Here is a 131,444-nt window from a genome sequence, read left to right on the forward strand (position 1 = left end):
AAAACCACAATTTTATAAATTTAAACATTAAATAAATCAATCATTTAAAATAATACAAGAAATTCCTGTTTTTTTATTAAAAAATTCAAAAATCAGCGATCTTTAGAAACCTGACCCGTGAGAGTATAGAAACCGCTGGCTTCCAAGATGTTTCTTAAAATCTGCCAAAAATACCAGGCGAACAGAAATGCCCAGAAGGTCGACAAACAATTTTTCGAAAAAATTCATTGCATACCCAAAAGGGGCGCGCTCGTCGCCGGCTGGGTCCCAAATTATAACTAAAATTTCCGAAAAATACCAGGCGAACAGAAATGCCCAGAAGGTCGACAAACAATTTGTCGAAAAATTGCATTGCATACCCAAAAGGGGCGCCCCCGTCGCCGGCTGGGTCCCAAATTATAACTAAAATTTCCGAAAAATACCAGGCGAACAGAAATGCGCAGAAGGTCGACGAGTTCTTTGAATGTAACTCAATTAAAATGAGTGCTGTTACGTAGCAGTTCATGTAAAAAGAGTGCTGTAAGCCGGCTGTTAAACAACAGCTGCAAGTGCAGCTAATGTAAAAGGGCTGCTGAAAGAAAAAGCATACATGTTTTTGGACCATTTAAATGCACATTTTTTAGGTTCCCAAGGACTTTATTAATGGTATGGTATAACTTAGGATATATTAGTCAACTAGAAACCATCCCGGGGGCCGGAATTTTGCTGGGGCGGCTGTAAAGGAAAAGCATGCACATTTTGGACCCAGTTTCTACGCATTTTGCAAGAACTTTGTCCTTTAGGTTGGCTAGGACTATGTCCATGATATGGAATATATATATAACTAGGTACCATGAATAGCGATCATTTGCTGATTAAATATTGTCCACGGGCGTGGCAGAGTTGGCTGAAAAATATAAAATGAATTATGTCATAATATCGCTCAGGTCCGCCGACGAAATATTGTTTATGTTATTTTAAAGAGACTTAATTCCGCCGATCGGAAAACGACATAATCATATATAATCGTTGTTCATGAACGTTGGCATATTAAGCTGAAAAATACAAAATAAAAAATATATTAGTTTTTGTAACCTGAAATACATCATTTTAGATGGAAAGATTGGAAAGATATACCTTTAAGGATTCCTGAGTCCTTAAAATCGACAGAATTCTACAAAATGTTGATTTGCGAATCGACCCAGATTGGCAACTACGTTCATGTAACCATTGCCATTTGGTCCAAATTTGAATACGATTTTGTTTGAGATATATCATGTTCATGGCATTAAATAACCAAGGTCATTCAGGGACCAACGTTATTGAACGTTTTCTTGTCCATTAGCTGCAAAATTCCAAAAAAAAGGAATAAATTAGTATTTTGTAAGCTTTTAATATCGGTTTAATTAAGTCCGGGCTCGGAATACCTTTTGGGGTTCGTGAAAGTCTTCAAAATTGACAGAGCTCTAAGAAATTTTGATTTCAGAACCGACAAGAATTTAGCAACCACTTTGATGTAACCATGTTGCCCTATCTGGTCAAACCTCAGAAGCGGAATTTTTTACATGTCAATTGATATACGGATAATTTATTATAATATTTGCAAAGAGCACTACTCGACTGCTGGCCAAAGTTGGAGCACAGATAACGCACAAGCAAGCATAAGTGGATATGAATTGCGAAAACACACACCCAAATATATGTTATGCAGAGAGAATCGTCAAGTATGTACATGCATATGTATGTATGTATGTGTATATGATTGCTTGTGTATTATCTTCTTAGTCTTCTTATTTATCGCGCTCTCAAGAACTTTTAGCGAAGTAAGGAGAAAATTACAATAAAAAAACACCTTAACATTCGTGAAAGTCTATGAAAACGATGGACTATTTCAAATTTTAATTCCATTTTAGTTAAACTTTAGATTACGAGTTTATTTTATGGCAATTAATACTTCCGACCCGGATGTCATTTACTTGAGAATTTTCACTTATAATATTGCTGCCGTTTAACTAAACAAAATCATGTTGCGCAGACGCAAAGTTGACAAAAGTCGGCGCACAGCAACTCGAGTAAGCGCCGTTCAAAGGTAGATAATGCACAAGGAATCATACACAATCAATATCAATTGCGAAACAACCAAACATATGTATGCGGAGAGAATCGCCAAATATGTACATACATACATATGTATGTGTATATTTGCATTATCTTCTTATTCATCTCGCTCTCACTAAGTTTTTGCGAAGCAATAAGAAAATTACAATGAAATGACTTCTTCAAATTTTGATTCCATTTATGTCACACTTAAGAATATGATTTTTGTTTGACTATTAGTACTTCCTACCTGCATAAGTCCGAAAACGTATACCATTAGATTTACGGATGGCATTTACTTGAGAATTTTCAATTATAATTTTATTTAAATCAGCTTTACTCGACTGCTGCAGTTTAACTAAAACAAAATCAAGTCGGCGTAGCTAACGCATAAGCAATCATACACAAGCATAAGTATATATCAATTGCGAAAACACTTACCCAAACATACATATGTATGCAGAGGGAATCGCAAAATATGCAAGTACGCATGTGCACCTGCTTGCTAGTGCCTTATCTGCTTATCCATCACATCCACAAAACGGTACAACAATATAATAACAGGCTTAATAGTCCATCGATCGCAGCAGTATAACATGCCCTATTGCCTAATAGGGCCACACTGACGAAGAATAAAGTTGCGCAGGTCCATAAAAACGGCGCTCAGAAAGAAGAGCACTCGATCGACCAGATGAGAACATCAGTGCCAGCTGTTATTGATTGGACCAATCAGCGATCAGCACCAAGAAGAATCGTGAGCGCGTGAGCGTTAGCAGAAAAAGATGACAGCGCACACACACACGAACAGCTGACGGCTTATCTCATCTCTGCGCCTGCACGTGTTTGTGTGGGTGTGTATGCTAAACAGAAGTGGCGCATCGTTCTCACTCGAATTTAGATCGCTTGCTTATTTTCTGTGCGCCCGTTTTTTTCGTCCGCTTAAGTCACTCACATTTTAACACTCTGTTATTTTGACCTCAGTATTCAATATGAACATGTTTTAGTTAGGAGCTGCTGACCCGGGGAAGTCTGAAAGGGTATTATGTATATTTTATATAGCCTTTTTAATAGCTGCTTTCTTAAGAAATGGATTAACCAAAAAAGGAAAATTTTGCTCCCAAACAAATTAAAAATCGATGGGTAAAAAAAAGTTGTTGACCAAACAATGATTCATTTGTAAGTCAACCTTTTTTGATGAATATATCTCGGCCAAATAATGTCCAATTTTGGAATTTTATACCATTGTGGACTCGTAAGATTCAGTACTATCGATTGACATTATAAGAATGAATATCTAAATTTTGACCCAAATCGACCAAATGGTAAGGGGTTACATCGAAAATCAAAACTTTTTTTGTGATTTTTATTGAATATCTCGGGTAAATATTGTCTGATTTGGAAATGTTATACCTTTTTGAATTCGTACGGATCCCTACTATCAATTGGCATTCGAACAAATTAAAAATCGATGGTCTTCCTGGGATCATATGCCACCATCTGGTGGGAATGTTAGAAAGCCGCCTCAGCTCTGTAGCGCGAATTGAACAAGCGCAACATTTCAGCAAGCTACGAGACAAAACTTGCACAGAGAAAAAATAACTGAAAATAAACAACAACAGCAGATGAGAAGACAAACGTGCACGCAAGCACAACAAATAATAAGCAACTTAAAAAAGAAATAAATAAATAAAATATATATATCTATGTCTTATGAAAAGAAATTGTGCGCAAAGAAAACCAAAGTCATATATAATTTTCATGATTATTACAGTAAGGTGTCATTGAAGGTGAGAAATGGGAGCACACGTGTGTGCCCAAAACCTAAGCCCCCCCATCAAAACAAAAACAAACCCGACCACAAGCCGAAGCCAAAGACGAAACCACTTGAAATAGAAAAAAATAGAGAAAAAACACGAAAGAGCGACAAGTGTAAAGGTGAAAACAGCTTGAATACCCTGTAAAACATAGACAATTTTTGTATGTTAATGGGCATACTACTAGTGAGCCAAGATCTTAAGCTTATTTATCGAATAAAAAAATATAATTGAAAATGTTTTAAAGCTTCAATTACAGTATTTATTATTTATATTTATTTAATATATTTTTTATATATAATTTCCCAAGCATTCCCATAAATTTTAAAGTTTAATAAATAAATGAAAGCATTAAAGAATATGTGCTCCTAGACAATGTGCGAGTGTGTGCTCTCACACACACGTCACACAGACGCTGGCAAGCCAAAAGCTTAAAGCACAACGGCACTATTTAGAGCACAGAGAGCTTTTGGCATAAAAGCTCACTAATACTCTAACAAGTGGCACGTTTTTAGAGGGTATCAGAAGGCTTTATACAAGCTGTTAGAAAGCGTGAGTAGCAGAGGATCGGGGGGAGCTATCGCTTTTTTTTTTGTTGGAGTGTGGAGGGGGGCTAAGTCAACTGTTGCCCGTTTTCAATCAGCTACAAAGACAAATAATTCAAAAAAACAAAAAAAAGACGAGCTGCGTTTTCATGAATGAATTTATGATTGCCCCACGTTTCCCCTTGGGCCACTTGTCACTTCACTGTGGCTCTTTGTTTTTTTCACTTATTATTAAACACGCGCACACACACACGCATCTTGACTTATTTGTTGTTTAATTTTCTCCGGTGTGCTTTGAGCCCACGTCCCCCACGTACGGACAACTCGAACCTGCGCTTGGTTTGCTTTTGTTGTCTCAATTCATAAATAATAAAGAGTCGCAGCGCATATTTTAGTTATAGAGAATTCTGGTCAATTGCTCGTTGAACATTTGGGGAACATAAATTATTTGAGTTGTAAATTTTTCGAAATGCTTAATTATAAGTTATTTATGGCATTTGATTTGTGCTGCGTGCCCGGCATTTCAATCACCCAGCCACTAGAAACTTCAACGGACGGTGCTAAACAAGTCATTAGGCATGGATGTGACCGGAAATGGGGACAACCGACTGACGGACGGACTTGACCCACGGACTGCTGCTTCCCACGATGTGAAATCGAGCGGAACTGTGACTACATTAACGCGGCTAGTTCTGTTTCCCAAAGGGTGGCATATGCAACATTTTGTGACACATAACAATCACTTACAAGTAAAATATCAGCTAATTACGATTATATAGCACAACACTCTGAAAAACGCTTACGTATGCGATAGCAAAGAGAGAGGAAGAGAGAGAAGATACGGTGGCATGTGAACGGGATCATTCCTTTCAGAGCAAACGCTACGCTAGCAAAGCTTGTGCTTTCGACACAGGCTATGAAACAGCGTATAAAACGTTTACGAATGCAGCACAAAACAAAGAAAGTAAAATACAAAGGCTCTCACGAGAGTATCTTCTGTTAGCAGAGCAGACAGGAAACAGAAATAATAAAGGCTCTCGCAGGAGCATCTTTTGGTAAGGTAATAAAAAACATTTACGAAAGTAGCACAAAACAAGAAAAAATAAAATATAAAGGCTTTCGCAAGAGAAATGTAACGGAAAACACGTTTACGAATGTTTCACAAAAAAGAATAGAAAATAGAAAGGCTTTCACAAGATTGTGTCTTGCTGGCAAAGCAGAACGTTTACGAATGCAGCACAAAATACAAACTAGAAAATATTAATGCTCTCGAGACCTAGCGTAGCAGAACGTTTACGAATGCTGCACAAAAGCAAGATAAAGTAAAAGGAAGCTTCTAGTGGAGAGTAAACACTTGATAGCATATTCCCTTGAGAACTTAACAGATTTTCAAACCGAAATCAAAGTGCACACCGTTTACACAATAAAAGCCAATGTTAATATATCACCATAAAACTAACTATAACTGAACCGCACTCTAATTTGAAGTTCTTCTGTGGTTCTGGCTGCCCCTCTCCTATTCCCTAGTCAATGTTCGGTTGACAAACCGACCGAAATGAAAAAAGCAGAGAGGAGCCAAGCTAAAAATTTTCCAATCAAAGCCAGCAAAACGGCACTCGAGGCGTTGAATGGGGCGTGGCAGAGCAGTTAGCATTGAGCTGGGCTAGCTGGGCCAACTTAATGGCTTGTCTAATATCCTTTAACTGCGAGGCAAGCCATTAAAAAGCATAAAGTCATTTAGTAATTAATTTTCATGTCCTGATGGCATCGAGCGCAGGCTGCAGCGGGCGGAGCTGCAGCTGCAGGTGCTCCAACAACTGATAAACGGGGCGCGGTCTTTGCTTGTACTGTGCCAACCGCTGGCAATATTAGAAGCAGCAGCACACACACACACATACACAAACATAGACACACACAAACACACACACACACACAGAGATATGCAGTTACTGTGAGCTGCTCCTGCTGCTGCGGCTGCTCCTGTGCCTGCCTTTCAAACTGTAAAACAGCATTTTGCGGGGCCGCCAACTCCACAAGCTACACACACACACACACACACGTACACACACACATGCACTGTGAAAGCGCGCCAAACATGTCCTACCTCGCATGAATTTCCAGTGCGCACGTCAGGCCACGAACAAAATGCCGCTGCCTTTTCGGTCTGTCGGGATGCAGATGCGCCGCAAATGCTGCCGCCTTTTCCAGCTTCCAATACTACGAATTTTTACTACGTTTTATCGATCCAAGTGTGCAGCGTGCGCGCGCGTGTGTGTCTGTGTGTGTGTGTATACACAGCGCGCAGCTGTCAGCACGAGCGCCGCTGCTGCTGTATGCCCAGCCGAAAAGCATCGGAGCCGAAGTCCTCTCGGAGATGAAACGAAATGGAATGGGGCTGAGGTTGGGTTGCGGCCGAGGGCGAGGCCACATCAAAAGAGCACCAAAGCGCAGCCACGTGGCCATAGGGCCAAAGGGATGGCAGCGGGTAGCCGGAGGCGGCGGGGGGATTCTGTTGTTGCGCTCTCGTTTCACTTTCCACTTGATTCCTTGCGCTTGACAGCCAAACAGAGCGTCAGTGGGCGGCTGATTGGATGCTGCCGCTGTCGCTGTCGACGTCGCTGCTGCTGCTGCAACTGAATGCAGGCTCCCTTTCCCTCGCTCCCTCGCTCACTCTCTCTCTGACTCTCTCGCTCTGGCAGGCGGGCATTGACCTCTGATGTCAAACAAAATCGGCGTGCACTTATTATATGCTGGGCTTGCTAGCTAAGGGGACTTAGCGTAGGCAGGGGACGGGGGGAGGGGCTGGCTGCATAGCTAGCTGTGGGGCAGCTGTAAACTCTCGGCCACGGTCCACGCAGCAACTCCCGTTGTCCCCTGTTCCCCTCCTCCACGTGCAACTTTAGTGGCAACTTCAGCTGCTCGTTGCTGGGCGGGGAGAGGGGGGATCCGCTCCAGTTGGGGGCTTTGTGGAGCTCTCGAGCTAGTTGCTCTGGCCAGCGGCAGTTTGCTTTTGTTGTGTAAATTACGTTATGTATTGTGTATACTTTTCGGGGTTTGCTCGGGATGCTAAACTCTCGTTGCGAATGAGCCTGGCTACAAAATTTGTATTTGTCTTCGTGTTTGTTTACGTGTGCAAGGGGGCGGGGCCGGGCCGGGGCGAGGCTATCGGTCCTGGCTCGAAAAACACTTTAAGCTCGGTTAATTCAACTGCACTGATTCTGGCATCCTGTTGAAATCTGTTGCATGTTTAGCTATAAAAAGCGCCGGCATCTAAATTGATATTAAATGTTATTTATTTTACAAATGTTTACATTTTAAATTATGCAACCTATTTCTTTAGATAACATATCTAATATCTTATTTGTTAATATCAAGGCACACTTTCAAAAATGTGCTTTAAGTTATGTGCACTTAAAGCTTTTCAGATATCTTACAACTAGCTGAGCTTTTCGCTTAAAGCTCAGTCTGCGATTTTTGAGAGCTTTCTCGCTTATGCAAAATTATTATAATATATACAAAATTATTATATTTATGTTTAAGTAAACTTTTACAATATAATATACTTAACTCTCAAAACAAACGGTTTAAAGTCTTGTTTTTAAATTCTTGTTTTCCTTTCTACACTTTTCTATTTCACGTTAGTGTTAACTGCGTGTATGCAATATATTTATATACTAAGCTTTAAGTTAAATATGCTTTTTAAGCAAAATTTTAAATTTTCTTCTTCAAGCGCCTTTTGAAGTATCTGAACAGCAAGGATAGCAAAAGGATATCTGAATAAGATCAACAACTTAGTTTAACACTTAAAAATAAGACCTTAAATTTATTTTTTTATTAATAAATACAAAAAATTAACCATTTTTACAAGCATTATTTATTTGATCAAAACAATTTTCAACATTTTTTTAATATTTCCCGTTGGGCATTTGAAAAGAGTTTCTAACTAAACAACAACAAAACGAAAGCTGCTTTTGGTGCGTGTCACGGCTGCGGCGAAAGCTACGCTACTTCAGTCGGGCGGTTTGTGTCGCGACTAAAGCGCCCCTCAACTGTGCAGTGGCTGCCAAACTGCGTCGGCAATTTGAAGCTGACATTCAGTATATGGACATGGGCACAGAGTTCTCACAGGTGTCCTCGTCGCTGTAAGGAATTGAGATATATAGAAAATATAGAATATATAAATCTGATAAAAATGGGAATTGTTACAACTCACTTGTTTTCATCGATACGTCGCAGAAAGTGCTGTATCTGTTGGTTCTTTCCGATGAGCGCATAAAGCGCCGCAAATCCGTGAAAAGCCGTGCAGAAGCAAACGGCGTAGTTCAAATGCGAACGCTCCTCGCGATAATAATTGACAGCAAATGAGCACACGCAAACGAAATAGGTGAGCGCCGAGTAGGTGAAGAACTTCCAGAAGGACTTCAAGCGATTCTTCTCCAAGGACTCAAAGCTCTTCTCTCCATCCAAATCCGGGTCGTCGCAGATGCGGATCAGTGTGAGCAAATAGAAGAAGCCGCTGATCGCGCAGGCTACGAAAATGGGCGCAAAGAAATAGATCATAATGCTCCAGTTGCGCGCTAGAAAAAGATGGCACGATTAGTCCTCACGATCTGCAGCTGAGCTGTTCGAACAACTCACGATCGAACCAACAGGTGTCGCCACCAAAGACAAGCTTGGCGCCGTAATAGCTAAAGCCCACAAAGACGGACCAGCCCACGGCGATGAGCACGATCGGTCCGAAGATCAGCCAGAACATGAGCTTCGTGAAGACCACCCCATGAAAGCTCACGTAAAGCTTAAACGATATAAAGCTCAGGATGTAGAAGGACAGCACCAGAAAGAGCAGCGCCAAGCTAGCTAAAAAATCAATCAATCAATCAATCAATCGATCAATCAGATTCTTCTTATTCTTCCACGATCTCACTTACGTATAACGCGGCACGCAGCCGGCGACAGATTTGCGGGATCGTGCAGGGTCAGGTGTGCCAGCAGAGCGTAGCCAAAGATAACACACGTCGTGTAGGCCTTGATCGCCACGCCGTAGAAGCTATTGCGCATACCTGAGCACATCAGGTGCACGATCAGCACGATGAACATCGATATAATGCAGATCAGCAGGCCTGCAATGAGAAACAGATGGCGATAGTGGGAGACAGATGAAGGGAGAGTAGGAGGGAAAGGAAGACAGAGAGAGAGAGAGACAGAGAGAGAGGGCGAGAAAGGGAGAAATGAGAGAGATAGAGGAAGGTAGAGAAAGGGAAGATAGAGAAAGTTAGATAGAGAGAGAAGGATAGAGAGAGAGAGAGAGAGAGAGGGAGAGGAGAGGGAGAGATATATATTATAATGGTAAAATATTTATGACAATAAAGATCCGACTTAAAATCCAGAAATACAAGTAAGAGATCCTAGTGGAAATTGCCCGACTAGGGGCAATCTAGCCAAATCTGACATAAATAAAAAGGAACTTCATTATTTTTTATACCTTTCTGTTCTACAGATATTTAAGTCCAAAAAGTCGTATCTCTCCAAGATCGTATTTCAGTTAAAAGATTTAAGAAAGTTTAATTGGAATGCAATTACACTCATAAAAAAAAATGGTTTGTTCTGTGCGTCAGTCAGTCAGTCAATCAGTCAGTCAATCAATCAGTCAATCAGTCAGTCAATCAGTCTGTTAATCAATCAGGACAAACCGTTTTATTTATGTAAATAATTCCCCTCTCTTGAGTGGAAACGCGGCTGATTCGTAATTCCCTTGAAGTCTTCTTGGCAATTATAAATAATGCGGCTAATGATCGGGATTATATATTGGATCGATTCATGAAAAGCCAACAATTATTTTTATTGGCACTCGGTTTTTTTCTGTTTTTTTTTTCCCCCAGCCACTCGCCTTTAGTATTTGTGTTTATGATTATGTCGGGCGGGAGGGAGGGGGGTCAATTAAATGTTAGATATATGATTTGATAGAACCTACATATTGCATAGGTCCACTCACGCACGCCGAGCGCAAAGTGTAGTTTCTCCGGGGCACAGGCGAGGGGCTGCCAGTTCCAGCTGCTGTTCCCCATGAGGAGGGGGGTGAAGCAGTAATGCTTGGTGAACAGATGCTCCCGATGGGTAATCGAACCGTTCTGTGTGGGCGGGAGGGGAGGGAAGAATTAAGACTTAAAGTAAGTTCATCATAGGGAGGAGTCGCACCTCGTGCAGCGTCCAGTTGCGGTAGACGGAATCCTTGGTGAGGGCGCGCATATGATCGCAGGGCGTCTCCACGTGCACGCTGAACCGGGCGCCCAGCTCGAGGCTCAGCTGGGAGCCGTTGTGCAGCTCCACGGTCATGTGACTGTGCCCGGGTGGCTGCGGCATGTCCCCGGTCGGAGTCACGCAGCGGCGGCGCTGCAGCTCGTACAGCTGTCCGGCGGGGCAGCAGAAGCGCACGCAGGCTCGCAGCTTGCAGACGCAGGCGCGCAGATGCCGCGCCGCCGGCACACGTATCCCGTTCTCGATGACGAAGTCGTAGGCGGTCACCAGCTCCTTGGGTATGACCGTCCAGTTGTGCACGTAGGAGCCGTTCAGGGTGCTGCCCATGTTGTAGCCGCCCGTTATGTTCGCCGTGTCGATGAAGGCGCACGGATGACGCGCCTCCTCCGGATAGCCGAACGTGCGCCCAACCAGCAGCAGCAGCCAGCCAATTAGCCAGTACTGCGCCGTGGACATGGCCAAAGACATGCTCACACCTCAGATCCGATCCAGTCCATTCACTGTTTATTTTCCTATGTCCAACTCGATGTGTGTGTGTGTGTGTGTTGTGTGTTTATCTCACGGCAATTGCCAAATAATCAAAAGCGTTTCCAAAATAGAAATCAAAACACAAAAAACCGAAATAAACCCAATGCACCGACAATGACGTAGATTCGATTCGATGCGAGATCAATTGGAACTGTCCGCCGGAAATGGTTCATCCGCACCTGGCACAGGTTCAACTCAAACTGCGCTGGCTGCTTCCCCAAAAGGCGAGTCGCATGGAATCGAAACGAAATGAAACTTTTAGGCTTGCACACACCTACAAAAATTTGGTTGTTGTTGTTGTTGTTGGAACTGTGCTTCTTCCTGTGGTTAGTCTTGTTCTTGTTCTTGTTGTTGTTGTTACTTTATGGCAGCGATTTGTTTACAACAACCAAAAAGCAGCTGAAACTGCGAAAAAAAAAACACTGTAGGCGCCGCAATTCGAACTGGCGACTACTCTACAACAGGTTACGAATCTAAAGAGGTCCACTTTATAGATAAAGATCACGAAAAGATTCGTTTTTCAACACGCCTGAAAGCTAACTTCTTCTTTTTCTAAGAGTAATTCAATTGAACTGGAACTGGTTCGCGTTCGGAACTTCAATTTTTGTTTAAGCTTGAAATGAAGCCTCATTTGAACGAAGAATGTTATCAAAAATGTAAATTTTCTATAAAAGTCGTAACGCCTCTCTAGGAAGTCGTAATGCTCTCTAATAGATTCAGCTTCTGCTAATTTGAAATAATTACATTGAGCTCGAACCAGTTTGTATCCGGTATTTCCCATTATTCTTTTATCTAGAACCAAGGATTAAATCAGTAAAGAAGTCGTTTTTCAGCGATAAAGCTCTCTGATAGAATCGTCTTCTACTGAATTTAAATAATTATTTTGAACTAGAATCGGTTGCCAATTTTTGTTGCCCTGAAACGACGCCCAAAACGAATCAGTTGCTCAAAAAAAGGCAGAGCCGAAAGCTGAACTAAATCATATTTAAGATAAATTCAAAAGTGAGGACGCTGGTTCTAACCCAAAGGCCATATATGCCAAAATAAAGCTGCAAGTTCGTAACTCTATAGAGTATATCATTTATATCTATAATAATAGTAAACATATTGAAGATAATTATTGAAGCTCTTATCATTTCTTAGCTTTTGCTAAACAACGCAGCAGTTCTCAATTATATATTAATACTTATTATAGTATAATACTATTTGAAGAATGGAGAACTATCACAACACGACATTCATGTACTTCTTTATCTTCCTTCTAAATCCTTCCTATCCTTATTTTCCATAGTTAGTTATCTTTCAAATATAATCAAAACTGTCATTCCCAATTATGCTAAGCTTTCCCTTCCCATAATTCCTTAACTTTTACCTCTATTCAAAACTTTGTTTGCCATTTGTGCGCAGCGTATTCGCAATTCGTTGAGTTCTCCCCTTCGGCTACTATATAAACATGCCGGCGTACCATAATGAGATATAGACTCTATATCTATATAATAGACCGCGTCGCCGTGAGCTCGTCAACCGGACGGAGACAGACCGGGACGGACAGCACTCAATTGCGTCATTAACAGAACATTTGCCGCGTGCCACTTGACTTGGTCAGCCATCCGATCCGAGCCCCACTGAGCCCCCTCCCCCCCTCAAATAGACTTTGATGGGGGGTGTTTCCTACATTATTGTTTCGCTGCCGTGTTATGCGTGGGGGCTGGTCACCTGTTTGCAGCGGGAAAATGTGTTCAAACAAATAATTCATGGGCTAGCGAATCCTTCCGCAGTTTATTACGGTTTAGTATGCTAAATGTTGGCTGGGCAAGAAAATTACCAGAACTAATAAAGGGTCTGAGTAAAAAAGGTTAGTTAATTATAAAAACAGTCAAAGGCCAAGTTTGACCTACTGATTTCTGCACATATTTAATATGTGTCTGTTCAATGTTCACATTTGACATTGATACGAATTGATTTCGAGTTCACTGATGGGATATTTGATGGCTTACTAAATGGTATTAAAGTATTTATAAGCTAGACGAGGTTGTGTGTTTAATGGGTTTTCTATGTGATTCAGTTATTCAGGCAGTTACTGGTTCAAACTGACCAAGGCCAAAGGTCAAGGACGTTGCGAGTGCTGTTCGAAAGAAAAGCTTACAGCTTATAGCTACAATATAACAAAATTATTATAATAAATATAAAAATAATGTGCAGAGGAGTATTGAAAGGGATCCAGTTACACAGGCAGCGTATAAGGAAAGTTGCTGGTTCAAACCGGCTAAGATGAAGACTTATAGTTCGTAGCAGTATTATATACTAATTATAATAATAAACTAAATTAATAATATGCAGATGAGTCAGACGAATTCTTCAGGCAAGGGAAAAAGAGGTTGCTGGTTCAAACTGTATAGATGTAGGGAGTATTATTTGGAAGTGAGACTTACAGTTCACATCTATAAGGATCCGAGTTCGAATCCTAGACCTGTATATAATATAGAATATTAATTATAGAACAAAAATAATAATAATAATAAGGATAATAATAATAATAATAATAATAATAATAATGATAATAATAATAATAATAATAATAATAATAATAATAATAATAATAATAATAATAATAATAATAATGATTATAATAATAATAATAATAACAATAATAATACTAATCATAATAATAATAATAATAATGATAATGATAATAATAATGATAATGATAATAATAAAATGAATATAATAAAATATTTACAAAATATCGTGAATAAAGTTTGAGTTTAGTTTAAAAACAAAAACTAAAGCACAGTTTCGAACATTTCGAGAATAAAAACCGATGTTTAATCGTTAATTGTAAGTAAGTATAACAAGTCTTAATAATGCTTAATGCGTATATTATTTGCTATCATTGAAAATGACTCATAACCAAGCTGAGCAAATACCCTGATGAATCATGAATCATGAATCATGAATCATGAATACAAGCCGTGAATACACCAGCGTCCAGATATGAGAAAGTGGCGGCAGTTAAAGTGATGTCACCGTCGGTCTATAAGGTGAATCTGCAGATATAGACATGGAAGAATAATAAACAATATATATATATATATATAGAGAGAGAGAGGCACACCTGGCGGGCAGCTACTCACCTGGATTCTTAAGATCACCCTTCTCGTCGAATTTGTAAACACGTGCGTTTATGATGCTCAGATCCGTCTGACTCGATTCGCTGTGAATTAAAGTGGAGCTTATCAATCAGATCAATCCTAGAGAACTTTCACTTTCTACGTACACATTGATGGACCACCAGGTCTTCACGTGCATATTCTTGCCCAGCAGCAGAAAGAACCCGGCCACGGCCAGCACCAGGATGCAAATGCCGCTCCAGAAATCGATGATGAAGAAGTGCTCCCGCACCCGGGCCAGTATATAGACGATCATTTCGCGCACCCAAACGGAGAACACGCCCACCAAGTACGCGGAGAAGGCGTAGAAGCTGGCGGATGGAGCAAAAGCATCCAAATTAGTTGGGCATGGAGTTGGGCTTACTGAAAAGGGGGGCTACCTACTGAGTTTTCATGATCCGCAGCTCAGTGCCGAGGACATATTGCGTATCCGCCGGCAGCTCAAAGATGGCAAAGTAAGCCTTCAGGCAGCAGCCGATGCTGAAGATCAGCAGCAGGACAATCGGCACATAATAGTAGATCAGGATGCCCCACAGACGCACTGAAAGAGAAGTCAAAGACAATTAGTTGGAGAAAACAAAGTTCAAATATACGCCAAAGAATTTCATTAGCTGGGAAGATTTTGTTAATTGTGGAATATAATACTCGGATCTGGGTCAATATCTCATGGATCCTATGGAACCTAAGTGATGTAAAGTTTTTATATTAATTATACATGCTCTCTCATTTTATATGGAATCCAATCCAATCGTTTAACAGAATATTATTTAAACATTAATAGGTTAAAATTATAGGGTCTTGAGAAATCTAGTAGTTGGTGAGCTTTAGGACGATATCTTGGAAAACTAATAGGTATTTTTATAGGAACTATATGATATATATAGGAACTATATCCAAGATAAGAGGAACATATAATATTCTTTTATGATAAATTCACTTTTCTATCGATTGTTACAATTGGCTCTATATTATACAGAAGCCCAAGTTTTGATTAAATATTGTCCATATGTTGAGTAGAAAGTATATTAAAATTATCAAAAGTTTCTTTAACATTTCTATAAACACCAACAAAGGTATTTCATTTTTGACCAATATTTTCTCATGCCAGCTTAATAATAGAGTAGTCTGCTATTGATTGAATTTTGATATATTATATAGGAATACAAAATAATTATAAAGCCTGGGGGAAAAACAGGCTTGTCGTAAGGTCAACTAAGGTTAAGGTCAACTAAATTAAGGTTTTCTCTTTTATCTAATGCAATAATGGTTAAAGAAAAGAAGATATATAGGAGCGAATTGAAGTATGCTTAAGATTTGTGAGTAAAGCCAGCGTAAAGGCAGACGGATAGAAGGACTAGGTGTCCTATAATAAAATAAAGGATAAAGCATACAGGATTTCTCGAGGATTCTTCGAGGAATTCTTCCGCTAAGCCTGACAAAAACTTGCAAGGAGTACAAATATGATATATGCTTTCTATAAAGTAAGATTTTCCGGAAACTTGTACGCACCATCGAACCAGCAGTAGTCCTCGCCAATGCCGGGCTTCAGGTGCTTGGGCAGATCGGAGTCCTGCGCGAAGGAGACCAGAAAACGCAGCGCGATGACACAGACGAGGGCTATAAAGAAGCACAGGGTGCGCAGCCAGGTCTTGACGGGTTTCAGGCGGAACTTCAGCAGAAAGTCCAGACTCAACATGGCCAAATAGACGAAGGACAACATGATGCAAAAGTAGGTTAAGAAACCTGCGGGAAAAGGAACAAAATGAATCCCAAAACAAGAGTTGAGATCAGTTGCTGACTTACCTATGTTGCGACAGGCCTCGTGGGATAGACTCATGGGATTCTTCAGGGTCAGGTAGACCAGGAGCGAGTAGCCAACTATGGCCGAGAGCAGATAGTAGATGATCAGCTGGCCATAATGACTGCGCCGGGCCTCGTTGATGGAGCTCAGGAGTGAGAGTATGAATATGTTGATGAGTATGGCAATGATGCTGCCTGCAAGAGACGAAGATTAGCTGGGATTAAAGAGATACTGCCGGACTGCACTCACATATGGCATAGATCCAGACGCGATAGCCGCGCTGGAAGCGCTCGCAGTTGAGCGGGGTCAGCTCCCAGGCCTTGTTGTGCTCCAGCGGCGTGAAGCAGTACTCGTCGGTGCTCCAGAGGCGTCCGTCGCGCACCAGGCTGCCGTTCGCCTGCAGATCCCACCGCCAGAAGGTGTCGTGCTTGGTGTCCACGAACTTGTTGTGGCAGCCCAGCTCGGTGCGCACCACAAAGTGCTCGAGGATCTTCACCTGGGCCACGCTCCGGTTGCTGTAGCTCAGCTCCACGTGGCTAATCTGTCGCGCCTGCGCCGGCTTGGTGCAGTTCCAGCTCTGCGCATTGAACACCAAATCCGGCGGACAGCAGAACGTGATGCACGGCTTCAGCTGGCAAACGCAGCCCCTCAGATGCTTCGGCGCCCGATACTCCACGCCGTCTATGACCTTGAAGCTATATTCGGTTATCAGCTCCGGCGGCACCAGGACGCCCGCGTACGAGTACGAGCCATCCTTCAGCCGCAGCCCGTCCGTTATGTTAACCGTGTCTGCATAGGCGCAGGGAAACCCCCCTTCAGAGGGGGTTGTTGTTGCTGTTGCAGCTGTTGTTGCAGCTGTTGTTGTTGTTGTTGTGGCAATGATGGTGAGCCACACGAGCGCCGCCCACATTTTGCTCGATCTTACGCTAATTCCTCAATTAAATACGCTGCGTTTGCAAAGAGCTGCTACAGTGAAAGCTCTTTAAGGCGAATTGACACTGCTGCTTGAATAAAAGCATCAGTTAGAAATATAACTGCTCAAAAGGCAAGCATAAGCTAGAGCTGAGCTTTTTGTGCAGTTACATTTCGCAGCAAGCTTCAAATCCGTTAATCACCGTTAATTATAATATATAGAAAACATAACCTAGCTAAAGACAAAGTATGCAGCTCACTAATTCTCACCATTTTCTTATCAAACCTGTCTTTTGAGATATACGCAGCTAGATTTCATATTTTAAAGTGGGCTGTCATAACGAACAAACATTCTTTCTTATTATTTTTTGATTTTAAATAAGATAAGATATTTTATAATTAAATTCTCGATTGTTTTTAAATATCCTGCCATTTTGTTGTACAGCTTAAGTTGTAGTTGTAGCTTTTTTTCTTTAGAAAAGTTGCTCATCAAGTAAATAAATCATTTTTATACAGTTTAAAAAACCGGATTTTCTACAATATAAACTTTATTCCAATTCATTTTATTGAGAGCCTTTGCAATTTAGTTGACTGTTAAAAGTTGTTCGTTCTGTTCGTCAGTAGAGTTTTGACTGTAATCATTTTGCCTGAGGTGTGGTAATTCTTTTCGGCTCAAATCTTTATGTTGTGCGCGTGACGTCACAGCGTCGACAGCGTTGGCTACGCTGGCAGCGGCGGCGGCGTCGGCGTCGTTGGCGCAGCGCGAGAATTAAATAAATAAATAAATGCGATCGTTTCGATATAAAATATCTGTCGCTGATGCTCAGTTTTGGGCTTTTATACGCGCGCAGACACACACACACACACACACACCAAAACAAATAAACACACCACACAACAATCAAAACTGACAGCGACAAAGCTGACGCAGACGCTGGCGTCGACGCTGACGGCGACAGCGACGGCTAAAAACGGCTATATGATTGCGACAACAACGACAATAATTGTACGGTTCGAGCGCGCGAGGGGGGGAAAGGGGTTTGGGGAATGCAGCGAACTTTTTGATGCGTTGATTTTGTTGCTGTTGACTTTCTCGCTTAACGAAACCGGCAAACCGCGGTAGAAACGTCAACGCACCATGCCGGGCCAAGAATAAAAAACAGACTAACCGATTAGCCAGTCAGCCAGCAGAGCCCAAGCACAGCCACAGCTGCAGAGGGCCCACAGTCGATTCCGATTCCGATTGTGTGTGTGTGTGTTTCTGTGTATGTGTGTGTGTTTGTTTTGCTGCGGAATCTCAGTCGACGCGAGGCTCATTCAAAATTCATTTGGTTGGTAGTCTAACCACAGCAACAACAAAGCCAGAAACAAACAGCAACGGCCACAACAACAACAGCTGGCTTTTAAATAAAGTTTAAGTTGTGTGCGCAGCGTTGAGCTTTTATGTTAACATTCAGCGCCAGGTTGTTGACTTTGTCTAGCGTAGCTTTACAGTGGGTACAGTTGATGGTGTGCGCGCGTTAACATAATTGAGCTGCGCTGGGAACAATTTGAGAAGTACTTGAAAAATGCTTGAGACGTACTTGGGAAGTACTTGAAGCAATTGAATTTAGTTTACTTAGGCACTATTTTAAGAACTAATTGTCACAACTTTGTATTTAATGTTATCTTAGTAACAAAATAGTTGTAATAAAGGAATGATAAAAATCGAACCATAGAAAATGCTGCTTTATTTACTGTTCCAATCGCTAATAAGGAGGTTTGCATACATGATTTTACATTCAGCAAACGCACGCATGCAGGTGCTTGTCTTTGCTAACAAATTTAACAGAGAAATTATTTGTAAGGCACGCACGATTGCAAACAGCTTGTTTAGAATGGGAACAGAGCATGTGTAGGACTGCATTATGTTTTCATACTTTTTATAATAATTTTACTGTCAATATACGCAACCGAATACATTATTTCACTAATATTTTATTAAACCAAGTCTTGCCAGGGCATGTCAAAATTAATTGATTGTATACTGTTCCCATCACTTTAATCAGCGAGTGCACGCTTGCAGGTTGTTGTCCATGCTTTTTAGTGGTAACAAGTAAGGCGCGAAACGTGCGTAGTTTTCAAATATTGGGAACAATTTTCTGGCATTGAAATTTATTTATTTTTTGTTCAAATTACGTTTTTTTGTTTATAGAAAAGGAGTGTAATTGAGTTACCGTTAGCTGAACTTGGCATATTGAGTATGCAATTGTCAAGTGTTTGATTTCTTTGGCTTTATTTTTTATTTTTATAATAAACTCGACATAAAATAGTATTTTCTTTAAGGTACATACATACAAACATATATATTGTGCGTGAGTATGCGTTTCTCGATTTTTATGAATGCGCATTTTGTGGCTTTTCTTTAACATTTTTTTTTTCGTATTTTCTTCTTTTTTTTTTGTAAAAATGGAACTCTGGGTAGATCTGAAGCTTGGGCATCATAAAAATAGTTTCAGTTAGACAACAGATATGACAACGCTTACATGACTAATCAGATATCAGATCAACAAATAAGCGTATACATAAATATATATATGCATATATATAAAAAGATAATCGTGTTGGATATGGATCACAAGACATATACAGGCAGATATGGATATATAATATAGATATAGTGTCTTTTTTTTAATGCTACGATATATAATAATAAGTATGGCTGCTGGGCGATGAGCGCAAGAGGTGCGGGGGAGGGGGGAGGGGGGGAGGCACTGGGCGCCCAGCTATTCGATGCGATAAGCACGACGCAAGGACGTCAGCCAAGGACTAGACCTGCCAAACGCAACTGGTGCGCGACTTTCGTGCTCCACTGTAAGCTCAGCGGAAGTTGGTGGTGCGTTGTTGTTGTTGTTGTTGTTGTTGATCCAGCGTGGAGACGAGCGGCTTCTCCGAGGAGCTCTTCTCGTGCATGGAGAGATTGGCGACGCTGCTGGACGTGGTCTTGGTGGAATATTGGCTCTGGCGCTGATGGCTGCCCTCCCGTCCGCTCGAGCACCTAAAGGAGGAGGAGGAGAGGGGGGAGAAGCACGGAAAACCGATTAATCGAAATTGGCTAACAAATTGACAGAGATAACACAGATAATAGATAATAGATAGGCGATAAATATGAAGTGTTAGCTGGAAATGCAAATGAATGTGGGCGGGCAGTTATTGGCGTAGTAAAAAACTAAATGAATTGATTTACATGCGATTAGCAGTCGTATATTATATATATACTATATATATTTAGATTGTTAGCGAGAGTTGGGTTAGATTTTTGTGGGCGGCTTTTTGGCTGGGAAACTGGCTCGAATTGTTCGTGGGTTAATCACAATTTTGGCAGCAGCTACCTTTTTTAAGTTGAAGTTTTACCTTTTGAAGTTTTATATTTAATTGGTTTTTAGGTTTTTGTTATTGTCTTGGCAGCACCGGGCGGCCGCTTCCCCAGCCCGTTGGCCTGGCCCCGGGCCGGATCGGAGGAGCACTTCATTCTTAACTTGTCCTGTTGCGTATTTATGTCCGTTGACGTTGAGTTGGTTGAGTTCGATTGACTCGAGCTGGGCGACTTTTGCTTCAAGAGTCTTCGTGTTGTTGAACGAAAATTACGGATAACATTGTTTGTGGTACATTATATATACATATATATATATATTTATATGGGCTGTATAAAATATCGCTTGGAGTTGGGTTATGCATGGTTATATTAGCTACAATTAATGGACGGTTTTTGTTCGTTAGGCTCTGGTTATTTGGACGTGTGTTAGCCTCTGAGCAGTTGCTTTCATTTGTAGATAGTTTCTTTTTTTGTTTTTGTCTTTTACAACACTCAAGTGTTAATGCTTGCGACTTGTGTGTTGGGCTTGTGTCTTGTGTTTGGATTACAGCTTGGCTGCCTATTGCTGTCGTTGTTGCGGTTCTTTAGCGTTAGCGTTACCGAAAGCATTCTGACAACGAAAATACAAGAGAATAATTTATATATACATATATACCAGCTGCGCAAATACATACAGAGAACGTTTGTGCTAAAGGTTTACTCAAATGCATGCAACGCGCCTCACACACACACACGCGACAGTTTAAGAGCTAAGGGGAATCGTTTACTCTAGTAAAATTAGCATTTAGTATTGTCACGTTGCACAACACTGAAGAGCGAAGAGGAAGAGCTGGCTTAGCGTTTAGTATGGCCACGTTGCACAACACTAAACAGCGAAGAGGAAGAGCGCCGCTTACTGACTGCGGCTGCCAATCTTGTTGTGGTTGCTGTTGCTGTTGCTGTTGTTGCTGCTGCTTGGTTGTAGTCCTGTTAAACGGCATGCGAGTGCACTCCGCTGGCAGTGTTGGCAAACGCATTGCGTATGACAACCAGCTTGCGTATGTGTTGGGAGGCATCCATGAAGCGCTGGCGCATCGTATAGCTGCTTCCTGCCAATGTGACGCTCTCCGTTTGCCGCAGACTGCGCACACGGATCGTTCTAATTGTTGGAAGGGTATTCAGGGGTTTAAGGGTGTGGTTGGGGGGAATTCGAGTGAGATACAAGTCAAATACATATTGAGAACAGACTCGTGATACAGGCGAACAGGCAAAACAAAAAGGACTTACACAATTATGAACTTATAGCTATAGTTGGGACAGTACAATTTTCGGTGGGGATAGGAAGAACTAATTGGAGGACTTACCTGTTGGTTATCAAGTGCTTAACCTTCTTCTTCAGCACGAACAGCATAAAGATGAGAAAGCCTTGCATCGCATTGCACAAATCGGTTACGTAAAAGATCTTCGACCATTTCTTGTCGTTGCCCACAAAGTACGAGATGATCTCCGAGGACCAGGTGACGCCCATGATCAGAAACAAGCGCAGAAACAGACCGAATCTGAGGGGAAGAATATTAAAGTGGATCTTTTTAAAAGTCTAATCCTCCTCTTACTTGTCCTTCTCGGTGCGCAGATTCTTGGTGCTATCCTCGCGGGCTATAATCCTCGCCATCTCACGCTGCACGCCGTGGATCTTGATCGCAGTCATCATAAACATCACGGTATTGGCCACGATGATGACCAGAATGGGCCCGAAGAAGTAGAGCATGGCCGACCAGTTGGTCATGTCCAGCCAGCAGAACTGGCCGCCACCAATGCCCGGCTTGATTGCCTCCGGCCAGTCGAAATACTCCTGCACGAGCACCGTGAAGATGAGAAAGACCAGAGCCGAGCCCCACGAGTACAGCGAGTAGAGCAGAAAGCGTTTCTTCTCCTGGAACCGATTGATTCCACGTGTGCCACGGAAATTGTGCCACAAATCGAAGCTGATCACGTTCAGCCAGAAGAAGGCGGACATGAAGAAGAAGTACGCCGTATAGCCAAGCAGCTTGCAGGACAGCCCAAACGGATTCATGTCGTGCATCAGCAGCAGGCAGCACAGCAGCGAGTAGCCAATGGTCAGGCCCAGCAAATAGCAGACCAGCGACTTGCCGTGCTGATTGCGCAGCTCCGGAATTAGCAGATATACGGCAATGGTCAGCAGCATGAAGGGTATGGAGAAGAGCATAGCTGGGGGGAGAGGAAACAAAGAAATAATTATGAGTGTGGAGGATAGAATGTGAGGACTTTAAACTGGGTTTGAGCCGCACTGGTTCAAATCCCAATTTCAATTTATTTATAACGACGAAACGAAGAAAATATTTTGAGTGTTGACGATAGAATATCAGGGCTGCAATCAGGGTTTGAACCGCACTGGTTCAAACCCCAATTTCAATTTATTTATAAACGTTTCAATCAGGGTTTGAGCTGCACTGGTTCAAACCCTAATTACTATTTATTTATAACTACGAATCGAAGAAACTATCATGAGAGTTGACGAGAGAATATAAGGTCTTTAATCAGGGGTTGAACCGCACTGGTTCAAACCCCAATTTCAATTTATTTATAAACGTTTCAAGCAGGCTTTGAGCCGCGCTGGTTCAAACCCAATTTCAATTTATTTATTAATACGAAATGAAGATAAACTTATGAGAGTTTAAGACAACAAATCAGGGTTTGAACCGCACTAGTTCAAACCCCAATTACAATATAATTATTTCTGTAAGGCGAAGAAAATATTATGAGTGTTGAGGACAACATATCAGGGCTGCAAGCATGGGTTCGAACCACACTGGTTGAAACCTCAGTTTAATTTTATTAACGACTGTAAACCGAAGGAAATATGATAAGTTTTGAGGATTATTTGATCTCTAATGCCTGATATAAGTATTATCCCAACAAATCTTTGGCCAATCTCTGGCTACACTTACCGAATCCATTGATGATCTTCACCGTGGTGTTCTCGTTGAACATGTCGCAGTTGGCCGGATTTATGGTGTAGTAGAGATCCGTGTCGTTGACATTAGTGGGCACCAGGCAGAACTCGTTCTTGTAGATGTAGTGCATGTCGTCCTCGCGGAGCAGCGTCCCGTTCTCGTACAGCTGGTAGGTGTCGTAGTAGTTGACCTCGGGCAGCAGGGAGAACATTTCAGTGCAGGGCCTGAAGCTCTGCACCACAAACTGTTCGTAGATGTTCACATTCTGCAAGGATCCATTTCGGAGGGTCACATTTATCGTTGGCTCTGGCCACATTTGCCTCGTGTTGGTGTCCTTCTGGCACTCGCTGTTGTTGTAGATCTGACCCCAGGGACAGCAGATGTTGATGCAGGGCTTCAGCTTGCAGATGCAGCCGCGCATATGCGGCGCCACATCTACACGGTCCACCAGATCCTTGTAGATGTAGTCGAAGGTGCCCACATAGTGGCTGGGTATCAGCACGCCCTCGTAGCTGTAGCTGCCATTAGGGAACGAGGGATATCCCGTCAAGTTGACCGTGTCGAAGAAACTGCACTTTGTGTGTATGCCATTGCGCTCATGATAGTTGCCCTCCTCGACCATCGCGTACACCCCGAAGGGGCTGCCCGGCATTAGCCGGAGCAGCACCAGGAGTATTACTCCAACCAGCGTGACGCCACAGTAAAGCGATCCGGATCTGTGATGCTGCTGCATTTTTTTCTGGGCTCTGCGGGCGGAGGAAAAGTTTAAATGAATTAAAGGTTGCTTTAAACCGCTTTTAGAATAGTAGTAGTAGTAACGCAGAAGATGCTGCTGAATAAAATCGATTCAATGTTTATAAAACCGCTTTTAGATTAACGAATTAGATTAGAAATTAACAGGAATATTTTTGTGGGCAGGAAGAAATGAATCAAAAGTGGCTTCAAACCGCTTTTCAAATAGTATACAAAATGCAGAAGTTGATGCTGCATTTTTTTGTGAGAGGAAATTCAATCGAGAACCTGATTAAACACGGTTTTAGAATTGGATAGCAGAAGATGCTGCTGCATTAAATTCTAAAACCGCTTTTAGAGAGATATACAAAGTTGCTTAAAACCGCTTTTCGATTGGTATAAAAAATGAAAAAAATATGCTATCGCATCTTTTTCTTGGCAAGAAGGAGCTTCTACTGATTAAAAGTTGCTTAAAACTAGTTTCAGAATAGTTTGACATATGAAAAAAGTGTCTAAGATATGCATTTAAAAACGCATCCAAAGCAAACTTCTCAATTTAAGTTGTGTACATGGTTGATAGATAAGTCAAGGTTAATCTTGTCTAAAACCGGTTTTAGAAACTGTGCAAAAGCAGCTGAAATATCAGAAATTCGCTAGAGTTGGCAAAAAGATCGCCCTGGCAACCAAAATCTCTCAGCATTCAGTGCACTTTAATAGATCTAATTAACATAGTGCTTAAGCAACAGGCATTATTCTTCAGTCAGTTGAAGGAATCTCACTTGTGGCATTCCGCGTGTTCTGCTATCAACATTTCCAACAGGTTGGCACAAGGACATGTGGATTTATTGCGTCAGTTAGTCGGCGCAATTAGGACAATAAGTCCTCTGGGTCATGTTGTGTGTCAGATAGACAGAGAGAGAGGAAGAGAGGGGAATAGAGAGTGAGAGAGAGAGAGAGAGAGAGAGGGAGAGACAGGCATGAGACGGACAAAGACACACGCAATGTCAATGGGCGTCCTGTTGCGCCGGAACTCCTGACGCTGCCGCCGCGGGGCATTAATCATCTGCAAAGCACACACACACACGCACAACAACACACACACACACACACACACACTCACACACACACATTATGAGTTCGTGTTAAATTGACACTAAGTGCCCGCATTCTGTCAATATCCTGTCCAAATGTTGTTGACTGCGTCAGCCATTGGATTGGCCAAAATAACTCCCACTCCTTGACTTTGGCTAATGTGCCGCAATAAATTCATTACAAATGCTTAACCCCTAGCCCCCCCCCCCTCCCCCCTCTCCCTATCCCTCTCTGTGTCCCATTATCTTATCGGAAGCAACATGATTATGGCCATTATGGGCCCATTGCATAAAGGAAAGTCAAATTTCGCTTAATTCATTGAACGCCGAATATTTGCATTTGCTCGAAGCAAACATTTTTTGTCCAGCTGAGCGAACCGGGCTGAGGGGTAGGGTATCTGCGTGCGTGTGTGTGTCTCATTGACAGCAACGTGGGCAGCGCGCACCTTCGAATTATGATCAAATTTATTGGCCCATTGGGCAAACAGACATTAAATGCCCGCCAATTCGGCAATTTAAGTATTTGTTAAAATTAGCATAATTAATCGTTTGGGCTGCCAATTTTGTTAGGGCGAGAAAACAGCTAGTTTTAAGCGCAAAAAATTTGCTTTAAAATTCGACATTTTGTTTAGCAATAAAAGGCGAGTGGAATATTTAAATAAAGGCTGCAAATACATATCCAATATTTGAGTAATTCCTAGCTTGCCTTAGGGTTGGCTTCGTGAACTTTCAACTCAAAGCAGCCAGACTTTAGTTGGAGCTCTTTACAATTTTCCCAATATTTAATTTATATAAAATTTAAATTGTAGCTTTAAGACTTATTATTTTAATATTTTTTGTTTGTTTTCAAATAAAAATCAGATTAATTTCTAGCGTATTTCTTCAAATAATATCTGTAAAATCAGATATTAAAATGTATTTAATTCATTACACACTGAACCCATTGAAAGTGAGTATAAGGGGTATAATATATGTATATAAACAGATCAAGTATGTTTCACTTTAAAGCTACAGATAATAATCTTTCATATTAAATCTTAAGTGGAAGGTTTAGCTTATCAACTATTCGAACTATTTGAACTTGAAACTAATTTGCACCCTGATTTTAAAATATCTTTAATAATATTTGTTGCGAAAATCTCATAGTTTTCGTTCCGCTTACTTTCGTAGAATGAAAATGCAAAAACAAAAAAAGGAAACTTTGAACAAAATCTGCTTTTGATGATAAATCAGTTTTATGGGCAGCCCTCATATCAGCAGCTCGGCCCCTTTGACCCCTTTGACCCCTTTGATCTGACAGCTCTGCCCAATCCCAATATGGACGCGTTGTTGGCCCGTGAAAATCGAATTAGCCATTGGGGAAAATATAAACGCATAAATGATGCTATAAAATTGAGTTATGGCCCGCAATTTCGTGAACGATTTTACGATTTTCCGGATTTTCAATTTTCAAACTCGCGCTGCGGTATAATAATTGCTGCCATATTTTATGTTCGGCTCCCCCGTTTTTATTCGCACATCTATTTGTTTAATTTTTGTGTTGCATATTTATTGTTTGTTTTGTGTGCTGATAAATGCAACAAATTCTGCTTTGGCTCAACAAACCGTTTGCTCTGATTGCCCATACAAATACTATATATATATATATATATATATATATATATCTATGAACATAAGTGCGTGTGTGTGTACCAGAAACAGATGCGATATACGCCAGATACGCCATCGATCGATTTATAATGCTGATCATAGCCTCAGAGCGTTTCCCAACCGGTTCTCTGACTCATGCGTGAATCTATGCGAATGGGTGTGACTTTAATTGCTGAAAGGAATGCTAATTGAAGGATTCCCCCCACCTCGATATGTCAGATGATAATGTCAGCTGGCTGACAGCAGAAGTGTATGAATTGCAATATCATATCTACTTGGAGTTCGCAGTAAGAGAGCATAAGAGAGTGTGAGAATCGCAGAGAGAGGCAGTAACTGACAAGAACAACAGTCGAACAGTTGAACTGTAGTGTCTTATTGCTAAATGACAGAAAAGATGACAGTATTAAATACAATATGCTTAACATTTGAGGCTCGCAAATTAAACAACTAATAAGAGAGTGTGAGAATCGCAGAGAGAGGCAGCAGCTGCAAAGAAACACAATCGAAAAGTTGAAATGTTGTGCCGCATAAATCGCATAGACCCCGATAAGATAATGCCAAGAGTTGCTAATGTTAGACAAAGAGCATTTACTAGACATTTATTGATTCCGAGAAATATATGATTAAGGCATAGCCCCAATATTGTTTTTCATTTGCGGTGCTCAACAAGCTAATAAATCGTTGCAACAGCTAAACAGGTTGATCTAGTAAGAAGTTTTCTGGACTTTAAAATAGATTGTTCTATTTAGTATTTAGCTAAATTTAAGCCTTTAGGTTAGAGCTTAAATCAAGCTTTAAGTTAATAAGTAGAACAATAAATAGGTTTGTTTTGGTGAATATAATAATAAATAGTATGCATCTTTAATGATTTTCAAATGTAACTCAGAAAGAAAAAATAGCTTGAATTAAGTTAACAACTTTTTCTCAAGGGAAGCACAAAATATCTTAGATTGAATACTTTATTTAAATCTTGTATTAAGGAATTTGCGATTCACAATAAATATTGCTTAAAATAAGCATTTCATGCTTAACTTAAGATTCTACAGGTTGAATTCAATTTTGATTGCGTACAACTAGCTTTAAGTTTTCGCTGAGGCTACAAATATGTTCGAAATCCGTGCAGATTTCACATGTTCAACATTTTATGAGTAATTAATTGTGTTATTTTCGGTTTTTTATTGCCGGCTTCCGTTCTTATAAGCCCAAAATTGTTTATGTCTTCCGATAGCGAGGCACTGAGTAATTGTCTCAGGGGACAGTCGATTGATTCATGCGGCGCTCCGAGGCGCCTCCAGAGGCACTTAAGGGCCACTTTCAACCCAAAACAAGCAAAATTTACACAATGGGAAAACAATAAAGAAAAAAAGGCGAGACGCCCCCTAATGGAGGCATTTAATAGAGCAGCATTTGCTGGCGTCGCATTTAAATAATTATGTATGCTGGAATGCATAAAGCTTGACGAAGATTTATCGACGCGACTTCACTGATAAAGCGATAGACTCCGCGGCCAAACGAGCACTTGGAACGTGTCACGCGGCGTATGCGTAATTTATTCGCAAACAAAATAAAATATAAATTCAAATACGCGCGGAATATAATATTTAAACAGTTCACTTGCTGCTGTTTTATCTAGCACATATATATATATATAGTATTAATTGTATTTATCGTATTATATATGTTAATAGCCATATAAATTATGAAACTCACGAAATCAAAAAACCATTAAATATCATTGCGGCCACTCACAATTTCAAAATGTTCTGCGTATCAGTTAAACACTTAATATATATATATATATATACACAAGCGTATTTTTCAGATAGCACCAAATAAGTGCATATATATATATGTTTATATATGTTTCGTATATCAGCTTTATTTTATGATTTTATTATATGTTGGTCCCCATATCGGGTTGGTGGCCCGCAGAAACCGCAGTCAAACTAATCGTGGCGCCAGCTGAAAGACACTGAACTTGAACTGAAACTGAAACCCAAACCCACCACAAGGTAAAGGTGAGATAGATAAACAGCCAACACACACACAGGGACACACTCACACACGGACACACACACACACGGACACTCGGGCGATTATTTTCAATTTCAACAAAGTTTTTCGCCAGCGGTTTTTAATTGTTTTGGTCTGGCCCATTGATGGTTTTCCGTCTCTTCAATTTTCGGTGCGTGTGGTTTTTGCTTTCTAGATACCCTAGAATATGTTTAAATGGGGTATATTAGTTTTGTGCAAGTGCACGTAACAGGCTGAAAAATGACTCTTTGACCTCATAAAGCACATCCATCTTTTTATGTATGCATCTTATATGTTATCAGAGACGATAAGAGCTAGAGACGAAAACTTATTTCAAAGCATCGATAACAATCACGAAATCGATAAATATCGATATTGATATCCCTTTTTTTTAAACATTTTTTATATACTACACATTCTTAACATATCTTTTAGCCTATAAGAACTAGAGAAATTCTATTTGTATTGTGGCATATCTTTGAGTCTTTAAAAATCCTAAATATTTCACAATTTGAATACCTAAACTTCTTAAACTTTACATTGTAAAACACATTTAGACGTCTAATCTTGAGCTTTGGTATGTGGACACATTTGGCTGTCATACCCTGGAAACTTCAGAAAGATCGGACAATAGGAACCGAAGTTATTTAAGAACTCATTTCCCAGCTTTCACTTCTATTAACAGCTCGCTGCTAGCTGCAGGGTATCTGCTAGTCAACCATCCCCGCCTTGCACACTCGTATTTGTTTTTAATTTTATTTTGGGTACTTTTAATTCGTGTGAAAATTCCAGCAAAGTATTTTTAGACGCCAGTCAAACAAACATCACGCAATAGAATTTCGGTTTTAGCCAATTTAAACACACTTGGGCCAAGCCCAGGCCCGCAAATTGATTGCTAAGCGATATTTAACCCCCTTCGGGGTATTTTATTCGAGTAAAAATGTCAGCCCGGCAAGACATATAGACAACGGCTCTCACATTTGATGAGCAGCTTATTTGCACATCAAATCAATCAAGCTGCTTGACAGAGATTAAAATGTTGCCAAGCGTGTAACTTAATGCCTACCTGAGCTTCGATTATCCATTAATATTATTTTAAATGCCGCTTAGTTTCCAATTCCACATCTTCATATTTCATTTTCTTACCCTATCATTTAATGCAAAATCCCAAACTTTGTCCCCCTCTATTTATAAATAGTTAAATATCGCTATCTCATCAATCATCAGACTTTAAATTTAGCAGGGGAATATAATATAATATATAATCTTGATGATGGTTTTTTAAAGTACTCAAAAAGGGGGTAAAGTTTAAAAGAATGAATCGTAAGCATGAACAAGCCGTAGATTAAATACAAGTGCCCAAAGAATAAAGCATAAGAATTGGGGTACAAAACTCTATTGTCGACCGATTGATTGAGTGATTGACGTGATCTACTATAGAAATCCTACATGAGCAATAGCTGAAAGCACATCAGTTTTCAATTATGCTAAAGGGATCTTGTAATAAAGTAAAGTTTTTCTATGCAGAAGTTAAGTTTTCGGATATCCCATGGGATCTATTAAGAATATGAATGATGTATACAAGAAGAAGCACTTCAATCAACAAGAACAAGGACTGAAAGCACGTTAATTTCGAGTTGTCAGAAGATATCTTAATATGCCATAAAGTAATTATCTTTAGAACTGTATATTAAATTGGATATGCCATGGAATATCACGTCTGATTTGAACAAATGTGTTGAAGAATGTTCAAGAAGAAGCACTTCAACAAAATTTTATGTTTCTTCGGAGTTATTGAACTTAGCTTTATGGGTTCGGTAATAACTGTATTTAATGGATCACTTAAACAAAGCGATTACGCGGAAGTCAAATTGAATTATACAATAATTATTATGGATCGTTTTTTATTGCACTTCCATCGAAATCCTTATTGAGCATTATGATAAAAAAGGCACTTAAATGAACATTCGAACAGAACAATTTCTAGCGAATTTCGTTTGCGATTAACATTAAGGAAATGTCAAGGATATGGCTGAATGCATTTTGCTAATTAAATTGCAATTTCATGACGCTTATCAGGTAGCTGGGGCAGGTAACCTGGAGGCACCACCCACCTGCATGATAAACGGCAACTGAATGCAGCTTAAATGCCAGAAAGCTCCTCACATGTTTATAATTTATGCTATGTGTACTTTGCATTTATCATATCACAAGAGTTCTTCACATAAATATATATATATTTATTTATATATAAACATATTCCCATTGAACTTTGTTTACAAACAGCGCGACGTGTCGTGGATCGAAGTTCCTGGGTAAATCGCGAATTCTTACGGCAAGTAATGTGAAATAAACAAAACTCAAGGCAAAACAATAAACAATAAAACAACCAAGAAAAACGGATTTGCTCGGCACGCCGAAGCTTAAATACCCTTTCACTTCATTTTATACAAGAACTTTATATTCGAATGATTATTCCTATGGAGGGAATATAATATAGCAGAACGATTTGAGACGACTTTTTAGATATGCTAGGAAATTGTAAAGATCCTAATTTCCAGTGTTGGTAAGTGTATTTTAAAATAATACAAATATAAACAAAATCGTTTTTGAAAGATATGGAGCTATGTGAACCTTTTGAAATGATTTAGGGCTCCGATCTGACGGATTGCAACGAAGCATATACTCTTGAATACTTATTTCCAGTGTTAGCTAAGATATTTTTGTTTTTCAATTATTCAGCCTATAGATCTATGTGAACTCTCTGAGAGCAGGTATATTATAAAGTGGTACGATGTGGTCGACTGAAACTAGAGCCAAAATACGGACTCGACTCATGAAAAGTCATTTCCAGTGTTGGTTAAGATATTTAGAGAAAAAAGAACAGAGAGACAAACAAACGATTTTGAACGATTCTGCATATAGATCTACATATATGATCCTTCTGAGGGAAGCCATGTCAGATAGAGATCCGATCCTGCGGACTATAACTAAAATACGGACTCGACTCATGAAAAGGGTATTTAGATGAGATTAAAGATTTTAACAAACGGCAGCCAAATGTGCAAACTGTAAACAAATTAAAGGCGCGTGAAGAGTAGCCGAGTATTGGCAATGGGCAGCGGTCAAAAGAGGGCGTATTCAGGGCAAACACCCCCAACCCCAACCCCAACCCCAACACAGAGTTGCATTTGATGAGTAGACTGAGGTGGGGTGGGGTTGGTATGGGGTGGGGATGGTATGGGTGAGCTGTTTTATGAGCCACTTTACGCTGACTCAAAGTGCAACAAGTGTTTGATTAAAGTCTTGTTAAGAAAACAGCTTTGAAGACAAAACATTATTTGTTATGCAATTAACAGAAATTCGTCGAACTTAAGTGCAACTAAATTTACCCAGAACCCATTTTCCAGTTGTTAATCACTTGACTCAGCCAACGACCCAAATCTGTCATTTGCCCACATAAACTAGCCTAACGAGCCGTGGAAATTAAATTAAAAATTTAAATTAAATTTAATTAATTAGGCCAAGCTAAATAGCTAAATATATATAAATATCTTATAGAAATTGTAAAATAAATTTCCTAGAAACTAATGGTTTTTTTTGTAAACTTGCAGAAAATTGGCAAAAAATCAGTTTATATATAAACAAAACTTTTATTTCTCAAGATATCCTAACAACAATCAGCATTGTCTAGTTTTTCTTAACAACATCGGACTGCATATAGCTCCATAAGAAATATCTGTCAAATATTGCTTTTATATGGAATTATTGTGGGTTTTCTTAAGATATCTTGACCTAACTCAGGGAAGTGCGTCTGCTATTTCATAAAACAAAAACCTAAGAAAAAACATTACGACGAAGCTGAATACCCTCGGAAAACACGTTATTTCGAACTGAAATAGGAAATAATAGTTCTCATAAGATCAAGGAAAGATAAATTAAATACTTTTAAATAAAATTTTCTTTAACGATTTTTTCCATAGTTACTTTCGCATATGTTAAAATATATATATATGTTAAATTTTCCCAACAAATCGGTAAAGCTCGTAATTTAAAATTTCCCAACATATCTAAAAGCTATTGTAAGAACAATAACTAGGAAATGAAGCTCTTCAAGGGTATTTAATCTTCCTAGTAATGTTTCTTCTAGACTTTTATTTATAAAATAAACTAAATTTCCTCAGCTATAATGGGGATTAGCGCATAAATAATGCATAAATCTTAAGAGAAATGTTTTAAAAATAGATCAATTTGATTTTGAAGAGATTTTCGGAACAGCATATGCCATTAGATTATATATATTTGTCGCATTATTGGAAGGGCAACGCCCACTTGAATGGCAGGGCGACTAATTATTGTGCGTTGTTTACAATCAGCTCTTGAGGAAATACTACAAAGCCTTATCTGAATGCCCATTTGCACTTACCTAGGAGGCTATATATCACTATATCACTCTCTCTATCTATCTATATATATTTATATATATATATTTATTTATATGTACCTTTCGAATAGCACTGGACAATATTTGCTTCAATCAAGTTATTTGTTCGGCTCGCTAATATTTGTTGCTGTGTGTAAGTCTTTTGTCCATGTGCAACTTTTAAAACGTTTGCATTTTGGCTGCACTTACTGGAAGTATATTTAATATGTGTATATATAATATATGAATATATATGGCAGATAATAACACGCGTTAGCCCCTCGTCATTCGGTATGCAAAGCAGCTCAACAGTTGAACGCCATTGATTCGCGGTTCTCTTTAAAGCATTTGCTGAGCTGGGTTTTTTTTTTAAATTTTAATTTATTTATTTAACTCTTGAGCTGGAAAGACTTCCCAAACTTGTTGTTGACAACTTTGGATGACAAGTACCCGTGAATATTTGTCACAAAAAAACGAAACAGTTTGCCCGAATTCTGCCCTATTTATGCGAGAACCAAGGCAAATTGCAATTAAAATTCTGCTTCCTATTATTGCATTTCTTATAATGTTAGCTTTGTTCACATATCATTGAGGAGATCATCAATAATTCGCTGGGAATTCCCGATGTAACAACACGCAGATCACAAACCTCGAGCACTAGTTCGCGTTGTGACGTTCGTTTCAACCGGTTATATAGTTATTATCATAGCAATTAAAAAAGCAAAAGCGCATACGATATTATTAACGAGTTATCAACAACTCCATTATAAAATTGTTTTGTTTTATTTTTTCTACGATTTTCTCTTTTTTAATGCCGCGACACCTCCACAGCGGGCGACGGTTTTAAACGAACTGAACGGACGACTGATAAACTACTGTCTGTTATGCCACTGTAAACTGACAACAGATAAATTTTAAATTGTCTGTTAATGCGCTGTTAGCAGTGCGCTGCTGAATGCTTTGCAGCGCTTGTTTGTGGCTGTGTCAGAGTGGATAAGAGCTGGAAAATGATAAGGAGAGTTACAAGGGGCAGAGCATACGGGAGCAATTGGAAGAAAGAAAGAGATAGTAAGACAATTAAAGGAATAGAGAGTGTGGTTAAAACCGAGAGAGAGATAGTCAACAATAATTAATTACAGCATTAATAAAATTAAGAAAAGAGACATATTCTTCAATCAGAATATTTGATTATATCTAGCTGCATATGATAAAAGGGAAAAGAAACATAAAATGTTATGTCTCAGCTCTTATAACAGCGGCGATCTTGCAATAATAGTTAAATGTTAATTTAACATGCAGCGAATCCTCGCAACAAAATAAACTAAATAAACAAATGCATATGTATAAGTATATCCACACGTATATGTGCACATGTAATTATTGCACACATATCTGTATTTTTCGCTAATACTGCACATTGGAGGGCTTTGTTGGTGGGCCTTTGTCGGCATTCCTTTTTTCGCCTTGTCCGCACGTAGGCGAAAAAAACAAAAGCCACATGGCAATTGATAGACGCTTGCCAGCGGTTTGCCCAGTTGAAATGTAAACAAACTGTCAAGTGATCAATGAATGGATGCTTCAAGTGGTCAAGTGCTCCCACAACCTGCTGCTGTTTGGCTTTGGCAATCGCAATCGAAGCTGTTTGCGCCCTGAGGGCAGCTTTTTCAAGCTGTGATTCAGCGCGTATTTGTTTTGTCTATTTATCGACTTAATTGGCCTGTTGCGGGCAATTCAATTAGCCGGCCGAAGCTGACATAAAGCTCACGTTACATCCATTATCCAAATGAGTCAAAGATCAGCGAGCTCCACGAAGCTTTCAAGCGAATTGAACGCACATGTTGAATAGCAGCGAAAAGCACAATAATAACTGTACATCTGACAAGTCAATTATATTCGTACAGTGCTCGCCATAATCAGTTGCATTTGCTTGCAGTATTCAAAAGAGTTAAGAGATAAGCATGCTATATTATTATTTTTTTCCACTATAAATTGCAAATTCAGTTAATTTTTGTTAATGGTGTGACTGGAAAAGAACTTATAGCGTTTCGTTCTCAAAACTACAAATACATTTCTTCATAAATATTACTAAAATCAGTATATAAAATCTTTGATTGCAAAATTTTCCCTCAATGTTATAAATATTAAGAATAAAATAAATAAAGTCAAATTGGTTGGTTAATTAAAATACTTACAAGAATTTGAATATCTTAAGTAAGTACGTTCTCAATGTAAGCGTTAAATTTCTTACGATGAGTACTGAATTTAAGTCTTGTATTTGGGAATACAGAGAAAGTTTTTGAAGAAGAAATCCTTTTAAAATACCAATATTTAAACTTTGGCTGCAGATGATTTGAGAACAAAATTCATAACTATTTCTTTAAGTGTATAACCCAGCTTGGTATAGATATTTACCCTTTTTCCACAGTTTTAGGTGGAATTTTAAAAACCCATATATCACCATAAAGGAAACTACTTTCAAGCTCTTACCTCCCTTGTTCCCAAGCGTATGCCAGTATGCTAGGGAGACGATCAACAAATGGGTTTTTCCTAACTTTAACTTCATTTCACAAAATCTTTTTTATTGCCTACACTTATCTCTGGCAAGAAGAAGCCAAGACAGTTGAATTTTGCAGATAAGACCAAGATGCTTCCCCGATTGCTGTTACCAAATGAGCATATTAAACTCCAAAGTTTATTTATATATTGCTGTATACCTTATATCAGGTATAGGTCCAAATGACACGTAGGGCGCTCTATGGTTAATGTAGGGTAATAAATGTTACCTTGTGCCTAACGTGAACGTGTTCAAAGTCACTTTTTTTTTGCAGGGGCAACGACAACATCAATTATCATTATGATATAATATATGAATACGATAATATCCGATGTGATGAGATCCAAGAGAAACACAATTTGGATTAGAAATTTTTTTGTTGTTTTTTGGGTGGTCCCAAATTGTTTTATAGCCAAAAATCGATTTGCGAAAGCAACCAAAACGAGCGCAATTGCCAATTAATTTGATGGCTTTGAAAACAATTGAACAAAACGTGTAAACACATATAAAAGTACATCTATATATGTACTTATATATGCATTTGTATAAACATATTTGTATTAATAAGCCCATCGAGTGTGTTTAACGCTCAAAAAACGTGCCCCGTCTGCCTTCCAGCCGGATCCGCAGTACGAGTCTCAAGACCTATTCCGTGGTATTCCCGAATTATGCGCGTTGACATTGTCTCGAAGAGGAGAGTTTCTTGAAAACTGGTTTCGCGCTTCAGCATTGAGGCTCAAGTGCCGGCAACTACATGAATATACAAAAACTATATATACATATAGATTGTCAAAGATTCGGCAATTACGACAAATATACAAATAATACAGAAAATAAAAAACCAATATATAAAACTTGTGGGCAGCTCTCTCGGTCGCTCGGTCGCTGGTTCATAAAAATCACATTTTAATCGCTCGCCAGGCATCCAAGGCTCCCCAAATTGAAGATCACATTGCGCTGGATGCCAAAGCGAAAAAGAAACAAATCCAAAAAAAAACTGACCTTGACTCTCTGCAGCTGGAGAGCGGGTTCCCGAACAGATGTCCAAATACTTATTCGCGCCACAGTTCGAAAGGGAACTAATTAGCGATCTTAACGTTAAGATAGTTTGCTCAAATATTTAACCGACTTGATTATTTTTATCATGTGAACTTCTTTAACGCACTCACTTAGGTTTAAGTTTTTCAATTATCTTTGACACATATAAAGTTGAAGGTTTGAACCTAACGTATTTTCAATTAATTAAATTTTCTTTGCGTTGTTTGCGCGTTTGTTTAACCGCTGCCGAACTTCTTTGTTGGCCAATTCGCTGCAACTGAGACAATCGCTTGGGCAATTGTCTGCAGCTGTTAGATAACAGCGGTGCGCTGTTAAGTTGCACAAAAAGCTCTCGCCGCACAAGCTTAACAGAAAGTTAAATGTGACTCGGTTAAAGGCTTTCAATTTATACAGTGGCGGACAAAACAAACTGCACACTTACATTCACATTGTTGAAGGCGGGGTATTATTTTAAATACAATATTTTCAGTTTATCCATTAGTATTCAGATTTATACCTATTTAAGAAACAGGTTCCGCTCAAGGTTCAGTTCAAGATCCAGTTCACAGCTCAGCAAAGTTTGAATATCCTGAAGCCAATGGGTTGGGTTTGAAGATATATTTAAAATATCCCATTTAAGAGCACATTGAAGTACTTTTCAAGGAATTAGGCAACTCTTTGTAGATTATACATTACAATATCTTAAGCTATCCTGCATTCAACTAATAATATAATTAAATATTAATTTTAAATTTAATAAAAACAAATTTAACTCCACAATCAACCATAAAGCATGCATTAGCGACTACTACAGATACTCTAACAAAAATATATTCTTGTCAGGATAAATAACAATTGAAAGCAAAACGAAGCGAATAAATTTCATATTCCGTATTCAGTTGTTTGGCTTTGCATTGTTGCTTTTCCACTCCGCCTGCACTTGTTCTTGCAACGGCTTTTGGTGCAGAAGCGATTGTGGTTGCCACCGCAGCCGTTGTAGGAGAGTCTCCTGCAGGATCGGCTCCTGGTATTGTACCACCACATGTATCTGTTGGCATTCCCGTAGCAGGAGGTCGCCTTGGCATGTCCTTCGCTTTTGCCGCCTATGCAACCCGGTTGGCTATCTGTAGAGGGTAAAGAAGTTATTAATGCCCCGCATTATTTATGGATTACTAACCTGTAACACCACCACGGCAGACTTTCCGCTGTGCCCCAGTGTGGGCAACATAGAACGCCAGACCAGCCAGGATCAGAATGCATTTCATTTTGAAGAAACACGCTAGACTCAGCTCGATCTGAACTGACTTTAAACTGAACATTGCAGCGCCTATATAAGAGAATCGGCAGGTATATTCAAAACCCAAACGACAGCTTATCACAACTTGGAAGTTTGAAGAGAATTTAAAAAAAGCCCCTTTTCAGGATGCTAAATATAAAGTCTGATTCGATGTTGGGCGAACTACTGAAGAGCGAAAAGTTTGTTTCTTTTTTGGAATTTTTAAAAGTTTGTAGAAAACTTTCGATTTACCTGGCTGCAATGGCATCAAAAGCCTCAAGGCAGGTATTGGCTGGATTTGTGGCCATGTTTTAAATCATCTACTAATTTCAAAAAACAACAATTTAAATACACAAAGAAATGATGAAAATGGGAATAAATTTCTTAGCTTACATTTTAAGATGCAAACGTAATACCCAATAGGTGGTAAGTGCAGTAGATCTGATAATTCTAATGTTTTATTAAACCTCATTGGAAAATAAAACAGATGTGCACGTATGAAGCACATCGACCATCGACATTAACACTTATATTTTCAATTTTAAATCAGTTCGAGCTAATCTTCAACATGAAATTCAATCTAATCTTGGCTTGCCTGATAAGCCTCAGGCTCAGCCGAACAATTGCAAAGGCTCCGTTCCTGGTAAGACATTGTGTATATCCATCCATTCATCCGTTGGTTTATATTTAACTTTTATGCTATAGTTAACCAACAAGACTGCTTTGGCGGTATAGTGGCAGGACATAGTCTTTATACAGAGTGCCTCAGGAATGTGGTGGCAGCACATCGATAGCAACACCTGCAGGAAGATGGCCTATAAGGGCTGTGGTGGCAACAACAATCGTCATTGCAGTCTAGCAGCTTGTGAAAAGAAGTGCAAACGACCCAACCCCGTATAAAAGTGGAATGCTAATTCAAATGACTTATTTTTAAACGTAGGTAGATTTCCAAAGTAGGCATTAACACATATTTTAACTCTGCCGATTCTATAAGAGCTTTAGGATGAAAACAAGCAAAAGCTAGACAAATTAATGTACTTAATGATTACAAATAATGACAATTGAAACCTTTAACTTGGAGAGTAAATAAGTTTAATGATTAGATAATAAGATTCCTGAAGCCAAAAACAGAAACTTTTGTTGATTAAAACTTCGACTTTTTCCTCAAAGAGAAGTGAATTTTGCGAAAAAACGTATCGAATTAACTTTCACAAAAATATTTCAAAACAATTTTAACCCCAAAAATTTGGTCAACAAAAAGTTTCATACAAACGTGTTTCGCGATCTTTCCACAATTACGGCTGGAATTTTTTTAAATATCCATATCTTAGCGTGCACGTCCATCACATAAGGTAATTATAGTATAAACTTCAGCTTCCTAGCGTCAGTCAAGACACACAGTTTTACCTATATAGATATATGTTTAAGCCTTACATTTGATTTGAGGTATACAATTTAAAAGTCGCCGCTCGAATTAGCTACCGATATACAAACAAATATCGGTACCCAGGGAACACCACGAGGAGGCCATCACTATTGCAATGGGGTCATTTATTAGCATGACCTTCGAGTCGACTTGAAATGCTTTAATTTTTGAAATTATAACATTTCCATGTTCCCCAACTCTCACATTTCGTTATTATACATTCTGACCTTTATATATTTATTTGATGGCGAACATTATTCGAATTGCATTCATTCTTTCGGCCTGTGCAACTCGTCTGGTAAACTGTAAGGAGAACGCTTATTAGAATTTAAATAACTTTTAATTTGTACCTAAAAGTTTGCGCTTTTATATAATAAATCAACCCATGTTTAAATCCTTTAAGCATAATCTCAGTCAGTGACAGATTTAGTTGCTAATATATATGTATCTATATACATATGTAAATATATGCGTACATATATTTATAAATGTTGCAGAAGGCAAAATGGGGCATCTAATCAAACCAAATATATCGATATATCGTGCGAATTAGCATCGCGCAACAATGTATCGATGTTTCTTGCATCTCCGTTTTAACTGGTTCTTATATATTGTATTATATTATATTGTATATTATATTATATTGTTTATTTTATTTTATTGTATATTATATTATATTGTTTATTTTATTTTATTGTATATTTTATTATAATATGTTATATTATCTTATTGGAAACTGCTTTGTAGTTCATTTGAAACGAAAGCAACGTTCATTTCGTTTTTTTTATCGTTCATCGTTCACGATGAATTCGTTCACAAACGAACAAGTACTCCCAACATTTACTCCCAACGATTGCGAGGCAACTCTGGTCTCATTGGTCTCCTTGCCAACAGTTATAACTCAATGGAATTTGGTATGATCATGCTGTTTACCAATTTAAATGCATATATTATATAGTTAGTAGTATAAAAAATACCTTTGCTGACATAGAAATTATTAGTTCTTCTCGTGCTTTTAAGCTTCCGCACGTATGTATATATAAATCGAAAATGGTTTTGAATAAATAAATGCTGCTTTTACGAATATTTTTGAGCTGATCCTCCGGCTCTTGATTAACGATATATGCTCATCCGATAGCTCTGCATTTTGTGGTCGACCTGGTGTATTCTGAAAGGATATAATTACCAAATATGTCGAAATATTATACAGATGAGAGCTGATTTGTAAGGCAATGCAGTGAGTTAGTTAACCCAAAAATTAAAAAAATTGATATCAACAGAACATAAACCAAATAACTAAGTACAGCATTTACATTGGATCCAAGCTTAGTCAAACACAAAAACATAACAAGACAACACAGAAGTAAGGAAAGCGGGCAAGTTAGTAACACAAATTTTTAAAGAAAACACAAAGGGAACAGCATGCACCAAGGCCATTGAAAATCCAATGATTTTTACCTAATTCAAGATATTGGGACCGATCTTATTGGCAGCTCCATTCCTGTCTTGGAGTGCGATTTCTTCTTCGGAGTCGCTGCCATCTTCAGCTGATTCTATGCCCCGAATACTTTTGCCATAAAAGGATTGGGTGAGCCCAATTATAAATGTTCATGATATATTGACTCTCTCTCCATCTAACTCTCTCGATACTTACCGATTCGAGATGAGTCTCAAGACGCTGCTCTTCAGCACGAACATGATGAATATGATGACGCCCTGGGCACAGTTGATGTAATCGAAGAACGAAAAGATCTTCTCGAGTGTTTTATGATTTTGCGCTAAATATGCGAATATTTCAAAGGTCCAGGTCACGCCCATGATGACAAACAAGCGCACAAACAGAGTGTAGCTGTAAAAGTAGATAAAAAAAACATTATTACGATTATCTAGATAAGAATATTTCATCTTCTATACGTTCGTCTTTCCGAATTGAGTCTTTGTTCACGATCCTCGCGTGCCCCAATGTTCTGCAAGTCCCTCTTCACCTCCAAAATGCGAATGGCCTGCAGAAAAACAAAGTTATAAATCATCTATGGAGATCTGGAGATCTTCGTGGGAAGATATCTTGGTAAACAAAGAAGTTTAACATAGAACTTTTCGATCGTCGATCAGCTTTTTGATATAGTAGACCGATCCGATCGGTTTTAACATAGAAACAGACGGACATGGGTATATCAACTCGGCTGTTGCTGTTGATCAATCGATATCTATATAAAATCTCTGTCCTACATCCGCCCCAAAATTTACACATCTAACTTTTCGCAGTTCTTACAGTCAGTATAAACATTGTTATGTTGAAAATGATTTGTAGAGCCATTGGACCATGGAAATAGAGCAACGCAGACCAATCGTGAGCTATTAAAAAGACGTTGATAAGATCTTCAATCGATAAATTCGGGTTCTCAACTCACTCTTAACCCAACAATTGTAAAGCCCAGCTCCTGGCATCCATAAAAGTTGGTCGTCGTCCATGTCGTCCAGTTCATAATCGACGATAATCACAATGATGGTAAGTAGAGCAGCAAAACCCCATGCATATAGGCTGTAGATCCAGAATCGGTACTTGGGCGTATATCGTTGAACGTTGTAGTTGTTGCCACGGAAACTGTTCCACAGATCAAAACTGATGACGGTCAGCCAAAGGAAACTGGCCATGACAGCAAAGTAGCCCACATAGCCTGCGTGAGTATCAATTATTTAGTAAATATAATGTCTAAAGTACAAATTGTGAACCAAACCAATGTTTTTTAGACCGTGAACCCACTGAATGGATACAACTTGTGGTAGAGGTACTTGAAATTTTGAGCGTAGCACCTTCTGTTGCCTGCCAAGATCGAGTTTTGTTTTAAATCATGGATAGATTGCCCGATCGATAAAAATCGATATCGAAATCCATTTTATTTTGGAGCTTTTGAGAATTAGATACAACAAATTTGGTATGTAGACTCTTTAAGGTATACACAGATTCAAAATATTTCTATTTTTAGATACCTCCCCACAAGATTGTAAAATATCCATTTTTGGATAGAGGATAGATCGGTGTGGGGCTAAGAGAAGAAGCTCAGCCGCTGCGTAAACTAAAGAGTATTTTAAAGAGGAGAAGCTGGAATGCTTGACAGGATAGTTCGGCATTGGGTTCATGGCATCTCTTAGTTGGGCTAGTTCAGTCATAGACTCAGCTGTTTCTTTCACTATATTGTGCTTTACATACCATTCAACTGGCACATAGATTTCGACCAGTCCTCCTTCCAGGCATCGACTAGGAGTAATGCATATGCTACCAGCAGGCTGGCCATGTAGCATGTGAAACAATAGCCATGTAGATTCCGTAGCTTCGGTATTGTCAGGTATACGATGATCGTTAACATTAGACATATGATCGATAACAGCCGCACTGCAAAGGATATTGGAAACTCATCAGCGTTTTATTAATCATAAGGGTAAAAGCCCAATTTCACTTATCAATTTAACAATTTTTTAGAACGATTTCTTCTTTAAAGGACTCTTGTTATTAGGGCGCACCAGAAGCCATTCAGCTCGTGATCTACGGAGTCGTCAGAAGCTTTCCGAATGAAGGCTCAAGCGAGTGCACCTTGTCCAACGCTCTACTCCTCTACTGTCTCATCCGGAGTTAGCCGAGTGCTTAGAGTATATCTCGACAGTATGGAGCCTCATCAAATCCCTTTCAGCTGTTGGAATATGGACTGAATCATCAACAAGAATGTCACGATGAACGAAACCCTCCCGGTTTCAGACTGGAAGTACGTTAAGCCGGCTTACGGTTTTGGACTCTATCATGTTGTTCTCAATTTGAAAACAAGCTACATATTATCAGATACTTAGCTTACGTATATTGTATACCAATTGACTCTCAGGGGGGTCATTGCAGTTGTGCGGCACGAGTGTGATAACCGTTTTGTTGTCGCCAGCACTGATTGGCTGCAATTGGAGTGGACTCGACATATTTATTTTATTTTTAAATATTTTATTTTATTTTAATTTTAATAGCTTATATCTCTAGAAATAATTCATTTGAGTAAAACTTTTATCTAGATGCATTTATTTCGCTGACGTCAACTTTTCACTTGGTACAGTTGTGACTTGGCGCTTGGGTCTACATTTTCAGAGCAGGGGTATCTTTTATTTTTTTGAAGAAATCAAGCCATTTGCCATCTGCAAATACAAATTGGTATACAATATACATATTTAACTTACCGATTTCATACTAACAAAGGCCCTTTTCAAGAAGACACAATGTTCTTGGTCAGAGAACACGGGCAGACTAAACGAAATACATATGACGCATTGTGCAGACATTGTGCTGAGCATATTGTGCACCACTGAACGATACCCTGTTTTGGCGCGAACTTCGAAAAAAGCATTTGTTATCGATATTTTTTGTTTTAAATTGAACTGCTCACAAAATACGCAAAATTTCGGTTATCTTATCCCTAGCTGTTATATATACCCCTTACTTCTTTTCAATGGGTAGCCTCGCTCTGAGCGAGCAATTAAAGCACATTTCTTGGTATATATGTACGTGTATAAGTGAGATTGGCAATAAAATGATTAAGGTTTCAAGTGGAGCATGCAAATATACCCTACAGTAAGCGACAAATACATGGAATATTTTGCTTTTATTTGGCGGTTCTCTGGCGGAAGTGTAAACAAACTCTGTTGATTTTCATGATAAACGCGGAACGTCCCTTTCTTTTCACGGCTGGCGGCTTTATGGGCCTCAGAAAGTAGGCACTTGTATGAGGAACTTTTTGGTTTTACTATGCTCCCTATTTATATAGAAATATAAATACTATATAATACCCATGGGAACAATCGGTCGGAAACGAGCTTCTTATATGAAAAAATGTTTTTTTTTTTATACGATATCTTGACAAACCTCGGCATTAATTGCTCAAAATCGTAATAGCTACTATATAATAGAATATTTAAATAAAAGAAATATTACAAACCGAATCTCTTAACCGAGCTCTGTTTTTTTTTTTATCTCCCAATCGTGGGGTATTTGGGTAGAGGGTATTGAGAACGGGTGTCTAATGGGCTAATGACACGTTTTGCGACACATGCGACATGCGATGTGAATGAGGTGTGAATAACTGGCGGCAACTAATAATAATTTAAATAGTTGATAATTATGTGATTACATGTTCGGGTTGATTGGTTGATAGTTACGTGATTACATGTTGGGTTTGAGCTTGTTGGGCTTGTTCGATTGAAAGGTGCCTAGGACCTGCTGTACATTTGCCTGAGCACGGCCACAATGGAATAGGACTTGCTTATTATGTACGTGAAACTGGGCAGAGTGAGGCCCATAAAGCCGCCAGCCGTGAAAAGAAAGGGACGTTCCGCGTTTATCATGAAAATCAACAGAGTTTGTTTACACTTTCTGTCGAGTCCACTCCAATCGCAGCCAAACCCAGAAGTAGACAGCGTTTTGCTCTAGAGGGAAAGATATATATTACACGGAGGAATATGGTATAGGTGTATATAGTACCTGCTCGTAGACCTCGTTGCCGAAATAGCAATACAAGAACAATTGACAGAGCACACAGCAGAGCAGCAGATTCATAATAATGGAGCTCTTAGAACCGTCTCCGATGACAATTACCTGGAATGCGGTCATGGCGAGAATTACCATGGAGCTGACGAACTGCAGCATAACTGGCAGATTGAAGATGCGGTCCACCCGCTGTCGCAAGCTGGAATATGTCAATATATATATATAATTTCTATTAATTAGAGAACGCTTGAGATCCTTAACTCCTTACACGATCAACTCGCAGTGATATTTCACAATGGCCACGAGCCAGCTGTAGGGATCTATCTGGGGCTTCTCCCTGCTAGACGGACGCAGCTCATCGAAGGCCAAGTTGAGTACCTTCAGGTGCATACATATCTGGCCCATCAGCGATATGTTCAGATAGTCAATCGTCGTAGTTTCCAGCGCCAATAGAGCAACACCCAGTCCCTTGTACAGAGATTGTAGAATGTGCGGCAGGAAATCGGGCATCTCGGCGCGATACGGAAAACGATTGCCAGCGAAATCCTCTGGAGCTGAGTTGAAACGATTGCCATGATATTAAAATAATAAATATATTAATTACCCACTCACCGATTAGTATATAAACAACGGCCATGGCGCTCGGCAACAGAACCAGATTAAAGTATATCAGATTCGCCAACTTGCCCTTCAGTTCCGCCCTTTGAAATGTCTCGATTTGCCGCTCGGACAGAACACATCGACGTGTGAGGCTGCGTAGCCTGAGGATAACATCCTTTAGGCATCCATAGTGATAGCACGTGTTGCAGGCCTAAAAATAGTTATTATTAAGAGGGGGTTTCTTTTAATTTTAACCATTACTTTTTACTAACTTCCCGTCCTGTTCTCAACCAAAATCTTAATCTTTCAATATTAGTTACCAGACGGACGGCAATTGAAAATTGTATTTAGAAAAATTATTAAACACCTTTTTATTGAATTTTCACTTAGATCTTAACTTTTCTCTTTCTCTTTGAATCCAAAAGAAATTTAAACAATCGCCTTTCCACACTTATTCCACACTTGCGGGTGGAAGTCTACGAAAACCTATCGTGTGCGCATTTACAGGCTAAAAGGCTACTAAGAGAAAAACTCAACTTGCTTAGTCAGTCAGTCTGTCAATCAGTCAATCAGTCAGTCAATCAGTTAGTCAGTCAATCAGTCAGTCAACAAAAGCTTACCTTTAGCAAGAAGACAACATGTGTCAAGGATAAGACCACGTTCTGTGTGAACGCGTCCAAGTCATGCCAATTGAGATACAGATCGTATAACTCGCAATAGACATAGCCCAGCATGGCGAACAGAACCAGGGATCCAAATATTATAATGCACATCTTCTGGCGCGGAGTCTCGCGCTTCAGGCCCAACAGGGGCAGACCCACCAAGTGCGCCAGCCACAAGTTCAACTCGATGGACCCGATTCGGCCCTCTGACGCATTTGAGGGCAGAAGGCGTTGAATAGCTCGCAGCAACTTTTCCATTTTACAATTGGAATTCCTAACCTAACCAACACTGCCTTATATAAGGCGAAAGAGCATTGCGTGAGTTGCACGCCAGCCCACATTTAAATAAGTAATCCTTTAAAGTGTTTGATTATTTAATTACTATTATTTACCATATCAGGTAATCGCTCGAGCAAGCTGACAAATTGCTTTGGCACTTTACGTCATCTAATAAATAGGTGTCATTAGAGAGCGGAAGCTCTGTTCGCTGGGATAGTTGTCTTTCATTAGAACTTGCCCTTAACAAGTTGAGAATTATATGTAAGAGAGAAGTATAAATGTAAATGTATAATGTGTAAATATGTTAATGGGGTTTTCTTGATAGAGTAGAATATATAAATAGTATAAATTCTGAATGGAATAACGGCTACATCACGTAATTTAACCATGGAATGGAAGTCGATATGTTTGCACAGCTTTTTTTTTTTGCAAAGGGAGTAAATAAAGCTTTCGAATTATCAATTCAATCGGATCCATTGTTTTAAATGTATTGTATTTTTACTATATATATATATATCTCACCTCTAAGTAGACGCAATTCTCGAAGCACCGCATCTTTCACTTAAGCAGAACTTTTCTTTAACTAGTTGAGAATTAGAAGCGCACACAATATATGACTGTAAATTTCTTGTAAGAGCAGCATATGTCACGAATTAGGAATCTAGTTAAGATTCATAAGTTCTTCCTGCTTGAAACATTAGAACTTTGTCTTTGCTAAAGTGATATTTTCGTAATAAGATTCGGATTCAGTTTCCAGCTAGATTGATTATGGCCAAGTTTTTTATTGCCTAGATCAAATAGGGTTGTTTTACTTTGATTTTACCTGAGCTTTTTTTCTATTATATTTCATTTATTCCAATATTCATAGTTCCCTTTGAAAATTTCCTTATCCTTAGGTGCGACGAACACACTTCCTTTCGCAGGATTCGCGAGTGCAATAGCGATTATCGTTGCCAGCGCAGCCCAAGAAGATCATCTTCTTGCAGGATCGGCTGCGGCTGTCGTAATACCACATATTATTATTGTAATATCTGCGGCATTGGCGAGTTCGGTGATTGCCCTCATTTTTACCGCCTACGCAAGCTTGTCGGCTGGCTGTGGAATAGAAATTATATAATAAATTATTCTTAAAGGAATAAAGAACAGGTCTTACGATAAACAGCCCCAGGACAATCGTCCACCTGGGCCTGACTGTGGGCCACATAGAGCACCAGGCAAGCCAATATCAGTACAAATTTCATATAGAAGTTGATTTTCAAACTCTGCTCAGCTTGAACTGAATTAAGACTGAAAATTTGAGCGCTTTATGTGATAAATAAATGCAAAAAACAAAAAAAAATGGATTGATTTCCTGAAAGCTGTTCCAGAAGGCGGGCAATGAATAAAAACGAGTGTTCAATTTAAATACTGAATGGAATTGCGGTCATGATGTTTCCATTATGTGCACACCTGATATTTTGCAATGGGGTTTTTTCCATTCAACACAATGTCAGCTCCACAAAGGTTTCTGTAACATACTTATGCGGGCACTTAAGCAAAAGTATTGGCAATTACAAAACCGAGCATATGGCTTTTGTTTTAATAAAAATTATGGCTAGAGGTAGTCTTTTATGTCATTATTATACCCTGCAACTGCTGAAATGTCTGAAAGTGTGTAACACTTTTGTCTGACTGTATGTAACAGGCGGAGGGAGGCATGTATATATATTTCTAATCAAGACAAAGGACTGATTGATCTAGTAGTGCCCCTCTCTCCGTCCGGGGATCCTGAAAATTACGATTGATAGAAACTTAACATTTTTAACATATTGCTCGTATCCCAAGCGCAGAACGAGTTTCTCACATATTGTAGATATCTCGATAAACAGTTATCTAAGTTGATTTTCAGACAAAGATTTTATACTCTTGAAGAGGGTATTATAATAATTTTCAAATAATACGCTCTTCTTATATACACACATCTCCGATCCCATTAGGTATATTGTATATACTCTAGACCAAGCTCGGCATTATTATTATTATTAATATCTTATCAAAATCTGAATTATATATCACATAACTGCCATGGGAACGATGTTTCCCAAGATATCCTGGCATTTACTATTTAAACGATCCTGCTTATATATGTATAAGCCAAATTCTATCAAATATCATAAGAGCTATAAGCATCAAACTTAGTACGTTTGGAATATACAGATTAAAAATATTTCAATTTTCGACAAAAAATATAAAAAACCAAGAATAAATTGAATACACGATCGGACAATACATACCGAAGTTAGTTAAGGCAAGAAGAGGCACAGCCGCTGCATAAAGTGTCTATATGTGTGTCTTTTTTGGAAGGATATCTCCTAGTCGAGCACTACCCACTAGAACTCTCAATTACTCTCAATTAGTTATTCTTGTTGAACGATTTTTAAAATAAATAAAAATGACTGCCAAAACAAATGGCGTTTTCACTTATATTGCAATCAATATCCAGTTAATTTATTCACTTTGAAACCATTACCACAATACGGAACGAGTGCTGCACTTGGCCTGGCAGGCATCGCGAGTGCAATAGCGATTGTTGTTGCCACCGCAGCCCTTGTAGGCCAACTTCTTGCAGGATCCGCTGCTGCTGTCGTACCACCACATCTCCCTATTGGCATTGTTGGAGCACTGGCGCCTATTGGAATTTCCTTCGTTCTTAGGGCCCTGGCAAACCTGTCGGTTAGCTGTGGAATGAGAGTGAATTATTAGTAAATGGATATTATTAAAGGACTTTCACAGTTTCTTACCTGGAACGGCGCCACGGCAACTGCTTGTAGGGGGCCTTGTCGGGGGCCTTGTCGGAGGTCTTGTCGGGGGTCTTGTGGGTGGTCTTGTGGGGGGTCTTGTGGGGGGCCTTGTCGGGGGCCTTGTCGGGGGCCTTGTGGGGGGTCTTGTGGGGGGTCTTGTCGGTCTTGTCGAGGGTCTTTCCTGGGCCTGGGTGGTGGCCACAAAGAGCGCCAGGCAAGCCAAGATCAGAATGAATTTCATGTTGAATATGGAAGATTGTTAAACTCTGCTCAGTTCGATCTGATTTACAACTGAAATTATGAGCTCTTATATAGCAAATCGATCTGGCAGAAAAATGACCAAAATTCATTGAATCAATGACAGCTGTTCCAGATTTTGGACAATGCATACGAAAGGTAGCTAAATTTTACGACTATATTTAATTTAATGAAATAGAACGAAGGTCGATATGTTTGCATTATCTTAACAGCTGTTATTTTGCGAAAATCGTTCGAAATATCGGATCTAGCGGATACATTGTTGTTAATGTATTGCATTTTAATTATTATATGAAACAGCTTTCAGCTTACTTCTTTTTTTTTGAGCTTCCCTATACAATACACTGTATCCCACCTCCCCCTTTAATTCTTAAAGTACATAAACGAATACACACTATGACTATAAACTAAGACTATCTTCTTGCTAAATTGTCTACAATATATGACTTTATACGAAGAAAAGAAGACACTGTAATGCTTGTTGTAATCAACACAGAGGACTCAGAATGGTTCGTCCAAGGCATAGAGTCGAAAAAAGTTTAAGAGATAAATGTGTATAATGTCTATTAGGGACAGAGAAGTTTAATTGGGAGGTCAACTCAGAAGAATTAATTAACTTATGAATACATGTTAGACAAACAAACTATTAACTAGCAAATGAAAGATCAATCATCAGAAGTCTACTTGCATTTCTTGCCCTTCTATTCTTTTTCCTTAGCAGCCTGAAGAACTGTCTTGTTTCCATTTGACATTACCTACAAACCAATTCTTAGGGATACCAGTTGCATATAAAAATGTAAATTAGAAAACATATTTCGTTTTTAAAAATATTTTTCCTATAGACTTTCAAATTGCCTTTAATTACAATTAAAAGAGGGTTCGATGCAAGGTTCGCCGTTGCTAAAGGTTCAGTTAGTGAACCTGATCTTCTATATCCTCGAATCTAGGTCTTCATTCGAACCTTGGCTTCTATATCTGCTATGTTTTTCTTTCTAATCAAGATTTGGGACCCTCTTTAGAATATTTCTAATAAATACTGTCTCTCAGGCCATATACACTCTAAACTTAAACTGAGCTCAGCTTAAATTCTTTTTTTAATAAAAAGATTTTAAGCTTTAAAATCGCGGTTATTTCGAGGAACATGTTAAGTTCATTGTTGAAGAAGATTCAAACTCGTGGTTCCATTAGTTTCTGGTTGTTCTTCTAAACTCCTATTAATATTATATTATATTTAGATAATTACAGTCAATGAGTTAGTTTTGAATAATATGTAAGTACACGAATTATTGATTATATTCATGGCACATATTTTAATTCTTCGCTAAGCATAAGACAATGGAGTTATGACAGCGAGATAAACTGAAAATATTTTTTAATTTTTTTACCTTTCACATTAACAGTTGTGCGCATGTAAAAGCAAAAATAAACATATGGACCTTCATGCCAAAAAAAAGGTATACGTGATAAATGGAGGAAATCGAATATGAATTAATATTTAGCACCCTGTTATATTAATTGCATTGTATCAATTCTATTCATGAAGCACATTGTGGAAGAGCTTTCGACTTTACCTGCAATTTCTTTTATCGATTGGCTATATATACGCTCAAATGTTCAGTTTTAAATCAGTTGAAATCGAGCAGAGTTCCTTTAAAATGAAATTTATTATAATCCTGGCTTGTCTGGTGCTCTATGTGGCCCACTCAGAGGCACAGTGGAGCACTTGCCGTGGTCTTCGTAAGTAATCGGGGCATGTCTCCTTGTTATCCATAAAATAACTATTCATATTAACTTGCGATTGTTTCTCCTCAGCTAACCGGCCAATTTGCGTTGGCCGCAGGGATGAGGGTTTCGCTAGTCGTCCCCTCTGCCTCAGGAATGCCAACAGCGACATGTGGTGGTACGACAGCCTCAGCCGCACCTGCCAGAGACTCTCCTACAGGGGCTGCGGCGGCAACAGCAATCGCTATTGCACCCTACGCGATTGCTTAAGGAGCTGCAGGGCCTTTTAATGTTCGAAAGATGTATTGAAAAATGACCTTGACCTTTAAAATTGTATTCATTTTATACACCGTATCCGTCACTCTTTATCTTAAGTATATGCGACTCGACATCTACTCAGAATAATAAATATGAACGGAGAGAAACAAAAAACAAAAACTCTTCTTTAAGTGCTATAAATTATAATATATGTGGGATATTGTGGGATCAATAAATTCCGACTTTGGTCTAGAATATAAATACCTTATGGAGCCGGAACTATCTTCTGGTTATATCAACTCGGCTGTTGATGCTGATCTAGATTCTATATACTTAATAGGGTCGGGGATGTCTCCTTCTAAGCGTTACGCATTTCATGACACAATTACAATACGTTCTATAAGAATAAGCCATGCATGCCTACCAGTAAATATATATTGCCTGCTTTCGGGCATTCCTGAAAAAGTCTGAAATTAATTCATCCTATCCGACAAACGTCTTGTTACTGTACTATAAAATTATGTACTATAAAATTATTAGGACTTTTCGAATAACTTCTACACTTTCGACTAACATAACTTTTTACACTCTTGCAGGTATTATAATTTTGTCATGCAATGTGTAACGCATGGAAGGAGCCATACGACCCTATGAAGAATAGATAGTCCACATCAGCATCAACAGCCCAGTTGTTATAACCAAAGACAATATAATGAGTTTAATAAGTAACGCCTATACATTTGAATGTGACGCAAAATTTTGAGCCTGGCTTTTCATCTGGCTTTTTCTCAAACGACACGCCAGCAGACTGGCTCTTCGCTCTCCAAAAGCCAGACGAACGAACGTCGAAATCATCTTAGTTTTTATATTGTCTTTGATATAACCATGTCCGTGCGTCTGTCTGTGTCTCACTCTTAAAGCTATCGTCTTGAACATACGTATGTTGGAATCGGAACAGAACGTACCATTATATCATATAGCTGCTATAGGAACGATCAGTCGAAAAGGAGCTTCTTATATGTCGAAATATATATATGCTAAACATACTGTTTTCTAAGATATTTTTATTAAACTCAGCATTTAGGAGGTTCGCGATCCTCACATATCTGCAAAATCGTAAGACAAATGTATACAAGAGTATTACCTGTTCGTCTTGCCGAAAATGTCCTTACTTTCTCGTTTTAAGCTAAAGTAATACTCACATGGAATACCTTTTCAAATACTTTTCAAAATGTGAAAAATCCAGGACTTAGTCTGAACAAATGGGCTTGAATTTAAGGATGTCGTGACGTCTTGCCCGAAGTGCATAGTAGACAGTAAGACCTAAATACAATTATTTACAATTTACATTTATACCACGAAAAGGCGTTTTCACTTATAATGCAATTTCCAGTTAATTTATTTCAATATTCATCTTTGAGATTCAAACTTTTGTTACCATTACTAGGTGCGCCGCCTGCACTTGGCCTGGCAGGCTTCGCGAGTGCAATAGCGATTGTTGTTGCCACCGCAGCCCTTGTAGGCCAACTTCTTGCAGGATCCGCTGCTGCTGTCGTACCACCACATCTCCCTATTGGCATTGTTGGAGCACTGGCGCCTATTGGAATTTCCTTCGTTCTTAGGGCCCTGGCAAACCTGTCGGTTAGCTGTGGAATGAGAGTGGATTATTAGTATATGGATATTAATAAAGGACTTTCACAGTTTCTTACCTGGAACGGCGCCACGGCAACTGCTTGTGGGGGGCCTTGTCGGAGGTCTTGTGGGGGGTCTTGTCGGTCTTCTTTGGGCCTGAGTGTGAGCCACAAAGAGCGCCAGGCAAGCCAAGATCAGAATGAATTTCATGTTGAAGATTGAAGATTGTTAAACTCTGCTCAGTTCGAACTGATTTACAACTGAAATTATGAGCTCTTATATAGCAAATCGATCTGGCAGAAATATGTCCAAAATTCATTGATTTAATGACAGCTGTTCCAGATTTCGGACAATGCATACGAAAGGTAGCTAAATTTAAATTCTGAATGGAGGACTTTACGACTTTATTTAATTTAATGAAATGGAATGAAGGTCGATATGTTTGCATTATGCTGCACATGTGCACAGCTGTTTTTTTACGGTGGGTTTTTTCCATTGAACAAAATCATACGCCATGTCAGCTCTGTAATATTTATGGTAACATTCTTCGGGGGCATTTCAGCAAAATCTATTTAGAATATGGGTTTTGTTTTAATTAAAAAATTATAAACTGATGTAATTTTTGTGATGTCAAAGTAAGTATTATATATTATATGTTCTAAAATATATATGTATATATAAATATAAAATATATATTAAAATATATTCCTATTAAGATCGGACCACTATATCATATACCTGCCATAGGAACGATCGGTCGAAAAGTAGATTCTTGTATGAACAACTTTTTTGTTTATAAAGATATCTTGTTCAAACTCGCTATTTATGGTCTGCATTGCAGACCAGTCGTCAGCTGGGGGAGATCATGCAATATCTATTAGAAATTTCGACTCAGTTTGTCTCTGCTACGTGAACTTACTTTTAAGCCAACAATTGTAAATGGAAACTCCCGGCATCCAAGCTAATTGTTGATCGTTGTCAGAATCCAAAATATTATCGACTAAAATGACAATTCCGGTCAGGAGAGCAGCTATGCCCCACACATACAGACTGTAGACCATAAAGCTGACCTTCTTGCCCCGCAGACCGTTCCACAGATTAAGGCTGATGACAGTCAGCCAAAGGAAGCCCGCCATGGCGGCAACATAGCCCACATAACCTGGGCAGGGGACATAGATGATGAGTCGATAGTCGGTAAAATGGATGCTATTGGAAATACCATTCAGCTGGCAGGCAAATCGAGTTGGCTTCTCTTTCCAAGTGTCATAGAGCAGCAGGCTGGATACAAGGATGAAACAAATAAAGGAGCTTAACACACAGTTTTCATGCAGATTGCGATGTTTCGTCAGCCGCACGCAGATTAGTAAAGTCAAGATCAGCAGTAATATCAGGAGCCCACACACTGCAGGAATCAATCTAAGTTAACATTCGACCAAGACGCCTAAAAAACTTACTTGCAGTAGCTGGCCAGAGATTTGTTCGAACCTCGCAAAGCTGCGGCACCAATGAGATCCTCACTACACTTAAATTAGACCCTATCAAGAGGGGCTGAAAACAATATTCCTGTTTGTCCAACGATTTGTTTTCGAACTGAGCTACAAGTGTTCCATTCTAAAACTGCTTAGATTTATAAGAAGAAAGATCTTTCAATGGATGCAAATCAAACCTCAAATCCTCAAATCATCATCCGAACAGGGTACAGACAGATCTGGTTGCACGATAAAGTCATTTAGAACGTGCCTCGTCACCTGAGTGCTATTGGCCAGAGTAATGTTTACATAGGGATCCCAGTCAATTGCCTTGACTATATCTCCGGTGCACGTGCGTTCTTTCCCAACGAAGAAGAGATGCCAATGGCAACAGAAGCGAATACAGGTGCCCAGTCGACAAGCACATCCTCTCAGGTGCGTGGGCACTGCCTCCCTCTCTCCATCCACCAGTATCTGAAAGTCATATTCACCAGTCTGCTCTGGCGGTATGACCACCCATTTGTACTGATACGAGCCGCTGGGCAGCTTCAGGCTATGCGAGAGGTCCACCGTATCGAAGTAATCGCATCCTGGTATTTGGGCAGCTACAATCTTTAGAATTAGGCACGTTAGCGCAAGTGACAGCCACATGTTTCTGGATTTGAACTATCCGCCAGTTCGACTAAGAATAGTTTTGAAACGCATTCGCAGAAAGTCTCCGCAAAGTATTCACAGTTGCTTCCACATCGATTTTTATGCAAATAAATTAGATTAAATTACAAAAGAAATGCAGATGAGTGTCGGGAGTGTCTGACTAGGGAATACCCTGAACCTTCTTCTATCAAGCCAGATTATTAGCACATTACATTTAATCATCGTCTTGTTCATTGTCCCGATAACATATATATAGAATATAATACATATATGTATAATATAATATATATATAGAATGTAAGGGAAGCTGGATCGTTCGTAAAGGTATTTCGTCTCGAGGTTCAGGGTATCTTCCCGTCGGGCACTTCAGATCGAAGTGATTGTTTGTTAAGCATATATACTAGGCTATATTTAGAATGTATTCTGCACAATCGACTTCAATTATATCAATTTAATAAACAAATAAACATATAAATTGAGCATCTATTTTGTTTAATTGAAGTAGATCTTGTGGTAGATTGCGTTAAGTTGCCGTACAATCCAATTAAATGCAAAATCTGTGGTTTCGATCTTCGCCAAAGGTAAGTTTTAATTTATGAGTATAGATAATAGCTTATTATGAATGAAAAATGTTACAAATTTGACTTCTTCTGCTGTTGATTTCGCGCAGTGTTAGCACAAGTCCTTTGTATTCCAACTCAATTCATATTCAAAGGACCTGTACTAACACTTCTAGAAATTAGCAGAAACACACAGCGAGTTATTTTTGCTAGACTCTATAACTTATACTCTCCTCCTCCTTCTCCTCTTTAACTCTTGCAGACAAAGAATCGCATTACTTGCTTAGAATATAAATAATCTTTTTATAGAAATGTAAATCGAATATTTTAACAAATGTAATTCGATTCAGTATTTGAATGCATTTGGTTTAAGATCGGGCTTTAAACGATTTATAAATCAGATATTTTGTAGATTTTACAAAAAATATATGCTGCAGTCTATCTATAAACCTTAACTATAAGATACCCGGTTAGAGTTACAGGGTATAAGAATGCAGCTTAAGTTTTTGAATGCAAAATGACATTTTTTTGAATTATTCAGTTGGACTTTCTATATACATCGGACTATCTAATTTATGTGTATAGCATATAAGTCTATGTGAGGAATTATTAGCAAATTGAGTCTTGGTGCATAAACTATTTCTATTCCGATTTCTTGCCGCATATTACACATCTTTACACTGTGCGAAATTAGCATATATTCATAACTTGTACTCTTTATGTGAAATATGCTAGGATATTTTTTACTGCAAAGTGATGCTGAATTGAATTGCACACAGAACCCCGCAAATCGGTCGAGTATATTTAATGCGAGAGTAATCGATCTGGAATTAAGCACTTAAGGGCCGTATGTCTACAAGGCTTACCACTTTTTAGAAATTCTTGAAGTCTAATAACCCCGCACTCTTTGGTTTTTCATTCTTGTGCAGTCAAGAGATTAAATCGAAGAGAGTATTATTATTTTTCCATGGCATTTGTTACGCATAGAAGGAGTTATCTCCGACACCATAACGTATATATACTCGAGATCAGCTTCTGTCTGTCTGTTTCTATGCGAACTTCTCACATTTTAAAATTTATCTTCCTGAAACTTCGCATAGGTCCGTCTTTCCGTTGCAGGCAGTACATATGCTGGAATCGGAATGGAACGGATTAATATATTATAGGAACAATCAGTCTAAAAGTAGTTTATGTTTTGAAAAACTTTGATTAAGATATTTTGATATTTCCACTATGCTCCTCATATAAATGCAAAATCTTATCAGCATCGGACCACTTTATCATATAGAAAATATCATCAAGAGGCAAAAAGTCTACAAGTGCATTAAAACTTCGGCGTGCCGAAGATATCTTTAAATTCTCATTGTATTTATATTTATATTTTGGTAAAAACTCGCTTAGTTATTAAGTTGTTTAAAATTTTGTAACAATTTGTATAAAATTTTAAAAGGATTTTCGTTTTTTTTTAGTTCTTTTGATATACATATTTACAATAACAACACCAAGTTATATACATTTAAGAATCCACATATTTACACTTTGCAATTATAAATGGCAATTGCTGTGAGAGTTAACTTAAAAGATGTTCACATTCGTATATTTCTATATCTTATATAGTATAAAAACGTACAATCTTCGAGGCACTCCGAAGCCAATTGAATCTTTGCAAACTTTATTGGCAATAAAATATTGTTTGTTTTGTTTTAGAGTCAACATGAACAGCTTGCAAGCATAGATCGCTTCGTTTGAAAAGATTTAAAAAATTTTTGGACATAACTAACATTGGTCAGTATATTGTATATATATATAACTGATATATATATATATAGGTTTGGTATAAAAAGTTCTATAAGCTACACTCAGCTTGTGACCAACCCGCGGCGCCAGCACTTTGTGTGTTGCTTTGGTAAAAAAAAAACTTATATATGTCTGATCTGATTCTTAGCAGACATATATGATATGCCTAGACATTTTGAGCGTTATTTGGCAAGTCTGGCTGCTTGCCACTTGTTGTGGAATGTGCTAGCAGGAGGCTGCTTTTCACTTTGATCTTTGTGGGCTCGACTGGCGCAGCATGATATTTGGCCTGATGGACCAGCAGCAGGCCGTGATTGACGCTGGAAAATTTGCACACATTGCATTTGTATATGATGGTAGACAGCTCCAGCTCCGGATGCACTTTCTGCAGATGTATCTGCAAGGGCAAGCAATTTATATATATAGCTATACAACTCGAGTGTTCGATTATGGACCTACCCGATAGGCGGTGCTCTGTATGGCGCGGAAATCGCAATGCGGACACGCATAGCGTTTGGCCTCCCGATGTGTGGCAAGATGACGCCGAAAGGCGTTGTGGTCGTTCGCCTCGTGCTCGCACTTCTCGCACTTGAAGCGCTTGTTCGCCTGGTGGCTGCGCATGTGCAGCTTCAGGCTGCTCTTGGAGCTGAAGACGCGCTGCAAGCATAACGATTAAATAAATAAGAAAATGTTTATCCAACAAAAAGTATTTTTACAGAGATTTAGAGAAGAGTCTGAAGAGGTTTGAATGAATATATAAAGGTTCCATTCAGTTTATTCAGTTTCCAGATTTTCGCCCATTTTTCGCACCTGATTTGTTTTATTCAAATTCGATGAAACAAGTATTCATCAACGGACAAATATATAAGTTTCGCCCATACGGATTGGATAGGATTAACGAAAAGCGTGAAACACGTATGCAGTGAATTTTTCACAAGGATCTTTGAAAATAAGTTTTAAGTGAATCGGATGTAAAACCAAAAAAGATTCATTAAAGCGTTTTACAACAATTTTCCGCATTTGCGGGTGGAATTCGGCAAAATGTGGATACTACAAGAGGCGGAAAATATGTCTACAAAAATTTATCACAAGGATCTTTAAAAATAAGTCTGAAGAGAATCGCTTTTAAAACCAATAAAAGTTCATAAATGCGTTTTCCGCTTATTTTCCACACTTGTAAGTGGAATTCGCCAAAACCCTGGGTATTACGAAAAGCGTGAAATATTTCTGAGATGTGTCGGATGTTTTTCACCCATATTTCACACTTGTGGTGAAAATCATGCTTACATCCGGTTTGGGCTCTGAGTTAACCATCAATCAGTCAGTCAGTCAGTCAATCAGATTCGATTATTACAACCTAGCGCGTACCTGGCAGGTGGGGCATTGCGGCTGCTCGTTGCGCTGCTTGCACAGATGCTCGCGCAGAGTCTTGCGATGCTTGAAGGCGGCGCCGCAGTCCTCGCAGCGATGGAGCACCGGAAGCATTGGAATCGTCTGCTGTTCGCTGAGGCACGGCTTGGCCATGCCCAGGCCCTGGGTGCGATGCAGCCGTCGATGGTTCTTCAGCTGTTTGGTGTTCTTGAAGCCCTTGCCGCACTGCTCGCACTTGTAGTTGCGCTCCTCGGAATGGATCTTGGCATGGGTGTTCACCAGGCGCGAATAGATGGGCGTCTTGAAGCTGCACAGCTGGCAGCAGTAGAGCTCCATGTCGATGGCGTGTGTGCGCCAGAGATGCGTGTGCAGGCAGTTCCAATTGCTGAACTGCGTCGACCTGCACTCCGGACAGATCATCGGCTGCGCCGAGCCGAGTGCGCCATTATGACAACGGCCATGGTACTCCAGCGTCGCCGGCGACTTGAACCGGAACATGCAGCCCTCCACAGTGCATTTGCCGCCCTCGAGCGGCTGAGCTGTGCCCTGTGCCGGCCGCCGCTTGGCCTGGCCCGCCTGCTTGGCGCCATAGGGACGGCCGCGCACCGAGGTGCCGCCAGCCAAAGGCTGCTGCTCCACAGCAGCGGGCAGCAAATTGTTGGCCACATAGATGCGAGCCGGCTTGTCGGTGCCAGTTTGAGTGGGCGCAGGCGCGGCCGTGGGCTCGCCAGCTAGCGGCACCAACGGCGGCACAGGCAGACCGCAGAGATTATCTGCAGGCGCAGCAGGACTCGCTGCCGCATCGGGTGAGCCAGTGACAGGGACCAGGGGCGGCACACTGCCCGAGCTGGGCGGCTGCTGCGCATAAAGCTGTGGAAAATCTTTTATTAGAATATCCTCGGCATTGTGCGGCAGCTCCAGCTGTGCGGCCTCCTGATCCGCTTCGGTGGCTGCTATGCCCGCCTCATCTATCCAGGGCCAGCCCTCTAGATCCTCGGCCAGATCGTAGTTATCATCATAGCTCAACGGTGCTGGCGGCGGCGGCGGCTGCTGCTGTGGGAAATCAACCAGCGACGGCTCCAGCGTGACGGCAGCTGGATTAGGCGGCAGCTCCAGTTCACGATTGGGCACAATCAGATGCTCCACCTCGTTGCGGTTCATCAGATTCAGCTCGTCCACGGTGCGCAAATGCAGCGTGCCACGCTGCGGCGCCTTCAGTATGTCCACGTTCTTGATGAAGATCTTCTGCTTGGTCGTGCTCGTCGTCGTCGTGGTTGCTGCTATGCTGGCCGCAGCTGCCGCCACGGGCAAATAGTTGTTCAGCTGCGTGTTAAGCTCGTCTGCCGTTGGCATTGGTCCTAGCTCCGCCAGCTGCTCGCTGGCTAGCAAATGCTGCTCTTGGGTTGGCGGCGGTGTGGGCTCCGTTACCAGCTGCACGCTTTGCTCAAAGTCCACGCCGAAGTCCAGATCCAGAGCGCTAAAGTTGTGGCTGCTGCTGCTGGCGGTGCCTGCACCGCTCAGCACAGAGTCAAAATTGAACGCCTCGCTGCACATGCTGGCCAGCGGCGCCAGGGCCGGCTCAAAGCCGGGCAACGGAACAACCGGACCCGTGGGCGTTAGCAGGGTTTCGGCATTAAAGACCTCAGACGGACTGGGCACAGTCGAGGCGGGCGCACCGCTGAAGCCCATGCCGGGCAGCAGCATCGGCTCCTTCAATATGTCCACATTGCGTATATAGATCTTGGGCTGGCGCGGCTTATCCGCCTCCGCACCGATCACCATATTGTTGCTCATCATCAGCGCGGGCAGCGACGGCAGCTGTTCCGTTCCAGCGCTGGGCATTGGAAAATCAAAGGGCAGCAGCGCCGGCTCCCGCAGCACATCGACGCTTTTGATGGATATCTTTTGTACGGCCGGCTTTTGGACGATTGGCGCAATTTGTTGTAGCTCCTGCTGTTGCTGCTGATTGGCGCAATCGTCAGCGTCGTCCACATCATCGAGCAGATCTAAAATATTGCCATCTGACGACGACGTCAACAACGGCAAAAAGTCTGGCAGTTGATTCACATCCGGCTCGCGATGCGGCTCCCGCAGGCAGTCCACGTTCTTGATGAAAATGCGGCTTTTCGGCGGCAGCTGCTGAGTCTGTGCCTGCGCCTGATGTGGCTTCTTGGCAGACGGATCGCCGGTTTTGTCTGTCAACTTGAGCAGCAGCGTGGAAATCTCGCGCGGCTCCAGCCGATGATCAGCGCTGAGATGCAAATTGAGCACGTCCACGTTGTAGAATATATTCGCGCAGCCTGCACGGATAAATGATAAAGGGCTATTAGTTGCAGAGGTGGGAACTTATTGGCACACTTACCTGGACACTGAAGGCGGCGCTGTGCATCGATGCCAAAGCAGCTGCTGATGTGCGTTTGGGTCTTCAGTTGACTGAGGCTAAGGAACGGGCAGCTCGGACACTTGTTCAGCGGCAAATCCGCGCAACTCTCGCTGGCAATTGTCTTGGCCGTGGGCGGCGTAGGCGTGGCATTGCTGCGATCCTTGGCAGCCGCCTCGGCTAGCTCCGATTTGATGAGCTCCGCCTCCGACTTGATCTCGGCCGTCTTGCGTCGAAAGCCATTGCGATAGCTGCGGCTCGACTCGGGCTGCTGCTGCAGATCGGTTGTGTGTATCTGCACAAAGGGTATGCAGCTGGCCTCGCCGATTCCAGTGGTGCTCTTGTGCGTCGTCGCGGCGGCTGTTGTCGTTGTCAGTGGAATGCTTAGCAGAGCGGAGGGGTCGTCATCGAATAAGCCGGTGAAATTGTCGTGCTCCAGGGCGTGTATGGGCGTTGACAGCGACAGCTCGGCGTGCTGTAGCTGCAGCAAAACAACAACAACAACGGACGCATGGCGAGATCAACTAACACTCACACACGAACACACACACACACACTTGCAACAAGAAACAACTGGCAAAGTGCTCACCTGGCTGCCCACGGTGCCGTAGAAGCTCGAGAAGGCCACATCCGCATCGGTCATGTTGCAATGCATTCGGAATTGGAATTGTTTATAATTGCATTTTCGCTAACTTCGCATTACATTTCGCTTGGAAAAGGCTGTGGCAGTAGCTGATCTGATATCATATCAAAACATCTGATAACAACAACTGCAAAAACAAAAACAATTGCAGCGCATCGATATACCCATTTAAGTCTATCGAAAGTCAGCAGAAAAAAAAATACCACGACACCGATAAATACTGCTGTCATCACTAAGAGTAATCAACTCTACAAGATTACGCTGTTATCGATTTGTTAGAAATATAAGAGCGATGCATTAGCTCTAGTTTTTATAGCTCCATATGTCTGGCATTATGCTCACCTTGCGTTTATGTCAATGTTTTTGCGTTAGAAATGTTTCATAATTTTATTAGTGTTAAGGGCTATTGAGCTATAATATTCTTATAATTTTTAATTAATTTCTTTCCTTTATGTTTTTTATAATTCAAAATTAAATGATTCAGATATGGTCAATAATGACGTCAGAGGTAGATCGACTTTATGAGATTCTGCACAGCCTAACAATTATCGAACTAAGTAGTTCAGGAAAAATTCAGTATTTTCACATAACTCGAAAAATATCGTTTACTTCTAGTTCGCAGTGCAACAATCGATTGTAAATATGAAATATATTTTTCGCATCTCTAGCGGCCGCCGACAGCGCAAAGTTTGCAGAATAATTTTTATGGTTTTCAATTTTTAGAGCGTTAGAAAAAATTTAAACAGGACGACAAAATGCCGCGTATTATGATTAAAGGCGGCGTTTGGCGCAATACAGAGGTAAGTCAAAATTGTGAAATTAAACGTTACCTTTTAAGTCAAAACCACGCTCTGCTCTCTTTTCAGGATGAAATTCTCAAAGCGGCTGTCATGAAATATGGCAAAAATCAATGGAGTCGTATTGCCTCGCTGCTGCATCGCAAGTCGGCCAAACAGTGTAAAGCACGTTGGTACGAATGGCTCGATCCGAGCATCAAGAAGACCGAATGGTCGCGCGAGGAGGACGAGAAGCTCCTGCATCTGGCCAAGCTGATGCCGACGCAGTGGCGCACCATCGCGCCCATCATTGGACGCACTGCAGCACAGTGCCTGGAACGCTACGAATATCTGCTGTAAGTGCAAAATGTTTCTGTGATTCAGTTTTTATATCGGTGTTTTTTTATGTATTTATCCCAGTGACCAGGCGCAGCGCAAGGAGGATGGTGAAGACACCATGGACGACCCACGCAAACTAAAGCCTGGTGAAATTGATCCCAATCCAGAGACAAAGCCCGCCCGGCCCGATCCCAAAGACATGGACGAGGACGAGCTGGAGATGCTGTCCGAGGCACGCGCCCGTCTGGCCAACACACAGGGCAAGAAGGCCAAGCGCAAGGCGCGCGAAAAGCAGCTGGAGGAGGCACGTCGCCTGGCCACGCTGCAGAAGCGTCGCGAGCTACGTGCCGCCGGTATTGGCAGCGGCAATCGGAAGCGCATTAAAGGCATCGACTACAATGCAGAAATACCTTTTGAGAAGCGACCGGCGATTGGCTTCTATGACACATCCGAGGAGCATCTGCAGAAGCAGGATCCGGACTTCAACAAGATGCGCCAACAGGATCTGGATGGTGAGCTGCGCTCCGAGAAGGAGGAGCGTGAGCGCAAACGCGACAAGCAGAAGCTGAAACAGCGCAAGGAGAACGAGGTGCCGTCGGCCATGATGCAAAACCTGGAGCCGGAGCGTAAGCGTTCCAAGTTGGTGTTGCCCACGCCGCAAATTTCCGATATGGAGCTGCAGCAGGTGGTCAAGCTGGGCCGCGCCAGTGAGATGGCCAAGGAAATAGCCGGTGAGAGCGGCATCGAAACAACGGATGCACTGCTGGCCGATTATTCCATTACGCCCCAAGTGGCGGCCACGCCTCGCACTCCAGCGCCCTACACGGATCGCATTATGCAGGAGGCACAGAACATGATGGCGCTTACCCACACTGAGACACCGCTCAAAGGAGGCCTCAATACTCCACTGCACGAATCGGACTTCTCGGGCGTGCTGCCCAAAGCGGCGGCCATTACCACGCCGAACACGGTCATTGCCACGCCTTTTCGCACACAGCGTGAGGGCGGGGGCGCCGCAACGCCAGCGGGCTTCCTAACGCCCGCCTCGGGCGCCTTGCTACCCGTGCTGAAGACCGGCACAGCTGGTGGCACCGGAACGCCTGCTCTCGTGCGCGACAAGCTTAGCATCAATCCGGAGGAGAACATGGGCGTTACGGAAACCCCAGCGCTCTTCAAGAACTACCAGAAGCAGGTGAAGTCAACGCTGCGCGAGGGTCTGGCCACGCTGCCAACGCCACGCAACGATTACGAGATTGTGGTGCCGGAGCAGGAGGACAGCGAGCCCATGGAGACGGGCACTGAGCCTGCCATAGAGGATCAGGCGGATGTGGACGCACGCCTGCTTGCAGAGCAGGAGGCGCAGCGCCAGCGCGAGCTGGCCAAACGCTCGCAGGTCATACAGCGCAGCCTGCCCCGTCCCACCGAGGTGAACACCAAGATCCTGCGGCCGCAGTCCGAGAAGCAGAACCTAACCGAACAGCAGCAGGCCGAGGAGCTGATCAAGCACGAGATGATCACCATGCAGCGTGAGTAGTGTGATAATCCCATCGAGAAATTATCCACCTCAAACCGTTTCCTCTTTCAGTTTATGACTCTGTGCGGGATCCGGTGCCGGGTCAGTCGCAGCACAAGCTGGAACAGCTGCAGAGCTACTTCAAGGCCAATCCGTATGAGGAGATATCGCAGGAGGAGCTGGCCGATGCCAAACAAATGCTAGCCGACGAAATGGAGGTTGTGAAGGAGCGCATGTCCCACGGCGAGCTGCCGCTAGATGTTTACGCGCAGGTGTGGCAGGAGTGCCTCGGCCAGGTGCTCTATCTGCCCTCGCAGCATCGTTACACGCGCGCCAATCTGGCCAGCAAAAAGGATCGCCTGGAGTCGGCGGAGAAGCGTTTGGAACAGAATCGGCGTCACATGGCCAAGGAGGCTAAGCGCTGCGGCAAGATTGAGAAGAAGCTGAAAATACTCACCGGTGGCTATCAGGCGCGCGCCCAGGTGCTGATCAAACAGCTGCAGGACACCTACACACAGATCGAGCAGAACTCCCAGTCGCTGTCCACATTTCGTTTCTTGGGCGAGCAGGAGGCGATTGCTGTGCCGCGACGCCTCGAGGCGCTGCAGGAGGATGTGCGCCGGCAAATGGAGCGCGAAAAGGAGCTGCAGCAGAAGTACGCCAACCTGGCCGAGCAGCGCGATACGCTCTTCAACCAACTGGAGCTAATTACGGGCGTGCGACCAAACGCACAGCAGCTGCTCGGCGTGGACCAGGAGACGCAGTTGCAGGCCTAGTCTTAATCACTAGAATTTTAATTTTTCCCAAACAAGCATAAATACAAATACGTTAATTAATCAGCCTAGTGGCCATATTTTTGGTAGACCCACTCCTTGTTGTCCAGCGGGCAGACGTGACGCGTCTTTAGCCAGCGCGCTATGCAATGGTAATGGAAGGCGTGATTGCATTCGCCCCAGGCGACGGTGCACTCATCCTTGTTGGCATTCGGATCAGCCTGGCATTCGATGCACAGATTCATGATGTGATTCCGGCAAATGGCGCAATTGTCCACGGCCACATCCCATGACCAATGCGCATGCGCCACCCACTTTTTGACAACGAAACGTTCCGCTTTCTTCTGGCCGCCGCTGCCGGACGCTATATGGTCCTCGTTGAACTCCTCCAGGTCATGGAAATCTTCGGTTTCCTCCACTTCCAGCTCATCGGTTATGGATCCATTTTTGTTACAAGTTTCCATTTTTTTTTCTGTTTTATTTTACAGAAGATTTAGGTGATATTTTGTATATTAAGTAATTTTTATACAGAAAATTTAAGAGCTTCATTTGGAAAAGGATATCAAAGCTTGCTGGGCTTCAGTTCTTGGGGAAAGGTAGGCGGGTGGGTAAATGGGTTAGATTATCAGGTCAACAAATAAACCAGGTCAGTCCCTGAAGCCGCACGTTTTTGTTTCTTGATAGAATAAATCCTATATTAAACTTAGCAATCAAATCCACGTTTGAAATATGGCTGGAAAAACTTGAATCCATCAAACATTTAACTAAAATTAATTCAAGACGTAGTTCACTGATTTTGAAAAATCGACAGGTACGGATGGAAAATGGGTGAATAGCTATATAGTAAAATTTCAAGAAAATAAATTGGACCGAGCCTGCTTGTACGTGCTAGTTCATCATATGGTATTATAAGTATATAAGCTATTATACTTGGTTAATTTTGCGTTGAAATTCCTTGATAGTTATGTGGCGGATAGTATATCAAAAGGTAATCTTGTATTCATCTTGACGATGTGGCAGAGCTGTGCCCTCTAGTAGTAACTAGACTTTTTATGACTGGCTGGACAGGTCTCCTAGAAAGTTGCTTAGCCTCCACTGTAAGGCCGAGCGAGCTATTTCAATATCAAGTTCGGGAGTCTGCTCTAGATCTTCAAGGAATAGTTTTTCCTGGTCATCTAAGTATGTTTTTAGACTTCGTCCATATAATTTTGATAAGTGCCAATTGCTCATGTCAACAGGTTCCTAATTAACTATTACCTTAACTATTGTTACATTTGTTTAATAATATTTATTTAGCTCTGATTTTCAGCATAAATACATATATGTATACGAATTTAATTTGGTGCTAAAATACTAACAGTTTTTACTTCTCATTTGTTTTTGTTATTAGTTATTGTTTATAGATATATTCTCTGTAATTTCCACCTTGGGCGATGGGTATATAAATATGCAATTTCTTTAATACGCTTAACGCTTTTCTTTTGTATACTTGAATTAGGTAGTTTTGTTCTCATTTTGTGTTGTTTTCTTTTTTTTTGTAAAATTTAGAATTGGTTTTCTTACGAGATTTTCAGCAGCACTTGCGTGGATTATTGCCCATATTTATGTGTTATACAGAGTTGATTATGCAATACAAGAATGATACATACATACACACACACTATATATATAATTATATAGACACAATAATGATAATAATAAACGTAATGATATAGAGCATAGATACTAATGGGCATGTATGTATGTATGTCTACGGGGGGTTAACTAACAATAAGATTGATTCCATAAGTGTATAGTATAATATATATGCATATAGTAAAGATTGAGAAGAATCATAAGCGTCTTGCAAGACGGGATATAGGGAGGAAGATTTGTATTTAGATTGTCCGCTAGTAGAACTTGGAAAGGGCAGGGGTCCGGCTCTAATCGTCATCATCGTTGATGGCCGCGCTGCTGCGCGATATCTTCATGTAGGCCGCGCAAATGCATTCACATACAAAGCGATATTGACTCTGAAAGGGATTTAGAGAATATTGAGCTAAAGATTAACCAGTCATGAATGGCTACCATATACACTTACCACATTCTGTACCATGCAGGCGCGTTGGTCGCGCATGGTGCGCACAATGTCCAGCGGATAGACGGGCTCGCGCGCCTCCATCAGCGCCAGAGCCGTGTCCATTAGTATGAGCACGCCGGTGCGTCCAATGCCCGCCGAGCAGTGCACAATCACGGGCGGATTGGCAGCGCTGATGCATCTGGAAGGGTTGATACAAATTGAATTAAGCCCTGCTCCTACATAAACTCCATATATATAATAACTTACTGATGCACGCTGGTGGACACGGGCGTTTCGTCCTCGGGCGTGGCGCCGTTGCTGGCCGCGCACTTGCGCTCGCTCATCAGGCCGCCATTCTCATCCGCATCGGCGTCGAGCAGGCGCACCTGCTTCAGGCTCTCCTCGATCTCCTGGAGCAGGGTGCGATTGCGTGCGGCGCGGACGCGTTCCGTAAACTCCAGAAACAGATTGGGATCGGAGGGTACACAGTGGTCGGGCCAGGCGAGATATTGCATGTGATGAATGTGCCGCTGCTCGTGCTTATCCCGCAGCACAAACTCACGGAAGACAAAGCTGCCCGTCTCGTCCGGTTTCTCGCTGAGGCAGCGCACCGAAAATCCATCGCCCAGCTGCAGCTCATCGCCCGTCACGGGCCAGTATTGGTGGCACTTCTGACGTCCCGCCTCCATCACGGTGGTCAGCATCACCAGCAAATGGCTGCTCTCCTGCTGCACCATGCGCCAAAAGTCCGTTGTGGTGCTGGCCAGCGGGCCCTGTGTGGCAATATACCGATTGACGCCGCCTCCGGGTATCTCCATGTTCACATAGTTGGCATTGATATAGTCCCCGGTCAAGGAGTTGACCAACGAGACGCGAGTGCAGTCATCTGGAAATATAAGGAAAGATTTAACAGAGTTTTCCCAAGGGGTCTGTGACTTGTACTTACAGGGCGAAATGTCCCTATAGCGATTCTTGGGCGCATTCGCAGCCTTGCGTGCTTCCGTAATGGCCAGATCGGGATTCTTGCGATACATGAGCTCGTACTGGGCGAGCAGGGCGCCCGAGGCGAGACCATCGCTGAGCAACAGCAGGCTCTGGGTGAAGAGCGCATCGCCGTCGAGCAGATTCGAGTGCGAGCCAATCTCGTCAGACTCGGGCACATACTGGTACAGCGGCTCCTCCTCCATCAGCAGCGGCGCCGAACGCTTGGGACGCACCGTCAGCAGCAGCTCGCCGCTTGACTGGTGCCGGCAGTCGCGTATCATGGCCACCACCTGCTCGTGCCGCAGGCCGTGCACATCGCGCCCGTTGATCATGAGCACCTCGTCACCCTCGCAAACACGCGGCGTGCAGCGATCGGCGGGCGTGTGCGGCACCACCTTGGACACCTGCACGGGCAGACTGAGATCCACGCCGCCCTTCACATTGAAGCCGTAGCGGCCCTGCTCATCGGCCAGCAGGCGCATGGTTATCAAATCGCTGCCGCTCTCCGGCTGGCCCACTGCATCCGCTATGGTTGTGGGCAGCAGCAGGGGACTGTGCTGCCCGGAGCTGTACGCGGGCGGCATGGGCGAGGGCGTGCCGGACTCAAAGCGTCGCGTGCATTGCTCAATGAAGCCAACATCGCTGCCGAGAAATGAAAGAAATGCGAGATTAAAAACAAGTTTAAGTGTGGGGCCTCGACTAGGAGTTATCCCGTCTGCTAGAAGTATATATTCTAACAAACACACTGCTCTAGTAGACCAGAAAATAAACATTTACTTAAATTACAATTATTAATATTCATCTCAATATATTAAACTGTTTGTCCTGGCTGACTAACTGACTCACTGTAGTTACCATATGTGATAAAGGTGCACGTTAAGACGAAATTCCAATCTATTTTCAAAGATATATACGAAAATCATTTACGACGTGTTTCACTCTTTCCGCAGAATCCAAGCAGCCACGGTGGAAATTGCGATAAGTCTTAAGCTTGCATATATGTATATGTATGCCTGTTATACAAGTATGCATGTTTGTTTTGTATGTATGCAAACATGCATGCATGCGTACATGTATGCATACATGCCGGAATACATACATACACAGATACATACATATCTACACACATACGTACATACATACGTACATATGTACATACACACATACATACATACACACATACATACATATGTACACACATACGTACATATGTACATACATACATACATATGTACATACATACGTACAAACATGCATACATGCATACACACAGAAAACACCACAAAAAACCACACAAAAAAAAACCACTACGCTGCTGGCAAAGCACGAAAAACTGCAGAGCCTACTTGAATTCTTGAGAATCGAGGAGGAGAGCACTTGGTAGAAATATGCTTGGCCTGCGTTTGATATTAGAAAACAAACATGCATGCATGCATGCATGCATATATGCATAAATGCATGCACACACAAACACACACACGCCCACACACACACACACACACATACAAACACCCACACAAACACACACACATATATAATACTTATATGCCTTAGGGCAAAATGCTTTTATTATTATAAATAACTAGCGGGCCTTGCCCGTACCATTTGTAAATGAATTTTAACCATGAATACTGCTGCCAGATTTAGATGCCAAATTGATTTAGAGGCCAGGCCACTAACAAAGAGCCAAACCTCATGAAAATCTGATGAGATTTCACCGAGTTATGGGAGTGGGAAATATCGACCTATGTCTATATAGCTAGTCAGACAAGACAAATAGTTTTTTATATAGAGATATTGACATGGCCAGCTGAAAAGCTACGAACGCTTCTTATACAATTTTATTGAAATATGTGAAAATCTCTTTGACTTGGATGAATTTATAAAAATCGCATAGAAAGGCGATTCGTTGGTGGCGTGGTAAAAGCGTCTTAATACACATTTTGTTTTAAATTATAGAAAGACAAACGGAAATCGACTCAGCTTATTTTACTGATCAAGAATATATATTCCTTATAGGATCGTAATCGACGCCTTCTGCCTGTTAGCCCAGTTTAAATGAGTTTATAGTGAAAGGGATATAACTTACAGCTGTATATCGTACTCATCGCTGTGCTGCTCCCAGGCTTTGCGCGGCATGGCGTCCGCCTGCTTGGACGTAACCTTGGACGTGTCATGTGGACGGCTCGTTTTCGTGATGGTCAGTATGGTGGATGCGGACGGTTTGCCGTTGTGCGAAGCGGCGCTATCCGAGCCGCTGCCAGTGCCATTGTGCAGCAGCTGAGGCGTGCCATCAGCGGAACTGCCGCCGCCGGCGCCACCTGCTCCGCTAGCTAACAGGCGCTTGCTGGGCGAGCGCACGAAGACCTTGTGTATGCGACCGCGCTGCTTGGACTCCTGCACGGCCTGCAGTTCGGTGCGGCCCGAATAGTAGAACTTGCTGCCCAGGCTGATGTTAAGGAAGCGCGACAGGCGATGCGGACGCTTCAGGCGGAAGAAGCTGTGATGCTCGACGCAGGATTTCCAGAGAGCCTTCGCGTGCTTGTGGCTGGTCATGCCGAAGCCGAGCAGCGTGTCGTAGCTCTCGCTGGGCTCGCGGCGCAGCTGTATGAAGAAGTCCTTGCGCTTAAAGGACACCTTCACCATTTTGCTCCACGAGAAGGTGTTGATGCGCAGCGCATGCTGAAAGACCAGCAGACCCACCGCGGAGACGCCCAGCTGCAGATCCTTGCCATTGGAATCGGTGGCCTTGTGCAGATCAATGCCATACAGCTCCAGACGCTTGCCATGCTCCAGATAATTGTATTCCGCATCCGCTGGCAGCTGGCCGCGATGCAGCTTGTGCAGCTCACAGATTTTACGTTCCGCATCCGGCGTTTGCTCCGCCAGCAGCTGCAGTCCGCTCAAGTAGCCCGTCTGATGCTCCGCCGCATTGAAGTCGCCCAGCTCAGCTGCGGGTTAAAAGCGAAGATGAGCTCAGATAGCGGGGATTGGATTTGGCATTAGGCTACTCACACTGCACCGTGTAGCTGGCAAGCAGGCACTGGGTGTTGCTGGAGCAGGGCAATTGGCCCAGCAATATGTTGCGCTTGATCTGCAGATAAAACTGGTAGCGTGTGAACTCCTCCTGCAGCCGACTGGGATCGCTTACATAGAACTGCGGAAAAGAAATTTGTATTAGTTTAATTAATTAATTAACATTGGCTGAGTTACTCTCCCACCTTAACCCTAAACTCTAATAATGGAACGGCATCGTTGTCGAGCGAGAGGCTGCTGCATTGCTTCTTGAATTGCTTCTGTGCGTCCACCCATCTCTGCAAATTGATCGATTCGTATCAGCTTTGAATGCATTTGAAATGTATTCATTTATTCACTTACCACAACATCACCGGGCTTCTGTGGAAACAACAGACCAAAGTAGTCCCTTTCGGATAGCTCGAGATAGTGGAAGACCTGATCCAATAGCTCAGAGCCTTTCGCACGTTTCTGAAATCATAAAAAGTGAAAGTTGAATTAAAAACTGATGCAGATTAAATCTTTAATTTATGGAAAAAAATACTTATGAAAAACCATTTGATTTATTGGGAATTAACTCACAAGCGAAACTACAGCAAAGTGAAACTAAGACGGAATGCTTGACAATTCCACCCTCAAGGGTGGAAAATACAGGAAAATCTGTTGTCTACAACTTATATCGGATTTAATCCTTTTCTCATAGATCAATGCATCATACTCAATTTTCAGCTTTATATCAAAAATAAATCGATACTTTTCTCTCATTTTAACGAATCCACCCGCACAGGTGAAATTTGGGTGGAAAACTAAAATTTGCAAATTACACGGACCGTAACAGTGCCTGATATTTCTGCTCTCTGCTACTTTCTTTGCTATTAAAGCACAGACTCATTTACTTCGGCCTTGACAGTTTTCTGTCACAGCCAAGTATTTTCATGCTTAAAAAACCCAATGATATACACCCAAATTTCACCATTCACCGAGTTTTTCTTTGTTTAGTTGACTAACTGTGAAATGACGCTAATTTGGCTGCAATTTGGTGCCCAGATCTTAACTCAGCTACAGCTTAATCATTATTTTCATGTTCAGCTTGGGGGGCAACGAGTCGTGTTGTAATTAAGAAAACAATGCGAATGGCTCTTGGAGAAGTGCGTGTCTGACTGAGAGTTTGTCCGTCTGTCTGTCTGTCTGTTTATCTGACTGTCTGTCGAAAGTGAAGATGCGAAGCACTTCACAAATTCAATATTCAAGTGCAAATGGAGGAGGAGTTAGGGTAAAAATATACAAAAAACAATGGCTAATAAAGATAGGTAAGTAACGCACGACAAGGCGACTTTCTATGCTGCCGAGGTCTTTGATTTTTTTACACAATTCGCAATTATAATTATTATGCGAGCGAGTGGAACGCAACTATTGATTATACAGCTCAAGTGGGCGTGGGTGTTCGAGTGGATGTCGAAATACAGTGAAAGCTCGCCGGGAAGGCCAGCTTGTTCTGCTGTGGAATAAGTACGCTTAAAAGACATGTGTGGAAGAAAAGCTGAAAAGTGTAGGAAAGAAATGTCGATGCAGCTTTTCTCCTCAGAGTGAGGATTAAGAGCAAAGCATGTTCTTCGAAAGACTTGGTAGTCTGTCAGGCTTGGAAATGGTGCATCTGGCTCTTTGCATCGACTGCACCATTTAGTTTTAGGGATTCTAGGAGTCTCTTTTAAATGTCTAGGAGTCAATCCAATCCCAACCCCTGCCCCTCATATACACTATCAGGCATGAATCTTCGACTGAACTCGAGAATATTGAATTTAAAAAGGGATTTCCCTAATGGACTTAGGCTAAGCCCTAAGGTGCCTATTCGTTATTGGAGCCTTCACAGTACTCACCTCGATCCGAAAGGTGTGCGTGATGTCATCTAGGAAGAGTACGGTGACGCATTGCTGCCGCTGTTGTTTCTTGTCGCGCGCCAGTTCTGTGGATGCGCCGCGTTGTCGATAGTTTCTGCTCAGGTTGCTCAGGCGAAAGCGTTCAAACATGGCCCCGTTCCATACTGCCCCCAATTAATTGCTAAACGTGTGTGTGTGTGTGTGTGTATAGGTGTGTGTGTGGGTGTACGTGTGTGTGGGTGTCCGCTCCTTTTGCTGTAAGGCTCCTCTTGGCTGGCAGTTATGTTTGTTTATTCGATAAACAATGGCAAGACTTTGACTTATTGGACGTGTCGTTCACGTTATGGCTAAGACTTTGGATGGATACTCGAGTGTATACTTGACTCCTTCTGCTTCTTCTACTTTTGCTGCAAAGAGATTGAGTTACAGATAGATTATAAATGATTGCTGGTAAATTGACATATTTGGGTTGGAAAGTATCATCAACAATTGGAAATGCTTTTATTTTTATGTTGAAATGCAAATTGCTCTGCCTAATGTTACTTTGTATTAACAGAAGTGTTTACATAATATACAAATGTTAACAAAATGCCAGCGCTGTTAAATATCAAGGATTATTCTGATTATTTATATTATTGTACAGCACTTGGTTTTACTTTAATTATCAAGAAATTAAAAAAATTCTATCCGTAAAGTTTACTGTCATTAACAGAACTGGAAGTATAACATATAACTGTAAGTAACAGCACGCCAAGGCTGTTAATAAGCAGGCAATTTCATACTGTATACTATTCATAAATCTAACTGAATTGCTATCGGAACATTCGCATTTCGTATTACCAATGTGCACTCATTTTATATGTGGCGCAATATTTGTGTTGTACTTGACTTTTCCCCTGTTTTGGCTGGTTTTCTTGCTTGTTTTGGCTGGGGGCTGCCAGCCGGAAATCGTGTATTAATATAGAACAGAGAGCACATAAATATCTTTATCTGTCACATGTACAAAATACTTACGTATGAGCGCAACATTTGTATTTGCTACAACTAATGGCATATACCTAAATAGCCATCGATGTGGGTGTGGGGGGTGTGTGTGTGGGTGTGAGTACTTAATACAAAGAATAAGTGCTAAAGAAAGAAGTCGCACATTCATTTATTCCAGGAAACGCCAACTAATTAACCTTTCACTTTATATTTTTATAGAATATTAATCTAAGTGGGAGACAAATAAGAGCCCCTAAATTGATTCTCAGAACGAATTATAAATTATATGCCTTGCAAGTTCGTGTAGTTTTGTTTTCAGCTAATGCTTAAGGCAAAAAAACTAAATAATTCGATATTTATAGCTAGTTCGTACATCATTTAAAAGCTTATAAGCCAATTACACGGCGCATCAATCATCAGTGAAGATAAGTACTATATCGACACACGCACACATGTATGTATATGTGTGTCTTATCTAACACACACATACGCACATGAATGTGTGCTCCATTGAGTCAATTGCGGCCAAGACAAGTCGAAGGAAGTCCAAGCAGAACGAGACGAAGACGAAGAGAAAGAAACAGTTATTAGTCACTCGCTACACTTGTCAATGGTTTGTCTACGCAGTGTGTGTGTGTGTGTGTGTGAGCTTATGTATGTGTGTGTAGGTGTGTGCGTGTGTTGTTCGCCAGCGCGTGAAAATATGCGCCGATTGTGGCCTAAGGCCCAGTGAAGACCTTTGGGCCAAACGTTTGTCATGTGAAATGGTGAAGTGTATTTCCCTCACGCACACACACGCACACCTACGTACACACTCACACACGCACACACACTCACCTAAGCAATACACCGCCCAAAGTAAACAATGACAAAATACGAAGAGTCAAAGGGAGTGTGAACCGTGGGAAGCTAAGTCTGCCCGAATGCTGAATACCCTTACAAATTGTACAAAAACATAAATCGAAGTAATTTTATAGCCACGAAAACATTTGGTGGGATTACAATTTATATATCTATACTTAGACACACAACGATACTTCATTTTCAACCGATTCTTCCATTAGCAACAGGTTATTTAGGATATTTGAGGGTTACATGAATCTTGACCAAGAATACTGTTGCCAAATTAAGAGGCTAAACCATGAACAAAGAGTCAAGCCTCGTGAAAATCGCTTGAGTTTTGATACAGTTATAAGGGTGGGAAATTTCGACCAATTGTTGTTAATGAGATGCTGTTTAAACTAGAAGCATGGGAACATATTAAAGCTCACAATTAAAAACCAAAATTATTTTTAATACAAAAACGCAATTCTCGACCGACTATGCGCTTTTAGAGCTACATATATAAGATTCCAGTCATTTCCAGGAAAAGTACTGCCTGCCACAAGAAAGGATCTTTATTTCACTAAGATATATATATGTATATATAGGACTCAGCTTGTGGTTCGGAACATGAATATATACACTGTAGGAGGAGTCGTTGCCTTCAATGTTAAAATATAAAAAAAAGTTTATGGAAAATTAAATTGATCGGAAATTCAAGTCTGATAAAGAAATCCTTTTATGTGCGAGCGTTTGCTGTATTTATATAGTATCTATATATATCTATATCTATATAAAGTATCTATCTATCTATATATATTTATATACATATATGCTGATCGCGAGATACGCTTACAAAATCTACATTGTTTCTGTTTTGTTAATTATCTAGCTATTCCATTAGCCTATTATGCAAATTTCTGCCTCCCACCTGGTTACTCAGTAGGTTAAGCTGCTTACGCAGCGGGTGGGGGGTGGCAAGGTGTTGGGTTTACTTTTAATTCCGTTTCGTTATCAGCAAATGTATGCAAATTTGTTAGGCACACGAGGCCGAAACCCCCAAAGACCCCCAAAGGCCCCTATCCAGTTTGTTAATGGGTCGATAATTTTGTAGATTGCGCTCAACAGGTTGAAGAACAGTCAACAGAAAATATAAACATTCAAGAGCGCAGCAGTCTACAGTGCACGACTAGTTGATACCCTGTAGACAATTAAGAGATGTCGTAAGAAAATAAATAAATGAAATACATAGATGAATAAAATGTTGTACATTTAGGTTATATAATCTCCGTGTTATGATTGAAGTACTCTGACTGAAAATATATATTTATCGATTTCACTAAATCGAGGAAAGTAATCGATAATATTAAATGCCGCAAATGACGAAGAATCTATGAAGCTTCTAGTCTCTTAGACAGACAGATGGAAATGGATCCCTCTGATCCTGAACGGGAATACAGTGCATATATATTACAGGCAGTTACATACTTCAACAACCCCATTTTTGTTTTAAAAATCTATTTTTCGTTTGTACAGGGTATACCGAGGTATAACGAGGTTGCGTCATTTGCTCCGGTGACGCCCACAAGGCCTCCAATCGCCCCATTTCAGGGAACTGGCGACAATGCGAGAAGCGACAATCGACATCGGTTGTTGGCCATATATGAACGGGAAGCCTTATAGACTCGTTCCGAGTCGACTCGATTCGATGCCCGTTGTGGTTATGACGGCTTTTGTAGTTACCTTTGCTATACAAGGTAAATGCAAGTCTGAAGGGGTTTCGGGTGGAGGGGTGCTCAGGTGTGCGCTTTGTTTGTATTTATTGCGTATATGTTGTGTTTATTATTCTCTTCTGTTGCCATTAATTGAAAACGAAAACGAAATTAACAATAACAAAGAGAACAACAACAATATTTCTGGCTAAACAGTTGTATTGTTTAAAGTGCATAAACAAAGAGCTACACACACACACACACATACGTACACACATAATTATATTAAATTTATTCGCCTGACAACAAAATAAAACTTTTGGTTCGTTGACCGAGTTTTTGGGCGAACCACTTTCCCCCCCCTTTTTCTCTATGGAGAGGCGGCATCACGTTGCAAAATTTTGTTTATTATGTTTTTGTATATATGTATATATATATTTGCATATAAGTATGTGTGTGTTTGCGTTTGTATGTGTATTGTGCACATGTTTTTGCATGCAGATTTAATTTGCTTTTGTTTATTTGACCAGTTTGGCAACTGAAAACGCGACTCGAACAGCTTCCGTTAGTCACTGTGACAGTGTTGCAAAAGCTATTTATTTGTCTTAAGAACAGAACTTTGTTTTCCACTTATATTTCACCTGGGTGGGAATCTTTTCAAGAACCATTTTTGTATCATTTGTGAGAGTTTTAGTTTTAAAAGTGTATGTTCCTTTTTTATAGTTCGCAATAAATGTAAACTTAAGGATTTGTTGATTATTTTCTAAGCACACGAATCTTAAAATAATATCACAAGCAAAATGTTTATACACAGTTCTTCAGCTGTTATACGAACTTGTGGGCTCATGCATGGCGCTTAGTGTGGCTTATTCATATATTTTCAATGAAATCAGCTACTTTTTGACAGTTAACAACACTGGTTTAATTACATTGCTTACTCAACCAGTGTTTCTTTCGCATATTAAACATGCCAAGTCCCTTGTTTGACAGCTTGCGGACCAATGTGCGAGTTGTGCTTTTGCTTTGTTCGCGTGACCCGCTGAGCAAATGGGGGAAATGGCAACGTAAGCAAATCCAATTTGCTTGCTGATGCTGGAAGTGGCTAGTGGAAGGGGGAAAGGGGAAGGGGGGCAGGTAATGGTGACGACGTCGAACCGGTTGAGTATTTGCCCAGCGCTTAAAACCGAGCTCAGCTGGTCAAGTCACGTAGATTTCTTGCAGATAAAACGCGACTGCAGATGAGTCAACCCGATTAGCAAATGGGGGAATGGTAACTGGGCTGCCAAGAGGTCAAAAGGTGGACAAATTTTGCTTTCAGCTTTCTGCTCGGTACTCAACAACACGAGTGCGTAATGGAAAACGCAGGCATTCAACCTGTCACACGACGCGCTGGAAAACGTAATTTGAAACTGTAAAACACATAAATGGGAAGGTGAAAATGGGAAATAGAGTAGGCAGGGGGGGGGGGGGGGAGGGGTGGAGCTGGGTCTATCCCTGACAGCCATGCCTCCGAATGCCACTCAATTTCAATTAGGGCACATCACTCAACAGTCAAATCGCTTTTATGCCCTCATGAAGGGTATTCTACTTTTGTCTCGAAGTATGTAACGCATGAGATTCAAGTGCGATCTTATAGCATATATGGGCACACTTTTTAAAATCATTGAAATGCATTGAAAACTTTCTAGATCTTCTATTATTTTGATCCTGCCAGGGATTATGGTCAATATGAAATCGGTTAACTTCTGGATAGTCTTTAGTATATCCATCAGGGGAGAACACAGGATTACTATATAATATAGATCACATAGAAAATATAGAAACAATCGGTGTATCAGCCCAAGATCAGAATATTATCACATACATATATACATCCTGGGGTATTTAATTAAGCGAAGCGAACCCCAGTTTCTTGTTGCTCTCTTCCATCAATAATTGAAAACCTGCTGGTATTTTTAGCTATCTGGCAACCCTTATCAAAGTCAAAGCGGTCAAAGGGGGCAGCCTTTAAAAAGCTCAGAGTCTGAGCTACCCCACGTGCGGTCTTTTAAACTGATAAGCGCGGGGAGCGGGCGGGGCGGGCTGGCAAGAGTGCACAATTGAATTTGCCGTGTCAGAGAGGCATCAATAATGTTGTTGTTGTTGTTGTGGCTGCCTTCTGTGCATTTGCATTTGTTTGGTTTTATGTGCTTTATCGTTATGCGTCAGGGTTGCCATGTGTACACTGGTTAGCGGAGCAGGGGGCAGGCTGGGTGCGCACCGCTTATCGCTGTTTGCCTTTTAATTTTTATTGCTTCTGACGAACGAACGAACGGCACACGCACCCCGACAACGAGATGCTCTTATGCTATTTTTGTGTTCATGCAACAGTAGCCCCCAGAACCAAGCAGCCCCCGGGCTGCGCGCTCACACAGGCAAGCAAAGAGCACACAAACACACACATACATACAATGAGCTCTCTGCTTCTTGTGATATTCTTAATGCTCAATACGCTAGCTCTACACTTTTTGCTTTTACTGTTAAACGCTTGAGGGGGACAACCAAAACAAATAACCAAAAAAAAAATAACACAAATTTGTCTACTAAACTGTTTTCTGCTGTCCCCACCACTGCACGGCGCGGCGGCTTAAAGACAACTAATCTTATTTGCGGCGAAACTGTGCTAAGCCTAATGCGCCGAAAGAGAGTATGAAGAAAAGTGAGTGTGGGAGAGAGCTGTGGCAGCCAGAACAAGAACTAGTCCAATTAATTAAACGATTTGTAAACACAATGCAATGATTAATTGCACACATACACACAAATGCATATATGTACATACACTCACAGACGGTTTCTTCATTGCATTTACTTTTCTTCTTCTTGCCTGGGATTATTGTAGGATGTGCTAGCGTGTGTGTGTGTCAATATATGTGTGTGCGAGAGTAAAAGTACATCTCTTACTCTTTTCAAGACTGAGTTTCAAGCAAATCAGACGCTGCGACACTGAGTTTTGTTGAGTAGGCGGCATCGTCTTGAGCTGTTCATGTCTGAGACTGAGAGCAAATGTCGGGAAGAGAGCAAAATCATAATAATCAAAGGGCAGCAGCGCCGTGGCGTTGATTCTGCCTGCGGCTGCAGATAAGCGCACTCACACACACACACACACACATAGGCTGGCACGCCAGCAATAAAAAGAGTTAAATGACCCGCTTTTGACAGGAACTGCAGCGCTCACCTTCTTTCGCTGGAACTTAGGTACGTCGTGTATCGTGTGTACTCTTCTTAAACAGCAACAAATTCAGCAAACAAGAACACATGTTATTTGTAAGGCTCCTTCGTTACTTTACACAAGCATTAAAATACACACATATATTGAACAATCACACACACGCACACGGCCCGCGAGCTGTAAGGAAAACAAAAAACACACGAAAAAACGGAGCGGCAGAGCGAAGCCGCATACGAACTAAAGTTATTGAACTTGGGTGTTGCTATACGAGCCGGGTTTACATATGAAACTTGTAACGAAACCGCAAGCAATTGTGCTTTCAATAATTGAACAAAATCAACAAAATAAAATAGAATTTAATTTTTTCTCCGAAACCGAACAAACCAAGGCGAGCAGCGACGAACTAGTGATGCTAGCTGCGACGATATGTGCAGGAATATGCCATATCGATATATCGATGCATCTAATTAAACGATAGTTTGATGGGCTCACTGCTGACTCAAACGATATTTCTGTGAGATATCTCTAAGCACCACTGAGAAACGATTATTTGCTCACTGACGAAAGCTCATTGATACGAAACGTGCCCGCTATGATTTGAATTTAAACTGCAATTTAATTTTTATGTTTATGTTTCAATAAATCAACCTTGAGGAGTAAAGCAGGCATTGCATTTAATTATTTGACACATTAGGGTGCAATTAAATCGAAAAATTTTTAAACACATGGGAATTTGAGTATTATCTAATTTGAGATGTCCAGTCGTGAAGGTGGCAAGAAGAAGCCCTTAAAGGCACCCAAAAAGGAGGTCAAAGAAATGGACGAACTGGAAGTGGCCCATAAGCAGAAGCAAAAGGAGCAACTAAAAGCTCTCGAGGCAGCCAAACAGAAGGTAGCTCAAAAGGGCGGCAAAAAGAGGGCCAAGTGAGCCAAGTTAACTAAAAGGACACTCGCACACACACACACACCCCCATTTACTTACACACACACACACGCACACGCCCAATCCTGCTGCAATAAAATTGACTTAAATTCCATATTGCCCAGTTGGATGATGATTAATTGCCTGTGTCTCTGCGGGGTCGGGGGTTGTTGGTCAGCCAAAAGATTGCGCTTAAAAAGCCATCACAAAAATGTGACAGCCACAAGGATAAAAAAAAAAATAGGAAAGAAGTAAAAGAATAACCACAACCGGACACGGGAATTGAGCGCAACAAATGCGGCAAATTGGAATTTTATGCGTTTTTTATGTTAATCAAAAAAACCTAATGGACATTGCGCCCGATGTGTCCTGCCTGTCAGAATGGAACATGTGCGTCAATTCTTTGTATTAATCAAACGATGATACGATTTTAGTTGATAAAACCTCAGCTAAAAGTGGTTAAATCTATGCAGCAAAACGTTTACGAACTGCGCACAAAGCAAAACTCGAGAAAAAGAGAGAAGGAAAGGGAGAGAGAGAGAGAGAACTTTCATTTATATATACATACAACACTTATCTACACTTGGAGAAAAAATTGGGAATTCCTTACTCAAATCAGAAACAAACTTTGCCTGTGTCTAAATTCTTAAATAGAGAATTTTCTCCTTACAGCTGAGTTTCCTAAATATTAGACTAAAATACAGTACTTATTTTAAGAAATATTGTACTTTCACTGCGAAAATTATTCTTTTAAGTATTTCTTTCTTAAAAATCTCTTTCATAATTTTCTAACATCAACTTTTAAATATACAATCGAGAAGAATTTATAGATAAATTAAAAAACTAATAAAAACTACATATTCTTAAAATTTTCAAAAAAGAAATCAATTCTATTCCTATCTACATTTTCTCTGAGTGTAACTGCTTTCAGATGTTAAAAAAACGGACTTTAAAAAATAGACATTAAATCTATTTCTACCATATTTTTCTAAGTGTAACTACTTTCAGATGCTTAAAAACCGGAATAAACGTGATATTTAAATAAAAAGAAACATTTTCAATTATAATCTTGTTCAATTTTTCTCTCAGTGTAGCTGCCTTTAGATGTTATATATTATTGATATTTAAAAATAAAAGGAATATAAACTCTATTCCTATCAAAATTTTCTCTAAGTGTAATTGTTCACAGTTATAAAAATTCAATTTGTCTGTGTTTATCATCATATTTAATATTTAAGCCTTTTTATGGAAAACGTATTTGAATTGATTTATACAAAATTTAAATTACATTTTTAGAGCTAAAAATTTGATAGACTTGCTTTAAATATTGTACATAAACATATGCGCACATATATATGCAATTATTATTATTAATTCGCTTAAGTTTAGGCAAAAAACATAACACAAAAATACATAAGCAGAACTCCTAGATTTATATATATATGTATATATATTAATTTTAAGTAAAACTAATTGAATTAAAGAAATAGAGTTGGGTTTCTTTTTTTTTATAAAAAATTAAGCTGAATGCGTAATCGTAATCTAGAGGAGGAAGCATTTGATATGTTGTAAAAATGTTAAATATTAATTATACTTTTAGCACTAACTGTATATCCATATATATCTATATATATATAGCTATATATATATACGATAGTTGTAATTGGTAGAAATGTACAATTAATTTAAATAATTAATAACAATTCGAATTAGTGAATAAGCATTTTGATTTCATTACGAGCGTGCTTTAGTTTTAATTAAATGCTAGAACTATGTTGATTTTATGCATATTATTATTAATTTATTTTTATATTGTTGTTCGCGTTGTTCTTGTCCTTCTTCTTCTTCTTGTTGCTGGCACACTTTGCAAGTCTTCTCTAATTTAATATTAATTTTAATTGTAATTTTAATTAATTGCATATTTGCCGAGTATTTTAAATTGAATTTCAATGGGTTTTGTCGTGTGAGTTCTTCTTTTTGTTAATATTATTTTATAATTTACAAGCTTACATAATATTTAACAACATTTAATGTCTTAACATTTGCATTTGAGCCAAATATTTAATAAAAATTGCTAAACAAATTTAGGGTACTTATATTTTTTTTTTAGAAATTAATTTTGAATTTTTAAGTTGTTGCGTTTTTTTTTAGAATTTTCTATGTACATTTTGCAGCGTGTGAGAGTCAGAGTGAAAGATTGATCCCATTTAGTTGGCACTAAAGGGGGGGGGGGGGGGGCTGTTTGACTGTCTGCGCCTGAGAGGGGATCTAATCTATTCTAGTCTGTGGCACAAAATGGGAGCTTGACTTTTGCTAGTTTATGCCCAATAGTGGAGCTTGGATCTTGGTAAGTTTTGGGATTAAAAGTGGGACCTTTGTATTTAAAAGTGGGGATTTGATCCCTGATAGTTTGCATTAGAGTGGCGCTTTGATTCTTGTTAGTTTTGGGATTAAAGGGGAGGGGCTTTGATACCTGCTAGCCTGCGCTTCAAAGTGGGGCTTTGATCCCTGCTAGTTTGTTCCTCAGAGTGGAGGATTAATCCTTGCTAAGTAACAGTCCCCACGTTGGGATTTGATCCTAGTTATTTTGCAGCACAGGGTGGGACTTGATTCCTGCTAGCTTGTGCTCCAAAGAGAGCTTTAGATCCTTGCTAGTTTGCGATTAAAGGGGAAAGGGCCTTGACACCTGGTAGCTTGTGCCCAAATGTAGACCTTTGATCCTTTCTAGTTTGCAGTAAAGGCGAGTTTTGATCCATGTCAGCTTGCGCCTTTGAGTAAGAGTTTGATCTCTGCTGGTTTAAGCTTTAGAGTGGGAGCTTGATCCCTGTTTGTTTGTGCTCTGAAATTGGGCTTCGATCCTTAATAACTTTCGCCTCAGAGTCGGGGCTATGTTCCCTGCAAGCTTCTGCTCCAAAGAGGTGGTTAAATTCCTGCTAGTTTGCGCCTCAAAGATCCTTTGATCCTTACACGCCAAAGTTGGGCTTTGATCCCTGCTAACTTGTACACCTCAGAGTGGAGCTTGATTCCCTAGAGCTTGTGGTCTCATGTTAGGCTTTGATCCCTTCTAATTTCTCCCTCAATATGAAGCTTTGATCCCTTCCTGTTTTTCCCAACGGTTCACTTTATGTCATAATGCTCACACCTAATCCCAGCCAGACTTCTGCCCCCACTTCACCCTCTGCCCTTCCCTTATTGGTTGCCCTTGCGCGCATTGAAGAACATGCGCGCCACCTTGCCGAGTGCGCCGACAAAGTCCCACCGATCCGACTGCTGCTCCAGCTCCTCGCGATGCTGCTGCTGTTGCCTTTGCTGGCAAGCGGGCAGCTCGAAGGCTGCCTGCTCGTGCCGCGCCTAGGAGGGCGTCGAGTACCAGGCGCTCGCCGGGCTGCCCTTGTGGTACAGATGGAAGCTCGAGTGGGGCGCAAAGTACTGCGGCTGGTCGAGATTGCTGTAGGTGACGCCGCCCTCCGTTGTGGTCGTCGCATGCGGATGCATCGCCGCCGTATACGCCTGCGGCTTCAGTGGCAGCGACGCGGGCGCGCCCCCATCCACGGGCGTGGCATATTGGCCGCGCAGCGAGTCCGCGTAGTCGTAGCCCCCATTGCTGCCCACGAGCAGGCCCGGCGGCGGGGCGGCTGCCGCCGGCGCCTTGGCCGAGTTGTTGCTGTCGCGCGGCGACACCGAGCTGGGCGGCGTCATCGCGTTGTGGTAGTCAATGGAGCTGTGGTAGCCGCCGTAGGTGGACACCAGATTGGTGAACGCGTCCGTCGAGTTGCCGCCGGGCGCCTTCTGGCCGCCCGGATGCGTCACCGAGGCGGCCGCCGCCGCCGAATGCAGCTGCAGATATTGATTCTCGTAGGAGGACTCGCTGCCCGGCGGCGTCGGCAGCGGCCCGCCCTGCTGCTCGCCGTAGAAGACACCGCCCACACCGACGCCCGTGGGCGTCTGGCGTGCCGTGGCCCGGATGACGCTCTCCCGATTGGCGTAGAGCTGGCGGAGCAGCGCGGTGGCCGGCATCGGCGCCGGCTGCTGATAGGGCGCGCCTATCCACTGGATGGTGCTGCTCTTCTCGTTGGGATCATGCTGCAGCTGCTGTTGCTGCTGCTGATGCTGCTGCTGCTGGTGCTGCTGGTGCTGGTGCTTGATCAGGGCATCTGCGCTGAAGTCTGTGCTGGGCTGGTTGTTGTTGTTGGCAGTGGGCGACGGCAGATGCTTGGACATGGCATGCTCCAGATCCTTGACAGCGGAATCTGCTCCGGCCGGCTGCTCGTCCACCATGCTGGGCAGGCGGCTGCGCGGCTGCTGTGCATCCCGCGGCTGCTCCAGCGCCGGCAGCTTGCTCAGCGGCTGCTGCTGCTGCTGCTGATCCACCTGCTGCTGCTGCTGCTCCGCCTGCTGCTCTTCGGCCTGCTGCGTTGCTTTGCTCTTGCGCTTCCTCTTTGTTGTTGTTGCCGCCGCCGTTGTTGTTGTTGTTGTGGTGGCGGGCGCTGGCGTCGGCACGGGCGTGGCCACCGTGACGGGCAGCACACCATCCACCTCGACGCCCAGCGGCGTGGGGCTGTCCTTGATCAGCGCCAGGCTGTTCAGATTGTTGCCGTGCGCGGATGCATTGCGTCCGCGTCCGCTGCGCTGCGTATGCCCCTCCGCATCAGCCAAGGTCTTGGGCGAGCTGAGGCCCAGCTTCATGTCGCCCGCACTCAGATGGGCATTGCCATCGCCGGCCGCATCGCCGCCGGGCGAGCCGCTGCTCTTGTCGTTGCCCAGGCCCTCCTCGTGCTTGATGCTGTCCACGCTCGGCTCCAGCTGGCAGCAGTCCAGTATGAGATTCTCGTTCTCCCGATTGCTAAAATCCAAGAGGAATATCCAATTAGTGAGTTGCCGGGATTAAGTATTTCTGGAGCTCACCTTATGACATAGTTGACGCAGATGATGTTCTGCTCGTCGGCGTTTTTGGTGCTGCAGACGACCGTGGCGCAGGTCTGGAGCCAGGTGTAGCCGCCGCTCTTGTTCATCAGTCGATAGTAGCCGGTCAGCACCTGACCCTTCTCGATCACTAGAAAACAAACTGGGCATGAGCTGGAACTCTATTGTGGCCTCTGATAGGTCGGACTTACGGTCTGTGTGGCTCTTGCGCAGGCGATTGGCGTCCTCGGCATGGCACAGCGAGTAGAGGCTCTTGTTGACCAGATCCTCCGGCGTATAGTCCAGCAAATCGGATACTCTGCAAGGCACAAAGACGACACTTTAGTAAAAGCTCAAGCATTGTCTGGCCGTTGACTTACCTGGGCTCGCAGTGCGCGACGCGCAGGTCAAAGTTGACGCGCGTGACAAACATGTCGCACTCCAGACGTATCTCGTGCACCGAGGGCGGCGGCAGGGCTATGGCCAAGGCGACCATGCCCAGCAGCGGAGGCTGCGATTTGCGTGTGTGCGAGAAGGTGTACTGCGGACGCAGCTTGCACAGCAGCAGCACCACCTGCAAAGGTACCAAGCAAAGGCGCTCGATTAGAACTCTGTCGCTCAACGCGTCAGCTGCGCTTAAGGCCTAAAAGAAATGAAAACCTTCTGCCGCAGCATTTGCCAGAGCTTTCACACGGACAGAGCGCACGCACGAGCGCGTGACGCGCGCGCCGCATGCGAAGTGCAGCAGCTTTCAAAAGCTCACTAATACCAAGGCAATCGAAGCTTTCGCAATGGATGCGCTGCGTTTTGTATTGTTGTAGCTGACTGTAGACTGTATATATATATTCGATACTGATCAATCTAAAATCAGTTTTGCATTGCCTTAACGAAATGTGGCCGAAATGGTTTGCTTATTTAATAATAAAAAAAAAAATTTTAAACTTAGCTCGAAAACTTTGTTTTTTTGGAAATTTGTTTTTGCCTTGCATTTTTTGTACTGATTTCAATTGATACGTACCGAATAGTTTGAGGCCGGATTCTTAACATTTTTACCATTGTTATTGCTACCGTTGCAATTGCTGCCCGCATCGCTGGCCTGTAGATAAGCAGTGGATGGGTAATGGTAATACGTGTAAACAGAATGCACATCAAATGCTCACAGAGACAATTTGTCAACCAAAGAACGGTTAGTCTACATGGAAAGCGACCGCCCCACAAAAACCGGACAGAACAAATCTAGGTGTTAGCAGCTCTACGTAACCAAAAAACAAACCAAAACAACTCATAACCAAATAATAATAATAACAACTCATAAGTAAATAAAAGAAAAACCGTGCTTGAATACACTACAGAAACGTCGCACACTAGACTACACGGGCAGCATCTGGGGAGCTGAGCAGTAAGAATACACTTTATTGGCGTGACAAAACTTACCCGATAGCCGGACGACTTGAAGTGGCAGCCACGTTTGGTTAGGGTAGACTTCATGCGTATGCAGAAGCTGCGATCGTAGCCCTTGTAGCCGCTGGTCGAGGCCTGCGTCATGGAGGCGGCCACTGCAAATAGAAAACAAATTCCCGAGTTAGTCAAGAGACTAAGCCAAGCTCCATTCAAATGGCAGACAACATGCTGCAGGACGCCCAGGATGCCCAGGATTTGCGTGTGGCAGGCACAACAACTCGGACTCGACTCACCGTCAGGATTGTTCGTACCGTGTGTTCCGCTGCCGTCATCCGAGGCGCCCGATGTGGGTGAGGCCAGGCCAGCAGCACCGCTGACGCTGCCCCCTCCACCTCCTCCACCCCCGCCGCCGCCTCCGCCGCCCGTACCGCTGGTCAGACTGAGACCCAGCTGGTCGGCAATTTCCGCATGATCCGCCTGGTGTATATAGTCGAATATGCTGCTGCCCGTCATCTCCACCTGCGACAGACCCAAGTAGATGGACACCGTTTCCGATATGTACAGGAAGCGGCCATCCGCTGCCACCGCCAAGGCGAAGCCATCCAGCGACTGCAGAGGGGCGAAAAAAAAAACAAATACAAATTCCATTAACAAACATTTGCATAAGCCTGGGTTTGGCAAAAGATGGCTGCCAGTGCAGCTAACTCTCCCTCTCTCCCTCTCTCTCTCTCTCTCTCCCTCTCTCTCTCTCGCTCTCTCTCCCGCTGCTTACCTGCAGTATGTGGGTGCCCTGATGTTGCTCGAACAAATCAACGGCGGGACTGCGTCGAATGGCTGCACCTGGAAGACAACAAGCGAATGCAAAGTGGTTCAGTTTAAGTCGGTTGAATGGGAAAACAAAATACAAAGTTGACAATAAAAGCTGCTGCAGCAGACCGAAGTCTAGATGCTCTTAAAAATTATTGAATATTTGATTTTTACCTAAACCTAGTTAGAACATGGCCTAGGCCTGAATTCACATACATTTTTTTAATTTTAGAAAATTGCCATAAAAGGATTTTTGGGAATATTAGATATTTATTTATTTAGTTTAGTTTATTTTAGTGTAAATTTTTCTAAATATGAGAAAAATGTTTTTTACCAAGTAAAACATTTTATGACATTAGGAAAATTTATTATTTCATGGCAAATTTATAAAATTAAGAAAATTATTTATTTAATAATGGACGAAAATATAAAGTGAAACAAATATAAACATAACTTGAATTTTTATATATTATAATATATAATATTTCTATGGTAAACTTTTATTTTATCTAGTACATAAAAGGATTTCAGTCGAAAGAGCTTAACAACTTGATTAACAGTTTTATATCTTACATATGCTAGTATTGAGAATTTATATATTGAAAAATTCGTATTCAGAAAAATTCACATAAATAAATATATAAATAAATGATAAATGCTTGGCCCAATCGAAGACAGGCTTTGCTTTTAGAAGACGATTGGACGAAAATTTATCTTTTATGAGCATAAAAATCGGTGGAAAACAGATTGGATCAGATACCGAAATAATTTTCACCTATTTTCCAGCTTTTTGAGGGAAATTAAAAAATGTAGATTTCTTAAAAAAATAGATATCTGTCGTTTGATTTAACTCCCAGCACACAATCTTTATATGTTATGTGAACATAGAAGTTTCTCGATCTAACAAGTCTGCAATTCATGTACTATAACATAATCATGTTAAACTCCGCCGATAAAGCAGATATTGCTGACCAAAACACATAAATGATGCGCACTCTCCGCCTGCCCCGCCTCCTCTCGAAGCACAATCCAATAATTCGTGTGGAGAAATACGGAGCATCATAAATATGAGAGGCCAGCCAATATTTTCTCAGCTGCTGCCCATTCGAAGCATATTTATTTAATTCAATTATAGAATTTTACGATTATGGGCGGGCCAAAGCCAACACCCCCTCCTCTCCCCCTCGCCCAGTACTGACCCAGCCTCAGGTCATAATTCGCACAAGTGCCAATCGCCCAAACCCAAACCCAAACCCAAACCCAAGTCGAAGTCCAAGTCGCAGGCGAAGTCCAAATCCAAGTGTGAGCCCATTCCCTGGTTTGTGTGCGCAAATCCCCAGCGATTTCGCTTGGCTCGCCAACTTGGCAAACAGTTTCCGCTTCCGCTGGCCATATGTGTGTGCTGGCCGGGGGATGGGACAAGGGGGGCAGGGGCAGGGGGCGGCGGCCAGCTCACCATAACAACTGTGGCTTTAATGACCTTCCCGCCCCACGCTTTAATAATATTTTTTTGTCGAGCGTTGTTTTTTTTTGGTTTTCTGTGGGTCAAATTGAAGTGCTTTTTATTGCCCGCAGCTTGTTGCTGCCTTTTCGGTTTTAGTTTCGCATAATAATCCAATTGAACGCCCGACCCTCCCGCTTACCCGCCCCCTTTTGACGCCCCATTGCTTTTGGATTACATTTTAGTGGCCCGTCTACCTTTTCGACTCGGCCAGCTGCCATTGCATTTGCGCCCGCCCAGCCGTGGCCGCCCCCCTCTCTACCCCCCTCTCTACCCTCTCCTCATTCAGCAGCGTCTCTTGGCAGCGCGCCTTGAGCTGGGCTCCAACTGTCGTCTGGGCCTGGAATGCTTTTGACGTGACAATAACTGCACGTCGACGTGGCCAGCGATGCGTGAACCATGACGTGGCAATGGCCATTGGCAACTAAAAATTGGCAATCGGCAACGTTTAACCATTTGTCTGGCCAGTTGGGAAATTCTGGCCAAGATTTTGCATTGAATGTTCAATTCTTAAGCATGTACAAATCTTTACATTGAGCTAAGTTAAGGGATTTAAGAGTGAAGGCATTTAAAGCTAGAAATCAAGCTAGTTCTGCTTCAAGGTGAGCTCCTATATCTTTTATCTTTTATTTCTTTTAGCTCATTTCCTATCTTATTTCTTATATCACAAATCTTTGATCATTTATATTTTATCCGCTTTAAGATGAGCTCCTATATCTTATATATTATGTCTCAAGTCTTTTATCTGAGATCCAAATATGATTTATCTAAACATCAAACTTCCTCTACTTTGCCATAACAAAGCCAATATCGAGGAATAAAGGATTTTTGGACTTTGTTTATCTTCTGGATTAAAAATCGCTGCATTTAGGAAAATACAATGTTTGAACATTTTTATACCCTGAACCCATTGAAAATGATTAAAAAGCGTATAATGTTTTTGAACAAATGTATGTTACAGGCAGAAGGAAGCATCTCCGACCCCATAAATTCGATCCAGCCATGCCTATTTCGTAAGAAAATCTCTTTAGCTAGAGTCCCTAATTTGACATGCATCTTGTAGAATAGTATATGCAGATTAAGTATTTTTCATTTTATGGCTACCCTTCCCTAGTGCGAGCTTCATTTGGTGTTGGTAGAAGAATGAATCTATTCTGTGTGTACAACTTAGTAGTCTGACACATTTTGCCATTACAAATACAATAGTTTATTGGGTCTTTAGTGCTTTGGGCCAAATGTCTTTCTGCCAAATCGGGAATCTTTTATGGCTGTTGTGAAAGCTGCAATATCTGCCTACACTTGGGGTTAATAAATCTATGATTTATACCGATATTTTAACCGATTCCACTTCGATCAAATACCGGCTAATGGCCCATTGACAGATGACCAAAGTGTGCGTGTTTATAGGCCTGGACTGTGGGGCTGTGGGGCTGTCTAGTTGGATTGGCCTTCTGAAATTCCACAATGACAGCTATGACAAACGGCAATGACAATAAAAATGCCCCAGCTAATTTAATAAGAAAATAAAAACAAATAAAAGGAGAGACAGCCAAAAAACACAAAAATCAAAAAACAAAAATGGCTGCGCATGCGCAGCAAATAAACAATAAACTGCGCTTAATAGCGATATTTTATGCAAATTGACAAATCACAAATCGCGGCCCCCAACGTCAATAACGCTGCTCGCTTCTCCCTGCTCGCTTCTCGCTGTTCGGGCCATAAGCAAAAGCCCAAAATCAAAATAAAGCCAACAATTTGCTGGCTTCAACATTTTTTAAGGTGCGCGCGCATATTTTTCTTTGGTTTTTGTTTTTTTTTTTGGCATAGAAAAGTTGACAAATTTTGATTTCACTGAACCTAAGCAGCTGGCCGCGACTGTTGAATGTAGGCAAATGTGTTTCCTGCTTTCGGTTTTATTGCTCATTCGCTCATTCTTGCCCCTCCCCTCCCCCCTCCTGCACTCGTTAACCAAACGCGCTCGCCACAACAATGGCGTCCAATATGGCCGCCCACGATCGCTCGCTGTACAGTCGCATATGCAAATGAGCAATGAAATTTCACTTTGCACTCACAGTGGCGGCCATATTAAAGTGTCCGATAAGCATGTTAACCAGCTGACAAGTCGTAGAAGGAACTGGCAATGCTTGAAGTATTTCAGTCGAGCATAAAAGATACTTAAATTAACGAGATACATTGCGAAACTTTTTTTTTGTTTATAAAGAAGTATCCCAGTATTCAGCAAAACCTCTTTTATATTTATTTAATTTATCCTGAAGTTAAATAAATATTTAAAAAAAAAATGGAAAACATTAATTTCCGAATAAAAATTACTCTCCTCCTAAACTATTTAAAGGATGAAACCAGGGAATTAACTTAACATTTAAATATCTCCATAGCTTATATATTATTATATATTATTTATTTTTAATTATTTCGTTTTTTGGTACTCACTTTTTAGCTTGCTGCTGCTGGACGCCTCGCGTGTCCATGGCGGATCGCCGTGTCCGGAAAAGTCTCTCAATTTCAAATAGCTAATGGTCAGTCTTATAATGGAGGCCTTGTCCAGCTGGCTGGTTATGGCCGCCGGCAGCGGCAGCATTTTGGCCAGCTCATAGAACTCATAGTTCTCCTTGCCGCGCCGCGAGCGTGCCGCATCCCTCGACTTCTCCTTGCGCAGCTCCAGAATGCTGCAACAAACGGAACAGAGATTAGCCAAACAATAATAAATATTGATATATGGGCAATATATAAGTAGACACTGACGAATGGCACAGCCAAGACTAGGCCAGAGCCAAGATCCTCCGGAGCGGCAGCGGATCTCTCACCTGTCGTCGCCCGAGCTGTCAATTTGGCAATTTGTTTGGCTCTGGACCGTCCGCCCGTCTGCCCACGCGGCATTGTGACGAAATGGTGTCAGATCCAAACAAATTGCCGGCCATTTGTCAGTCTTTCAACGGACGAGTTGCTAGCTGGGAGTCGGGTCTCTTTCGTGCTGTCTCACAATAGTTCTCACACGATCTCAATGGATCTCTATATACTATAATATATATCTTATTCTCATTCTTTACAGCTAGAAAAATTGCCGCTCATTTTCTATGCGCTACAGACTTTCCTTTGTCCAATTGTCCAAACTGTTTGCAGTCGATGTTTGTGTTTGTATCTGTATTTTCATTTGTATCTGTATCTAAAGCTGCATTTGAGAATGTATCTTTGAATGAATATATATTTGTATCTGTAAATGAAGCTTCATTTTTAAATTTAACCTGAAGTTAATATGCATTTGTATCGGTAAATGTATTTATATCTGTAGATGTATCTATAGATGTATCTGTATCTGTATCTGTATTTGTATCTGTATCTGTATCTGTATCTGTATCTGTATCTGTATCTGTATCTGTATCTGTATCTGTATCTGTATCTGTATCTGTATCTGTATCTGTATCTGTATCTGTATCTGTATCTGTATCTGTATCTGTATCTGTATCTGTATCTGTATCTGTATCTGTATCTGTATCTGTATCTGTATCTGTATCTGTATCTGTATCTGTATCTGTATCTGTATCTGTATCTGTATCTGTATCTGTATCTGTATCTGTATCTGTATCTGTATCTGTATCTGTATCTGTATCTGTATCTGTATCTGTATCTGTATCTGTATCTGTATCTGTATCTGTATCTGTATCTGTATCTGTATCTGTATCTGTATCTGTATCTGTATCTGTATCTGTATCTGTATCTGTATCTGTATCTGTATCTGTATCTGTATCTGTATCTGTATCTGTATCTGTATCTGTATCTGTATCTGTATCTGTATCTGTATCTGTATCTGTATCTGTATCTGTATCTGTATCTGTATCTGTATCTGTATCTGTATCGTATCTGTATCTGTATCTGTACTGTATCTGTATCTGTATCTGTATCTGTATCTGTATCTGTATCTGTATCTGTATCTGTATCTGTATCTGTATCTGTATCTGTATCTGTATCTGTATCTGTATCTGTATCTGTATCTGTATCTGTATCTGTATCTGTATCTGTATCTGTATCTGTATCTGTATCTGTATCTGTATCTGTATCTGTATCTGTATCTGTATCTGTATCTGTATCTGTATCTATCTGTATCTGTATCTGTATCTGTATCTGTATCTGTATCTGTATCTGTATCTGTATCTGTATCTGTATCTGTATCTGTATCTGTATCTGTATCTGTATCTGTATCTGTATCTGTATCTGTATCTGTATCTGTATCTGTATCTGTATCTGTATCTGTATCTGTATCTGTATCTGTATCTGTATCTGTATCTGTATCTGTATCTGTATCTGTATCTGTATCTGTATCTGTATCTGTATCTGTATCTGTATCTGTATCTGTATCTGTATCTGTATCTGTATCTGTATCTGTATCTGTATCTGTATCTGTATCTGTATCTGTATCTGTATCTGTATCTGTATCTGTATCTGTATCTGTATCTGTATCTGTATCTGTATCTGTATCTGTATCTGTATCTGTATCTGTATCTGTATCTGTATCTGTATCTGTATCTGTATCTGTATCTGTATCTGTATCTGTATCTGTATCTGTATCTGTATCTGTATCTGTATCTGTATCTGTATCTGTATCTGTATCTGTATCTGTATCTGTATCTGTATCTGTATCTGTATCTGTATCTGTATCTGTATCTGTATCTGTATCTGTATCTGTATCTGTATCTGTATCTGTATCTGTATCTGTATCTGTATCTGTATCTGTATCTGTATCTGTATCTGTATCTGTATCTGTATCTGTATCTGTATCTGTATCTGTATCTGTATCTGTATCTGTATCTGTATCTGTATCTGTATCTGTATCTGTATCTGTATCTGTATCTGTATCTGTATCTGTATCTGTATCTGTATCTGTATCTGTATCTGTATCTGTATCTGTATCTGTATCTGTATCTGTATCTGTATCTGTATCTGTATCTGTATCTGTATCTGTATCTGTATCTGTATCTGTATCTGTATCTGTATCTGTATCTGTATCTGTATCTGTATCTGTATCTGTATCTGTATCTGTATCTGTATCTGTATCTGTATCTGTATCTGTATCTGTATCTGTATCTGTATCTGTATCTGTATCTGTATCTGTATCTGTATCTGTATCTGTATCTGTATCTGTATCTGTATCTGTATCTGTATCTGTATCTGTATCTGTATCTGTATCTGTATCTGTATCTGTATCTGTATCTGTATCTGTATCTGTATCTGTATCTGTATCTGTATCTGTATCTGTATCTGTATCTGTATCTGTATCTGTATCTGTATCTGTATCTGTATCTGTATCTGTATCTGTATCTGTATCTGTATCTGTATCTGTAGTCGGTTTGTTTCATATTTTAACATAAGTTGCTCCCGCGATCCCCTTGCCCCGCGATCCTCTTGCCCCACTTGCCACTTGGCTCACTTTTATGTGGCTCGTCTCGCAGATGCCGCTCTACTGATACTGATTCGATCTGAGTTCCCTTAATGCACAGACTTTTCATTCAGCAGCTGCGCAACTGTTGCAAGCGAGCAGCGCGGGTCTCAAAGCCAGCCGCTGGATCTGTTGCTATTATCAACTGGCCCATCATCTTCGCCAGAAACTTGGCTTTAAGCGTTCATAATTTAAGTTTGTTGTCATCTTTCGTTGTCGTCGGGCTTTTTCGTCTTTGTCTTGTTGTTGTTGTTGTTTTTGTGTGTTTGCAGTGAAATTGTATACCCTAACATAATTCGGGCTTATCGATATTTATAAGAGATTTGAGGTTTTTGAGAATGAACAGAGAAATGTAGCAAATCTCCTGAATAAATTTATATACATCCTCAATTTACCTAGAAGTTCAATAGATAATAAAATACTAAAAAAATTATTCCACGATAAATATAGGTGGCTTGGATAAAATTCGTATTACATATTGATCGGGATTCAACGATTCTTATTACAACGAAGAGTTTCAGTTTCCAGAATCTAATAGATTATTCTAAGAAAGTTTGTGCCACAGATTCAAGAAGCAAAAACTTTTCAACACTGGTTTCTGTTCAATAAAATATTACTCAACACCGACAACACGCCGCATTTTATTTCTTATTCTTCAGATTTTCGCTGCCAAGTGCAGGGTATTTCGGGCACGCCCATTGACTAAATGATCTTTTAGCTGGCTCTCGGCTGCGCATTTGTTCATTTTGTACATTTTGTAGCCTTTTACATTTATTTTAATGTCTGTGGGGCATCTGTAAATGCGCTCATCACAAGCTCGAGCCTCGTTTTGAGTAACTTTATTAAAGCCGAAGCGGCTTCTGCGCTCCACGATTTCTGTGTCTGTGGCTGGGGCTGCGGCTGGGGCTGGGGATTTCTGCAGTCTGCTCTCAACGCTCTGATGCTTATCTGTGCTCAACGTCGTTTGGTTATAAAAATATTTTTGATAATTAAAATGAAACCGGCGTAAAGAGCGCGTATGGAAACCCGTACAACATGCGTCTGCCACGGGCCAAGCCAGTTTTTGGCCTCTTTTATATCCCAACAACATTTTTAATTAGTTTGTTAAATCTCAACTTGTTGTTGTTGTGTTGAAATTATGCTTAAAGATTAAAAGTACCTGAGTTTTTCTCATAAACTTGTAGTTCAAAGAACCTATTGAAATGGAACTGTTCGACTCTGACTAAATACAATTTTGTTAGCCAATTTGCCACACGTCGAGCAAATTACATTATTGCAGAGAGAAGCATCAATCTTTGCCGCATTCAATATCAATGCCATTCAAATTAGCCCCGAAAGAAGTGCAAAAGATCCCTTCACATTTGTCACGGCGCGCAAACGCCAAGGTGTCGCCTTGATAAATGATTTTTCTGCTCTTTTTTTAATTTCGCACAAAAAATTGCCAGCCAGAAGAAAAAATAACACAAACAGGGGCTGCAATTTGGCGTGTAAATTGCACGTCATTAGCGAAAATGAGAAACGAAACGAGGCGAGAATTTTCGCTGTATTGGTGAGCTTTGAAAGCTCTGCGTTAGGCGCCGGCAGCGACAGTAAAAGCTTTCTCATGCGTGAGCTGCGTCTGTGTGAAAGCTGCGCTCGATTGTTTTGCTTGTATTAGCTGCATTTCCACTTGATTAGCTGGGAAAGGCAATGTTTCGGTTATTTAGGGGCACAATATTGTCATTTGATTAAGGACTTAATGCGCTGGCGAATTAAGAACCTAAGCGGATTACATGATCTTATGTGCGCTACTGCGGTTATTTTTTTTTTGCCAATCAACCAGACCAGATCACGATAAGGGTAAGATGGGAGAAAATAGTTGAGCTATTTTTCTTTTTGTTTTCCCTTCACACACGGCACTCGCACACACACAAGGCGAAAAGAAAAACTGTCATCATAAAAGGATAAGATTGTTTCGGGCCATTGTTTATGGGCTGTGAGAAGTACCGTTATGGCTTTATCAGTTGCTTCAAGTCGTTTGCTTTGTTGCCAAACACACAACACAGCGGGATAACCGTAACTCTAGCTGACTGACATTATGTAATCACAGTTCGTGGAAAACGGGAAAAGCAAATAAAATTATTCGAAATAGTCGTAAAAATGATTCCAAATTGGGTCCAATTAGAAGTGGCGAAAAGAACCTAGATAACATTTAATGTTACTTCTGGATGGATTTGGCACAAATTTCAAATAAATTTAGAATTCGTTGAGATCGTTATACCAGTAGGAAATAGAACATAAAAAGGTATGCAAAATTGAAAGAAAGGCTAGAAGGAAATCTAATGAGAAGGAAACGAAGCTAAGTTGTAAAATATAGTAGAAACAAGTGAAGAGTACTTTAAAGTGATTTGCTAACAACTTTTCGATCATTTTCAATGCTCAAATATATTTCATTTTAAAAGTTGAAAGTAAAACAAATAAAATTCTTTGAAATAGTTGTAAAAAGGATCCAAAGTGGGTCCGATTAGAAGCGGCAAAAACACTAAGATGAAAATTCAAGAAATTTCTAAATAAAATTTGTTTTCTAAAATAAATATAATAGAATATATAAAGTAAAACAAGAAGATGGATACACAATAAGGAATATCGAATAGAACTAAGTATTTATGCAGATTAGAATTTATATAGAAATCAGGGAAGAGTATGTTTACATTATTTGCTGAAAACTTGCACACTTTTAATGCTAAAATAATCCAAGCATTAAAACTTAAGAGAAGAAATCAAATTGTGTGACTAAATAAAATAGGAAATGCAGTTTCCTAAGCTACTTGCTATGCATAGAATATCTATTTTCTCTAATAATATTATCTATGATAAATATTTTCTTTTCATATATAGAAAATAAGCAACAAAAAAGCATATACATACGTATAAGAAATACGCAGATTGAGTGGAGTTAAAGATTAAAGATTTTTTTGTGAATGAAATATTTGACTTAAAAAGATGTTACAGAAGTTACAAATTAAGGGGAGAACATTGGGAAAATCTTTGTTAACCAAGTTCCCTCTTCTAATATATTTCCACTCAAGAATATGCTAACATTAAATAAAAATGGACATTTGGTATTTAAGTATTTCATGTTATTATATCAATTTTAAGTCCAATTTTTGTATGTTATTGTGTGCTGGAAAAATTCGTTAGGCGCTCTAGGGATAGTTTTTGTACACAAAATAGTGCTCGGGTTGGTTTTGTAGAGCGTCTGACCTACAAAGGAACTTATTCGAAAATGGGACTTAAGATTGGCTCTAAAAAAGTGGCTTGCTCAAGATGAAGTTCGCCTAGAGGAGCTGTCCCTTTATAAAGCTTTCACTCTACATAGAAATACACTTTAATGAAAAGATTAATGGTTTTTTGTTTGTGTTTTTTTAAAATATAAGATAAAAGGCAAGACATTGCAATGGCTTATAATATCAATGGATATAATACAAGCATAATAATTGTTTTGGGGACATTTCTGACATAGAGCAATCTTTATACGAACTGTTGCAAGATTCGAGCTATGATATAAGAAAAAGCCTGGATTTACTTCTAGCTCGAAGTACCACAAGAAATCTGCGATTTATAGCTTGATTTCAGGACATAAACTTTGTAAATTTTCGTATGTCACTTAACATTTTACAGCACTATGCATTAGGCACTATTTAAACACTTGATTAGTATTTAGTATGTATTTGTATATAGGTTTTGTAATTTACCCCGTGTCAACTAACCCCGGTTCGATGGGTTGCTGTTGAGAGTGCATTCCTGGCGCGCCCGGCTGATGTTGATTGGGCATTTTGTTGTAGGGCGGCATGCCGCACAGATCCTGGGTGGGCACCATCCACGAGTGGCTGAACGGCACCGCCGACATGCCCAGCGAGCCGACCATGTGACTGCCGGGATGACCCGGCGTGGGCTGCCGCTGATAGCCGGCATAGTCCATGGCCACCGCCTGGTAGGGCAACATTTTAGCACTTGGCTTGCGGTAGTCCTCGAAAGGGTTTTGTCTGATAAACGTAACACTTAACTTGCACTCAACTAACACTGGCACATTTTCAATAGATCTGTATTGCACTTGCGGCTGTCGGGGGGGTGCGAGGCGTTTGCTTTGTTTTGTTTTGGCACACTTTACACACTCTCGCACACACACACACACACACACAGATATACACACACGCAGCCGGCTGGCAGGAGGTCAACGACGCATCCTTTTTGCGGCGTGTTGTTGTCTGTCTGGCAAATTGGAGCACGCGTACGTGTCAGTTGCTGTCTTCAATTATCCTTGGACCCGGACACACACACAGACACACACACGCACACGCACGTAGACGCGTGGGCGCAATACGCACGTAAAACTAACGTCGACGATTCGACTGACTGTCTGGCTGTCCGTCAGGCGCGCAGCTTCGATTGGCATTCAAATTAGCGTGCAATCGACTTGGCGGCCAGTTAATTCGCACGTCAGCAGCGTTCGGCACGTCGCTGGCGCAATTGCAGCAGCCAACTGAACGGCTGGACGGGCTCTGGTTCCGTTAGCGCGATTGGGTTTGGGGCCGGAGTCGCAGCCGGAGTTCGAACTGGAGCTGGAGCCGTGGCTGATAGTCGACGCGTCGCGGCCTGCAAACAAATGGGCGCCAATTACGCACGCACAGGGTGGCGCACAGACACAGACACACACACACACACGTATAGAGGCACACGGATACGGATACGGCTACAGTTGCACGGCCGGGCAGCGTACGTGAAAACTGCAGTAAAACGGCGTTGAAAGTAACGTAAAAGAAGCAGAAGAGGAAGCAGCAGCAACAGAAGCAGAAGCTGACGAACTAGAACTGCTGCGCGCGTTACGAGAGTTGTGTTTACGTAGTACGTCCGTTGCGGGCGACGAATACGTGCAGAATAATTCAGAGTCACGTTCACGTCACGAACAAAACCAAAGTAAGGCAAAAAAAGGCAGCGCTGCCATAGACCCCCTCACACACACACACAGAATCACACGCACGCACACTGAGCGCAAGAGAGAGTCACGCACACAGCTAGACTATTTTTTGGGGGTGACATCTTTGACTCGACACGAAGCAGCCGAAGCGACAAGCAACGAGCGAGCCAACGAACGTGAGCAGCAGCGGCGCCAGTGTGCGTGCGTGTGTGTGTGTGTGTGCACCTGACACAGCGCCTGGTCATGTACAGGGCGCACCAGTAGCATTTTAAGCAGCCTCACGCTCCAATTCGCCGCAAGCTCTCTCGTTTCGCCGTCGCTCTGTAGTCAGCGCCGCTAGTGTGGGTGTTGTGTGTGTGCGCTCGCGTGTGTGTGTGTGTGTGTGTGCGTGCAAATGGGCGGGACGTGACTGCCGTCGAATCGGAATCAACATAGCGCGCATACCAAATGAGCACAGCAATGCGTGCGAGCGAGAGCGTGCCTCATGCATTGAGCAAAGCAGCGCAGCTGCCTTTGTATGTTTATGCTAGTATGTGTGCGCTTATGTGTACGTGCAGACGTTTGTATTGTAAACTAAAACTGGTTTCGCCTGCTCGCTCGCTCACACGCACGCACTCGCATGCAGTGGCTTGGAGTGCCGACACGTTGGCTCTTTCTCTCACTCTTTTATATACTGCTTAGCTGGTATCCACAGTTTTCGTTGGGGCTGCGTCACGCGCAGCAATTAGTTTACTTCTTTACACATTTGGGAATTTGTTTAGCGGCTCTTTCGGCTGTTTGCCTCTCGCTCTCTCTCGCCTGCTGCCTGCGCTCGTGTGGGAGTTTTGTTGTCTGTCGCTCGCTTTTTATGTGTGTTTGTGTATGTGACCGAAATGCCAATGACAAGATGCCAATGGTGGAGCAGGCACAAAGCCAACAAAGTTCGGAGTTGGAGCCGAGCCTGGCCAGGAGTAGCGGCTGTAACGAGCCCTTCCTGCGTGCGTGTTCGTGGGGGCGAGACACAGGTAGCTCTGGGCCAGGATTTTCCGCTGGCCAACAATTCGCTGGAAGGGGAGGTGCTTTTTATTATTCCGTCCTCGCACATCGACAGCGAGCGGCTTGAATTTTACTTTTGCGCCTGGTTTTTATGCGTTTATAATCATTTTCAAGCAATCCCAGAAATTGTTTAATTTCATCAATGGGCCAACACGAAATGTGAAAGTCTCTCGTCGGCCATTTTGTTCTGAGTAAAGCCACAAACAGTAACAACCGGCATCCAGTGTGCACAGTGAAAATAAAAAGTGTTAAGTAATGGATAAATTTTCCAGAACCAATACATTTTTGCTATCATGGAAAAATATATGTACTTACTACAACTAGCTATATTATTTTATATATAAATGTGTACCTATGTACATATAAATATAAATATTTGTATGATAATGAATTAAATATCCTAAAAAATTGATAAAAATAAAATTTTTTTTTTATATGTTCAGTACAAATAATTAATACATTACGATACATTCGGAGACAAAGTCAAGAATTCCGCAATTCTGTCAAATATGTACATAAGCATGAAAAAGATATTCTTTTTTCCAGAAGTTTTCTTTTTTTTCAGCTATTGCTAAGAACAAAAAGTTATCACGAAAAATAACATAGGTTGTCTAACTTTTTCTCGAATGAAAAGTTTTCAAATCAATAAAAAAATTGCAAAACTATCCCAAGTTTTTCTACTTTCTAGATTCAGTTCTTAATTTAAGAAAGAAATTTTAATTAAAAAGTTTTAGGATTTGTTTAAAAAAAAACAGCATTTTCAATTACCAAAATATGTTGAAATTCATTTTCGTATTGCTCTATGAGGCTAGATCACACATAGATTTTTTTGTTGATATTTTTAAAAGGCAAAAATAATATGGTTCCCGAGGTAAATTATTATTTCAAAATGCACAGGAAACCACCGAAGATATTGCTAAATTGACTTTATCTATATACATATATTATATATTTATCTATATATAAATTGCAACTAATCGATAATTGGAGCACTTTCTCTAATCTTTTCCAGTTCCGTTGTTATCGATTGTTTTTGCCTGCTCTAATTGGAGCACCCAATCAATGACTTGCACTTTTTGTAGTTGTGTTTTTTTGTTTTTGCCACGTCCTCGTAACTGTGCTTCAGAAATTACGTAAGCGCAACGTAACGTAAGTTGAACATGTGTAGAAACGTGATCGATTTCTTGAGACCAGTTGCAGAGTTAAAAGAGAGTGGCCGAGGGAGTAGGAGAGCGAGAGAGAGAGAGAGAGAGAGAGGGGGGGGGAGAGAGGAGAGTCAGTGGCAGACAAGTTGGCGTAGCGAATTCTCCCACAATTACGCGTCGCTGGCGGCAATTGTGAATTTTAAAAAGGAGACGTGCCAAGTGCCAGTCGCGGCAGGCGCTGCACTGTGGGCGGGGGGCGGGGTGCGGGGTGCGTGGGTGGCGCTATGCCAGTGGGCGTGCGTGTGCCTGTGCGTGTGTGTGTTTAGGTGAAGGCGTAGACAATGAATGAGGAACTAAAATTCAACGCCAGCTGCCCATTTGGCCCGTTCCCGTTTGCCATAAAAATCGAACGTGAACGTGGAACGCCGATGAACGCGCTGCGCTTCCGGTTAGCAGCCGATTCGACAAATCGAAATCGAAATCCACGTGCAGACAGCGGCCAGACCGAAAACGACATCCAGACATTGGCAATTGGCCTGAACGGAGCTGGAGCCGAGCGTGCAGTGTAGGTCGGGAAATTGATGCGTGCGGATGATGCCTCGAGGACAATGGCCATGGACGTGGACGTGGACGTGGACGTGAACGTGGAAGCAAACGTGAACGTGCAACGATGCGTGCGAGGCGCCCACTCGCCCCCCGTCCCCGAGAAACTGTATCCCGAGCTGGAGTCAAGAGTCTGAGCAACTGCGGCCTGGCCATATAAAGGTGCGTGTGCCCGGCCGAGTGCGTGCTGCGGCTGTTGATGGACCTATTGGACATGAGTTTGAGTTTTCATTTCGGTTTCGGTTTCAGTTTCTGTTTTGGTTTTGGTTTTTGAAAAACGCGCCGGCTAAAATAATATATATATAGTATATCGCACACGAAATGTGTATTCCAGTCAGGAGCCGTTCGCTCCGGCTGCCAATTGTTGCATGACTTTATGAATGGGGCCGGTCGGTTGTGGCCGGCACGTATGCAAGTGCTTCCCTCTAATCAGTTGGCAGACCTCCCTCCCCCTCCCCCCACACACTCCCCTCTCTCTCCCTCACTCTCTCGCACACAGACAGGAAGAAGCGCCAAGTGAGTGAGCTGGTCAAGAGAGGCGCCACTTGCCAGTTATCCATCACGTTTTCTCGGACACACGAGGCATCCATTTCAAATAGCCAACGGGCCAGCGGGCAACGTGATTTGCGAAAATCAAAACAAACAAACGAAGAACTTGGCGTTTGCCAACATCATTTAGCTGTTCGATAAATTTATCGAATGCTTAAGTATCGATGGGTAAGTCGATAGACTGATTTATCGATAAGGCAATTGTTGCCCATGGTGACAAGATATTTAGCTAAAAGTTCTAGTTGCAGTGTTGTTTTTTGTTTTCCCAAATTATTCGATAAACTTATCGATATAACAAAAGTTCCGCAGCAACAGTTCTAGTTTCATTTTTTGGCCAAATCTATCGATAAACTTATCAATCAACTGATTAACTAATCTTCTCTGCTACTAGAAGTTCAAGTTACAGTTTGAGCAATTTTTATCGATTAACCTATCGATTCAATGTTTCGTTCTTATAAAAGAATGTTGCAACTATTCTATATACATATATATGGCTACAATTCCAGTTAAGGATCTCCATAAACTAATCGATAAATTGATGTATCGATCTCACACACCATGGTCTTGTTTTGGTCTTCACTGTTAAGCCAAGCGATTAAATGTATCAAGCCACAAACCGATACATTTATCGATAAGACAATTCTTTGATTTACAACAACAACAAAAGCTGCCCAAGGGTGAAGTCTACGTTCTTAGTTCCAGTTTCAGTTGCCGGAATTTGTAGTTCCTTTTGCAGTTCCAACTGCTGCTAAAAGTTCTAAGCAAATCGATCGATAAACTTATCGATAAATCAATTCGAAAACCTGCTCAAGGATGCAGTCAGCATTGCTAGTTCCAGTTCCAGTTGAGGACCCAGTTGTTTAGAGGAAGCAATAAACTAGGCGCGATCGCTGATCTGTCACGATCTTTTTGCTCTGGACAGCAGCCCACAGGAGAAAGCAATAAAACTGACACAGGTGATAAAATAACACAACAAGATGATTCGTTTTTTTAACGTTTGCTTCTTTCTTTCTTTTTTCTCGCTCGTTTTTTTTGTTTTTGTGACTTCGAGTAGCAGAGAAATGCGCATTATCAGCGTGTAGGATCTGGCAGGCGAGGATTTTATGGCGCTGTGAAAGGTACCATAACTGTTCTTGTGCCCTGTTACACAATCGAAACACAAAACGATTCATAATTCACAAAAAGCAACAACAACAGCAACAACAAACCACAAACCCAAACAAACAATTAAGCAATAAAAGAGCGCAGAGTTCGAGTGTGCGAGCGAGACGGCATTCGGCTGGAAATTGGAGACATTCGAGCTCCGGGAGCTGAGAGCTAGATCTCTATCACACTGTGCGTGCTTCTGGAGAAATGCATATACTAGATGCCCCCTGGCTACCACAAAATGTTGCCCCTGCCCCTGCCTCTGCCTCTGGGGCGTAATAATTTGTATTTAACCAGATGATGAACTGCAAGATCAACTGGAAGATCACTTGAAATGTATTAGTTGGACTTTGGGTCTTGCTCGAAGGATCAACAGGCCGGACTTGTGGAAAGGGTTTCGATTTCAATGGAGATTTGTGGCAGGGCCAAATTTCTGCTATAAATCCAAATATAAGCAGGATGTGATCTTGAGATCTTCTTTTTTGGAATTGAAATCTCGTTTGGAAAGTGGACGGTAATATTTTTTAATAAAAATTCATGCAGACACTTTTATTGTCCTTTTTTGATACTAACTAATGCCTATTTGGTAGATATAACATGTGAAAAAAGGCTGAAAGCGTAAGGAGAAAAAGTATGCGGAAATGATTATTAGAAGAGAGAGCTTTTAAAAGAGCGAAGCTTGTTTGTTCTACTCTTTGTTATTTAATAATTATATTAGTATGCGAATATTTGGTATGAATTCTCGCTGTCTAATCGAATTACCCAACACTGACAGCTGCCCATTAATAAACATAAACACTGATTTATCACTGAAATTCTTTCTATAATATCTTGATTTCAGTTTAGCTAAACATCGTTTAACGCATTCCAAGCCCGATTTAACTTTCAAAAACAGCAAATCAACTTTAATTGTTATAAAGTATACTATATATATATATATATATATATATATATATATGATTATGTCTGCCACTTTAACTGATTAATTGAAAGCGATCTTCGATCGTCGATCGTTGACTCTGTTGCTCGCCGTTATTTGAGCCATAAATTAGCTCCGAAAGCCAAAACAAACTCGAGACGTCAAGTGTTGCTTGCCCCACATCTACCCCCTTCCCACAGCTACCCCCCTCTTGGAACGCCTCTGCTCGCAGCGATCTGCTTGTTTATCGTTCACTTTTCTGGTATTTAGCAAATAATTCGCATGCCGAACCGTAGCCGTCAACTGCGGCGACACAAAGTGCGCAGTTGTGATCGGAATTATTAATTAATATTCTTGCACCTACCGAAAGAACTCGGTAAATCTAGTCCAGAAGAAGACGACGTAGTTGGCAACGAGGATCCAGCCCAGAAGCAGCCGCACACTGGGCTGGGATCGCTTTAAACAGTTGCCAAAATATTGATTTGTTGCATTGCATTTAAATTGAGTTGATTGAGGAGCACAGTGGTAGGAGTATAGACGAAAATTTTAAAGAAGACCCTGCACAAAGTATAAACAACTTTGCCCCAATTATTGCATTCATCCCTTTTTCGGTAGATGCCAATTTTTGGGTACGAATCGAATCTAGCCCTCATTTTGTATATGAAAATATTTACGGATTACAATATTTTCAATATTTAAACTAAAACTAAACTCTTGGGTTCCAGAAAAACCTGCTACACGAACCCAATATAAATGCGGAAAGTTGTTTCGATTCATTAAAAGAAAAGCTGACCATTCATTTTCTTTAGCAGCCCTGATTCTGTTGCTGCCCTGATGCCGTTGCAGCCCTGATTCTGTTGCTGTCCTGATTCTAATGCAGCCCTGATTCTCAAACCTAACTTCTAGCTCCCAATCTTGACAAGAATTTAATGTAAACATAACTTAAATAAATATCTTTGATTATTAAAATGAAATAAAATAAGCGAAATTGTAGTCACAAATAAAATGGACTTGCGAATCACTGTGCTATGAGCGCAGAGTCAACAGCCCGCAGTCGTGACCGTGACAGTTGGACGCACAAAAAAAATGGAGAAAAATCGAAGGATGAATTGGAAAAAAACTTAAGAAAAACAGATAAAAAAGGAAACAGCGGCTTGTCCTGAAGCGGGCTGAAAGCGTGTTCGGGAGCAAAGTGCATTCCCGGCATGCCAGAGGGAGAGAGGGAGAAGGGGAGAAGGGGGATTGTTTTGTTTGTTGTTTTTTTTGTGAGTTGATTTTGCTGGCTTTTAGTTTGTCATTTGCGTTGTTCGATTAATTGCAGAAATCAATTTAAGCAATGCAACTTTGCCTCATTGCGACATTGTTGTCGTTGTCCATTTTGTTGTTGTTTCTGTTGTTGTTGATCGATTCATTGGAAAGATGCCTTTGGGCTGGAATTGGGACTGCCGCTGGGTGCATCAGCCCAACGGCTGTCGTCCCCCTGGTCGCCCGCCTGGCTGTGCTAATTGCCAACAAGCTGAGCCCGGCTAGAAAAGTTGCACAGAATCGAGAATCGAGAATCGAGTCGGCAGAATATGTTTAGACGTTCGAATCGTTTGATGCGTGCAACATCTTCCGGCAAGTAGCCAAGCATGGCAAAAAGAGTGTGACAACGCGCGACAGCCTCGAGATAAATCCAATTAGTCTGATATTTGTACTTTTTATGTGAGAATTCCCATTAAAAATGTAAAATGTCATAACAACGAGAACAAGACAACAGACAAACAGCAGCAGCAACAGCACCAACTGACAGCCGCAAAAGCGACTGCGAATCGCAAACTTCAGCTTAGCCGCATTATTAATACACTTCCTTAACCAGAGAACAGTTTATAAGTTTATGAAACTCTCGAGCGATTTTGCTGAAAGTTGGTATGTGAGTCGGGGAGAGTTTAAAGAGAATGTATACCAAATTTCAGCTTAGTTTCGATGAGTATAACAAAGTTATATTGCTTTAGTTTCCTTGGTGCTTAGTCTTTCACTTACTTAATATACATTTTCTTTTCTTGTTTGCTTTAAATTTAATTTTTTTTAAATTAGTATTATATATATAATATTTATATAATAATTAATTAATTGATAAAAGAGAAAATGATCAGAAGAATATATAAGGAAAAGTGTTTACTGTACAATATTATGATTTAATTTTTTTATAATTATATAAATATAAAAGAAAATCAATAATCAATTATTTAAATAATATTAAACAACTTTTTTATTTAAATATTCTCCTGATCAGCTAAAAATTTTCAGTTTAATTAATTAATTAAGAATTTAATAAATATTATATAAATAATAATACTTAATTAATTATTTATATATTAGTTATCGTATATATTTAAATCAAATTATTAATAATTAAATGTTGTCAACATATTATTGTATATGAAAATCAAGATAATAGGCTGCAGTAAAAAACGTGTTCATATAAATATTCCTTTAAACAGGTACAAAATTTCTCTTGAATCGTAAGTATTTGCAAGCTGGGGCACATAGTTGTTGCACCTGCAGTTAGATCAACACATTAATGTTGACAGCAACGGTTTCTGCTAAGCTGCAGATACAACTACAAGAGTCTGAGTCCGAGTCTGAGTCCGAGTCCGAGTCAGAGTCCGAGTATCTCATAGATGCGACATGCGCCTTTGACGTCTGGCGGCGACGTTGGCGACGTCTTTGCCTGGCATTCAATAATTTTATGCTAACAAATGCGTCGCCAAGTGGCGCTGCCAAAGGGGCAGATGGACGGGGGCAGGGGCAGCGGCAGGGGTAGGGGTAGGGGCAGAGAGTTGCAGAATCGTTTACGGTAACATTAACACTTACCGCGCATTCACCGAGGACTGAGCGGCTCCGATCTCCTCCATGGACTTTCTGTTAACCGAGAAAGAGAGAGGGAGAGAGAGAGAGAGAGAGAGAGAAAGGTAGAGTTAGAGATACAGATACAGAAATGCATTTAGCTTCGGGGATCTGTTGAATATTCGATTAGTGAGCGCGTTGGGAAAAAGTTGACATTTTCTAAATAAATTAAATTAGCCGATAAATGTGGCCCGCGGCGTGGCAGAAAGCTCACCTGTCGCCCCAGCAAAGCGCATCCTCGCGGTATCTGGAATGAACAAAAGAGAAACATATATTAATGTTTTTTTTTTTCAAGTTTTAACTAGATTTAAAAGGTTCTCATGGGAGGCTGCAAGCCGGTTCTAACCCGGATTTCTTGTTAAATATTTGTAAGATATTTTTCTAAACTAACGAATATCGACGAATGAGAAAATATAATAAACTATATTCAGATAAAATCATTTAGATAAGCCACGTTTCGAACAAGAGCATTCGGAAAATTTGGTTAAAAATTGAACGCACTGGTTCAAACCCTAAACAGAACTAGAGCAACAGAAATATCTCTCAAGGTTCATCTAAGCTTCCAAGCTCCAAGATTCCAAGCTACGTTTTCTATTTAATAATTGAAAAAGTGAGACGAGCCAGGCTTCGAACCATGGCTTATGCATTTGGAAAGTACTGGTTCAAACCCTGCACAGAACTAGAGAAACATATACTATAACTATCTCCCAAGTTTCATCTAGGCTCAAAAGGCTTACATAAAAAGCTGCAATCCATTTCGACCCCAGATTCCAAGTTCTATTTGAAATGCGAGCCACTGGTTCAAACCCTGCAGCGAACTCGCGACAATTGTGTGTTGGGCTTGCTGGCAGACTTCGACAAGGTCAACAGGAAATTGAAATCATCTAATAAACAACAATCAGCGCCAAATTGCACTCAGAGCTTGGCCAAGAGCTGGGCATTATCAGGGCCGGGCTTTATAATCAAGTGCAAGAGGCGAAAAATAAAATTTATTGATTTGTGCCTGCCCCTCCCGCTCCGCCATTAGCCGCTTTGTGTCTGCCACAGCGCCAGACAATTTTCGTCATACCAACGAAACAGCTCGTAAATCATTGCCCCAAAATATTGTGGCACAAGTCCACGGGTTCTGCGATCCTTTCAAGTTGTCCCGTTTTTGCGTTACGCGACTCGGCCTGACCCTAAAAATCGATCGCATCGAACGGTTTCCAGCGGAGCCCTTCAAGTTTGGGCTTCGATCCGCGACGCGCCAGGGCAATTATCCAAATTGTAATAATATTCATAAGTTTCCCCTTTATTTAACTTCTTTTTTTTGGCATTTTTTGTGCAGTTTATCAATCGTAGGTCAAGTTTTATAAGCAGAAACAATTATTGGCTAATGCCTTTCGACTAAAGTTCTATGTCTCTTTTCTTTTTTTTGTAATATCAGGGCAAATAAAAAATAATCTGGAGAGAACTGTGTTAAGGAACTGGTTGGGAATTATAGAGTGTGTGGGGTGAAATAACTAATCATTAATTTTAAAGCATAATGATAAACTGACTGAACAATATTTAGTTTAGAAAGCTTATGTTATCTTTAATGTTATAATAGTTGGCTAAGCATTGGCATGATGTAACTAACTCTTGGTTTATTCCAGTGCCAGGCTATGGCTGGAGAGCTGGTAAGAGCTCTTGGTCAAAAGATTCGGTAAGCTACTCTATTTGATTCTTTCATATATTAAGACTACATTGAGTATGTTACTTTTTTTTCTGTATAACATGCCTTTCATACAAAGGATAGTCCAGTGAAGAGACGCAAGGTCTGGGCTAAAGTCTCATGCCAGCCTTGCTGAAGTTTGTTTCAAGACCTTTTCTTTTCTATCTATCGGACGTTAGTCAAAGAGACGATTTTTTTGTCGGGCTTTTGGGTTGCAATTGCACGTAATAATCGATAACATAAACATGGGAATATATCGATATCAACTTGTAAAGAAGTTTGAAAAAAACTCAGAGCAATAGGGAGAATACTTTGCCGAACTATGAAACTAGTTTTCGTATTATTAAAATCAATTTCTGTTTTAATGTAAATCTTATTTACATTTTACAAAAATTTTAAAAATTGTTGAAAGACTAAATTTTTCTATAATTTAAAACTGGGAAACTTTCAAATATTTTCATCTCTGAATTTTCCATACTTTCTATATCTTACTTATTTTACAAAAATATAAAAAATTGTTTTAAAATTAAAATTCAATTCAAAATTAAAAACTGGGCAACTTTTAACTATATTCTGCTCAGATTTCTTATAAATCTGTTATAGCTTCCTTCTAATAATTAAACAAAAATTAGTAGGTTGCCTTAGACTAATCTAGGCTTACTTTTGTAAATTAGGTCCTGCTCCCTTCCCGAGAAGTGCTCCTCTGTTCGCTGCAATGTTTTCATCCATGTCGAACAACGTGATCTGCTGGCCTTTACACTCGCGCCCAGAGACACGTGTTCTCCCTCAGCAGCAGATCGATCTAGCGACTGGATGGAGCAGCAATTGCATCTCCAGAGGCAGCTGCTATTTTTAAGAATTGGCCTAAACGGTTGCTCCAAAGGGCAAGGGGGGCGGGGGCAGAGAGGGGCCGACTTGAGCAGTTAACAAAGAGATGTCATTGTCGCAGAAAAAAAAACAAAAAACACGAAGAAGAAGATACAGAAAGCAGTGAACCACTGAAAACTCTCGATAATAACAGATAATTGTGTAGAACATGGCCCAACTATTTTGCCACAAGTACGAGAAGGCGGACTACGCTGAGTATGTGGCTAAACAGTTGCTCTGGACCTGCGCCTGGCCAAGAAGCTGGAGCTCGAGCTGGAGCTGGAGTTGGCCACAAATCAAAGCCTCATCAGCGTTATAAAGTTCAAGTCAATCGATTCGCGATACGAGTCGAACCTGGGACACGCTGGGCTTTTTGTGGAGCTGGCCTCTGTCTGGCTCTGGCTCTGGCTCTGTCTCTGTCTCTGCTCCTGGCTCTGGCTCTGTCTGGCTCTGCTCCGCGTCGTCGTCACTTTGATTGCGTTTCGTGCCCAATTAGTCTCAGAGCACTTGAGTGCGTAAAAACTTGTACCGCACCATAAATAAATTGGCATGAGGAAAACAGGAGCCACAGACGGAGAGATGCCCAATGGGAGAAGGGAGACGCGAGACGGAAGATGCAACATCATCGTCGTCTTCATCGTCAGCCTCATCGACAGCTTTTGCGATGTCGCGACGTTGTCGCCAAGCCAGAGACGCCGCATTGTCAATATATGGCGCTGCGAGAAGGGCTGGCTAGTAACTAGGCTGTCTCTGACTCTGACTCTGGCCAAGACAGAGAGTCTCGGAAATTACATAGGGCTTTCCGAGTGACTATGAAGAGGTTGGCCCCCAGACTCTCAAACACGGCGCACAGCCCAAAGTGCCCATAATTATGGTACATATTTCATAATAATAAGGTGTGTAATCTACACATTTAACTAGGCTACGAAATGCGCGGCCAATTAACTGAACGTTCGTATGCAGCTGCCCCCCAGCTCCAGCTCCAGTCCCAGTCCCAGTCCCAGTCCCAGTCCCAGCCCCTGCCCCATTAGCTGCCACAGCCAGCGTGTCCGCCCCCAACACCCTGCCCCATCACCTGTCCTTTTATGCACTATGCGATGGGGACAAGTGATTACTGAAATGTTTGTACATACTTAAAAAGCAATTCCAGTAGTTGTCAGACAGACAGTTGTGCATTTCATAAGTTTTCAACGTGGAGAAGAAACATTTTAAAAGGTCGAGAAATCGGCAGATATAGAACCTATCATCCACATTCAATTAAATAGTTTAAATAAAATAATAAAAAATATATTCAAAGTAACATAAATTGTTGTTATTGCATAAAAGATCTAATCGAATAGCTGGAAAGATTAGTTAAGGCAAGTTAAGTTAAGTTACTGATAAATATAAAAAGCCTTTTCCTACCATTTTCATAATAAAATGATAATTTACATTTAAATTCTTAGATAATTTGTATGTTAGTTAAACATAGGAACCCATGAGAAGAGAAGAGAAGAAGTGCTTGTCAGTAGATTGGGAACAGCTGCTCTCATTTTTTAGCTAGAAAGTCCTAGAGCTTGGAATAAATCAATACAAATCTGGACATCCCTAACGCCAGAGAAGTCCATGCTCAGGGAATAGCTGCTTTTTTCTATCAAACTTATTATCTTAAAAACACTGCACTTTACATTTAACTGATAGTTAAGGCAATTGTCAGTTGTCATATGATAAATTGATATAATTTGATATGATTAATTGATTATGTTAACTTCATATTCTCTGTTTCAATCTGTCAATCTGTTAGTCAGTCAGTTAGTCAGTCAGTCAATCAGACAGTCAATCATTCAGGACAAATAGTTTTACATAGAAAATTTCTTGTAAATAGTTATGAATAACTTTAGGATATTACTTTAGAGCTCTATAATAACAGTTCTTATTGCTGTCATTTAATATTTTATTCATAAATATTCAGATTTGTCCCACTGTAACATATGGCTGGTGTTGACAGTGGTGTGAAAATTTAATGGAATATTTCTTATTATTTTTTAAATGGAAAGAATTTCGCTTAAATTTTTGTATAACTAATAAGCTGTAACTTTTTGATTTTCTTCGTGACATTTTTAGTTAGTTTTGCCCCACTGTAAATTGTTAGTGGTGCTCGTCAAAAAGAAAGATCAACAGCTCGTATTTATTTTTGAATGATGCTGTCAAGGCGCCCAAAGCGATTTGCGGTCGGACACTGATCGCACGCGCGCTCCCCCCCCCTCATTGTTGACAGGCCTCCCCCTAGCAGCAGCAGCCCCCTTCCCCTTCCGCTACTCCTCACGCCCCTCTCCGGCCTAACTGGCTGATCTATCATTATTGATTGTGCCCAAAAGAGTTGAGATGCTAGCGATCTCTTGTAATGTCGCCGATCCACTTTGCGGCTGCAACTTGCGGTAGCCGTGAACAATTATTTATATTAAAGCGCAAGACGCGCTGGTTGGGGAATAGTTGGCACATAGAGAGAGCGAGAGAGAGAGAGGGCGAGAGAGAGCGAGAGAGAGAGAGAGAATCACGGCAATCGCGCGGCTCAATAAATTGAGGGTTCGTCACAGTCTGGCTGCGCTCATATCGGGGCGTTTATTTCTGCTTAATTTTATTTTAACAATTTTGTTGGGCTGTGTTTTTTTATTTTTGTGCTCTGCTTCTTCTCTCATATATATTATTTTGCTGCTTCCTCTTTAAAGTAATTTTTTGGCTGTTCGTTCGTTCGTTCGATTTCTTGGCCTTAATATCAAATTTTCGCTCTAAATTCCGCTGATCAATGATTGCCTTTTGCCTCGTCTCTTCCTGCAGCGTTGCCGGCGTACCCTGCCCCCTCCTCCTTCTCCTCGATGCGACTGGCTGTCGTCGTTTGGGTTTTTGAAGTCCAAGTCTCTTGACTGACGAACTGTTCGACTGATCGACTGATCGACCTGTACGATCATCGACCGATCGCCGCCTGTCTTCTTACCGACCTTGTGTTGTTGTTTTTTGTTTGTGCTGCTTGTCGGCAGGGATTCCAACAATTTCGAAACTTCTCATACATATTTATAAGCTGGCAAAGTCTTGCGAAAAAGCGTAAAGCTCTGCCCACAACATACCCTGGCTGCAGGGCTTGAATCTTTTCTCTGTGTGACTAGTCACCAAATTTGAAAAACCCAAAACTAAGCTCGTTGAGAATTCTAGAATGTTACCTAGTTTAATTAAAAACGATTTACAATTATCGTAATTCTAATCTATTATAAAGTTTCTTTGAGATGTTCTCAAGAAGAAAGGGTTGTGATAGAAAAAGAAGCATTATTTGTGTATAGATGCCATACGCGAGTCTACATACCAAATTTGTTATCTGTATCTCTCATAATCCTCGAGTTACGCTTTAAAATCGATAACAATCGATATGATTAGATACAGCGACAGATATCGATCAGATAGACAGACATAACAAACATGACTAGCAGCTAATTTTGCCTCCTTTTACAACTTTTTATGAGTTAAGGATTAAGAACGGCTCGTAGAATTTTATTTTCTATTATAGTGCTCATTCTTTTCATATTTTTTTATATAAGAGCATTTAAATTTCGTTATATTTCTGGTTTGTTGGCGTTCTTGAGACCTTTGCTCAAAACTTGCGGCTTGTTTTTGGGTTCTCTCAATATTTATCTCAATTATTTGATCGCGGGCAGCAGCCAGGACGAAGCAGACAGCTGCAAGTACAATTCTCTCTCTCTCTCTTTCTCTCTCTCTCTCTCTCCCTCTCTGTTTCTGTCTCTGTCTCTTGGTCGTGTTCAATGTCCGTTCAATCGATTTATGAATCAGCGCTAATCACAGCCGCCGCATTTGGTATTCCAAACAGGGATTTGTACTTTTGCACTTTGGGTGTGTGCGTTGGGGCCGTTGCAGTTAGAAAAACTGCAACTGTTGGCCAGCTGGCGTAGCATAAGGGAGGAGGGATTGGGAAATGAGTGTGTGTGTGGGGGGGGGGGGGGGAGTGTTTAAGCCAAGGGCCAGCCCTGGCATTGGCACATGTTTGTGCTTCGCTGTGTGTGCCGTTTAATCATTGTTATTGTAACATGGCATGAATTTCAATTAATTTTACGCGCTACCAGAAGACAACAACAGCAACAGCAACAAGGCGGAAGGGGAGCAGCAGCAGCAGCAGCTGGAGGCGAAGGGGCGGTAGGTGCTGCGAAGGAGGGGGGAGCCTGTAAGCAGAAGCGACTGTTGAAGTTGCCATCGTCGCTTGGCGTTGATGAAATTGTTGGCTCACTTTGAATTTGCCGGCAGCAAGGACATCAGCCAAGTGTGTGTGCGAGTGTGTGTGTGTGTGTGTCAGCGTGTGTGTGTGTGTGCCCGTGTAATAGCTTTATGCCTGGCGGCTGTGTGAACATCAAGCTCATCAAGCTCCAATCGCCACGGCAGCTGCGGCAAATGCAACACAAACAACGACAGCAACAACAACAACAACAACAACAACAACACGTGCAACTCGGTCTGTAATTTACTCCACTTGACGGGCAACCTGCAACACGGCCTCTGCCTCTGGCGGAGTGGGTGGAGTGCTCTTCGTCTCGGTCTCAGTCTCGTTCCCGGTCTCGTTCCCGGTCTCGTTCTCGGTCTCAGCTCTGGGTCTGTCTAAGGTTTCGGTTTCGGCTGACTTTGACTTTGGTCTTGGCGGCAAACTCAATTTCAGAGGCCGTCTTCGTCCTGGCTTCATTTACATAATTTAATTGAATGCGACGTGGGCTGTGCCCCAACTGGCTGCCCCACTCGCCGTGCACCTGAAGCTGTGCAAGTGTAGCTGGTAATGCATTTGGGGTGGGGCTCGCATAACACCTTCGAGACGGCAACCGATCAGTAGAAAAGAGATAAAAGATAGGTCTGTTGCACTAGAATGGGGTAGAAGATGCAAATGGAATAGGGGCACACGAGTTAGAACTGTTTGGGAATTACAAGCTAGGAATTATGAGCTGCTAGCGAATTGAGTTGCAGTCTGAAGTTGGGGTTAATTATTGAGAGGCATACGCTTCTTATATTTATTATATCTGGATATATAAATACCCTCTCAAATATAGAAAGGCATAGTAACCGATCTAAGATATCGAGAAGCATACCTAACTATTATCTATCATATCTGATTATATAATTATCCTCTTCACCAGACTAAAACTCATTCAGCTGCTCATTATTCCATAGAATTAGATAAATTCCGACCTGCACCTTAATATTCCGAGCTTATATTTCCCAGACATCCAAGGTTCCATAATATTAGTAAAAGAAGAGATGGAAGCCAACATGTTATCGAAAAATCTCTTATTATGTAAAAACGGAGCTCAGGAAGTAGAAGTAGGAATTAGTAGAGGAATATATTTATTTATTCCTTCAGCAAGGAATTATTAACTGAACGGAGCTCAGGAAGTAGGAGTAGGAATTAGTAGAGGAATATTTTTATTTATTCCTTCAGCAAGGAATTATGAACTGCCCTAAGCCTTCTCAGTTTACAGCTTTGCTTAAGAAAACAAATTATTCCCATTTAGTAAGGGATACCCTAAGAAACCTGACCTATTTAAAACCTCATGCCTAAGATCAGCTTGTCTGGCGGATGCATAGGTTCAGTGAGCCCTAATCATTGTCTCTTGACCTACCTTTGTAAATGGAATTAGGATAATACCTGAACAAAATTGAAAGTTTAAAACAATCTTTCTTAAATAACGCATATAAATGAGACCTATTATAATATCAATATTATATTTTAAAAAACCAATGCTTTTATGGCCTGCAGGCAATTAAGAAAATTCTAATAAAAGGAAAGACAGGGAATTGGGAGTTGAACCAGCGACATTTATTCTTTCGCTTTGCAGTCCTGTATTGACCAAAAGATAATTACTGCAAATGGGTTTTTAATTCCTCACACAGAATGGATTGGCTACGCTGCGCCTAAGGTCAAGCCCCAGAAGGTTGATGGCCACAGTGCAGCTCGAGCTCTTCCCATACACACATACATATACATATATTAATTCCCATCCTTGGATGAGTGTATTTCCCCAATCCCCCCCCTGAACCACCTCTTCGCCTCTTCGGTGCCTGAAAACCTCATTTCGCGAGCTTCCAACATAATCGCAATCATAATCTGCAGCATTTTATTTCATTTTCTCGCGTTGAGTTGTTTTTGTTTTTTTCTTAATGTTTTTTGTTCGGTTTCATTTTGCTCTTTATGCTTTACAGCAATTTCTTAATGGCCGCGTTGCACTGGCCCCCCTTCCCCCTTCCCCCCCTGCCAGCCCCTTGCAGCCCCTGGAGAAGAGTGCACAGTCCACCAATCACGTTCGAAATATAAATTGTGGAAATGATGGTTTTTCATTGCACTTCTGCACCCCCCCCCCCCCCCCTTTTCCCCTGCTGCTCTGCTGGACTCTGGATAGTGTCTGAGAAAGGGGTAGCGGTGGGTGGGAGGGGGGAGGCAGGGGGACGACCTCGAAACCGCAAAGACCGCAAGTGACCAGCATTTTGGGGGCAACGCCGTGGAAAATTGTGTTGAGCCGGGGCGATCGCTTTGCGGAATGAAAATGCCGTTCGTGCGGCGGCCAGCTTTCGGCTTTAATGAAAAACAAACGTCCCGGCAATTTTCCAGTTAGAACATATACATACATATAAAGTAAAGAACGCTTTTCCTGCCCGGCATTTCGCTGAGTGTAATTTTTAATGTGCAGCTTTAACGAATTGAACGAAGCAAAAATACGAGGAATAAACAAAATGCCAAATGAAAATAATGGGAAAAGAAGACCAAAATGAAATTGAGGCAGCCGCAGCATGGGGCAAGTTGTACAGGTGGGTTAAGGGGGAGGGGGGCAGCCACAACAATCACAGTTTAGATTTCTGTTTCTCTCGAGTAAAGCGCCGCAGCTCTCCTCCCCCCTCTCCACCTCTACACCTCACTCGCTGCCGCTCTCTCTCACCGAGCTTGTTGCTTTTAATATGACTTTGGCGTTTTCGTATGTCTTCGCCAATATTCGCCAAGGTAATAACTCAGGTGATTATAGTAATTATGCGTTCTGACGCGATCCAGCCACGGATAACGCTATTTCGATATAATTGAAAAATGCTGATAGACGCTGATTGTGCTTTCGAGGCCTGAGAGACTCTCGGATCTCCAGTCTCTGGTCTCTGGTCTCTGGTCTCGGGTCTGTGCTCTGGAGTTGGATCAGCGACTGGTAGCTCAGCCACGTTCGCGTCTTCGAGCCGCCCGTCTGCCCGTCTGCTGCGTCTTGGTGCTCCCATCTTTGGTTTCGTTTCGGTTCGGGACCCTCAGTTAATGGACGCGCCACCAATCACAGTTCATGAATTACATTGCCATCGCCATATTGTTGTGGGAATGTCTTGCCGAGAATCGCAATGCCCTCTGCTCCCTCTTCCTCTCCCTCTCTTTCTCTCTTTTGCGCTCTCCCTCTCTGGCTGCGGCAAAATGTTCTTTGATGCCGATTTCATATTTCGATATTGAAAATAACCATGCATTACGAGAGCTTGAACTTTATGCACCAGCCAGAGCCCGTCTCCATAACGGAGAGTCTCTCGATTCATCCCATCCCATCCCATCCCATCCCTCCAGCTGGGCATCCATATCGTGACAATCGCTCACTCGATCGCCTTCCCGTTCTGGAAAGTGTTATTGTCACGTAAATTCAATTAGTTTAATTATGAGTTTCATCGATGTTGGCACCTCCGTAACGGCTGCCGCCTCCTCCTCCTCCTCCTCCTTTGCGAAACTCTGGCCAAATTATTTTTGGTAATTTAATTTCTTATATATTTCTTAAATGAAAATCTCGCAAGCTTTGCACTCATTTCACGCTGATCGCCGCTTGCAAATTGAACAAATTGGGTGGCTGCCCATTTTGTGAGCGGCTTTTGAAAGGAAAGCCAGCCGATTATCATTTGTGGGTGAAATAAGTTGATAGTCACGACGTCTGACTGCATTAGCTGGGCGAACGAACGGCAGTTAATTAAAATGATTTACAAAGTGGAAAATTGATCGATTTAATATACTGCAAGAGCACCAAGAGTGATCGACTGTGTTGTACCCTGTATGCTGACAACATGAGACATTTAAAGCCTTTGCCCTACACAGGCCATAAATCATTCTTAAATAACTTCTGAAGGAACTGTGAGATTTGCGTGCACTTTTGTTAGTTTCAAGTTGGCTTTCCTAAGTGTTTATATACATCCAATTTTGTATATATCCCTTTATATATCTCCAAGTATATATTTACAAGTATATATCTACAAGTTTATATCTCCAAGTATACATATCCAATTTTGTATGGGAGAAGAAAAACGAATATATCATATCTGTAGCCTTTGTTGGTATTAATCGATCTCAAAGGAAAGATCTATCGTCTTGCTCCTCTTTTGTGTTTGATATGCACAAGAACTACGCTCAATATTTAATGTTCTAATAATTGTTTTAGAAGGACAGACTTGGCCTAATGAACTCAGCTAATCGTGGTGTTTAAGAGCCTTTCGTGCTACGTATACGTGATATTATTGAGTAATTGTAGGACTTATTACTGAATGTGCTCACAACTTCATTATACCCTGTATCCATTGAAACAGTGTATATAGGTCCATCCTTACATGTGTCTGTTTGTTAATAAGTCTGTTTTTGAAGCATGATTTTCAATTTCCATTTAAACAAGTGATTTTTAAAATAAAAACTAAATAACATATATGCAAATTGAGCCCATTTACGTGGCGAGAAGATGATAAATGATTTTCAAATATTTTTTTTTATAAGCTACTGTAGATAATTAATAATAATTTTTTGTACCACTCGAAAGAGCCTTAAAAAAGTCATATTCAATTTAAAAATTATTAAAAAATCAAATATATATATATATATATATTGCTAGTTCAATATACATATATACAGGCATACATATTTGTTTTGTAGAAAAGTTTTAATTTAATATTCATATATGTACATATATCACTTATATACATATGTATATATATATTTAACTAGTCAAACTGATTGCAAGTGAAACAAATATCTAATTTATGTAAAAAACCCCCTTTGAATACTGAGAGATATAAAGAGAATTCAATTTCCACATGCATTTGGCATGTGGTTGGCCCAAACTTAATTTCCATTTGCCACCTAATGATTGTGCTCGGCTAATTGGGTGTCTAATGGGAAAGCTCTTATGGGTATTATGTGCTGGCATAATTTATGTACCATCAATTATATGCCAATCTATGCGCAATTTGCGCTCATTTGTCTGTCATCTCACTCGCACGGGGGAGACATGGGTGGAATAGTAGCTTCCATATAGATGGCATTAAGTGGCATAATTTTCCATGTGCAATGCAGGTTTGCTGCGGTACGGCGCCATTGGCAGGATAATTTGAATATGGCAACGCCCACAAAACAAAAGACAGGCGACAAACTCCCACACACACACACGCACAAGTGTATCTGTGTCGCATGTGAATGTATCTTTCTATATATAGAGAGCCATTCAGGCTCGTTATTTACCTATAGTAGGGAAATCCCTGGGGCACATGCAAATCCATTGGCATACCGCCGCCCGCCGCCGCCGCCAGATGATGATGCGCCGAATGCGCGTGATGGTGATGCGAATGCGGATGCGGATGCGTATGCGGATGCGGATGCGTATGCGAATGATGATGATGATGCGGATGGCCGTGCATCGGATGCTGATGATGTGCGGCAGCGACATTCTGGACATGCGCCGCAGCCGCTGCAGCCGCAAAGCCCGCATCGGAGGCCATCGAGTGATGGCCCAGCACCGCCGCCCAGGGTGAGGCCACAAATCCGCTGCCATGGTGCTCCATACTGCTCCACACGCACACAAACACACACACACGGACGAGTCGGCACTACACTCCAACTATATATGTATATATATATATATATGTGTATATATTTCTATATATAAATTACTCTCTCTATATATATTCTATCTATATATCTGGTTATATTTATCTTTGATTTGATTTCGCACGATGCGGGCACGCCAAGATGGCGGCCATTATTTACCGTTAACGCGCATGGCCGCGGCGACGGCAAGGACGAACAACAGCGACGGCGACGGCGAAGGCGACGGCGAATTCGCCAAAATCAACACACACACACACACACTCGCACACTCGCACAACTGGCTGTAAATCGCAGCAAAACAAATGACAGCGTCTTCGCGCACCGACGACGAGTTTCTAGGATTCAAATCGCCAAAAGAGGATTCGCTGCGAATATTCGCGGTGCTCGGTTCACAGCTCGGCTCGGGGCTCTGTGTTGGACTTTCGCACGTTTTTGGTCCGCGTTCACCTCTGCACGGCACGAAAATTGGCGATAAACTATCGCCTCGCATCAGGAAACATGGTCGCTTGGACGCTCGCTTGGTTGGCTGCCGCTGCCTCATCATCAGGCACACAGCCACACAGCCACACATCCACATCCACATCATCATCATCATCAACGACGTCAACATCATCATTATCGTCATCTCTGCTCCCAGCAGAGGCTGCGACTGCAACTATTGTTGTTGCTGCAAGCTGCAAATGGTGGTGGAGCAGGTTTTTGTAGAGCCCCCAAGTGAGCGCAGCCAACTGCCTCGGAGAGCAAAATCGCAGGCCGGCCCCGCTGCGTCGAGGTCGACAGCGGCAGCAGCAGCAGCAGCAGCAGCGACAGCAGCAGCAGCAACAGCAGCAGCAGCAACAACAGCATCCAGCATCCACACACACACACACAGCTGCCTTTTTGGCTTTGTTTATTGTTTTTGCGTTTTGTTTTTATTTTTTTTTTGGCATCAAAGTGTTGCACAAATCGGCAGACACTCTCCCGACAGCAACGGCAACAGCGGCCCCAAAGCACCAACAAAAACCACACTTGCCACATGTTTATGGCCATACAAACAACAACAAAAACAACAACAGCAACAACAACAACAACTCTGGTTGCTGCCTCAGCAGCAGCAGCAGCAGCAGCTTAATCGCATTCGCAGCTTCTCACCGTTGCCACATATGCTCCTCCACGCTCTCCCTCTCTCTCTCTCTCACTCGCTCTCTCTCTCTCTCTCTCTCTCGGTCGCCAGGTAGCCGCTGCTGCTGGCGGCATCCTCTGGAGATTTCGCTGCTCGCCGCACAACAACATTGAGTTGTGTTCTCGGCGATAAGAAAACCTACTGGGGAGTCATTTGTGCGATTGCGGTTCTTGTTTTTATAATGTTCCCCCTTTATTGTTGTTGTTGTTATTGCTTTAGTTTGGTTGGAGTGCGAATTGCATTGATATTTAATGGCAGCTACGTTCAATTGTTCAATATCTTAATAAAAATATTTGCTGTAGCCCTTCCCCTCGTTGTTTCTGCCAGTCTGTGATGTTGAAATGTTGATGTGCTCCCTGAACGAGCCTGGCTTACAGCATAAAATGTGGCATAATCCTAGCTGCTTAACTTGGCCAAAGAAGTTCAGGTAGTTTCTAAGTGCTACTCTTCCATGTCTATTACTTTCTTCAGTCCACACGAATTTCATGCTTGCTGAATTGTGGAGAGAGTGCTGGTTCTAATCGACTGACATATGAATATATAGGGATATCTACGACAAGAGCTAGATTAGCCAGTGTAATTTGTAAATTTGACTGCATTTTTTACTGATAAGAACAAAATAATAAACATTGATTAATTATAATTTTCAGGTGCATTCTGTGCGTATCCTTGATATGTATTATTACTAGGATCATATGTATCAAGGATATTGCGCAATTTCTCAATTGTGAAATCATCAGAGTACTTTTCAGATTGTTCTTCTGATATAGTTAAATTATAAAATAAAATATCTTAAAACTTTACAAGCTCGTTAGAATAAGTGACTCAGGCATCTCTTTTACTCCTTCTCTCTTATCTCTCTTTCTCTATCTCTCTATCTTGTTTGAATTGTGGGCAATTAGGACTCGGCAAATGTTATAAAAGCATATTTTATGTGAGATCTGCTCGAGCTAAGAAAAAATAGTTCGAAAAAAATAAGTATCTTCGACTTTCCTGACTCAGCTTAATTAAATAAATTAAAATAAATACTAAAAAAAAAATTAATTTCATTAATTATTCCTGACTCACATTGCTTTCCCTGCTATCGCTCATTTTCTATTTTATTTAAAGTCGTTTTCTAAACGGGATGCCTGAGAATCAGTTTTAAATATACTGTACTTTAATTCAGCTACAATATTGAATAACATATAAATGTATTAAAATATAGATTATATAAGGATATTTAATGCTGATTTTACCGAGCTTTCAATTTTCAAATATTTTATTAGCCAGACCTCGGACCTCAAGCCAGCTAATAAATAATAAATATATTTAAGGATATTTTTTAAATAATTTTCATAACTAAGGTTTTGCTAATAAGATGCCCTTAATTTTCCTGCCCTATTTGCCATCTAATTATGGACATTAAAATGATTAACTGATAGAGGATCTCAAAAATATCAATTATAAGTAATTCCCTTCATTTAATTTATAGTCACATATCTTTCTTTTTATTTTAACCAAGAACTTTAACCTCGTCAGTCCTCATTTGCCATTTCCTTTACTAAAACTCCTCTATCAATAAATCCTTTGCATAGCCGTAAGTTCAACCACACGCTGCCTCTTCAAATTATTCCCATAGATCTTTTTCGACCCATCCCAAATGCATTTACATGCACAAACAATACAAAGCCTGAGTCGAGCTCCCAGCTCTCAGGTCTGGCCAATCTGCTGACAACTTAGTTAAATAAGGCGCCACCTGTCAAGTGATTTTCAATAAAATAAATTCGTGATTACACGACAATATCGAAGACGAAAAATCGAAGATCAGCAACAATAACAAAAGACTCCCACGGGGAACGACGAGTCTCTTTTTGACCGGGCGGACTCCGGACTGCGGACTGCGGACTGTGCCTCTGAATCAGCAGCTGCTCTGCTGCTCTGCTGGGCTACTTGGCACGGCAATCGCACACGACTTGGGGCTGAGGTCCAGAATCCTTGGCACACACACACACACACACACAATAAGCACACACAGCTTAAGAGCTAAAACTTCTGAATCGCAGTCGTGCAGGGTCAACGTCAATACTGAACGTCGTCGTCGTCGTCGTCTGTCCCACTGTTGTCCCACTGTCTTTTGGCTTGTTTACAGTGTGCAAAAATCATTTAGACAAGTTGACAAAAGCTCGTTTGGAACGTGAGTAACATGACTCGGCCTGAGGCGAGCCTCGGCCAGCAGCCGCCGCCGCCGCCGCCGCAGCAGCAACTCGCCTCGACTTGTGCATTTGGCCTGTGTTTGGGTTTGGGTTTTGGTTTTGGTTTGGTTTGCCATATTGTTGGGTTGTTTGTGCGGCTCGACTCAGTTCGGCGCTGTTTAAGTCTTAATTCTAAACATGGCAAATGTGTAGTTGGAGCGTGCTGCCGCTGCGCCTCAGAGCACAAAATGAGGCCTTGCCCCCAGCATACGAATCGTTGCTGACCTTTTCATTGTAATCAAAATAATATCTACTTCAGCTGCTGGACTGAAAAGAAGACTTTAGGAAGGTGCTGCAAGGCTGTTCCCAGTGCCTATCGAAGTGATTGAAGTATCTTAGGAGGTAATGGCTGGGATCTAATTATGACTTTCATATATGATATATGTATATACTGGGTCCAGCTATATATATAATATATAAATGGGGCTCTGAAACGTCTTCCCCGTTGAAACGTCTCGTTAAACATTTAAAGTAAATAAGCTATAAGATGTCTGCCCAATTTATAAACAACATTCTAATACCCTTTCTTGCTCATACGGGCACAGGCATGCTTTTGTGCAAGGCAGTAAATCCAACCAAAATGTCGGTAGTTCGGCTTATACTCGAACTAAAGGTTCGGTTCACAGTCGAACTTAAGGTTCGCTTCTCACTAGAACTAAAGGTTCGATGCAAACCTGAACTAAAGGTTCGGTCCGTGAATCTGATTTTCTATACTTTTGAATCCAGGTAGTGTTGCTTACCTTCGTTCTTACTAGAACTAGAACTCCAACCCCGGGTCGTGGGGCCAGCATACCCTAACCGAACCTAGGGCTGCATTCAGAAACATTCGCTGATGATTTACCTAAAATGTGACTTTAAGCTATGCTTATGCTGGAGTGTCTATGTAAATCGAGCTAGCAGGAGCGAAATTCTTTATATGCAGCTAAGTCCCTATGTAGCTGCCATATATAAGCCATAAGCCACACATACAGCTAGCCAGTTTATATGCTCGCTCATATATATATATAAATATATACACATATATGGATACTATATAATGCATATGGCATTCTGGCATATCGGCTGTGAAGTAGCGACGCGTAGACCAACTCGAAATATGTGCTAAAAAGTACACAAAACTTCTCGATGGGATATTTGCTGGGAACTTTGCCAGCGTCTCGTGGCACGTGATGTGCATGCGGCAAGTGGCAAGTGGCAAGTGGGAAAGCTCAAGAGCTGCTACCGCAGGATTACAATTTTCCGTGAGTAAGGTATTCTTATACCCATTGCAAAGGGGTAAAACATGATATAACGACTATGTGGAAGTTTATGTAACAGGCAGAAGAACGCATCTCCGAGCTAAGAAAGTACGAATATTCTTGTACGGAGGGAACAATTGAGCCATGTTTATTTGTCTCAGAAATTATAAGAACTAGGATCTTGAAATTCTTAACGTAATGCCCAGTCAGATCAAGTTTTTTGATACCGCTCTCCATTCCCAGCGAACTTGTAAAAATGCTTAGAAGTAAACTCTTGGGCCTTGGTATTAACACATATTTGGATACCACAATTATTCCCTGAAAGTTTCCCTAAGATCGTACAATAAATACCGGAGTTATTTGGGAACACATTTACCAAAGTGTGAAGCTAAGGGAAGAAGCAGCACAGCGTGCAAGGAGCACGCGATTGTATAAATATGTGTGAGTGTTTTTTTTGTATATATTATATATATATACAACAACTCGATGCTGGTCTTAGGGTATCTGCTAGTCGAGCACGCCCGACTAGAGCACTCTTACTTGTTTTTTCCAATTTTTCCTATTGGCCTCCCTCCGTGCGCGCACTAGGCGTATTGATTTTCTCTCCTGTTTAATGAAAATTCGTGCGATTTTTAATTTGTAAACCTTTAAGATACGATGCGCACTTGATTTATGCAGCTGTCATTGACAGCTTTATCTTTGGGATCAGAATGTGCAGTTACGAGAGACCCGAAGACCTTCCCGGTGTGTGTTTGCTTTGATTGATTCGCTGAAAGTCGAATGGAAATTATAAGCCCGACAGACAGACAGACAGACAGACAGACAGACGGACGGAGAGGCAAATAAACAAATAACTCGAGTCGCGGCTTTAACGACCTAACCGTACGGATCGCTGGGGATTTACGTGAGTATCATATTAAGAGACTTGGATAACACTCGGTACCGGGCCTGGGCACTACGCGGTGTTTACCCAGTTGGGCCTACAATTTTGGTAGTTGCCGTTGTGCATTTAAAGCGCACACCTGAGACCCTGACTGGACTCCGACTTGGCGACCAAAATAATAATAATAAAACAAAGAAGACAATTCGTAGAATTGTCGATATTTATGAGTTTGGATTTTTCGTTCGTTTGGATTTGCATAACTGGGTCTCCGACATACCGTACATGCCTAATTTCCCGAAGAGCAAAAACTGCGACAAAACTTTCGAAAAAGAAATGCGTCCAGTTTTTGGTAAGGGATGCAGCGGAAGTCCATATCCCAGGCTCGAACCTGCCCCTGGATATTGATTTCCTGCAGCGCCCGAAAGACGCTCGCGCTGATGAGTACGTGACCAGCGTGGCAAGTGGCAAGTGGCGAGTCAGTGTGACCAGCGGCAGCTCCTTGCAGGGCCCAGGCTCAGACTCTAGCTCATGCTCATATTCAGCCTCAGGTTCAGGTTCGTCTCTGGAAGGTGTTGTATGCAAAAGTCGCATTTGCGGAACGTGTGAACAGTTTTTAGCAATTAACTGAAGGCCCGCAAGACAGGGAGCCAGTTCTTGAGCAGCTGCCTCTCTCCTTCTCCCTCTCTCACTCTCCCTCTTCCTCTCGCGCGGCACGCGGCGTCATGCAGTCTGGACTGCGGCCTGTTTGAATGCAGAGCGGCGTGCGCCAAAAGCCAAACATTCATCCTAATTGGCGTTCAATCTGCGCATCCCGCCAGCGATTTGCATGCACGCGATGCTTCCACCACGGCCACGTTCTCAAATTCCAGCACTGTGGTATGATTGGTCCAATAAATTTACTCTTAGCCTGGCTCAGCTCACATCGTTAAGTGTTTTGATTTATCAGGCAGTTAAAAATATGTTATCATATTCATGTTAAATTTAGCAGGCACTTTTATGTGAAACCTTAGCAGTAACGATATTGAATTTATTGAATAACAGCCTTAAATTTAGTCATCTCTGTAGCTTTGCTTAAAGAGGCAGCTACTTATTTATCAGTGAGAAGTTTTTTATCATGTTCCTGCTAAATTTGCCGGGTACTTTAAAGTGTTCTAATAACGTTTTTCCATTGATTCAATTGCACTCGTGACAGTTTTAAATTTACTTAAAATCTGCCAAATCTGACTGCTTTAGCAGTCAGCTATTATACCAGTCGTAACCATATTGTCATGTTCATGTTAAATTTACAAGCCACTCAATGTGATACTTTATCAGAGACGAATTTGAATTGATTGAATTACAACAATGTACACATAATCTTCCAAGTTGGGATATATCAGGCAGCTATTTTGCCTTTGAGAAACTTCTGACTTTAACTTTCCTGTTAAATTTACCAGCTACTTCTATGTGTTATCGGAAGCAATATTGGATTGATTGAATTACAGTCATGAGGCAGGTATCGCTTTAAGAGGCAGGTATTTTAACAGTGAGAAAATTCTTAACATGTTCCTGTCAAATTGCTCAGCTACTTTTTCATATGACCGGAATCGATTGTCATATGATTTCAGTGCAGTGATGTTAGAAGATGTTATATGGAAGAGAAAGAACTATAAGAGCTAAAGACACAGAATTTGGTATCTGAGTTGTATAAACATCCAACATAGTTTTCGACTAAGCTCTGACTAGGAATCCGTCCATATGTAAACTATGATTTTATTTATAAATTTTCGTCTTTCATTCCACTGTCAACAGGTCGTAAGAGACGCGCAATCGTAATGTTGGCAATGTTTGCGCAACTAATTAACATTTTTAATGGTGAATCCTTGTAAGATGCTGCACAGGGGAAATCTTAAGGCGGCGGCAGCTGCCCTCGACTTTCCCGCTGCTGCAAATTGAAAATCGACTCACAGCGGGTTTTTTTTGTTGTGTTTAAAGGATTTGCGTTGGCAAATGTCAAATGTTTTTGTTTTTATTTAATTTAGATTCATGCCACCAGATAATTTATGCGGCTGCTCTGCAGTTTCCGCCTGCGGCAGCAGCAGCAGCAAAAGCAGCAGCAGCAGCAGCCGAAGGTTTTGCATGAAAGTTGCCGACGGCGCTTTTGATTTAGGGTTGTCATATGCTCGTAAAGCGGGCGCGCTTTTGTAGATAGCAGATCTCGCGACGAGCGGCAACTTTTGAGACCAAGCTCAGATCGCGGCAGGCACTTGGCAGGGTTCGGGCTCGCTCTGTGCGTATCCATCATCAACTCCGATCTCCAATCTCCAATCTCCGACTCCAACTCCAACTCCAACTTCGACTCCAACTCCGACTCCGACTCCATATTCCATATCCAGCTGCCGCACGGTTGCGGTCGCTGTTTGTAATAGAGAAATATATCACTCGGCATAATGCTCATATTTGGACAGGTCGGCACCTTATCGCCAGACACAATCGTGGACTGCTGCCTGCGTATCCTGCAAGTGTCCTTTTTGGCCTTGACGCGTTGCAGGGTTTTTACAGTTAGTCCGCTAGAGTTTCACTTTCTAGAGAAAGCAAAAAAAGAAAAAAAAGAAGGCCAATAATGTCATAAATTTCATAAAGTGTCAAAAGGAACACCTGAAACGGGCCCGAGAGCCCAACCCCAGAGCATTGTCCATAGGGGCGTTTGTCCTTTATCGAACTGCAATCAAAATGGGTTCCGCCGTGCAAGATTAACTGTTTAATTTTGTTTTGTTTTTATAGATAATATTATGGTGGCAGGTTTTGGGAATATGAAGTTGAGTTACGGCTTGAGAAGTATTTGAGGACAAGAACAAACAACAATATATCTTAAGAATAAATATAGCTTAAATAATATTTGGTATAGCCAGGTCTGACTTGCTAAATATATATATTATTAAGTATATAATAAAGTATATAAGAGTGTACTTACCTGAAGAATCACATACGCACGCATTATCATTTATTGGTTGGAGACAGACAGATATAAATTCACATAACTGAAAAAACCCAAAAAGAAGAGAATGTTAGAATACAAAATAAAAGGAGGATAAAAGTCAAATGAGAAGAGAGTTGTTTTGAGTAAGAGCAGAAAAGAAAAAGATGAATAAAATGAGAGAGAGAGAGAGAGACACATAAGAGCTTAAAGTTTTAAACAAAGTTATGTTAATATTCATATGTGCCATACACCATAAGATAAACCTTAGCATTTCCATTTACCTCAAATCGATAACATTCTGAATGCAATCTTTTATTCTTCTACATTTTCAGTTCTTTCAGCAGAAGTCCAGCTCCAACTGTTTGGTTCATTGACCAACGAGCCACATGGACACTCCTTGGCACATACCTGTTAATAATTCATGAATGTTTTATGTGTTTTGGCAACGCCGCAAATAAATTGAAGTAGCAATTTCCATTTTATTTTTATGATCGATGAAATTCCCAGTTCGAACATTTGCAATAGTCGATGTATTGTACGCTCTGCTGGTCATCAGCAACTGTGAATGTCCAATAACAGTAAACAGTAAACAGGAGCAGAAAGAGGAACAGGAACAGGAGCAGGAAGAAGAACTCCCAACCCCAGTTAACGAAACAATATCATCATCCCTTAGCCTGGCTCTTGCTTTGTTGAGCAGAATTGAGAATATCTAGCAAAAAGTTCGAACTCTCATTTGTAAAATCTGTTTACAGTCTATGAATATGATAATTTATTCAGCTAAGCATAGTTTTAGGCGCCCCTATATCTCTCTCTCTCTCTCACTCTATCTCCCTCTCACCCTCCCTCTCTCTCTTGGAACTCGTTTGTCTGGCGCATAATTTAAAATCCACTTAACGTACAAATTGTTTGGTTAGTTAACTAACAATTTAATAACCAGCTTCACAAACGAAACCCACAAATTGAGTTATTAAAAGATTCTTTCAATTTTTCGTGTGCCTCGGTTTTAATTCAATCAAACGGGTTCGCAATACGCTTTCGTGGGGGCGCGGGGGCTTTTTTGCGAGAACCGGGGGCGGGTCGGTCCATGGACTGGCGCCGTGTTAATTAAAATGCAATCAGCGTCACGAATACTAATGAAATATATTCGCAACGAGTACGAGTACCTTGTATGTAGATGCGAATAACTCAATTTGTCATATATTGCCAGTCCCAGTCGCAGTCGCAGTCGCAGTTTGAGTAGCAGTCACGGTTACCAGTCACAGCGAACAGTCACCATTTACGGCTTACCAGACTCCAGTTACCAATTTTCCCACTTAGTTTACATAATTTTAATCCCTTTTGTTTTCTTTCATCAATTGAAACAATAAAGTTTTTGTTGTTGATTGTCTGACTGTGGAATACCCTGTAATGTCCTCGACTTTTTACTTTTTAAATTTAATTGACAAATTCAAATTTACGATATAGATATTTAATTCAAATTTTGATTAATTTTAACTGTATACAAAATTTCTATATATTTTAGTCCACTTATAATGTTCGATACAAAGAACAGCCAAATAGAATTATTGTAAATAATATTTGATATATTAGCCTGCCAAATCTTACAAAATGCATTTAAATTCTAATCAAATCTAAAAGTACCCTTTTTTACCCTAGGATTCAAATCATTCAGTTAATATATCCCTATTTTTTATTTTATCTGTTTTTCAATCTTTTTGCAATGCAACATACTATGCACTCAACTTAATATACCCCACAAAACCTCATAAACCCTCCAAGTACAGGGTATATCTATTTTTAATATACCCAAAAATCCAGGATAACCCCTTTTGACTGCAGGGTATAATTATTTAATCAACAGCCAGTCAAGCTGTTTTGCATTGCTTTCGAATAATGTTATTGCTAGTGCGATTTTGATGGAGGTACGCATCAGACCCGGCCCTCCCCGCCCCGCCCCTCCCCGCCCCGCCCCTGCCGTCTTCCACTTCATTAGACTTCGCTTCATG

General features: G+C 41.3%; 14 protein-coding genes and 1 long non-coding RNA gene across 29 annotated transcripts; 2 read left to right on the forward strand and 13 right to left on the reverse strand.

Annotated features, from left to right (window-relative positions):
• Window positions 1–617: 617 nt before the first annotated feature.
• On the reverse strand, window positions 618–2,712 carry LOC135433891 (uncharacterized). Of its 2 annotated transcripts, none has more exons than XR_010437154.1 (4): window positions 2,518–2,712; window positions 1,407–1,523; window positions 1,117–1,324; window positions 618–1,034 (listed from the first exon to the last, which is right to left on the reverse strand). It is a non-coding gene; the product is annotated as an uncharacterized LOC135433891 (long non-coding RNA). The 2 variants fall into 2 exon arrangements; XR_010437155.1 differs by lacking the exon at window positions 2,518–2,712 and adding an exon at window positions 2,327–2,426.
• Window positions 2,713–8,291: 5,579 nt separating this feature from the next.
• mthl8 (methuselah-like 8) lies at window positions 8,292–11,169 on the reverse strand. Its single transcript, XM_064690179.1, has 6 exons — window positions 10,631–11,169; window positions 10,407–10,563; window positions 9,364–9,555; window positions 9,074–9,292; window positions 8,649–9,012; window positions 8,292–8,575 (listed from the first exon to the last, which is right to left on the reverse strand). Exons 1-6 carry the CDS (start codon window positions 11,156–11,158, stop codon window positions 8,530–8,532), a joined length of 1,506 nt encoding a protein of 501 aa, XP_064546249.1. The 5' UTR covers window positions 11,159–11,169; the 3' UTR covers window positions 8,292–8,529.
• Window positions 11,170–14,021: 2,852 nt separating this feature from the next.
• mthl9 (methuselah-like 9) lies at window positions 14,022–18,269 on the reverse strand. 2 transcript variants are annotated; one of them, XM_064690152.1, is made up of 8 exons: window positions 18,160–18,269; window positions 16,439–17,190; window positions 16,192–16,383; window positions 15,898–16,131; window positions 14,773–14,929; window positions 14,496–14,699; window positions 14,353–14,432; window positions 14,022–14,265 (listed from the first exon to the last, which is right to left on the reverse strand). In XM_064690152.1, exons 2-8 carry the CDS (start codon window positions 17,097–17,099, stop codon window positions 14,231–14,233), a joined length of 1,563 nt encoding a protein of 520 aa, XP_064546222.1. In that variant the 5' UTR covers window positions 17,100–17,190; window positions 18,160–18,269; the 3' UTR covers window positions 14,022–14,230. The 2 variants fall into 2 exon arrangements, with proteins under 2 accessions (XP_064546222.1, XP_064546223.1); XM_064690153.1 differs by lacking the exon at window positions 18,160–18,269 and having other exon boundaries at window positions 16,439–17,235.
• A 1,256-nt stretch (window positions 18,270–19,525) lies between these two features.
• mthl10 (methuselah-like 10) lies at window positions 19,526–28,634 on the reverse strand. 3 transcript variants are annotated; one of them, XM_064690181.1, is made up of 6 exons: window positions 28,594–28,634; window positions 23,405–24,156; window positions 22,049–22,664; window positions 21,800–21,994; window positions 20,495–20,703; window positions 19,981–20,138 (listed from the first exon to the last, which is right to left on the reverse strand). In XM_064690181.1, exons 1-5 carry the CDS (start codon window positions 28,617–28,619, stop codon window positions 20,523–20,525), a joined length of 1,770 nt encoding a protein of 589 aa, XP_064546251.1. In that variant the 5' UTR covers window positions 28,620–28,634; the 3' UTR covers window positions 19,981–20,138; window positions 20,495–20,522. The 3 variants fall into 3 exon arrangements, with proteins under 3 accessions (XP_064546252.1, XP_064546251.1, XP_064546253.1); XM_064690182.1 differs by lacking the exon at window positions 20,495–20,703 and having other exon boundaries at window positions 19,526–20,138; XM_064690183.1 differs by lacking the exons at window positions 19,981–20,138; window positions 20,495–20,703 and adding an exon at window positions 20,737–21,066.
• Window positions 28,635–37,375: 8,741 nt separating this feature from the next.
• On the reverse strand, window positions 37,376–38,267 carry LOC135433896 (boophilin-G2-like). The gene is made up of 2 exons (XM_064690184.1): window positions 38,110–38,267; window positions 37,376–38,056 (listed from the first exon to the last, which is right to left on the reverse strand). Exons 1-2 carry the CDS (start codon window positions 38,249–38,251, stop codon window positions 37,815–37,817), a joined length of 384 nt encoding a protein of 127 aa, XP_064546254.1. The 5' UTR covers window positions 38,252–38,267; the 3' UTR covers window positions 37,376–37,814.
• A 2,277-nt stretch (window positions 38,268–40,544) lies between these two features.
• On the reverse strand, window positions 40,545–55,478 carry LOC135433950 (uncharacterized). The gene is made up of 13 exons (XM_064690254.1): window positions 55,013–55,478; window positions 49,481–49,660; window positions 49,203–49,410; window positions 46,373–46,688; window positions 45,761–45,963; window positions 43,483–43,589; window positions 42,846–43,028; window positions 42,046–42,312; window positions 41,907–41,989; window positions 41,549–41,637; window positions 41,289–41,483; window positions 41,093–41,201; window positions 40,545–40,802 (listed from the first exon to the last, which is right to left on the reverse strand). Exons 1-12 carry the CDS (start codon window positions 55,461–55,463, stop codon window positions 41,093–41,095), a joined length of 2,391 nt encoding a protein of 796 aa, XP_064546324.1. The 5' UTR covers window positions 55,464–55,478; the 3' UTR covers window positions 40,545–40,802.
• On the reverse strand, window positions 44,876–45,701 carry LOC135433859 (odorant receptor 2a-like). The gene is made up of 3 exons (XM_064690141.1): window positions 45,421–45,701; window positions 45,147–45,351; window positions 44,876–45,091 (listed from the first exon to the last, which is right to left on the reverse strand). The coding sequence occupies exons 1-3, from the start codon at window positions 45,660–45,662 to the stop codon at window positions 44,876–44,878; spliced, it is 663 nt and encodes a 220-aa protein (XP_064546211.1). The 5' UTR covers window positions 45,663–45,701.
• On the reverse strand, window positions 47,586–47,937 carry LOC135433862 (protease inhibitor-like). Its single transcript, XM_064690144.1, has 2 exons — window positions 47,847–47,937; window positions 47,586–47,788 (listed from the first exon to the last, which is right to left on the reverse strand). Exons 1-2 carry the CDS (start codon window positions 47,932–47,934, stop codon window positions 47,586–47,588), a joined length of 291 nt encoding a protein of 96 aa, XP_064546214.1. The 5' UTR covers window positions 47,935–47,937.
• On the reverse strand, window positions 53,106–54,954 carry LOC135433861 (tabkunin 2-like). 2 transcript variants are annotated; one of them, XM_064690142.1, is made up of 4 exons: window positions 54,798–54,954; window positions 54,563–54,621; window positions 54,263–54,502; window positions 54,055–54,196 (listed from the first exon to the last, which is right to left on the reverse strand). In XM_064690142.1, the coding sequence occupies exons 3-4, from the start codon at window positions 54,477–54,479 to the stop codon at window positions 54,069–54,071; spliced, it is 345 nt and encodes a 114-aa protein (XP_064546212.1). In that variant the 5' UTR covers window positions 54,480–54,502; window positions 54,563–54,621; window positions 54,798–54,954; the 3' UTR covers window positions 54,055–54,068. The 2 variants fall into 2 exon arrangements, with proteins under 2 accessions (XP_064546213.1, XP_064546212.1); XM_064690143.1 differs by lacking the exons at window positions 54,055–54,196; window positions 54,563–54,621; window positions 54,798–54,954 and adding exons at window positions 53,106–53,357; window positions 53,421–53,603 and having other exon boundaries at window positions 54,263–54,295.
• Window positions 55,479–57,935: 2,457 nt separating the features above from the next.
• LOC135433858 (uncharacterized) lies at window positions 57,936–62,357 on the reverse strand. Of its 2 annotated transcripts, none has more exons than XM_064690140.1 (5): window positions 62,164–62,357; window positions 61,557–62,049; window positions 59,192–61,494; window positions 58,283–58,480; window positions 57,936–58,220 (listed from the first exon to the last, which is right to left on the reverse strand). In XM_064690140.1, exons 1-5 carry the CDS (start codon window positions 62,227–62,229, stop codon window positions 57,990–57,992), a joined length of 3,291 nt encoding a protein of 1,096 aa, XP_064546210.1. In that variant the 5' UTR covers window positions 62,230–62,357; the 3' UTR covers window positions 57,936–57,989. The 2 variants fall into 2 exon arrangements, with proteins under 2 accessions (XP_064546210.1, XP_064546209.1); XM_064690139.1 differs by having other exon boundaries at window positions 61,557–62,055.
• A 505-nt stretch (window positions 62,358–62,862) lies between these two features.
• On the forward strand, window positions 62,863–65,681 carry Cdc5 (cell division cycle protein 21). Its single transcript, XM_064690279.1, has 4 exons — window positions 62,863–63,017; window positions 63,084–63,349; window positions 63,414–64,858; window positions 64,918–65,681. Exons 1-4 carry the CDS (start codon window positions 62,973–62,975, stop codon window positions 65,619–65,621), a joined length of 2,460 nt encoding a protein of 819 aa, XP_064546349.1. The 5' UTR covers window positions 62,863–62,972; the 3' UTR covers window positions 65,622–65,681.
• Window positions 65,619–66,145, reverse strand: Roc1b (Regulator of cullins 1b). Its single transcript, XM_064690281.1, has one exon. It carries the CDS (start codon window positions 66,080–66,082, stop codon window positions 65,687–65,689), a length of 396 nt encoding a protein of 131 aa, XP_064546351.1. The 5' UTR covers window positions 66,083–66,145; the 3' UTR covers window positions 65,619–65,686.
• A 738-nt stretch (window positions 66,146–66,883) lies between these two features.
• Window positions 66,884–80,689, reverse strand: Ptpmeg (protein tyrosine phosphatase Meg). Its single transcript, XM_064690278.1, has 10 exons — window positions 80,286–80,689; window positions 73,554–73,960; window positions 72,040–72,147; window positions 71,883–71,975; window positions 71,677–71,818; window positions 70,751–71,612; window positions 68,624–69,303; window positions 67,945–68,563; window positions 67,699–67,876; window positions 66,884–67,630 (listed from the first exon to the last, which is right to left on the reverse strand). The coding sequence occupies exons 2-10, from the start codon at window positions 73,701–73,703 to the stop codon at window positions 67,541–67,543; spliced, it is 2,922 nt and encodes a 973-aa protein (XP_064546348.1). The 5' UTR covers window positions 73,704–73,960; window positions 80,286–80,689; the 3' UTR covers window positions 66,884–67,540.
• Window positions 80,690–80,943: 254 nt separating this feature from the next.
• On the forward strand, window positions 80,944–81,316 carry LOC135433913 (translation machinery-associated protein 7 homolog). The gene has a single exon (XM_064690203.1). The coding sequence runs from the start codon at window positions 81,034–81,036 to the stop codon at window positions 81,205–81,207; it is 174 nt and encodes a 57-aa protein (XP_064546273.1). The 5' UTR covers window positions 80,944–81,033; the 3' UTR covers window positions 81,208–81,316.
• Window positions 81,317–84,279: 2,963 nt separating this feature from the next.
• On the reverse strand, window positions 84,280–120,916 carry trh (trachealess). Of its 9 annotated transcripts, XM_064690223.1 has the most exons (12): window positions 120,597–120,916; window positions 108,722–108,754; window positions 108,475–108,522; window positions 92,264–92,499; window positions 88,277–88,344; window positions 87,816–88,113; window positions 87,538–87,659; window positions 87,122–87,199; window positions 86,484–86,677; window positions 86,316–86,422; window positions 86,107–86,254; window positions 84,280–86,044 (listed from the first exon to the last, which is right to left on the reverse strand). In XM_064690223.1, the coding sequence occupies exons 1-12, from the start codon at window positions 120,914–120,916 to the stop codon at window positions 84,553–84,555; spliced, it is 3,144 nt and encodes a 1,047-aa protein (XP_064546293.1). In that variant the 3' UTR covers window positions 84,280–84,552. The 9 variants fall into 9 exon arrangements, with proteins under 9 accessions (XP_064546293.1, XP_064546286.1, XP_064546285.1 ...); XM_064690216.1 differs by lacking the exon at window positions 87,122–87,199; XM_064690215.1 differs by lacking the exon at window positions 87,122–87,199 and having other exon boundaries at window positions 87,798–88,113.
• Window positions 120,917–131,444: the final 10,528 nt, after the last annotated feature.

Source organism: Drosophila montana, unplaced genomic scaffold, assembly GCF_035044405.1.
Source record: "Drosophila montana isolate Dmon_TW-CO22-7 unplaced genomic scaffold, ASM3504440v1 contig_3240_1, whole genome shotgun sequence".
Classification (NCBI taxonomy): domain Eukaryota; kingdom Metazoa; phylum Arthropoda; class Insecta; order Diptera; family Drosophilidae; genus Drosophila; species Drosophila montana.

Excerpts from the sequence above, each read along its gene's own strand:
- mthl8 (XM_064690179.1), bottom strand. The coding sequence starts at position 11,158 with ATGTCTTTGGCCATGTCCACGGCGCAGTACTGGCTAATTGGCTGGCTG. Across the intron at positions 10,564-10,630 it reads GCAACTGGACGCTGCACGAG|AACGGTTCGATTACCCATCG; the intron begins GTGCGACTCCTC and ends CCGCCCACACAG. Across the intron at positions 9,293-9,363 it reads GGCTGCGTGCCGCGTTATAC|CTAGCTTGGCGCTGCTCTTT; the intron begins GTAAGTGAGATC and ends TTGATTTTTTAG.
- mthl9 (XM_064690152.1), bottom strand. The coding sequence starts at position 17,099 with ATGTGGGCGGCGCTCGTGTGGCTCACCATCATTGCCACAACAACAACA. Across the intron at positions 14,700-14,772 it reads CTGCGGATCATGAAAACTCA|CTTCTACGCCTTCTCCGCGT; the intron begins GTAGGTAGCCCC and ends TCCATCCGCCAG. Across the intron at positions 14,266-14,352 it reads GGGTGATCTTAAGAATCCAG|ATTCACCTTATAGACCGACG; the intron begins GTGAGTAGCTGC and ends CTATATCTGCAG.
- mthl10 (XM_064690181.1), bottom strand. The coding sequence starts at position 28,619 with ATGATATTTAATGGTTTTTTGATTTC. Across the intron at positions 24,157-28,593 it reads TTTAATGGTTTTTTGATTTC|AGCCCAGAAAAAAATGCAGC; the intron begins GTGAGTTTCATA and ends CTCCGCCCGCAG. Across the intron at positions 22,665-23,404 it reads GAAGATCATCAATGGATTCG|CTATGCTCTTCTCCATACCC; the intron begins GTAAGTGTAGCC and ends CTCTCCCCCCAG.
- LOC135433896 (XM_064690184.1), bottom strand. The coding sequence starts at position 38,251 with ATGTTCAGTTTAAAGTCAGTTCAGATCGAGCTGAGTCTAGCGTGTTTC. Across the intron at positions 38,057-38,109 it reads CTGCCGTGGTGGTGTTACAG|ATAGCCAACCGGGTTGCATA; the intron begins GTTAGTAATCCA and ends TACCCTCTACAG.
- LOC135433859 (XM_064690141.1), bottom strand. The coding sequence starts at position 45,662 with ATGCCCGATTTCCTGCCGCACATTCTACAATCTCTGTACAAGGGACTG. Across the intron at positions 45,352-45,420 it reads TATCACTGCGAGTTGATCGT|CTTGCGACAGCGGGTGGACC; the intron begins GTAAGGAGTTAA and ends GACATATTCCAG. Across the intron at positions 45,092-45,146 it reads GCAACGAGGTCTACGAGCAG|AGCAAAACGCTGTCTACTTC; the intron begins GTACTATATACA and ends CTTTCCCTCTAG.
- LOC135433862 (XM_064690144.1), bottom strand. The coding sequence starts at position 47,934 with ATGAAATTTGTACTGATATTGGCTTGCCTGGTGCTCTATGTGGCCCAC. Across the intron at positions 47,789-47,846 it reads TTGTCCTGGGGCTGTTTATC|CCAGCCGACAAGCTTGCGTA; the intron begins GTAAGACCTGTT and ends TCTATTCCACAG.
- LOC135433861 (XM_064690142.1), bottom strand. The coding sequence starts at position 54,479 with ATGGCGGGCTTCCTTTGGCTGACTGTCATCAGCCTTAATCTGTGGAAC. Across the intron at positions 54,197-54,262 it reads TTACAATTGTTGGCTTAAAA|CTGACGACTGGTCTGCAATG; the intron begins GTAAGTTCACGT and ends GATCTCCCCCAG.
- LOC135433950 (XM_064690254.1), bottom strand. The coding sequence starts at position 55,463 with ATGTGGCTGTCACTTGCGCTAACGTGCCTAATTCTAAAGATTGTAGCT. Across the intron at positions 45,964-46,372 it reads ATGTTGTCTTCTTGCTAAAG|GCCTGCAACACGTGCTATCA; the intron begins GTAAGCTTTTGT and ends AACTATTTTTAG. Across the intron at positions 43,029-43,482 it reads TCAATTGGTATACAATATAC|TGCGGCTGTTATCGATCATA; the intron begins GTAAGCTAAGTA and ends TATCCTTTGCAG.
- LOC135433858 (XM_064690139.1), bottom strand. The coding sequence starts at position 62,229 with ATGCATTGCAACATGACCGATGCGGATGTGGCCTTCTCGAGCTTCTAC. Across the intron at positions 62,056-62,163 it reads ACGGCACCGTGGGCAGCCAG|CTACAGCACGCCGAGCTGTC; the intron begins GTGAGCACTTTG and ends GTTTTGCTGCAG. Across the intron at positions 58,481-59,191 it reads CGCAATGCCCCACCTGCCAG|CGCGTCTTCAGCTCCAAGAG; the intron begins GTACGCGCTAGG and ends TTATGCTTGCAG.
- Cdc5 (XM_064690279.1), top strand. The coding sequence starts at position 62,973 with ATGCCGCGTATTATGATTAAAGGCGGCGTTTGGCGCAATACAGAG. Across the intron at positions 63,018-63,083 it reads GCGTTTGGCGCAATACAGAG|GATGAAATTCTCAAAGCGGC; the intron begins GTAAGTCAAAAT and ends CTCTCTTTTCAG. Across the intron at positions 64,859-64,917 it reads CGAGATGATCACCATGCAGC|TTTATGACTCTGTGCGGGAT; the intron begins GTGAGTAGTGTG and ends TTCCTCTTTCAG.
- Roc1b (XM_064690281.1), bottom strand. The coding sequence starts at position 66,082 with ATGGAAACTTGTAACAAAAATGGATCCATAACCGATGAGCTGGAAGTG.
- Ptpmeg (XM_064690278.1), bottom strand. The coding sequence starts at position 73,703 with ATGTTTGAACGCTTTCGCCTGAGCAACCTGAGCAGAAACTATCGACAA. Across the intron at positions 71,976-72,039 it reads AGAAGCCCGGTGATGTTGTG|AGATGGGTGGACGCACAGAA; the intron begins GTAAGTGAATAA and ends ATCAATTTGCAG. Across the intron at positions 71,613-71,676 it reads TGCCAGCTACACGGTGCAGT|CTGAGCTGGGCGACTTCAAT; the intron begins GTGAGTAGCCTA and ends TTTAACCCGCAG.
- LOC135433913 (XM_064690203.1), top strand. The coding sequence starts at position 81,034 with ATGTCCAGTCGTGAAGGTGGCAAGAAGAAGCCCTTAAAGGCACCCAAA.
- trh (XM_064690223.1), bottom strand. The coding sequence starts at position 120,916 with ATGGAGCACCATGGCAGCGGATTTGTGGCCTCACCCTGGGCGGCGGTG. Across the intron at positions 108,755-120,596 it reads CAGGGATTTCCCTACTATAG|ATACCGCGAGGATGCGCTTT; the intron begins GTAAATAACGAG and ends TGTTCATTCCAG. Across the intron at positions 86,423-86,483 it reads GTCGCGCACTGCGAGCCCAG|AGTATCCGATTTGCTGGACT; the intron begins GTAAGTCAACGG and ends TGTGCCTTGCAG.